Source organism: Pristiophorus japonicus, chromosome 24, assembly GCF_044704955.1.
Source record: "Pristiophorus japonicus isolate sPriJap1 chromosome 24, sPriJap1.hap1, whole genome shotgun sequence".
Classification (NCBI taxonomy): domain Eukaryota; kingdom Metazoa; phylum Chordata; class Chondrichthyes; family Pristiophoridae; genus Pristiophorus; species Pristiophorus japonicus.
The window spans coordinates 14888865-15033043 of NC_092000.1; the positions used below are offsets into that span (position 1 = coordinate 14888865).

Here is a 144179-nt window from a genome sequence, read left to right on the forward strand (position 1 = left end):
AAATTTCAAACGCAAACCCCTAGAACGTTTGGAGTAATTATAACTTGCCAGTAATTCAGATGCTTGCCGGGGTGTACCAGTGTTCAGGGTGGGTGCAGACAGTAGCAGCAAGAAATGATTCCAAGTGTAAAAGGGATGAGCTGAGAGGAACGATTAATGCTAATCTCTGCTGCCTTGAGAGAAGACAAAGGGGAACCTTGCTGAAGTATATCAAATATTCAATGATATTTAAATTCTGAATATTACTTTTAAATAAGGCAGTATATTAGAACCAATGGACTCGAGTGTAAACTATTGAAAAATAAATGTAGAAAGAACTTCGTACAAAGGGTAATAAATATCTGACAGGCAGGGAAGTAAAGACACAAACTGAAGGGGCATTCAAAGCACAGTTGCATTCTAGTCTGGCAGAGTTATACCAAAAGGACAGATTTTGAAGGGGAAATGATGCTCCTGTGAGTAAATGCAAGTGATTGAATGGCCTTTCTTCGTCCTTGGCTTCTTATCGTATTCATAAATGTGTTGGCCAAAAGTTGTGTATAATGGTTCCTGTCATTTCCTGCCTCTTCAGTATACATTTAATTATTCATTTGGCTTCTGCTCGCTCGGGAAATGCATTCAGGATTTATATATTTCGCGGACTGAAAATGTCACTATTAAATTTGACCGATTTTGTCGTCAAACGATGAGTTACAATAAACCCACTCAGTGGTTATGGCAACTAATGCCTTTGGAGTAGGTGCGGTTGGTATTACTGATGGGATGAGTCCTTTGCTGTTCGTCGTGTCCTTTGGTGAATCCATCCCCGCGGCCCTGTTTCTCAAGTCACGTCCCCTGTGGTAGATGCAGTGTCTCCTCTTCTGGGAGTTGGACTTCGTGCTGATCCTGGAGCAGGTACAAGGGTGTTGCAGGTGTGATACACTTCAGGTTACTGCCGTTCCCACTTTCCTGCTCCCTTGGACCAAGTATGCAATCTATTGTGGGGGGGAAAACATTTGAATGAACACAACTCATACTTAAAAGTGGATGTGTATTCAACCAATTAATCACTTGGAATTATGGAATGATATGGCACAGAAGGAGGCCATTCGGCCCATCATATCCAATTAGTCCCATTCCCCTGTCCTTGCCCATATCCCTACAAATTTTTCCACTTCCAAGTATTTATCCGATTCCCTTTTGAAAGTTACTATTAAATCTTTACTCAGAGGGTAGTGAATCTTTGGAATTTTCTGCCCCAGAGGGCTGTGGATGTGAGTCTCTGAATATATTCAAGGCTGAGGTAGATTTTTGGAGTCTAGGGGAATCAAGGGATATGGAGACAGTGCAGGAAAGTGGAGTTGAGGTCGATGATCAGCCGTGATCTTATTGAATGGCAGAGCAGGCTCGAGGGGCAGTAGGGCCTACTGCTGCTCCTATTTCTTAAGTTCTTATCTGCTTCCGCTACCCTTTCAGGCAGTGCATTCACAACAACTTTCTGTATAAAAATGTTCTCTCCTCCTTTCAACAACCCCCCCCCCCCCCCCAAACACTCAAACCTCTGGTTCTTTTGTCAATTATCTTAACTTGGTGTCCCCTGGTTACTGACCCTGCCAGTGGAAGTAGTTTATTATCAAAACCCTTCATAATTTTCACCAGCATAACCTACTCTGCGTGTAAGGAGGACAAACCCCAATTTCTCCAGTCTCTTCATGTAACTGAAGTCCCTCATCCCTGGTATCATTCTGGTAAATCTTTGCTGCCAGTGGTGCAAGAAGAGGTCCCACCAAAACCTTCTCAGGGCAATTAGGGATGGATAATCAATGCAGCATTGCCCACATCCCAATTTGCTGGGATCTTAGTTACAGATTGACCAGACTGAGCCTGGACATCTGATAATAGAAACATAGAAAATAAGTGCAGGAATAGGCCATTTGGCCCTTTGAGCCTGCACCACCATTCAATAAGATCATGGCTGATCAATTACCTCAGTACCCCATTCTTTCTCTCCATACCCCTTGATCCCTTTAGCTGTTAGGGCCACATCTAACTCCCTTTTGAATCTATCTAACGAACTGGCCTCAACAACTTTCTGCGGTAGAGAATTCCACAGGTTAACAACTCTCTGAGTGAAGAAGTTTCTCATCTCGGTCCTAATGACTTACCCCTTATCCTAGATTGTGACCCCTGGTTCTGGACTTCCCAGCATCAGGAACATTCTTCCTGCCTCTAATCTGTCCAATCCATCAGAATTTTGTCTATTTCTATGAGATCTCCTCTCATTCTTCTAAACTCCAGTGAATACAAGCCCCATCGATCCAGTCTCTCTTTATATGTCAGTCCTACCATCGCAGAAATCGGTCTGGTGAACCTTCGCTGCACTCCCTCAATAGCAAGAACGTCCTTCCTCAGATTTAGAAGACCAAAACTGCACACAATATTCCAGGTGTGGCCTCACCAAGGCCCTGTACAACTGTAGTAAGAGCTCCCTGCTCCTATACTCAAATCCCCTAGCTATGAAGGCCAACATGCCATTTGTCTTCTTCACCGCCTGCTGTACCTGCTTGCCAACTTTCAATGACTGATGTACCATGACACCCAGGTCTCGTTTGGATGACCTTAATTACAACCTATGGCTCCTTTTCAATTCTGAAGATTCGGATTTAACCATTGCATTGCAGTCAGATGACTAGATATCCAAAATAGCATACCAAATAAAAATAAATTATAGTTACTGCACAAAGGGTACAGAGGAGATTTACAGGAATGTTGCCTGGACTGTAGAATTTTGGCTATGAGGAAAGATTGGAGATGCTGGGTCTGTTTTCTTTGAAACAGAGGAGGCTGAGGGAAGACCTAATTGAGGTGTATAAAATTATGAGGGGCCTGGACAGAGTGGATAGGAAGGACCTATTTCCCTTGGCAGAGGGGTCAACAACCAAGGGGCATAGATTTAAAGTAATTGGTCGGAGGTTTAGAGGAGATATGAGGGGAAATTTCTTCACCCAGAGGATGGTGGGGGTCTGGAACTCGCTGCCTGAAAGGGTGGTAGAGGCAGAAACCCTCACCACATTTAAAAAGTATTTGGATGTGCACTTGAAGTGCCGTAACCTACAGGGCTACGGACCAAGAGCTGGGATTAGGCTGGGTAGCACTTTGCCGGACAGTGCAGACACGATGGGCCGAAATGGCCTCCTTCCGTGCTGTAAATGTCTATGATTCTATGCTGCTGTCTGGCCATTCGGAGTGAAGGTTTTACAAGATAAAATAATTCAATGTAGCTGATCTCCCGTGGAGTTGCTCAAGTTAGGCCTGTGAGGCAGCACCTCCTTGTAACAGCTGGAGCATTGTACCATGTCATGCATGGGTGTATTATTCTGCTGCTCAGGTGGAGCTGCATGTAATTGTGGTGTCCCTTTAAGATCATAACATCTGATTAATGCAAATAGCACATCCTAAAGTCAATTGGAGACTATCTGCTCTGAGGGATGTGTGTGTGTTTGTACATGTACATAATTTAGTGGTCCCTGTGCAGTACAAACTACATTTTTCATAACGAGCGTCATTTTTTTGATCAAACGTAATACTGAATGATAGCGGGCTCCCATGGTGAGGTGATTAAGCCTTCGCTTCTATTAAACGGACTGCGATCTAGGAAGCTTTTGGTTTAAATGAACGTGGATTAAGCACTGGTCAGCCAAGCTCCTTGATAAGTTGCTGCTATTAAAAGCAAGCAGCCTGTTAACTGAATAATCCTGCTCAGCAGATCACCCTTTTGAAGTAATATTCCCCTCCCCAAATGGATGGGTAAAAGTGTTTCCCCAGTGTGTTGCAGTGCAGAAGCCGGGGAGCACCCTGAGTTCAATCCTTGGTCCGTCCTGCGTTCAATCCTTGGTCCGTCCTGCGTTGGATGATCACAGCTATTGTTAATCTTGCTACAACTGTACAGGGTTGTGGGGAGACCACACCTGGAGTACTGTGCACAGTTTTGGTCTCCTTATTTAAGGAGGGATATACCCTGTACTTGCATTGGAGGCAGTTCAAAGAAGGTTCACGAGGTTGATTCGTAAGAAGAAGGGGTTGAGCATTGGAGTTTAGAGGAATGAGAGGTGATCTTATTGAAACATACAAGACTCTGAGGGGGGGGGGGGGGCGGCACTGGACAGGGTAGGTGCTGAGAGGATGTTTCCCCTCGTGGGGGAATCTACAACTAGGGGCATAGTTTCAGAATAATGGGTTGCCCATTTAAAACGGAGGTTAAGAGAAATTTCTTGTCTGTCATAAATCTGTGGTATTCTCTGACCCTGTGGAGGCTGGGTCATTGAATATATTTAAGGTGGAGATGGACAGATTTTTGAACGACATGGGTGTCAAGGGTTATGGGGAGTGTGCAGGGAAGTGGAGTCGAGGCCAAGATCAGCCATGATATTGAATGGAGGAGCAGGCTCGAGGAGCCAAATGGCCGACTCCTGCTCCTATTTCTTATGTTCTTATAATCTCACAGCACTGCTCAGAAGCAAGAGCAGTTGGTCTCTACCTGAGCTCAGGATGTGCCTACTTACATTAAGTGGTCTCAGAGGTCAGCTTACTCAGCACAGGCCAGGGAGGATATATAAATGCACATTGCCCTGCGTGTGTTTCAGTGCTCTCGGGGCTGGGAAGTGTCCTCTGGTTCGATTCCCTGGTCTCTGCTGAGTTAGCCGGTCTCTACTGAGGCAATGGTAGGTACGGCACCATGGGGAAGTAGGCTGTGTTTGAGTCAGGACAGCAAGTTGGAAGAGGAACAGGCTCCACAGCAATGATCCCCATGGTCAAGTAGCCTGTTGATTATTCAAAGTATAGGAGTTTGGATGAGGCTAGCCTCCCCACCCCCCGCCCCCCCCCCCCCCCCCGTGCAAGAGTCACATCTTCAGGAGACGATGCAAACCAAACATTGATTTGATATATTCTCTATTGACTGTGTCCTTGGTGATAAAACACCAGCTGAAAGTGATAGCTACATCTTCTTGAGCAAGGTACTCTTTTCTTTCTCTGCCTGTTACTCCCAAAGTGTGTCTTCCTGCCGTTAACTCCTCACAAGTCCCATATTAACGTATAATCTGTCGTCCATAGGGTTTTGTCCGGATGCTGTGAGGAGCTTAGGTCAGAGGAGTTACTGAGGCCACCAGATTGAGGAAGCTATATTAACATCGGTAACAGATACAGCTGTTAATCCAGGGGTTTTACTGGTCACTCCAGTGCAGGACTGAGGGACTACTACAGTGTCAGAGGTGCAGATGAGATGTTAAACTGAGGTCCCACCTGCCTGATGAGGTGGATCTTAAAAGGTCTTGCGGTACTGTTTGAAGAGCAAGGAGTTCTTGCTGGTGTCCTGGCCAACAATGCTCCCTCAAACACCGCCAAGAACACAGATTAACTTCCTGTTTATTTCATTATTGGAAACCACAATTGACTAGGCTGACAAGTCTACAAAGCAGGTTAGAACCAGGAAATCAAACTCGTACATGCTAGATTACAAATAGTTAAGTACTTGGGATTTTTACAGCTTCTTGACATGTCAACACAATAAATTGGTTTTCTTTGGAGTGTATTAACTATTCCTTTGCAGGCAAACACGGCAGTGATCTTGTGCCAAAAGCATCTACAAGCAATAATGAAATAAACAGGAAGTTAATCTGTGTTCTTGGCGGTGTTTGAGGGAGCACTGTTGGCCAGGACACCAGCAAGAACTCCTTGCTCTTCAAACAGTACCACAAGACCTTTTAAGGTCCACCTCAACAGGCAGGTGGGACCTCAGTTTAACATCTCATCTGCACCTCTGACACTGCAGCAGTCCCTCAGTCCTGCACTGGAGTGTCAGCTGTAGAGTAGAGCGTGGGAAGGAGAGAGTTAAACAGACTGATGATCACTCTTTGACTTCAGAGTGTAAGCCGTGGATCAGTGGGTAGCACTCTCGCCTCTGAGTCAGAAGGCTGTGAGTTCAAGTCCCCACTCCAGGAACTTGAGCACATAAATCTAGGCTGACACTCCAGTGGAGTGCTGCACTGTCGGAGATGTAGTCTTTCGGATGAGACGTTAAACCGAGGCCCCATCTGCACTCACAGGCGGACGTAAAAGATCCCGTGGCACTATTTCGAAGGAGGACAGGGGAGTTATCCCCGGCATCCTGACCAATATATATCCTTCAATCAACATAACAAAAAAAACATTATCGGGTCAGTATCACATTGCTGTCTGTGGGAGCTTTCTGTGCGCAGGCTGGCTGTCACGTTTCCCACATTACAACAGTGACTACACTCCAAAAAGTACTTAATTGGATGTAAAAGCACTTTGAGACATCCAGTCGTCGTGAAATTGCTATATAAATGCAAGTCTTTCTTTCAATCCCATAGTTGATTTTCGGGGCTTCAACGCTGATTGAAGGATATATATAGGCCAGGACACCGGGGATAACTCCTGTCCTTCTTTGAAATAGTGCCATGGGATCCTTTACGTCCACTTGGGAGTTTGATATTCAGTTCAAAGGCGCTGTACAATATAGACTCTGCTGAAACAAACTTACATCGAAACATAGAAAATAGTTGCAGGAGTAGGCCATTTGGCCCTTCGAGTCTGCACCACCATTCAAGATAATCATGGCTGATCATGTAACTTTAGTACCCATTCCTGCTTTCTCTCCATACTCCTTGATCCCTTTAGCCATAAGGGCCACATCTAACTCCCTTTTGAATTATATCTAATGAACTGGCCTCAACAACTTTCTGTGGTAGAGAATTCCACAGGTTCACAATTCTCTGAGTGAAGAAGTTTCTCCTCATCTCGGTCCTAAATGGCTTACCCCTGATCCTTAGACTGTGACCCCTGGTTCTGGACTTCCCCCAACATTGGGAACATTCTAACCTCTCCAATCCCGTCAGAATTTTATATGCTTCTATGAGATCCCCTCTCATTCTTCTAAATTCCAGTGAATATAAGCCTAGTCGATCCAGTCTTTCTTCATATGTCAGTCTTGCCATCCCGGGAATCAGTCTGGTGAACCTTCGCTGCATTCCATCAATAGCAAGAATGTCCTTCCTCGGATTAGGAGACCAAAACTGTACACAATATTCAAAGTGTGGTCTCACCAAGGAGATTCAGAAATTAATCTTCACCATTTGTCTCCTTGACTCCCCCCGCCCCCCCCCCCTTAAAAGTTGCAAGTGCAAATAACATTTCACCCACCCAATCTTAAGCGGCAAAGATTGATCAGAACTCACCTGCGACGTCGTGCGCCAGGTCTTTTATGAGATGTCCCACGATGGCGTAAGCCACTGCCACCACCACCAGGGCAGCCATGAGCAGGTAGAGGACAGCCTTGGGCAAAGGGATCAGCTCTCTCTGAGTGGGTTTGTAATCGTTGTAGAGCACGTCGCCGGAGGAGAGTGAGTACTGAAACGCGCGGCCCAGCGCGCCTGTGAAGTTGGTAGCATTGCCTGCCAGCAGAGTGGACTCTTGGTCCATGCTGAAAAATATCCGTCGTGCGCTTGTTTGAATTTAACACAAAAGTCACAGGTGTTTGAGTTTTAAAATGCTGCGAGTGAGATGTGGGGAAGAAAATGATCCCAGACCCAGGCGGCAAAGGGTGCTGCTGATCTCGCTTCACACGGTGAAGATCTGCGTGCGGTTTGCTCGAATCACGCTTTGCGTCATATTTATAGAAAAATGTCAAGCTCAGTCCTCCGCCTGGGCATGTTCAGATGCTGGGCGAGCAAGATCTCCTCAAATGTTCCAATTACGAGTCTGTGTTCCGAGCTCTCTGCTGCTCGGGATTGTTCCTCTGACTGTTGCTGGTGCAGGCTGTGTGATGACTGGCTGTCCTCAAATAGCTGGAGCTGATGCTTTCCCCAGGTCCCTCCCTGGCTGCCAGAGGAAGATTTTTTTTTTGAAGAGCTCAGGAGCTTATTAATGCTCGCCGAGCCTGTGTGTCCTGCTGCTGAGGTTGCCATTGGCTGTTTACCAGCTAATCACATCAATCAAAGGTGGTCCCTTGATCCTTTTGGATTGTACGGAAAGGAAAAGAGAAGGGGGAAAAAAAGAGATGCAAACAAAAAGGGAGTAAAGGAAATAAGACCAGAAATGAGAGAGAAGTACTGTTGAGCAGAAAATGAGGGATTAAGTGGAGAGAGAAAAGAAGACAGGATAATTGTGTGTAATAAGAAACAGAAAGCAAGAGAGATAGAAAGCAGGGAAAGATAAATAGAAAAAGAGACCGACAGAAAGGGGAGACGGAGATAGAACAAAATAACCAGAAAGAAGCTAAATAAAGGAAAGTAAATTAAAGCAGAAATGTATTTGAGGCAAGAAAGCTGTTTCTTCTCTCCTCCTTCAGCGTCTTGTCAGAATTCCTGCCCTGTGGTACCCCCGCCCCCAGTGTCCATTCTTCGTTTGTGAGCTCTGATGGAGAGTGGCATCGGGATGTTTGACCCATGGAAGGGTAAACCTGGGCGGGTGGGATATTAACACTCACACACCCAATCCACTCCTGACCTTGTGTCCACACACCTCAACCTTCCAGTAGTGGCTGCTGGGTTGATGATGAAGGCTGGAAGACCTCCCCGGGGACACGGAGTCTAGTTGTGGTGTTTCTACCACTGCTCTGACTGAGTCCATCTAATGGCACAGGCAGGGATTATATCTGAGGCTATTCCTGACTTGTACAGCTCAGTACAACACTCCAAGGTGCATCTACCCTCACACGGTGTTGTCCTCCCAGAAGGACCTTACCCAATGTTTACCAAAATAATAAGCCAATGCGCCCATCAAATCCACTCTAATTGGAATCCAGTTCAAAGTCTTAAGGAATCACAGAATGGTTACAGCGCAGAAGGAGGCCATTCGGCCCGTCGAGCCCATGCCGGCTCCCTGCAAGAGCACCTCAGCCAGTCCCACTCCCCCGCCCTTTCCCCGTAGCCCTGCAAATCTTTTTCCTTCAGGTACTTATCCAACTCCCTTTTGAAAGCCACGATTGAGTCTGCCTCCACCACCCTCTCAGGCCGCGCATTCCAGATCCTAACCACTCACCCAGAGAGTGGTGAACCTGTGGAATTCTCTACCACAGAAAGTTGTTGAGGCCAATTCACTAAATATATTCAAAAAGGAGTTAGATGAGGTCCTTACTGCTAGGGGGATCAAGGGGTATGGCGAGAAAGCAGGAATGGGGTACTGAAGTTGAATGTTCAGCCATGAACTCATTGAATGGCGGTGCAGGCTAGAAGGGCCGAATGGCCTACTCCTGCACCTATTTTCTATGTTTCTATGTTTCTATGTTTCTATGTTTCTACTTATGCAGTTCGGTGTCAAATTTTTTATCTCGTAATACTCCTGTGAAGTGCCTTGAGACATTTAACTATGTTAAAGGCGCTATCTAAATACAAGTTGTTGTACATAACAGTGGCAGCACTTAAAATATAATTCATTGGTTGTAAAGCCCTTTGGGATGTGATGAAGTGCTGTATAAATACAAGTTCTTAAGTTAAAGCTCAGAAACTTTGCAATTCTGGTACTGCTTTGTTACATAATAAATAAACACCATCTGTTTCATAGCTCATTAGTAGTCAGTTAACTTGTTCTGAAAACTCCCATCTGTCCAGGCCACATGTCTGCAGAATATAATCCAGACCAACACTCCCAGTGCAGTGCTGAGGGAGTGCTGCACTGTCGGAGGTGCCGTCGTTCGGATGAGACGTTAAACCGAGGCCCCGTCTGCCCCCTCAGGTGGATGCCAAAGATCCCAGAGCACTATTTCGAAGAAGAGCAGGGGAGTTCTGCCTAATATTTATCCCTCAACCTACATCACTGAAACCGATTGTCTGGACATTATCACATTGCTGTTTGTGGGAGCTTGCTGTGTGCAAATTGGCTGTCACGTTTCCTATCTTCATAGGTGGTCCCTCGAAACGAGGATGACTTGCTTCCACGCCAAAAAAGGATAAGTTCAATGAAGGACCTAATATTCCAGGTCCTGAACTACATCCTGAAGGGTGGAAGATGCCTGTGCGTGGATTTTTTTCACGTGGCCGTTGCACACCAGCCACCTCACGGGCTTGACAGAGCTAGGTCTTGGTCCAGTGGCAAGGATTACCCAAGACGACTGGAGTCCTGCTCTGCTGCACGGACCTAGTGCGCGCACATATCGCAGTGTGGGCTGGGCCCGTGCTGCCCCTGGCCCCGAACTCACGCCTTCCCCGGGCCCCGATCACATCCCTCTACAGTCTCTCGCCCCTCCTTCGCCCCGGCCTCGGTGATTGGAGTGTGGGAGTATCTGCCCGCGCTCCAATCACCGATCTGGACCTTGATCACGTCACTCTTCGCTGCTCACTGAAGTTGCATGCCTCCACGCTGCTCCCTGGGCCGCACGCCGCTCCTTTTATGGCCCCGACCTGCCACTGGTGTTCTCCCGCAGGTCGGGGCCTCCAGGCTGCTCCTTCTGGTCTATAGGCCGAACGTTTTGCTCTTACTGGGGCTTTATCAGAGGCCAGGAAAAGCAAACAGGTCGGGGGGGGTTCAAGAGTCAGAGAGTATTAGATCGAAAAACTTAGTGAGAGGTTATGGAGGGTTTAGAGCTCCTAACCTCCCACTGGGCCAGTCGAAACGAGAAGGGCCGGTTTCCTATATGGCAACAGTGACTGCACTTCAAAGAGTACGTCATTGGCTGCAATGTGTGATTGAACGTCCTGAGGTTGTGAAAGACAAGATATAAATGCATGTTCTTTTTTTTCAGAATGTTGACATCCACTTGCAGTTCTGACCCAGTGATGGGGTTGTCGGCCCTGTGCTGAGCACACATGTTCTGTTGTGTATACAGGAATCACCGTGGGAACTGGGAACTCTGCTGATTTGCTACGGGTAACCCGTTCGATCTAGGATTCGGAAACTGAAAGAAGTTTTTTTTTAAAACCCTTAAATTTATATAGAACATGACGTCCTGGGGACATCCCGAATGGCTTCGCATCCAATTAATTATTTCTGAAGTGCAGTCATTGTTATAACACGGGCAGCCGGTTTGTGCACAGCAAGGTCCCACAAACAGTGAGGTAAATGACCCCTTAATCTGTTTACGGCGGAATTAGTTGAGGGCAGAAATGGTGGCCAGAACACCAGGAGAACTCATGCCGTGGTATCTTTGACATCCAACTGATGTCGGGTTGGGTTCTCAGTTTGACGTCTCACTTGAAAGAACATAAGAAATAGGAGCAGGAGTAGGCCATACGGCCCCTCGAGCCTGCTCCGCCATTCAATAAGATCATGGCTGATCTGATCATGGACTCAGCTCCAGTTCCCTGCCCGCTCCCCATAACCCCTTAATCCCTTATCATTTAAGAAACTGTCTATTTCTGTCTTAAATTTATTCAATGTCCCAGCTTCCATAGCTCTCTGAGGCAGCGAATTCCACAGATTTACAACCCTCTGAGAACCTTTTTTCCTCATCTCAGTTTTAAATGGGCAGCTCCTTTATTCTAAGATCATGCCGTCTAGTTCTAGTCTCCCTCATCAGTGGAAACATCCTCTCTGCATCCACCCTGTCAAGCCCCCTCATGATCTTATACGTTTTGATAAGATCACCTGAATTCCAATGAGTAGAGGCCCAACCTTCTCGAGCTTTCCTCATAAGTCAACCCCCTCATCCCTGGAATCAACCTAGTGAACCTTCTCTGAACTCCAAAGCAAGTATATCCTTTTGTAAATATGGAAACCAAAACTGCACACAGTATTCCAGGTGTAGCCTCACCAATACCCTGTATAGCTGTAGCAAGACTTCCCTACTTTTAAACTCCATCTCCTTTGTAATGAAGGTCAAGATTCCATTGACCTACCTGATCACTTGCTGTACCAGCATACTGTCCTTTTGTGTTTCATGCACTCGTTCCCCAGATCCCGCTGTACTGCAGCACTTTGCAATCTTTCTCCATTTAAATAATAACTTGCTCTTTGATTTTTTTTCTGCCAAAGTGCATGACCTCACTTTCCAACATTATACTCCATCTGCCAAATTTTTGCCCACTCACTTAGCCTGTCTATGTCCTTTTGCAGATTTTTTGTGTTCTGCTCACACATTGCTTTTCCCATCTTTGTATCGTCAGCAAACTTGGCTATGTTACACTCAGTCCCTTCTTCCAAGTCGTTAATATAGATTGTAAATAGTTGGGGTCCAAGCACTGATCCCTGCGGCACCCCACTAGTTACTGGTTGCCAACCAGAGAATGAACCATTTATCCCGACTTTCTGTTTTCTGTTAGTTAGCCAATCCTCTATCCATGCTAATATATTACCCCCAACCCCGTGAACTTTTATCTTGTGCAGTAACCTTTTATGTGGCACCTTGTCAAATGTCTTCTGGAGGTCCAAATACACGACATCCAATGTTTCCCCTTTATCTACCCTGTTTGTTACATCCTCAAAGAATTCCAGCAAATTTGTCAAACATGACTTCCCCTTCATAAATCCATGCTGACTCTGCCTGACCAAATTTTGCTTTTCCAAATGTCCTGCTGCTGCTTCTTTAATAATGGACTCCAACATTTTCCCAACCACAGATGTTAGGCTAACTGGTCTATAGTTTCCTGCTTTTTGTCTGCCTCCTTTTTTAAATAGGGGCGTTACATTTGCAGTTTTCCAATCTGCTGGGACCTCCCCAGAATCCAGGGAATTTTGGTAAATTACAACCAATGCATCCACAATCCCAGCCGCTACTTCTCAAGACCCTAGGATGCAGGCCATCAGGTCCAGGGGATTTATCTGCCTTTAGTCCCATTATCTTACTGAGTACCACCTCTTAGTGATTGTGATTGTGTTAAGTTCCTCCCCTCCCTATGGCCCTTTGACTATCCACTGTGGGAATATTGTTAGTGTCCTCTATCGTAAAGACTGATGCAAGGTGGCACCTCTGACAATGTAGCACTTCCTCAGCGCTGCACTTGAGCAGCAGCCTAGCTTATGTGCTCGGGTACTGGGGTGGGAAAGAAAGAAAGTAAGACTTGGATTTATATAGCGCCTTTCATGACCAACAGACGTCACAAAGTGCTTTACAGCCAACGAAGTACTTTTGGAGTGTAGTCACTGTTGTAATGTAGGAAACGCGGCAGCTAATTTGCGCACAGCAAGCTCCCACAAACAGCAATGTGATCATGAACAGATAATCTGCTTTTGTGATGTTGATTGAGGGATAAATATTGGCCAGGTAACTGGGGATAACTCCCCTCCTCTTCGAAATAGCGCCATGGGATCTTATTTATTCACCTGAGAGAGCAGATGGGACCTCGGTTTAACGTCTCATCTGAAAGATGACACCTCCGATGGTGCGGCGCTCCCTCAGCATTGCAATGGAGTGTCAGCCTAGATTTTTTTTTTAATGCGCTCAAGTTTCTGGAGTGGGACGAGAACCCACAACCTTCTGACTCAAGAGGCGAGAGTGCTGCCCACTGAGCCACGGCTGACACGAACTCCGAGATGGGAGTGATGCCAACTGAGGTCGTGAAAGGCGCTGTATTAATTCTCGCCATGAGTCGGTTCCTAACCCGGGCTTCATCTTAACTGCGAGGGATGACCACCAGCATCTTATTGGTGAGGCCACACCTGGAATACTGCGTGCAGTTTTGGTTTCCATATTTACGAAAGGATATACTGGCTTTGGAGGCAGTTCAGAGAAGGCTCACTAGGTTGATTCCGGAGATGAGGGGGTTGACTTATGAGGAAAGGTTGAGCAGGTTGGGCCTCTACTCATTGGAATTCAGCTGATTGAGGGGTGATCTTATCGAAACGTATAAGATAATGAGGGGGCTTGACAAGGTGGATGCAGAGAGGATGTTTCCACTGATAGGGGAGACTAGAACTAGAATATAATCTTAGAATAAGGGTCCGCCCATTTAAAACTGAGACGGGGAGGAATTTCTTCTCTGAGGGTTGTGGATCTGTGGAATTCGCTGCCTCAGAGAGCTGTGGAAGCCGGGACATTGGATAAATTTAAGACGAAGATAGACAGTTTCTTAAACGATAAGGGAATGAGGGGTTATGGGGAGGGGGCAGGGAAGTGGACCTGAGTCAATGATTGGATCAGCCAAGATTGCATTAAATGGCGGAGCAGGCTCGCGGGGCCATATGGCCTACTCCAGCTCCTACTTCTTATGTGCTTATACTCTTATCTTCACTCAACAGAGAAGGGACACGCTGACTGAGAGCCTCTAGATTGTTCCATCGGTGGTGCGGGCACTGCCTGTTCCAGCGCTGCGTGGAGACGGGTTGCTGAGGGGGTTGCCACGGCAACGGGCTGGCCTGCACGATGCAGTTCCCACCGTCACTCAGGCGAAAATAAGCGCTGTGAGCGAGGAGTCGGTGTGTGAAATGAAGAACCATAAGTGAGGGAAAAAAAGTAAAGACAGAAATCATTAGCAGTGAATCCCTGAAGTAATGATGCCCTGTGGAAATTTATTAGATGCTTGGGGGGAGGGTGAGCAAGTGACTTTTTTTATTAACAAGTGACAGCCTGAAGTAAATAAGAAGCTCTTCTAACCCCTCGCTTTCTTCCTTCCTCTCAATCTGGGGCACATTCTCCCATATTACATCAACACAATTAAAACAAAGATGATCTGGTCATTATCACGTTGCTGTTTGTGGGAGCTTGCTGTGCGCAAATTGGCTGCCGCCTTTGCCACATTACAGCAGTGACTACACTCCAAAAAGTACTTCGTTGGTTGTAAAGCGCTTTGAGACATCCGGTGGTCGTGAAAGGCGCTATATAAATGCAATTCTTTCTTAATACATAGAATTAACAGCACAGAAACAGGCCATTCGGCCCATCGGGCACTCCAAGCTCTCCAAACGAGCTTCCTCCCATTGTACCTCATCTATCCCCTCCCTACTCTCACCTATCTCAGTACATTCCTCCCCCCCCCCCCCCCCTTCGTGGGCTTATCTGGCTTCCTCTTAAATGCATCTACGCAGTTGGCTTCAACTATTCCATGTAGCAGCGCGCTCCACGTTCTAGCAACACGCTGGATAAAGAAGTTTCTCCTGAATTCTTACTGGATTTGTTCATGTCTATCTTGTAATTATAGCCAATGTTTCCCCCCTAAGGTGCGCTCCAAATAGGAAGTCCCGCGCAGGCCACTCACCGGCCGCCGCTGTCGGAAGATAGTGTGCGTGTGCGGTTGCATAGCAAATTTAAAGGGACCATGCACGAAAAGAAACAAACAAATGAATGGGGAAACTGTTTCTGGCCCCAAGTTCTGGACTCCCACCCACAACCCCCCCCCCCTCCCCCCCACAAGTGGAAACATCTTCTCTACATCTCATCATAGGCGGTCCCTCACAACGAGGATGACTTGCTTCCACGCCAAAAAAGGATGAGTTCACAGGTGTTTCAATGAAGGACCCGAACTACATCCTCAAGGATGGAAGATGCGTCTACCCTATCGCACACCTTCATAGAAACATAGAAAATAGGTGCAGGAGTAGGCCATTCAGCCCTTCGAGCCTGCACTGCCATTCAATAAGATCATGGCTGATCATTCCCTCAGTACCCCATTCCTGCTTTCTCTCCATACCCCTTGATCCCTTTAGCCGTAAGGGCCGCATCTAACTCCCTCTTGAATATATCCAATGAACTGGCATCAACAACTCTCTGCGGCAGAGAATTCCACAGGTTAACAACTCTCTGAGTGAAGAAGTTTCTCCTCATCTCAGTCCTAAATGGCAAACCCCTTATCCTAAGACTGTGTCCCCTGATTCTGGACTTCCCCAACATTGGGAACATTCTTCCCGCATCTAACCTGTCTAGTCCAGTCAGAATCTTATACGTTTCTATGAGATCCCCTCTCATCCTTCTAAACTCCAGTGAATAAAGCCCCAGTTGATCCAGTCTCTCCTCATATGACAGCCCAGCCATCCCTGGAATCAGTCTGGTGAACCTTCGCTGCACTCCCTCAATAGCAAGAACATCCTTCCTTAGATTAGAAGACCAAAACTGAACACAATATTCCAGGTGGGGCCTCACCAAGGTCCTGTACAACTGCAGTAAGACCTCTCTGCTCCTATACTCAAATCCCCTAGCTATGAAGGCCAACATACCATTTGCCTTCTTCACCGCCTGCTGTACCTGCATGCCAACTTTGAATGACTGATGAACCATGACACCCAGGTCTCTCTGCACCTCCCCTTTTCCTAATCTTCATAATTTTAAAGACCTCTATTAGGTCACCCCTCAGCCTTCTCTTTTCTAGAGCAAAGAGACCCAGCCTGTTCAGTCTATCCTGATGGGTATAGCCTCTCCATTCTGGTATCATTCTTGTAAATCACTTTCTTTTGCACCTTCTCCAGTGCCTCCACATCCTTTTTGTAATGGGGAGACCAGAACAATTTGTTTATTGAGAGGCACTATTATCAGACTGAGTGTGTTATCAGGAAGCACAAATCAAAAGGAACAGTTGAGATCAAATATCATGAAGGGGGCCTGGGGTAGAACAGGTACTGTGAATTAGCACATTATACTGTCAAAAAACAATACTTGGATCAGCTCAGAGCAACAGAATCAAAGTGATGATAAATGAGTTTGGGACAGTCTAAGCCTAGCTCCCAGTGGCACGGTGTTCAGCTCTGGACCTCCCATAAATTGGCTACATCATGGGGGCCATAGAATTACATGAATATACAGCCCAGAAACAGACCATTTTGCCCAACTAGTCTGTGCTGGTGTTTAGCTTTTCAGCATATAGAATCATGGAAATTTACAGCATGGAAGGAGGCCATTTCGGCCCACCGTGTCCGAGCCGGCAGACAAAGAGCTACCCAGCTTAATCTCACTTTCCAGCTGTAGTCCTGTAGGTTACGGCACTTCGAGTGCATATCCAAGTACTTTTTAAATGTGGTGAGGGTTTCTGCCTCGACCACCCTTTCAGGCCGTGAGTTCCAGACCCCCACCACCCTCTGTAAATATCTTCCCATTCCCTTTTGCTTGTACCTGTCCAGTTCCCTTTTGAAAACATCGATGCCATTCGTCTCAACCACTTCCTTCGGTCGTGAGTTCCACATTTTAACCACTCTTGAGTAAAGACGTTACTCCTTATTTATTAGTAACTATTTATGGTTTTGGATTCTCCCACAGTGTAAGTATTCTGTCCAACCCATTCATAATTTTAAAGACTTCTGTCAAGTCACAGAAGAACATAAGAATTAGGAGCAGGAGTAAGTCATTTGGCCCCTCGAGACTACTCCACCATTCAGTGAGATAATGGCTGATCTTCTACCTCAACTCCACTTTCCTGCACTATCCCCATATCCCTCGATTCCCTTAATATCCAAAACTATTGATCTCTGACTTGAATATACTCAAAGACTGAGCCTCAGCAGCCCGTTGGGGTAGAGAATTCCAGAGATTCACCACCTTCTGCGTGAAGCAGTTTCTCCTCATCTCAATTCTAAATGGCTGACCCTTTATTCTGAGTCTCTGTTACACCTCTAAGTCTCTTTTCTAAAGAAAAACTCCCAATTTGTTCATTCTTTCCCGATAGCTGAACGCGCTTAGTTCTAATGTCATCCTTTTATAAACCTTTTTTGCATTTTCTCCAGTGCTTCTTTGTTCTGTTTATAGCATGGAGACCAGAACTGTGCACAGTCGTCTTAAGTATGCCTGATCAGTAGGCCTGTGAGAAAAGGGTAAAATGCCACTCTAGTGTATTGCTAAAGGTTGGGGTTTGGGCAGAGTAGAGGGAACTTCTGGCCATGCTCTACCTAACCTGGGAGTTCTTGATGCTGAAACTACATACCAAAAGTGTCATTCCTTTGGTATCTCATCTTGTCAAGTATATTTTGTTGAGCTGTGGCTCAGTTGGTAGCACTCTCTCCTCTGCACAAACGGTGCTGAGGGAGTGCTGCACTGTTGGAGGTGCTGTCCTTTTCGGTTGAGACGTTAAACCGAGGCCTCGTTTGCCCTCTCGTTTGGGCGTAAAAGATCCCGTGGCACTATTTCGAGGAAGAGCAGGGGAGTTATCCCGGTGTCCTGGATAATATCCCTCAATCAACAGAAACAAATTATCTGCTCATTATCACATTGCTGTTTGTGGGAGCTTGCTGGACACAAACTGGTTCCTGCGTTTCCTACATTACAACAATGACTACACTGCAAAAAAAAAATACTTCATTGACTGTTAAGCGTGTTGGGACATCTGGTGGCCGTGAAAGGCGCTGTATACATACAAGTCTTTTTTTCCTAACATGTACAGGAGAGGAAGACCAGTCAGCCAGCTTAGCTCATCTATCTGGACAGGAAAGCCTGCAGTCCCTCCCTTGCAGCATCCACTGGCTTGTGAATGTCTGGCTTCTGCCTCTGCTGCCCAATTCAGAAGTATCTTCTAAGTGTTAGTCATACTTTGTGTGAAGAAGTTCTTCCTGCTGTCAATCTTACATTTGCTTTCATCGGTTTGAACTTGTGCACCCCCCCCCCCCCACTTGTCTTGCACACATGACTTACCTTGAAGTCCTGTTCCAGATAGACCACACCCATGCCATTTTCTATCTTATCTGCCTTTCTAAGCGGCTTCCTTTCCCACTGTCTTATCTCGTACCTCAATTCGAGATGAGCATCTCTGCACCACCTCTAGAGCTTGTTTCATCTTCACCAAAACGTGACTGAATGCTACAAAATGTGATCTGTGGTTCAGCTCTACTGCCTTAAGCTCTCTTGATTTAGTAAAGTAGTTCATCATTCATATTTGCTTTGTTGATTACAGTGAGTTGACATGTTAACTGCCCCCCCAGAAATAAATTCATCAACATACATAACCTCAGTCTGAGCCAGTGCACCTTTCTTTATTGCCAACATAGTCCAGGCTAGCTTACTCAGTTGTGAATGACCACTTTCCATGAGGTCAGTATTATCGCACACCAAGATTTTCTAACATGATCACGGCTAGCAGCAATGGTCTTGTACTTGTCCATGATTCCGATGTCTCCAGGAGGTGAAATAAACCCTAGAAGGACCACTAGTCCCAGGATGGATCTCAAAGCAAATTCGACTAATGCTCACGTCGCACGGGCTCCAAGAGGAATCTCTTGTGCTACTCTAGGGGGTGTCCATGCACAATGATGACTGCCACTGAGGACAGAAGTGACACTGATGCAGTAACTATGGGGCTGTTCTTCTGAGGTTGACGTTTGTTGAGGCTGGGACATTGGGACTAGTTTAAGAAGTAGCTAGATGCTGTAATGAGAAGATAGGATTGGTATTCTGTAAGAATGAGATCAAATGGGTCGAACAAGCGTCTTCATCCAAAACTATCTTGAGCATATACATTGAAGTAAAATCGAGGGAGCTTTACTTTACATCTACATGACCTAGATGCACTCTAGACCATCCAATCCACAGGTTAGTGTTGCACATGGTGGGGGAACGACACCTTGAAAGTTTGGAATAAGGCAAACTTGGAAGAGGAAGTCTTACTTTGCAAGGGTATTAGGCGATTATTGAGCCAAGACAGGTGGCTGGAGTTAGGATGAAGATCGCCCATGATCTCACTGAAAGGCAGAAGGGGCTGAATGGCCAACTCCTGTTCCTATGTTCCTTTGCATCTAAGTGCATCATATCTGACTTGTGAGTAGTTGGTGCTGACACTGTCTCTAGAATAGGGGGATGTTCAGAGTTCCGACACTGACAGATGAGCAAAGAATTCACACAAAGAAAATAAAAGCTCACTAAAATGAAGAATACAAGGATAGGGGGAGGAAGGAAGTTCTTCAAATGAAGGTGCCCGGGCTCGCTGGCTGAGTATTTGTCCACATAGTTACCATTTCCTTTCATTTTCAACATCCTCTGTCGGAACCATCTTAGATACCAATTAAATTTGTCTTTTGTGCACCAAAAGCTCCCAGTGAGACGCTGACCTGTAACAGCAGTGGAGCGCGGGATAGGTTTTCCTTCAGTCTGCACACCAGTAGGATCCCTGAACCAGCGGGGCAGATCTGTGCGACGGACCAGATGAGAAGGCAGTGGTGGTCAAGTGGATTGTCGCGTGATGTGAGATCTGATAAAGGGAGATACATCTGAGCCGTCCTGGTGTGGTGAGAAGATGGTAAGGTTGGTAATCTGCAAGAATGAGATCAAATGGGTTGAACATGCCCTCCTCCTGTTAACAGTACATAGCCGCACTAGATGTGCACTTACATGAGATGGTAACTGGGGTGCCTCGGTACCTGGATGTGGAGCCCGCCACTTACATTAAAGACTCCATTCACATCTCCCTCTTGTGGCCATGGATTTTCTTCATTGACTTGGGGTGGTGGTGGATTTGATGAGAATTGTTTTCTGCTCAGGTGCTGAGGAATGAAATATTTCAGTGACAATATGGGTGTTCTCGGCCCAGGTGTGACCTTGTTGCATGCAGAGTAGAGTTCCCTGATCTGCGCCAGCCTCTAACCCGAGCCCCATATTTACACTCACACTTTTCCATTTTTCATCGCATTAATTAAAGCTGCATCTCTTGAGTAATGTTGGTAAATTGAGGGTTGTCCCGTGCTGTAGGTCCATCCATAAAAAAAGCTGGGTTCAGGCTATCCCAAACCCATTTAATGGTGGGTGATCCTGGTGCTTAGGGTTTTGGGTTCCCACAGGTTTTGGCTCCTGCTGGTTTGGGGTTTCCGCAACTGCAGAATAACGTTGGCTGTGCGGCTCCGTGGGTTTTGGTTGATGTTGTCTGTGCAGATTCACAGTTTCTGGCTCCTGGTACTTTTGGGCGCCCACAGTTGCAAACTGCTGATGGCTTTGCTTTCCCATTGTTGCAGGTCTCTGCTGGTTTTGTCTGCCCATAAGTGCTGGCTGCTGCTGGTTCTGTGTTTCTATGGGTGCTGCCTCCTGCTGGTTCTCTGTACTTACAGCCACCGACTTCTGTTGGTTTTGTGTTTTTACCGGCATTGACTTGTTCTGGTTCTAATTCTGAACAGGGCTTGCATTCTTTTGGCCTTGATTTTCCACTGCCCCAGACTTGTGCTGGTTCTTTTGGTTCTTTGTATTTACAGCCACTGACATCTGCTAGTTTTGCCTTTGTATCTTTTGCTGGTTTTTCTTTTGGACAGGCGTTCTCTCCTAGTGGTTTTATGTCTTCTGCTGGTTTTGCTTTTGCAGCAGTGCTATCTTCTGCTGGTTTTTCTTTTGGACAGGCGTCCTCTCCTCGTGGTTTTGTGTCTTCTGCTGGTTTTGCTTTTGCAGCAGTGCTATCTTCTGCTGGTTTTTCTTTTGGACAGGCGTCCTCTCCTCGTGGTTTTGTGTCTTCTGCTGGTTTTGCTTTTGCAGCAGTGCTATCTTCTGCTGGTTTTTCTTTTGGACAGGTGCCCTCTGCTAGTGGTTTTGTGTCTTCTGCTGGTTTGGCTTTTTCACCAGTGCCGTCTTCTGCTGGTTTTGGTTTTTCGCAGGTTTCACCCTCCTCCTGTTTCTGCTTTTCTGCTGGTGCTGCCTCCGCCTGTTTCTGCTCTGCCGGAGGTGGTGCCGCTTGCTTCACCTGGGCTTCCTCAGGTTTTACCTCCTGCTTTTCCGGGGTTTTGACACCTGCCGCCACTGGAGTTTTGACACCTGCCGCCTCTGGAGTTTTGACACCTGCTGCCTCTGGAGTTTTGACACCTGCCGCCACTGGAGTTTTGACACCTGCCGCCTCTGGAGTTTTGACTCCTGCTGCCTCTGGAGTTTTGACACCTGCCGCCTCTGGAGTTTTGACACCTGCCGCCTCTGGAGTTTTGACTCCTGCTGCCTCTGGAGTTTTGACTCCTGCTGCCTCTGGAGTTTTGACACCTGCCGCCTCTGGAGTTTTGACTCCTGCTGCCTCTGGAGTTTTGACTCCTGCCGCCTCTGGAGTTTTGACACCTGCCGCCTCTGGAGTTTTGACTCCTGCTGCCTCTGGAGTTTTGACTCCTGCTGCCTCTGGAGTTTTGACACCTGCTGCCTCTGGAGTTTTGACACCTGCTGCCTCTGGAGTTTTGACTCCTGCTGCCTCTGGAGTTTTGACTCCTGCTGCCTCTGGAGTTTTGACACCTGCTGCCTCTGGAGTTTTGACACCTGCTGCCTCTGGAGTTTTGACACCTGCTGCCTCTGGAGTTTTGACACCTGCTGCCTCCTGTTCCGGAGTTTTGGCACCAGCTTCCTCTGGCGTTTTGACACCAGCTGCCTCCGGTGTTTTGACACCTGCTGCCTCCGGCGTTTTGACACCTGCTGCCTCCTGTTCCGGAGTTTTGGCACCAGCTTCCTCCGGCGTTTTGACACCAGCTGCCTCCTGTTCCGGAGTTTTGGCACCAGTTTCCTCTGGCGTTTTGACACCAGCTGCCTCCTGTTCCGGAGTTTTGGCACCAGTTTCCTCCTCCTGCTCCGGGGTTGCCACCGGTGCTGGTTCCTCTAAAGCTGGTTCCTCTAAAGCTGGTTCCTCTAGTGCTGGTTCTTCCGGTGCTGGTTCCTCCGGTGCTGGTTCCTCCGGCGCTGGTTCCTCTAAAGCTGGTTCCTCCAGTGCTGTTTCCTCCAGTGCTGTTTCCTCCGGTGCTGGTTCCTCCGGTGCTGGTTCCTCCGGCGCTGGTTCCTCTAAAGCTGGTTCCTCCAGTGCTGTTTCCTCCAGTGCTGTTTCCTCCAGTGCTGGTTCCTCCGGAGCTGGTTCCGCCTCCGTTGTTTCCTCAGCTGCTGGATCCTCCGGTGCTGGTTCCCCAGGTTCCGGTTCCACCTCATCCTGAGATTTTACAGGTACTTCCTCCTCGTCGTTCATTTCTGCAGGTGCTGGTTGGCTTGCAGTTGACACAGGTCTTCATGTGTGCCCCTGGACAGTGAGTGCGGGCAGCTTGATGGACCCTGGCTTGGAGCATCACAATGGAGCTAAGTCCTTTTGTCATCTGATGGACAGTTTATTCAGACTGCAGCAAGGAGTCACAACAGGGGAGGTGGGAGTGGGGGTGGGGGTGGAGGGGGGGGTGAAGAAATTGGTTTAACCCCCCTCCAGCTTGTGGATGCTGAGGCCAGTTTTAGTGCCCATTCCTGCCACCTCACATGAGAGCAGCTAAAAATACCAAGTAGGGCTCGAAATTGGAACCTATCTGAGCTCACTGATGCTTATTGGAGGAGAGAAGCATCATTCAAAACTTTGTTGCCAGTTCCATAGCAACCTTCTCTCTTAGCATTCTGATTCTGGGATTTGTTTACTGATCAATGACACTCACTGTCATATGACTTTTGTAATTGTCATTTTTTCTGACCTACATGGCTCCATAGTTGTCTAATGTTCTGCACAACAAAGGGAGAAAAAAAAAATCAATATGGAGTTGTTTCACATTACTCTGAGTTATCTGGCATCTTAGATATATATATAGAGAACGAGAGAGAAGGTTAAGGCCTAGGAGGGTCCAATGGAGATTCACTAGATTGATAACAGGGAAGCACGACTTTAGTTATGTGGAGAGGTTAGAGAAGCTGTGAGGGTTCTCCTCCAGTGCGGAAGTGTTGCGATAGAGTAAATAAGGAGATACTGTTTCCAGTGGTAGGAGGGTCAGTAACCAGGGGACCCAGATTTGAGGTAATTGGCAAATGAACCAGAGGGGAGAGGAAGAGAATTTGTTGTAATCTGGAATTGCATGCCTTGAAAGGGCGATGAAAGCAGATTTGGTGATAAATTCCAAAAGGAAATTGGATAAATACTTGGAAGGGGAAACATTTTCAGGGCTACGGAGAAAAGAACAGAGGGAGTGGGACTAATTGGATAGCTCTTTTAAAGAGTCGGCAGGATGGACTGAATGGTTCCCTGTACTCTATCGTTCTTCCCACCCACCCTTTCCGTCAACAACTGTCTGTCCCACCTGGGACAGAGACTGTAATTGCCGCATTGGACTGTTCAGTTACCTCAGAACTCACTTTTAGAGTGGAGGCAAGTCTTCCTCGATTCCGAGGGACTGCCTATGGTGATGAGACCTACATTCCTATTTCTAAACACTTTGAATCTGCCTCGGTCACTGTATGTTTGCCATCTCAATGTCTTCTTCTTAGGCTAGGTTGTGCGCGTTCTCGCATAACTCATTCCTCGCTCCAGTGGCCTGAATGCTGCAGTTGCAGCCAGTGCCAGAACATCCGTACCTCCATTCAGGCAGAATTGTTCCAGAAGCTTCCGTCCAGCAGAACGACGGAGGATCTTCACACACTCTTGACGGCTGAGAGAAAACAAAAAAAAAAATCTTGCACCTTTTATTTCTGCGATGCATTCCATGCTGTGAGTGTGAAAAAGTGATCAGATTGTAATGAAGGGATGCAAATTGCTTTGTAAAGCCGAACTTGACTGAAGCTTTTGAAATTATGGAATGTAACATGTTACTCATAGAGCCCACAACCCAGTAATATAGAATCATAGAAATTTACATAGAAACATAGAAACATAGAAAATAGGTGCAAGAGTAGGCCATTCGGCCCTTCTAGCCTGCACCGCCATTCAATGAGTTAATGGCTGAACATGCAACTTCAGTACCCCATTCCTGCTTTCTCGCCATACCCCTTGATCCCCCTAGTAGTAAGGACTACATCTAACTCCTTTTTGAATATATTTAGTGAATTGGCCTCAACAACTTTCTGTGGTAGAGAATTCCACAGGTTCACCACTCTCTGGGTGAAGAAGTTTCTCCTCATCTTGGTCCTAAATGGCTTACCCCTTATCCTTAGACTGTGACCCCTGGTTCTGGACTTCCCCAACATTGTGAACATTCTTCCTGCATCTAACCTGTCTAAATCCATCAGAATTTTAAACGTTTCTATAAGGTCCCCTCTCATTCTTCTGAACTCCAGTGAATACAAGCCCAGTTGATTTAGTCTTTCTTGATGGGTCAATCCCGCCATCCCGGGAATCAGTCTGGTGAACCTTCGCTGCACTCCCTCAATAACAAGAATGTCCTTCCTCAGGTTAGGAGACCAAAACTGTATACAATACTCCAGGTGTGGCTTCACCAAGGCCCTGTACAACTGTAGCAACACCTCCCTGCCCCTGTACTCAAATCCCCTCGCTATGAAGGCCAATATGCCATTTGCTTTCTTAACCGCCTGCTGTACCTGCATGCCAACCTTCAATGCCTGATGTACCATGACACCCAGTTCTCGTTGCACCTCCCCTTTTCCTAATCTGTCACCATTCAGATCTGTCTCTCTGTTTTTACCACCAAAATGGACAACCTCACATTTATCTACATTATACTTCATCTGCCATGCATTTGCCCACTCACCTAACCTATCCAAGACGCTCTGCAGCCTCATAGCATCCTCCTCGCAGCTCACACTGCTACCTAACTTAGTGTCATCCGCAAATTTGGAGCTACTGCATTTAATCCCCTCGTCTAAATCATTAATGTACAGTGTAAACAGCTGGAGCCCCAGCACAGAATCCTGCGGTACCCCACTAGTCACTGCCTGCCATTCTGAAAAGTACCCATTTACTCCTACTCTTTGCTTCCTGTCTGACAACCATTTCTCAATCCATGTCAGCACACTACCCCCAATCCCATGTGCTTTAACTTTGCACATTAATCTCTTGTGTGGAACCTTGTCAAAAGCCTTCTGAAAGTCCAAATATACCACATCAAATGGTTCTCCCTTGTCCACTCTACTGGAAACATCCTTAAAAAATTCCAGAAGATTTGTCAAGCATGATTTCCCTTTCACAAATCCATGCTGACTTGGACCTATCAAATGCGCTGCTATGACATCCTTAATAATTGATTCCATCATCTTACCCACTACTGAGGTCAGGCTGACTGGTCTATAATTCCCTGTTTTCTCTCCCTCCTTTTTTAAAAAGTGGGGTTACATTGGCTACCCTCCACTCGATAGGAACTGATCCAGAGTCAATGGAATGTTGGAAAATGACTGTCAATGCATCCGCTATTTCCAAGGCCACCTCCTTAAGTACTCTGGGATGCAGTCCATCAGTCCCTGGAGATTTATCGGCCTTCAATCCCATCAATTTCCCCAACACAATTTCCCGACTAATAAAGATTTCCCTCAGTTCCTCCTCCTTACTAGACCCTCTGACCCTTCTTATATCCGGAATGTTGTTAGTGTCCTCCTTAGTGAATACCGAACCAAAGTACTTGTTCATTTGGTCCGCCATTTCTTTGTTCCCCGTTATGACTTCCCCTGATTCTGACTGCAGGGGACCTACATTTGACTTTACTAACCTTTTTCTCTTTACATCATGGAAGGAGGTCATTTCGGCCCATCGTTTCAGCACTGATCGACAAAGAGCTATCCAGCACAATCCCACTTTCCACGTCTTGGTTTGTAGCCCTGTAGGTTACAGCCCTTTAAATGCACATCCAAGCACTTTTTAAATGTGGTGAGGGTTTCTGCCTCTACCACCCTTTCAGGCAGTGAGTTCCAGACCCCCACCAGCTTCTGGGTGACAAAAATTCCGCTCAAATCCCCTCTAAACTTCCTGCCAATTACTTTAAATCTATGCCGCCTGGTTGTTGACCCCTCTGCTAAGGGAAATAGGTCCGTCCTATCCAATCTATCTAGGCCCCTCATAATTTTATACACCGCAATAAGGTCTCTCTCCAGCCTCCTCTGTTCCAAAGAAAACAAACCCAGCCTATCCAATTTTTCCTCATAGCTAGAATTCTCCAGTCCAGGCAACATCCTTATAAATCTCCTCTCTAAATCTGATCTGTGCCTAATATGTCCTTACTATACAGTACAAATGCACACGAGGCCCATACTCGAGAGAAGGTCACTCTGTGACCAGTAACCTTTATTAGCCAGCACTGAAGAGGAGAAGGTGGGTGCAGCTTCCCCTTTTATACCTGAAAGTCCAGGTTAGGAGTGTCTCCCACAAGTTCACCACCTAGTGGTCAGTGTTCTCACAGTGTACTATTTAGGTCAGTTTATACATGGATTACAATGACAGTTGAATACATGACATCACCACCCCCCCCCACAAAGTCTTATTGGGATCACAGGTTAAGTCTCTCTGGTGGTTTACGCACCCTTGTGGTTTACGCGCCTGAGTTGGGGCTCCGGTTGTTGGGCGCTGGCCTGAGTGTCTGCTGTTTGCGGTGCCTCAGGCCTGTCTGGACTGCCCACAGTGACTGGGCTCTCCTCCACTTGGTTCCGGTGTTCGGTCGTTTGTGGAGAAGTGAACTCTATATCGTGTTCTTCCTCTGCTTCTTCTATGGGGTTGCTGAACCTCCTTTTTGTTTGATCCACGTGTTTGCGGCAGATTTGTCCATTGGTAAGTTTAACTACCAGAATCCTATTCCCCTCTTTGGCAACCACGGTGCCTGCGAGCCATTTAGGCCCTGCAGCGTAGTTGAGGACAAAGACATGTTCATTGACATCAATACATCGCGCCCTCGCATTCCTGTCATGGTAGTCACATTGTGACTGGCGCCTGCTCTCAATAATTTCTTTCATGGTGGGGTGTATAAGGGATAACCGGGTTTTGAGCGTCCTTTTCATTAGCAGCTCTGCGGGTGGAACCCCTGTGAGCGAGTGTGGTCGGGATCTATTGGCCAACAGGAGGCGTGATAGGCGGCTTTGTAGGGAACCCCCTTGGATTCTGAGCATCCCCTGTTTGATTATCTGCAATGCTCGTTCCGCCTGGCCATTTGAGGCCGGCTTGAACGGTGCCATTCTGACATGGTTGATACCATTTCCTGCCATGAAGTCCTGGAATTCAATGCTTGTAAAGCATTGGCCATTGTCGCTGACCAAGACGTCCAGTAGACCATGAGCGGCGAACATTGCCCGTAGACTTTCTACCGTGGCAGAGGATGTGCTTGAATTGAGAATGTCACACTTGATCCATTTGGAGTAGGCGTTTACTACAACCAAAAACATTTTTCCCATGAAAGGACCCACGTAGTCCACATGGATGCGTGACCATGGCTTGGCGGGCCAGGACCAGGGGCTAAGGGAGGCTTCCCTGGGCGCATTGCCCAGCTGGGCACACGTGTTGCACCTGCGAACACAAAGTTCCAGGTCTGCATCTATCCCTGGCCACCAAATGTGTGACCTGACAATTGCCTTCATCATGACAATGCCCGGGTGCTCATTGTGGAGTTCTCGGATGAACGCCTCTCTGCCCATCTGGGGCATGACTACTCGGTTTCCCCATAGTAGGCAATCAGCCTGAATCGAGAGTTCATCCTTGCGCCTGTGAAATGGTTTAAATTCCTCAGGGCATGCCCCGTATGTGACTGCCCAGTCCCCATTCAGGACACATTTTTTGACTAAAGTCAGTAGCGGGTCTCTATTTGTCCAGACTTTGATCTGACGGGCTGTCACAGGCGAGCCTTCGCTTTCGAAAGCTTCAACAGCCATGACCATCTCAGCAGCATGCTCGGTTGCCCCTCGGTGGTGGCTAGTGGGAGCCTGCTGAGTGCATCGGCACAGTTTTCAGTGCCCGGTCTGTGCCGAATTGTATAGTCATAGGCGGCTAATGTGAGTGTCCACTTCTGTAAGCGGGCCGATGCATTTGCATTTATGGCCTTGTTGTCGGCCAAAAAGAACGTTAGGGGTTTGTGATCTGTCTCCAGCTCAAATTTCCTGCCAAACAGATACTGGTGCATTTTCTTTACTGTATATATACATGCTACCATCCCATAGCCCCTTTCTGCCTGGGACAGACTTCTGGAGGCATAAGCTACCGGCTGTAACTGACCCTTGGCATTAACATGCTGCAACACACACCCGACCCCATAGGACGACGCATTGGACGTTAAAATAAGTTTCTTACATGGGCCATATAGCGTTAACAGATTGTTGGAGCATAACAAATTGCATGCTCTATCAAAAAGCCCTTTCCTGGCTGTCCCCCCAGACCCATTTGCGACCTTTGCGTAGGAGCACGTGTAGCGGCTCTAGCAGCGTGCTCAATTTGGGAAGAAAGTTACCAAAATAGTTCAGGAGCCCCAGGAACGAACGCAGCTCCGTCGTATTACGAGGTCTGGGTGCTCTCTGGATCGATTCCATTTTGGATGCAGTAGGTCTGATCCCGTCTGCTGCAACCCTCATCCCCAGGAATTCTACCTCTGGAGCTAGGAAGACGCACTTCGCCTTTTTCAGTAGCAGACTTACCTGGTCCAATCTGCGTTGCACCTTCTCCAGGTTGTGGAGGTGTTCTTCAGTTTCGTGACCCAAGATGAGGATGTCGTTTTGAAAAACCACCGTCCTTGGAATCGACTTGAGGAGACTTTCCATGATTCGTTGAAAGATCGCGGCGGCCGAGCGAATCCCGAACGGACATCTGTTGTACTCAAACAGCTCCTTGTGTGTCGTGATAGTGGTCAGCTTCTTCCACTCACTCGCCAGCACCTGGGTCATGTAAGCTGAGGTCAGTTCCAATTTTGAAAAAAGTTTGCCACCGGATAGCGTCGCAAAGAGGTCCTCCGCTCTCGGTAGCGAGTACTGGTCTTCGAGTGACACCCAATTGATGGTGGCCTTGTAATCACCACATATCCTGACCGACCCATCCGCCTTGAGCACCGGCACAATCGGGCTCACCCAGTCACTGAATTCGACTGGCGAGATGATGCCTTCCCTCAGCAGGCGGTCCAATTCGCCTTCTATCTTTTCCCGCATCAAGTACGGCACCGCTCTGGCCTTGTGGTGTACTGGCCTGGCGTCCGGGTTTATGTGAATCACTACCTTGGTCCCCATGAAAGTGCCAATGCTGGGTTGAAATAGTGAGTCGAATTTGTCCAGGATCTGTGAGCATGATATTCGCTCCACAGAAGAAATTGCATTGACATCGCCCCATTTCCAGTTCATGACAGCAAGCCAACTCCTCCCCAGTAATGTGGGACCATCCCCCGGAACAATCCAGAGTGGCAACCTGTTCTCCGAATCTTTGTGTGTCACGACTACCGTGGCGCTGCCTAGCACCGGAATGATCTGCTTTGTAGATGTCCGTAGCTATGCGTCAATCAGCAATAATTTTGGCCTCCTGGCCTTGATACTCATCAGGGACTGGCTGGCCCCCGTGTCTAGCTCCATTGATATTGGGATGCCATTGAGGAGCACTTTCATCATTATCGGTGGCGTCCTGGTGTATGAACTGTATATGTGCTCCACATGAACTCGCTGAACTTCAGCTTCCAGCGATTTCCCCCAGTGTCCATTTGGCCTTGTGGGGCTTACATCAGGCCCGTCCTCCTCGTACATCAACCTGGCTGCAGGCCAAGTGACCGCTGACGTTGCAGTTTCTACAGGTATATTGCTGATACCTGCAAGCTCTGGCTGTGTGTTTGCCTCCACACCTCCAACATGAGCTGTTGTTGGAAACAAAAGGTCCATTACCAGTCGATCGTCTCTAACTGTCTCTGTAACTGTCCTTAAACGCACCATTGACAGGTGTTGATGGCCCCATTACTGGTCGCATTGTCCCTTGCGATGGCATGAATCGCCGTTCAGCTCGCTATTATCTCTGTTGAATTTCCCCCTTTGGGTTTGACTACATGCTCGGGCATGTCCAATTGCCCCTGTCTGTCTGGAGAACTGTGTGCCGCGTTAACAATGTTGACTCCCTGTCCATTTGCTGCATTTAAACCACGATTTTTGTCAAACATCATTCTGGTCTCTTCCTCCCCTGAGATAAATGTCTGGGCTATTAAAGCCGCCGTTTCCAGGGTCAAGTCTTTGGTCTCAATCAATTTCCTGAAAACCCCAGCGTGCCCGATGCCCTCAATAAAAAAGTCTCGCAGCATCTCCGCTCTGCATGCATCTGGGAACTTACATAGGCTGGCCAGTCGCTGGAGGTCTGCCACGAAGTCTGGAACACTTTGCTCTTCTCGCCATTGGTGCATGTAAAACCGATGTCTCGCCATGTGCATGTTGCTCGCTGGTTTAAGGTGTTCCCCGATCAACTTACTGAGCTCTTCAAAAGTCTTGTCCGCCGGCTTCTCTGGCGCTAGAAGGTCCTTCATCAGGGAGTACGTCCTGGATCCACAAACCGTCAGGAGATGAGCCCTGCGTTTGTCGGCCGAATCCTGTCCCAGCCATTCCTTCGTGACGAAATTTTGCTGCAGTCTCTCAATAAAATTGTCCCAATCATCACCAAAACAGTACCTCTCGTCTGTGCTGCTCGTGGCCATGCTCGCGTGGTTTAAATCCCAGTTTCTCGTCGCCACTAATATGCCCTTACTATACAGTACAAATGCACACGAGGCCCATACTAGAGAGAAGGTCACTCTGTGACCAGTAACCTTTATTAGCCAGCACTGAAGTGGAGAAGATGGGTGGAGCTTCCCTTTTTATACCTGAAAGTCCAGGTTAGGAGTGTCTCCCACAAGTTCACCACCTGGTGGTCAGTGTTCTCACGGTGTACAACTTAGGTCAGTTTATACATGGGTTACAATGACAGTTGAATACATGACAGTGCCACATGCAGATGTACTGTGGAGATGCCTTTCCCAGTACATATTAGCCAAGGCACAGTGGAATCCTGTCACATGAGGTAGGTATACATAGACAACTGTGATGAGGTCGGCACGTTTCGAGAATGGAAACGGCTAGAATACTTGCCATGGCCTTGCACACAGAGGGACATGGAACAGGAAGACCAAGAGAGCCCTGGATAGGCAACATTAAGAGTAGCTTGTCACAGAAAAGGGTATAGAGGACTGAATCAGCCAGAACCCACAACCATCGGGCGAATTCATTGCTGAGCTGATGGACGGACATTTCTTCGTGGTAGTAGTGGCGGTGCTCAAGATGAGCTTTAGGACATAATTACTACCAATTTAAAGTAATTGCTAGGAGGTTTAGAGGGGATTTGAGGAAAAATCTTTTCACCCAGAGGGTGGTGGATCTGGAACTCACTGCCTGAAACGGTTATGAAGTTAAATCGACAGAGCCCACAGCCCATTGGTTTAGAATCATAGAAATTTACATCACGGAAGGAGGCCATTTTGGTCCATCGTTTCCGCGCTGGCCAACAAAGAGCCATCCAGCCTAATCCCACCTTCCAAGTCATGGTCCATAGTCTTGTAAGTTACGGCACTTCAAGTGCACATCCAAGCACTTTTTACATGTGCTGAGGGTTTCTGCCTCTACCACACAAAGTACTTGGATATGCACTGGACTACGGACCAATAGCTGTAAAGTGGGATTAGGCTGGATAGCTCTTTGTCAGAAGGCACAGACACGATGGGCCGAACAGCCGCCTTCTGCGCTGTAAATTTCTATGATGTAAGTTCAATCGAAACAGAGAGACCAGAGCTGGCAAACAATGCCGGGATTTGGAAAGATATTTTTGAGCGATGTGCTCAAACAGTAACCTAAATTTATTTTGATGGGGTTCCTGGGAAATAAGTTAAATTTGATGGAATTTTTTGCTTTATGGACACAATTAAACTATGGACCTTTAATACATAAGCGTATCTCCTGCAATGTTGTTCACAGTAGGTCATAAATGGCACATTGTTTCATAATGATAGGTATGTCATGTCCCTCATGCACAGTGGATTATTTTGTGGCTGAAGTGTTGTGTGTAAATATGGTCTGTCTTGTTAAGACCATATTGTCCACCTGCTACCTATATAGGATATTCTGAGGTCAACTAGAGGTTAAGTGCCTCGGGACGTTTTACTACGTTAAAGGCGCTATATAAATGCAAGTTAGGGCTGGTGAGGAAGATTTAAAGATTGGCACCTGATAAGTATTTGGCTCCAGGCCAGAAGAAACCAACATGAAATCATTCCTTTTCCTTCTCCTTTTGTTATTTGGAAGTGTGCCTGGCACATATTAAACACAAGACCTTTATTATCGATAATCAATAGATGGCTACATAGACAAATAGATAGATGCCAAAGTCATAGAATCATAGAATAGTACAGCACAGAAGGAGGCCATTCTGCCCATCGAGTCTGCACCGGCTCTTTCAAAGTAGTCCCATTCCCCCATTCTTTCCTCTTATCCCTGTAATTTTTTTCTCCTTCAAGTATTTATCCAATTCTCTTTTGAAGGCTACAATTGACTATGTATCCAACACCCTACCAGGCAGTGCATTCCAAATCCTAACCACTCGTTGAGTAAAAGAGTTTTTCCTCCTGTTGCGTGTGGTTCTTTTGCCAGTCACCTTAAATCTGTGCCCTTCTCGTTATTGGACCCTTCAGCTATTGGAAAAAGCTCCTCTTTTTTTTTACTCTATCTAAATCCTTCATGATTCTAAACACCTCTATCAAATCTCCTCTTAGCCTTCTCTGCTCCAAGGAGAACAACCCTGGTTCCTCCAGTCCATCCACATAACCAAAGCCCAACAACCCTGGTACCATTCTCGTAATGTCTTTACCATTCTAGTAATCGGCACGGTCCTGGCCTGCACAACCATCAGCCGGCTGGGGCCATTGGCGGGAGCGGCGGCCCGGCCCAGAAATCGGCGCAGTCCCGGCCTGTAAGACCATCAGCAGGCTGGGGCCATTGGAGGGAGCAGCGAGCGGCGGCCCGGCCCAGAAATCGGCGCAGTCCCGGCCTGTAAGACCATCAGCGGGCCGGGGCCATTGGAGCGGCGGCATGCTACTTCAGGGAGCAGCGCGTGCTGCTGCAGGAGGGCGACGGCTATGAAGCCAGGTCGCTGATTGCAGTGCGGGCAGGCACAGGAAGAGGGACGAAGGAGCGGTAAGTGTCCTTAGAGGGAAGTGACCGGGGGCCCAGGAGAGGTGTGAATCTGGGGCCCAGAAGGGACGATGGCCCAGGGGCAGCACAGGCCAGCCCACACTGCGATATTTGTGCACGCTCAGTCTGTGCAGCAGAGCTGGTCTCCATGTTAGTCTTGAGTAATCCTTGCCACAGTCAAGCCCGTGCGGTGGCTGGTGTGCAACAGCCACCACATGTTAAAAAAATCCAAGCACAGGCATCTTCCACCCTTCCCGATGTAGTTCGGGACCTGGAATATTTGGTCCTTCATTGAAACACCTGTGAACTCATCCTTTTTTAGCGTGGAAGCAACTCATCCTCGCTTCGGGGGACTGCCTATGATGATGATTCTGAAAGTGTAATTTGAAAACTTTCCCTACATGTTATGGGTTCTTATGGTCAGTGAGTGGAGACACAAGCAGTGTTGTCTGTAAGGCTATTGTAATACTTTCCCCTCTTATCATTCTCTCCTGAATACAGTGATTCATGCTGGGCACAACTCCATAGACAGCTCCATGGGCTGCTGGTTCCTTGGACAAGCGTACCTTTTTTAGGTGTCAGCTTGGCTTATTTACGCTATTTGACGACATGTGTCAATTCCGCCAAACCCGACCCTGTGTTCAGCCAAAGGCGAGACAAGCTCACTTTCGGCCAGTGCTCACTGGGTAGGATTCGGAAGTGGGAATTCTGGTCAGTTAATCCGCTCCCAAGTTCAGGATGTTATGGACAACTCTAGCTTCTCAACTGGCCGAGATCAATGAATGGAGCGCAGACTAGGGCTCAAACCTGGGACCTCCCTGATCTTCATGGATTGCTTCCACTCCTGCCTTCGTCTGCTGAACCTTCAGTTTGAAGATTTCAATAAAACAGAAAATGCTGGAAATTCTCAGCAGGTCAGGGCAGCATCTGGAGCGAAACAGAGTTAACGTCGCAGGTCGATGACCTTTTGTGACGGAAGGTCATCGACCTGAAACGTTAAATCTGTTTCTCTCTCCACAGATGCTACCTGACCTGCTGACCGTTTCCAGCATTGTCTGTTATTATTTCAGATTTCCAGCATCCGCAGTATTTTGCTTTGGATGAAGATTTCAATATAACTTGTATTGACCTGCGAAAGAAGTGGCACCAGTGCAGCCAGAAATCAAGATGCGACACCGTGTGAAGTTAAGGTCCTGCAGGGATTGAAAATTGCTCAAAACAGCAGCGATGAGGAATCTACCTGTGGCTGGGTGAATTTGTGTGTAAAAAAAGTGAGCAGTTTAAAATCTCAATGAGTTTCAAAAAAAAAAGTTTGGCAGAGTGCAGGTGATTCCCTCCAACTTTTGCAAAGTGGTAGGGCGGGGAAAAGTGAAAAGTTTAGTTGGGGGAGTGCAATATATTGGATCTCACACACACAGCACTCGGGCTGGAAGAGCCACTTGCTTCCGCCCACGTGGGCAAGAGGGCGCGGGCGGGAGAAGCAGGCGTGCTTGAATGGGCGGCGTCTGACGTCACGGCGTCGGCACGTGGGCGCCGAGGCGCGGCCGTGGTCAGGCGGGGGCGGGGTCCGCGGACCTTAGCAACGGGCCCAGGGCAGGCAGAGGGAGGAGCCAGGAGTCAAAAAATAAACCTCCCCCCTCTGCTTTGATGGTTCTCTATGCACCGCAGGTTGTACAATAGAGGTAAGGCTGGAATGCCAATTCAACTAATGGTCAATTAAACTATTGGTCAATTAACATAATGGTCAATTCAACTAATGGTCAATTCAACTGATGGTCAATCAAACTAATGGTCAATTCAACGAATGGTCAATTCAACTAATGGTCAAGTAACATAATGGTCAATTCAACTATTGGTCAATTAACATAATGGTCAATTTAACTAATGGTCAATCAAACTAATGGTCAGTTCAACGAATGGTCAATTCAACTATTGGTCAATTAACATAATGGTCAATTCAACTAATGGTCAATTCAACTAATGGTCAAGTAACATAATGGTCAGTTCAACTAATGGTCAATTCAACTATTGGTCAATTAACATAATGCTCAATTTAACTAATGGTCAATCAAACTAATGGTCAATTCAACTAATGGTCAATTTAACTAATGGTCAATCAAACTAATGGTCAATTCAACTAATGGTCAATTAAACTAATGGTCAATTCAACTAATGGTCAGTTTAACAAATGGTCAATCAAACTAATGGTCAATTCAACTAATGGCCAATTTAACTAATGGTCAATTCAACTAATGGTCAATCAAATTAATGGTCAATTCAACTAATGGTCAATCTGGAGGCTGGGTCAGTGCAGGAGTGGGGGGGAACCTGGGCTCCATTGCAATGGGGTTAAGGGGAGCTTAAATTTTCCCCCAAAGCACATACCAGTAGTCTCTACTATAATTATCTACAGGAGAATGGCAGTCTTGTCCCACCCCCAATTGCTGCCTCCAGTCTGAGGGTCCGAGCCCCTGGCTCAGTGGGCAGCACTCCCGCCTCCGAGTCAGAAGATTGTGGGTCCAAGGCTGACACTCCCAGTGCAGTGCGGAGGGGCAGTGCTGCACTGTCGGAGGTGCCGTCTTTCAGATGAGATGTTAAACCGAGGCCCCCGTCTGGCACTATTTCGAAGAAGAGCAGGGGGGTTATCCCCGGTGACCTGGGGCCAATATTTATCCCTCAATCAACGTAACAAAAACAGATTATCTGGTCATGATCACATTGCTGTTTGTGGGAGCTTGCCGTGCGCAAAATTGTCTGCCGCATTTCGCACATTACAACAGTGACTACACTCGAAAAGTACCTCATTGGCTGTAAAGCGCTTTTGACATCCGGTGGTCGTGAAAGGCGCTGTATAAATGCAAGTCTTTATTTTTTCCTGAACCATCACTGGTTCTGGCGGCTCTGCAATTGGCGGTGCGCTATGTCATCCAGCTCCCTCCCTCCTACATTACAGCAGTGTGTCAGCCGTGGCTCAGTGGGTCGCACTCTCGCTCGCTTCCAGGTCAGCAGGTTGTCCCACTCCAGGGACTTGAGCACATCAATCTAGGCTGACACTTTAATGCAGTGCTGACGGAGCGCTGCACCGTCGGAGGTGCTGTCTTTCGGATGAGTCGTTAAACCGAGGCCCCGTCTTCCCTCTCAGGTGGACGTAAAAAATTTCATGGCACTGTTTCGAAGAAGAGCAGGGGAGTTATTCCCCGTGTTCCGGGCCAATACTTATCCCTCAATCAACATAACAAAAAAAAAATAGATTATCTGGTCATTATCACAGTACTGCTTGTGGGAGCTTGCTGTGCTCAAATTGGCTGCTGGGTTTCCTACTTTACGACAGTGACTATACTCCAAAAGTATTTCATTGGCTGTAAAGCGCTTTGAGACGTCCGGTGGTTATGAAAGGCGCTATATAAATGCAAGTCTTTCTCCAGTCTGAGGGTCAAGCTCTGGCTCAGTGGGCAGCACCCTTGCCTCTGAGTCAGAAGGTCGTGGGTATCAAGTCCCACCGGGTGCCTCCTCGCATTTAGTGTAAGATGAAAGGACAGTCTGGGATGAGGGGTCATTTGGCCCTCTGAAGCGCATCTCTTCAATGATGGGGCTTTTTTGTTTCATGTATGATTTTCAGCACACTCTCGCCTATGAGTTAGAAGGTTGTGGGTATCAAGACCCACTCCAGAGACTTGAGCGCATAAATCTAGGCTGACACTCCAGTGGAGTGCTGAGGGGGTGCTGCACTGTCGGAGGTGCCGTCTTTTGGATGAGTCTTGAAACCGAGGCCCCGCCTCCCCTTCCAGGTGGATGTAAAAGATCTCACGGCCACTGTCGAAGAAGACCGAGGAGGAAGGGGATGTTATCCTCTGTGTCCTGACCAATATTTATCCCTCAACAGATTATCTGGTCATTATCACAGTGCTGTTTGTGAGAACTTGCTGTGCTCAATATGCATTTCCTACATTACAACTGATAGATCCTTACTATACAGTATAAATGCACACGAGGCCCATGCTTGAGAGAAGGTCAGTCTGTGACCTGTCCTTTATTCCTTAGCACTCCAAGTAATGAAGGTGGGTGGAGCTTCCCCTTTTGTACCTGAAGGCCCAGGTTAGGAGTGTCTCCCACCTAGTGGTCAGTGTTCTCACAGTGTACAACTTAGATCAGATTATACATGGGTTACAATGCTGGTTGAATACATGACAACAACAATGACTTTAAAAAGTACTGCATTGGCTATAAAGCGCTTTGGGGTGTCTGGTGGTCGTGAAAGGCGCTATATAAATGCAAATCTTTTCTTTCCAGCTGCACCAGTGGAGGAAGCTGTTTCAAGGTCACTTAGTGCTATGTTCTGCACTGAGCAGTGTGGCCAAGCCTGGACCCACCAGCTTGTAAAGTTATCCGGAGCTGAGCAGGAAGAAAATCCCCTCATGGATTTGTATCCCAGGTTCAGGCAGTGCCCTGAGGAGAGGAGAAAATTGGATGAAACAAACACATATTTATATCTGCAGCGTGATTTGATTATATCTGATGCGAGCTGTTAAAACTCTGCTTATGCTTTTAGATCAGCATGGCCGACAAGGATTATGGCAGCGAGCAAAAGATGGGGAGCGTTAATGATGGCGCTCCACAAACCAGTGGCTGCAGGAAGAATCTCTACACAGAGGTAGATTTAAGGTGAGGAGGACCAGAGTTGTTATTCTCCTTTTACGGGCGAGCAGAAGTAAATCTGACCCAAAATATACCGATAGTGCTGGGGTGTCCAAACGGTTTGTTTTCGGTACGTACCATGCAGCTCCTCGTGGCCTAGATTTTCTGCTTGAGTTACACCTGAGAGCAACTGCCGTATTTTCTGTCATTTGCACAAAAGCAACCCTTGAATGCCAGGGATGCATGGTGTTCAGTGTGGCTGACGATGCCTTGCGGGGCCTGGGGAAGGGGAGCAACTAGTACCAATAAGCACATCGTGTCATTTATAACTATTTAAGAAATATAGCTTCCAGCCTGAGAGGAGCATGTTGGTAGTTGTGCCATGCAGCACGGGGCATTGTGAGTGCTTTTTTAAGCAGTGTCAGGTTGGATTTGGATATACTGGACCTGATGGCTTGCATCCTAGGGTCTTAAGAGAAGTAGCGGCAGGGATTGTGGATGCATTGACTGTAATTTACCAAAATTCCCTGGATTCTGGGGAGGTCCCAGCAGATTGGAAAACTGCAAATGTAACGCCCCTATTCAAAAAAGGAGGCAGACAAAAAGCAGGAAACTATAGATCAGTTAGCCTAACATCTGTGGTTGGGAAAATGTTGGAGCCTATTATTAACGAATCAGTAACAGGACATTTGGGAAAGCAAAATTTGGTCAGGCAAAGTCAGCATGAATTTATGAAGGGGAAGTCATGTTTGACAAATTTGCTGGAATTCTGTGAGGATGTAACGAACAGGGTGGATAAAGGGAAACCAGTGGATGTGGTGTATTTGGACTTCCAGAAGGCATTTGACAAGGTGCCACACAAAAGGTTACTGCACAAGATAAAAGTTCAGCTGCACAAGATAAAAGTTCACGGGGTTGGGGTAATATATTAGCATGGATAGAAGATTGGCTGACAAACAGAAAACAGAGAGTCGGGATAAATAGTTCATTCTCTGGTTAGAAATTAGTAACGAGTGGGGTGCCACAGGGATCAGTGCTGGGACCCCAACTATTTACAATCTATATTAACGACTTGGAAGAGGGGAGTGAGTGTAACGTAGCCAAATTTGATGACAATACAAAGATGGGAGGAAGAGCAATGTTTGAGGAGGACATAAAGAGGCTGCAGAAGGACATCGACAGGCTAAGTGAGTGGGCAAGAATTTGGCAGATGAAGTATAATGTTGGAAAGTGTTGAGGTCATGCACTTTGGCAGAAAAAAATCAAAGAGCAAGTTATTATTTAAACGGAGAAAGATTGCAAACTGCTGCAGTACAGCAGGGTCTGGATGTACTTGTGCATGAAACGCAGAGGGATGGTATGCAGGTACAGCAAGTGATCAGGAAGGCCAATGGAATCTTGGCCTTTATTGCAAAGGGGATGGAATATAAAAGCAGGGAGGTCTTGTTACAGCTATACAGGGTATTGATGAGGCCACATTGATGAATACTGCGTGCAGTTTTGGTTTCCATATTTACGAAAGGATATACTTGCTGTGGAGGCAGTTCAGAGAAGGTTCACTAGGTTGATTCTGGGGATGAGGGGGTTAACTTATGAGGAAAGGTTGAGTAGGTTGGGCCTCTACTCATTGGAATTCAGAAGAATGAGAGGTGATCTTATCGAAACGTATAAGATTATGAGGGGGCTTGACAAGGTGGATGCAGAGAGGATGTTTCCACTGATGGGGGAGACTAGAACTAGAGGGCATGATCTTAGAATAAGGGACCGCCCATTTAAAACTGAGATGAGGAGAAATTTCTTCTCTCAGAGGGTTGTAAATCTGTGGAGTTCGCTGCCTCAGAGAGCTGTGGAAGCTGGGACATTAAATAAATTTAAGACAGAAATAGACAGTTTCTTGAATGATGTGGGGGTAGGGGGTTATGGGGAGCGGGCAGGGAAGTGGAGCTAAGTCCATGATCAGATCAGCCATGATCTTATTGAATGGCGGAGCAGGCTCGAGGGGCCTTATGGCCTACTCCTGTTCCTATTTCTTCTGTTCTTATAATAATGCCAGCTGACAATTGATTGAAAAATGAATCGTTTTATTTTACTGCAAGTGAACACCCTTTATTAATCAGGCAGGGCAATAATTTTCCCCTCTTCTTCATAACAACAAAGTAGACATGAGCTGGCTAAAAAAGATTAGAGGGAAAGTTTACTTAGAAAGGCTTTGTTAAATGAGACTGCTGTGCAGAACTTCAAGGTGGAGGAAATATAAACCAAACACAAGTCCTCTACTCATATTAAACGAACTACTGTTACTTTGGCAAAGATTCAAAGACTGAGCAAAGCCAATATCTATTAACCTATACCCATAATATATAAAAGTTGCTATGTATGTCACAGACTCCTTATTTGGGTATCACAATTCTCTGACGCACAGTAACACCTGCAATTGCACCCTTTTACCACTAGTTCATAAATACAGAAGAATTAGGAGCAGGAGTTAGCCACACAGCTCCTCGAGCCTGCTCCGCCATTCAATAAGATCATGGCTGATCTTCTACCTCAGCTCCACTTTCTCGCCCGATCTCCATATCCATTGATTCCAAATATCTATCGATCTCAGTCTTGAATATACTCAACGATTCAGCATCCACAGCCGTCTGGGTTCGAGAATTCCAGAGATTCACCACCCTCTGAGTGAAGCAGGGTTCCAGCATGTTGCAGAATCCTGCACGATACTTAAAAAAATTATTCGTTGATGGGATGTGGGCGTCGCTGGCAAGGCCGGCATTTATTGCCCATCCCTAATTGCCCTCGAGAAGGTGATGGTCCGTCGCCTTTCTTGAACTGCTGCAGTCTATGTGGCGAAGGTGCTCCCACAGTGCTGTTAGGGAGGGGGTTCCAGGATTTTGACCCAGCGATGACGGAACGGCCGATATATTTCCAAATCAGGATGGTGTGTGACTTGGAGGGGAACGTGGAGGTGGTGGTGTTCCCATGCGCCTGCTGCCCTTGTCCTTCTAGGTGGTAGAGGTCACGGGTTTGGGAGGTGCTGCCAAAGAAGCCTTGGCGAGTTGCTGCAGTGCATCTTGTAGATGGTACACACTGCAGCCACGGTGCGCCGGTGGTGGAGAGAGTGAATATTTAAGGTGGTCGACAGGGTGCCAAACAAGTGGGCTGCTTTGGCCTGGATGGTGTCGAGCGTCTTGAGTGTTGTTGGTGCTGCACTCATCCAGGCAAGTGGAGCGTATTCCATCACACTCCTGACTTGTGCCTTGTAGATGGTGGAAAGGCTTTGGGGAGTCAGGAGGTGAGACACTCGCTACAGAATACCCAGCCTCTGAACTGCTCTTGTTGCCACGGTATTTATGTGGCTAGTCCAGTTAAGTTTCTGGTCAATGGTGACCCCCAGGTGCGGGATTCAGCGATGGTAATACCTACAGCCTCACTAATGCACTTGGCAGGTAATTCATTTTGTGGCAAAGCCACAGGAGGTTCACTCGTATTGTTCAAAAATAATCTAAATATAAATCTAATGGAATGCTGTAAAAAGCTGGACATTAAACAAATATTTGTCTGTTTGGTATCTTATTTAAATAGCTGCTCTCCCACGTTAAATGCACACATGTATTTATTTTTGTCACTGTAGTATGGGAGGGGAACATACTGGATAGAGAAAACATTTCTCTATCGGCAGTAGGTGCGGAAGCTGTATTTCTTTTCAGTAAACAATCAAAAACACTTAGTTCATTGACTCCGAGCACATTTTTCACAAGCTGCTTTCCAAATTCTTTTAGCAAAGATGCACACCTCACTATCTGCCTTGCAACACGAACAACTAGCTGAGACATTTGCCAATAAAAATTATCATCATAGAAACATACAAACATAGAAAATAGGTGCAGGAGTAGGCCATTTGGCCCTTCGAGCCTGCACCACCATTCAATAAGATCATGGCTGATCATTCACCTCAGTACCCCTTTCCTGCTTTCTCTCCATACCCCTTGATCCCTTTAGCCATAAGAGCCATATCTAACTCCCTCTTGAAAATATCCAAGGAACTGGCATCAACAACTCTCTGCGGCAGGGAATTCCACAGGTTCACAACTCTCTGAGTGAGGAAGTTTCTCTTCATCTCGGTCCTAAATGGCTTACCCCTTATCCTTAGACTGTGACCCCTGGTTCTGGACTTCCCCAACATTGGGGACATTCTTCCTGTGTCTAACCTGTCCAGGCCCGTCAGAATTTTATATGTTTCTATGAGATCCCCTTTCATTCTTCTAAACTCCAGTGAATACAGGCCCAGTCGATCCAGTCTCTCCTCATATGTCGGTCCTGCCATCCCGGGAATCAGTCTGGTGAACCTTCGCTGCACTCCCTTAACAGCAAGAACATCCTTCCTCAGATTAGGAGACCAAAACTGAACACAATATTCCAGGTGAGGCCTCACTAAGGCCCTGTACAACTGCAGTAAGACCTCCCTGCTCCTATACTCAAATCCCCTAGCTATGAAGGCCAACATGCCATTTGTCTTCTCACTGCCTGCATGCCAACTTTCAATGACTGATGTACCATGACACCCAGGTCTCGTTGTACCACCCCTTCTCCGAATCACCATTCAGATAATATTCTGCCTTTCTGTTTTTGCCACCAAAGTGGATAACCTCACACTTATCCACATTATACTCCAGCTGCCATGCAGTTGCCCACTCACCTAACCTGTCCAAGTCACCCTGCAGCCTCTTAGCATCCTCCTCACAGCTCACACCACCACCCAGCTTAGTGTCATCTGCAAACTTGGAGATATTACACTCAATTCCTTCATCTAAATCACTGATGTATATTGTAAATAGCTGGGGTCCCAGCACTGAGCCCTGCGGCACCCCACTAATCACTGCCTGCCATTCTGAAGAGGACCCGTTTATCCCGACTCTCTGTTTCCTGTCTGCCAACCAGTTCTCTATCCACGTCAATACATTACCCCCAATACCATGTGCTTTAATTTTGCACACCAATCTCTTGTGTGAGACCTTGTCAAATGGCTTTTGAAAGTCCAAATACACCACATCCATTGGTTCTCCCTTGCCCACTCTACTTGTTACATCCTCAAAAGTTTTTAGAAGATTTGTCAAACATGATTTCCCTTTCATAAATCCATGCTGATTTGGACCAATCCTGTCACTGCTTTCCAAATGCGCTGCTATTTCATCTTTAATAAGTGATTCCAACATTTTCCCCATCACTGATGTCAGGCTAACCGGTCTATAATTACCCGTTTTCTCTCTTCCTCCTTTTTAAAAAAGTGGTGTTACATTAGCTACCCTCCAGTCCATAGGAACTGTTCCAGTGTGTTGGAAAATGATCACCAATGCATCCACTATTTCTAGGGCCACTTCCTTAAGTACTCTGGGATGCAGACTATCAGGCCCTGGGGATTTATCGGATTTCAATCCCATCAATTTCCCTAACACAATTTCCTGACTAATAAGGATTTCCTTCAGTACCTCCTTCTCGCTAGACCCTCGGTCCCCTAGTATTTCCAGAAGGTTATTTGTGTCTTCCTTCATGAAGACAGAACCAAAGTATTTGTTTAATTGGTCTGCCATTTCTTTGTTCCCCATTATAAATTCACCTGATTCTGACTGCAAGGGACCTACATTTGTCTTCACTAATCTTTTTCTCTTCACATATCTATAGAAGCTTTTGCAGTCAGTTTTTATGTTCCCAGCAAGCCTCCTCTCATACTCTATTTCCCCCTCCTAATTAAATCCTTTGTCCTTTTCTGATGAATTCTAAATTTCTCCCAGTCCTCAGGTTTGCTGCTTTTTCTGGCCAATTTATATGCCTCTTCCTTGGATTTAACACTATCCCTAATTTCCCTTGTTAGCCACGGTTGAGCCACCTTCCCCGTTTTATTTTTACTCCAGACAGAGATGTACAATTGTTGAAGTTCATCCATGTGATCTCATACCATCGAAATTACCTTTCCTTAAGTTCAGGACCCTAGTCTCTGAATTAACTGTGTCACTCTCCATCTTAATAAAGAATTTTACCATATTATCTTCCAAGGGGCCTCACACAACAAGATTGCTAATTAGTCCTTTCTCATTACACATCACCCAGTCGAGGATGGCTGGCCCTCTAGTTGGTTCCTCGACATATTGGTCTAGAAAAGTATCCATAATACACTCCAGGAAATCCTCCTCCACCATATTGCTACCAGTTTGGTTAGCCCAATCTATATGTAGATTAAAATCGCCCATGATAACTGCTGTATCTTTATTGCACGCACCCCTAATTTCTTGTTTGATGCTGTCCCCAACCTCACTACTACTGTTTGGTGGTCTGTACACAGCTCCCACTAGCATTTTCTGCCCTTTGGTATTCTGCAGCTCTACCCATACAGATTCCACATCATCCAAGCTAAAGTCCTTCTTTACTACTGCATTAATTTCCTCTTTCACCAGCAACCCTACCCCCCCCCCCCCCCCCCCACCTCCTTTTCCTTTCTGTCTATCCTTCCTGACTGTTGAATACCCCTGGATGTTGAGTTCCCAGCCTTGGTCACCTGGAGCTATGTCTCCGTAATCCCAATTATATCATATAGGTTAATGGCTGCCTGCGCAGTTAATTCGTCCACTTTATTACGAATACATGTCGCATTGAGGCACAGAGCCTTCAGGCTTGTCTTTTTAACACACTTTGTCCCTTTAGAATTTTGTTGAAATGTGACCCTTTTTGATTTTTGCCTTGGGTTTCTCTGCCCTCCACTTTTACTTTTCTTCTTTCTATCTTTTGCTTCTGCCCCCATTTTACTTCCCTCTGTCTCCCTGCATAGATTCCCATCCCCCTGCCATATTAGTTTAACCCCTCCTCAACAGCACTAGCAAACACTCCCCCTAGGATGTTGGTTCCGGTCCTGTCCAGGTGCAGACGTCCAGTTTGTACTGGTCCCACCTCCCCCAGAACCGGTTCTAATGTCCCAGGAATTTGAATCCCTCTCTCCTGCACCACTCTCAAGCCACGTCTTCATCTTAGCTATCCTGCAATTCCTACTCTGACTAGCATCATAGGCAGTCCCTCGAAATTGAGGAAGACTTGCTTCCACTCTAAAAGTGAGTTCTCAGGTGGCTGTACAGTCCAATATGGGAATTACAGTCTGTCACAGGTGGGACAGACAGTTGTTGAAGGAAAGGGTGGGTGGGACTGGTTTGCCGCACGCTCCTTCCGCTGCCTGCGCTTGTTTTCTGCATACTCTCGGCGACGAGGTGCTCAGCGCCAAGGTCTTGTGCCTAGCGGATACCTGTCCTGCTCAATTCTGAACTCGGCTTCCTCCGACCTCTGCAACCTTTGTCCCTCTCTGCCTGTATCTTCCCTCTTGCCCTGTGGCACCCTAGTGCATGACTCATCACCGCTACACATGACTTCTCTAACACTATCTAAGCTGGCCTCCATGCTTCAAGCCTCCACAAGCTTCCAGAGCCCACCATTCTCACCAACACTAGTGACACTCCTGTCATGACTCACATTAAGTCCTGCACTATCACCGCTGTGCTTTCCAAGCTCCACACCCCAAGAAGGTCAATTTTCAAAATCCTCAGCCTCCCTGTGGCTTCGTGTCAGCCGTGGCTCAGTGGGTAGCACAGTCGCCTTTCAGTCAGAAGGTTGTGGGTTCAAATCCCACTCCAGGGACTCGAGCACATCATCATCATCATAGGCAGTCCCTCGGAATCAAGGAAGCAAGACTTGCTTCCGCTCCTGAAGTGAGTTCTTTGGTGGCTGAGCAGTCCAATACGAGAGCCACAGACTCTGTCACAGGTGGGACAGACAGTCGTTGAGGGAAGGGGAGGGTGGGACAGGTTTGCCTCATGCTCTTTCCGCTGCCTGCGCTTGATTTCTGCATGCTCTCGGCATTGAGACGTGAAGTGCTCAGCGCCCTCCCGGATGCACTTACTCCAATTAGGACGGTCTTTGGCCAGGGACTCCGAGATGTCAGTGGGGATGTTGCACTTTATCAGAGAGGCTTTGAGGGTGTCCTTGTAACGTTTCCGCTGCCCACCTTTGGCTCGTATGTCGTGAAGGAACTCCGCATAGAGCACTTGCTTTGGGAGTCTTGTGTCTGGCATGCGAACTATGTGGCCTGCCCAGCGGAGCTGATCAAGTGTGGTCAGTGCTTCAATGCTGGGGATGTTAGTCTGGACGAGGACGCTGATGTTGGTGCGCCTGTCATCCCAGGGGATTTGTAGGATCTTGCGGAGATATCTCGGCTGACACTCCAGTGCAGTGCTGAGGGAGTGCTGCACTGTCGGAGGTGTCATCTTTCAGAATCTCTCTCGGGTAGACGTAAAAGATCCCGCGGCACTATTATCCCCGGTGTCCAACACTTATCCTTCAATCAACATAACAAAAAAAATTATCTGGTCATTATCACATTGCTGTTTGTGGGAGCTTGCAATTTGGCTGCTGAGTTTCCTACATTGCAACAGTGACTGCACACCAAAAAGCACTTCATTGGCTGTAAAATGCTTTGAAACGTCCAGTGGTCATGAAAGGCGCTATATAAATGTAAGTCTTTGCGGCACCTTGCCGTTGCTTTCTCCTCTGGCTTTCCGTTCCCACATTTACCCTCTGTTTCTCTAACGCTAGATGGTTTTCTCAGCGTTCACTTCCTCTGCCCCACCACTGCCAGCTGCTTGTTCCGGCACCAGACTCGGGCCCTATGGAACTCCCTGCCCAGTTACTCCTACCTTGCAACCACCCTCCCTGCTTTCCATAGCCACCTCTTCTTTTCTACTTTCTCATGCTCTACGCCCATCATACTCTTTTCCTCCCTATTGTAGAGCTGCCATGCGACATCTATCTGATTGTGAGGGTCAAATTGTTATCGTCATAATAATTACTTGGTTTTCCTCGACCATATATTTATGTAAATCATAGAATCACAGAAAATTGCGACACTAAAGGAGGCCATTCGGCCCATCATGTCTGTGCCGGTAAATGTACAACAGGTCTTAAAAATTAATTCATATTACCGTCATGATGACAGAAGAGTTAAAAACGGTCACTTTTGTAATAGTGGCAACAACAAACCTCAGAGGGCAAGGTAGAGAGGTCAAGTGAGCATGACCTGTTCCATTACTGGTATTGAATTCCCTTTATCACTTTGTTTGCCCATTCCACCATCTTATCAAGATCTCCTTGCAACTTCCTTTGGTCATCAGGAATGTTAGGCAGGACATTCGCACATGCGTGCCATGATTGGCTGGTTTTGTGCCATTTCTGTCAACAAAGTTGTGTATCAGAAAATGTGTATCTGCTCTCCTCAAATTCTGCCCTCTTGAGCATTGCTGATTATAATTGCTCAACCATAAACTTGAGGTCATCCAAAACTCAGCTGCCCGTGTATCAACTCGCACCAAGTCTCGCTCACCCATCACCCCCTGTGCTCGCTGATCTACATTGGCTCCCGGTTAAGCGACGTCTCGATTTCAAAATTATTCCTTCCTTTCTTTCCTCCCTTCCTTTCCTTCCTTCCTCTCCCTTCTTTCCTTCCTCTCCCTCCTTCCTTCCTCTCCCTCTTTCCTTCCTCTCCCTCCTTCCTTCCTCTCCCTCCTTCCTTCCTCTCCCTTCTTTCCTTCCTCTCCCTCCTTCCTTCCTCTCCCTCCTTCCTTCCTCTCCCTTCTTTCCTTCCTCTCCCTCCTTCCTTCTTCTCCCTCCTTCCTTCCTCTCCCTCCCTCCTTCTTCTCCCTCCTTCCTTACTTTCCCTTCTTTCCTTCCTCTCCCTCCTTCCTTCCTCTCTCTCCTTCCTTCCTCTTCCTTCTTTCCTTCCTCTCCCTCCTTCCTTCCTTCATTCCTTCCTTCCTTCCACTCCCTCGTTCCTCTCCCTCGTTAGCTCGTTCTTTTTCTCTTTCTTCTTTCTTATCTTCCTCGATTACTTGAACACATCTTGTAATAGCACTCACTGAGAACAAGAACTAAAGATGGTTACAAAAGCAAAATACTGCGGATGCTGGAATCTGAAATAAAAACAGAAAATGCTGGAAATCTCAGCGGGTCAGGCAGCGTCTGTGGGGAGAGTTTTTTCTCCACAGATGCTGCCTGACCCGCTTAGATTTCCAACTGAAGAGGGTTGTTGGCTAGAGGCACCTTTATTCAATCCTGGAAGGGAAGGTCTTATTCCTTCCTCTAAAAGGACCAGAATGCTGCCACCCTATTCTAGTTGTTATCGTCATCATAGGCAGTCCCTCGGAATCGAGGAAGACTTGCTTCCACTCTTAAAATGAGTCCTTAGGTGGCTGAACAGTCCAATACGAGAACCATAGTCCCTGTCACAGGTGGGACAGACAGTGGTTGAAGGAAGGGGTGGGTGGGACAGGTTTGCCGCACGCTCTTTCCGCTGTCTGCGCTTGATTTCTGCATGCTCTTGGCGACGAGACTCGAGGTGCTCAGCGCCCTTCCAGATGCACTTCCTCCACTTAGGGCGGTCTTTGGCCAGGGACTCCCAGGTGCCGGTGGGGATGTTGCACTTTATCAGGGAGGCTGTGAGGGTTTCCTCTGCCCACCTTTGGCTCATTTGCCGTGAAGGAGTTCTGAGTAGAGCGCTTGCTTTGGGAGTCTCGTGTCTGGCATGCAAACTATGTGGCCTGCCCAGTGGAGCTGATCAAGTGTGGTCAGTGCTTCAATGCTGGGGATGTTGGATGGTCGAGGGCGCTCCATGATGACATGCAGGCCGTGATCCTTACAACGGATCCATTACAGGCCCAATCCACGTCCGGACCGGGGTTAAACAGGGCTGCGTCACCACCCCAACCCTCTTCTCAATCTTCCTCGCTGTAATGCTCCACCTCACAGTCGACAAGCTCCCCGCTGGAGTGGAACTAAACGACAGAACCAGTGAGAACCTGTTCATTGTAATTGTATGTTTGTGGCAGATATCCACGCTATGCCTGTTAAGAATGACTTGCCTACAGGTATGACAGTCACCCACCTATTTTTATTTTCTCCTGCAACAGGGAGGAATGCTGTAGTTTACCCGACGAAGTGACGGCAAACTCCGATGTGGAGAATTCCACCCTTGATTTCGGTGCCAAGCCCTCAAACTGTTTTGCGGCCTCGGATTCCAGTGTTGAAGGGCTGTGTGAACGAACGAAACAGCTGGTGAATGAGATAAACAAAAGCAGGATAAAGGACCACAAGTTGATGAGCAGCTTTAAGGATACTCTTATTTTGAAGGTAATTATATATCCTTTCTGATCATTGAAAAGCGGTAATTTATGTAAGGCAGCTTTTAAGCGTGAAGAATGTTATGTGTTTGTGAGTCAAGGCAATTATCTCCGTCACAGGACCCTTGCTCTTCACGGAACCCTGCAGCTCCTGTGAAGAACAGCCCAGCTGTTCCTTGTGGGTGTCAGGTGCAGCAAAGGTTGTGATGTAGAACAAAGGGAGTCCCACACACGATCGCTTGCCCATGTACAGGATCGTGGTCCGATGTGTAAAACAGTCTTGGTTCAATTCCAGATCTCAACCATTGGGAGTGCTACAGTAAGAAAGAAAGACTTGCATTCATACAGCGACTTTCACGGCACAGGCAACGAAGTATTCTTTGGAGTGCAGTCATTATTGCAATATGGCAGCCAGCTTGCACACAGCAAGCTCCCAGAAACAACGTGATAATGACCCGATGATCTATTTTTTTGTTATGTTGATTGAGGGATAAATATTGGTCCAGACACCAGGGATAACACCCCCTACTCTTCTTTGAAATAGTGCCATGGGATCTTGTACGTCCACCAGAGAGAGCAGACGGGGCCTCGGTTTAACGTCTCGTCCAAAAGACGGCACCTCTGGCAGGGCAGCGCTCCCTCAGCACTGCACTGGGAGCGTCAGCCTAGATTTATGTGCTCAAGTCCCTGGGGTGGGACTTGAACCCACGACCTTCTGACTTAGAGGTGAGAGTGCTGCCCACTGAGCCACAGCTGAGACTAAAGGGAACATTGCTCACAAGCTGTCGTCACTGGAAGATACCGTGCATACACGGCTGCGTGCGGCAAATTTAAAGGGACTGCGCACGGAAATAAAAGAGAGAGGGAACTTTGCATATAACCTCTTGCCATTTTCAAGGTTTCCGAATTCTCCAAGAAGATAGAAGGAGGATTGTTTGAAATCTACAACAACGAGAACAAATTGATTGAGGACACGCTGCAGGAGCTGCTGACCATCCTGGATAGGATCAGATGTTTAGAGTCCGAACTTAAACAGACCTGCAATGCCATGGCAACGGTCTACAAGGACATGTGTACCCAGCCAGAAGTATAAGCGGTATCTTACATCATAATAGGCTCTGCAGAATAAGTATTCACATCTTTTCTTTTTTTTCTCCTTTTTTAGAGTTCAGTGTCGTCGGTAGAAAAATAACCCAATTGCCTATAGATTGCTTGTGGCCAGTTGGCTTGCTATGAATTAATGCATTTTTCTTTGCAATCCAGTAGAGTTATTCTTTGGACCACAACATGGAAGAACTATATAAATATACCAACTGTATTTAATTAGCACTCAGTTTGGAATTATATGATAGTTTCTGCTTGGCAGGTTTGCTTGTACTAACAATTGTAAAATAAATTCTGGTTTGAAAACTGCTTTAGGTTAGAGGTTGTTGCATTAAAAAAGGGGAGGCGCGAAGGAGGGGGCGGTTGCACTGGTGATTTAACATTCGGGTGCAGTGGGATGGTGGACGCATGTTCACGATTCTTGCACAGCCATGTTCCCAATCTCAGCCATGTTCCCAATCTCAGCCATGTTGTCAAGGAGTTATAGATAAATGGGTGGTAGCTACCACAAACACACACACTCACACACACACACACACACACACACACACACACACACACACAAACACACACACACACTCACACACACACTCACACACAAACACACACACTCACACACACACCCACACACAAACACAAACACACACACTCACACACACACACACACACACACACACTCACACAAACACACACACTCACACACACACACACACACTCACACACAAACACACGCACACTCACACACACACACTCACACACACCCACACACAAACACACACTCACACACACACTCACACCCACACACAAACACACACACTCACACACAAACACACCCACACACACACAAACATACACACCCACACACAAACACACACACTCACACACAAACACACACACCCACCCACACACACATCCACACACACACAAACATACACACCCACACACAAACACACACACCCACACACAAACACACACACAAACACACACACCCACACACACACAAACACACACACCCACACACAAACACACACACAAACATACACACCCACACACAAACACACACACTCACACACAAACACACACACAAACATACACACCCACACACAAACACACACACCCACACACAAACACACACACTCACACACACTCACACACAAACACACACACCCACACACAAACACACACACTCACACACAAACACACACACTCACACACAAACACACACACCCACCCACACACAAACACACACACCCACACACACTCACACACTCAACACACACACACTCACACACACACAAACATACACACCCACACACAAACACACACACTCACACAAACACACACACACTCACACACACACAAACACTCAACACATTCACACTCACTCACTCACTCACTCACACACAAACACTCAACACACATACACACACTCACTCACTCACACACAAACACTCAACACACATACACACACTCACTCACACACAAACACTCAACACACACACACACTCACTCACTCACTCACTCACTCACACACTCACTCACTCACACACAAATACTCAACACACACACACACACTCACTCACTCTCACTCACTCACACTCACTCACTCTCACACACACTCACCACTCACACACAAACACTCATACAAACACTCACACACACACACACACACACACAAAAGTTGCTGCCATACTGGTAACATGGGAATTATACGGGAGATTACACAGTTTAAGGCATATACTAATGATTGTAAATTCTAGTGTGTAGCTTGCTCATACAAACACTCACACACACACACACACACACACAAAAGTTGCTGCCATACTGGTAACATGGGAATTATACGGGAGATTACACAGTTTAAGGCATATACTAATGATTGTAAATTCTAGTGTGTAGCTTGCTTTCGATTAAAGGTTGTTGTATTCAAAAGCAAGACCCAACAGAGGCGATGCATTGATGCTTTCACACTATACATAGGACTGGTTAACGGACATTCATACTCAGAATCAGCCCTTTTCAGGAATCCTTTATGGCAGGGAAATCGGAGAATGCTGTAATTAGTAAAAAAAGAAAGAGAAAGAATTGCATTTATCTCGCACCTTTCACAACCACCAGACGCCCCAAAGCACCTTACAGCCAATGAAGTACTTTTGGAATGTAGTCACTGTTGTAATGTGGGAAACGCGGCAGCCAACTTGCAGACAGCAAGCTCCCACAAACAACAATGTGATAATGACCAGATAATCTGCTTTTGTTATACTGATTGAGGGATAAATATTGGCCAGGAGACCGAGGAGAACTGCCCTGCTCTTCTTCCAAATAGAGCCATGGGCGCTTTTACATCCACCTGAGAGGGCAGACGGGGCCTCAGTTTAACGTCTCATCCAAAAGACGGCGCCTCCGACAGTGCAGCGCTCGGAGTGACAGCCGAGATTTATGTGCTCAAATCCCTGGAGTGGGACTTGAACCCACAACCTTCTGACTCAGAGGTGAGAGTGCTGCCCACTGAGCCACGGCTGACACAGTAACATAACTAGGACCATTAAAGGGGAAGGAAAGTGAATGCTTTGTAAATAGAATCATAGAACAGTGCTGCACAGAAGGAGGCCATTCGACCCGTCGAGTCTGCGCCACCTCTTTCGAAGAGCAATCCAGTTAGTCCCACTCCCTGCTCTTTCCCCGTATCCCTGCAATTCTTTCTCCTTCAAGTATCTTTCCAATTCCCTTTTGAATGCTACTATTGAATTTGTTTCCACCACCCGATCAGGCAGCACATTCCAAATCCTAACCAGTCGTTGCGTTAAAAAAGTTTTTCCTCGTGTCGCCTCTGGTTCTTTTGCCAATCACCTTAAATCTGCGTCCTCTGGTTATCGACCCGTCAATGAGAAAGCTGTGTTTTTTTTTGCACCCCCAGCCAGTAGCACGGCTTCTGGGGGATGGGTGGTTCTCAATCAGCTGTTCCCCAGTGCTACCGAGGGAGCCAGTGCACGACTCTTCCTATTGGTAGCGCAGTTACCCAGTAGTGATGAGAGCCTGGCCCTGGTGGGCCTCCCTGCAGGTGAGATATTTGATCCCCCAAAAAAAATCAGCCAAGAGCTCGAGAGAAAAAGCTTTGCTCCATATAAAATGGAGGAACATATTAACAAAATGTATTCCCGGTCGACTTTCCTTTCCCGTTAGATTTTCCTTAAGAGTTAGTCGTGCTGGATGGTTCAGGGTCTGCTGCATAATAGAGCTTCAGCTGCACCATCAGAATTAACACAAAGAGGCGAACTGGTGCCAATAATCATAACATCATCTCTTCTTAGGCAGTCCCCCGGAGTCGAGGATGACTTGCTTCCACACTAACATGAGTTCTCAGGTGACCGATGAGCCCAATGTGGGACCTACAGTCTCTGTCACAGGTGGGGCAGACGGTAGTTGGAGGGGACGGGTGGGTGGGGGGGCTTGGGTTGCCGTCCGCTCCTTCCGCTGTTTGCGCTTGGCTTCCGCGTGCTCTCGGCGATGAGACTCGAGGTGTTCGGCGCCTTCCCGGATGCTTCTCCTCCACTTTGAGCGGTCTTGGGCCGGGGATTCCCAAGAGTCGGTGGGCATGTTGCATTTTTTCATGGCCTTTATAACACATCAACAGAGAATATACATCTGAAAACTTCCTGGCATGCTTCTTGGTATCTCAAAGCACGAATTACAAAACCAAAATAAATCAGCACTATTACAGCAAAATAGTAAGATGCGCAGAATAGTAAATGTGAGTATGTGCATCTGTAAACATTCCCCTTCCTCCCCGAAAAGTAGAACTGAATCTATCTGCACCCACCTGCATCTCGCTGTTCTCTCCTCACAAAATCTCTCCTTCCTCGGATCAAAAAAAAATAAGTTGGATATTCAACTGTGGAGGCCTCACAGCTGAGCCTGATGACAGGCCAGCGATCAGGGGCAGAAACGCTGGCTGACTTGCCTGAGCGCCTGGGGCGGTGAACTAGGGTCAGTTGTACTGCCCACATCGCTGGTCAATGAGCCCGGGACCATTGTGTTCCCAGAGCTGAGGGGAGAATTTCAGTCACATTTCTGACTGTGTGTCCGATCACGCTCCTGCAAAGCGCCTTGGGACGTTTCCCTACGTTAACGGTGTTATATAAATGCAATTTTTGTTGTTATGGTCTCCAGCAGACAGATGCAAACTGGGTGACATAGAAACATAGAAAATAGAAAATAGGTGCAGGAGTAGGTCATTCGGCCCTTCTAGCCTGCACCGCCATTCAATGAGTTCATGGCTGAACATGCAACTTCAGTACCCCATTCCTGCTTTCTCGCCATACCCCTTGATCCCCCTAGTATTAAGGACTTCATCTAACTCCTTTTTGAATATATTTAGTGAATTGGCCTCAACAACTTTCTGGGGTAGAGAATTCCACAGGTGTGAATTCCACAATATGACAGATTAACTGTCGCATTGTAATGATGGACATCATGGATGACTTCGTATGTACTCTAAGTGTGCAGAGGAAATGTTACAAGGACACCCTCAAAGCCTCCCTGATAAAGTGCAACATCCCCACTGACACCTGGGAGTCCCTGGGCAAAGACAGCCCTAAGTGGAGGAAGTGCATCCGGGAGGGCATTGAGCACCTCGAGCCTCGTCGCCGAGAGCATGCAGAAACCAAGCGCAGGCAGCGGAAAGAGCGTGCGGCAAACCAGTCCCACCCACCCCTTCCCTCAATAACTATTTTTCCCACCCATGACAGGGACTGTGGTTCTCGTATTGGACTGTTCAGCTACCTAAGAACTCATTTTAAGAGTGGAAGCAAGTCTTCCTTGATTCCGAGGGACTGCCCTATGATGATGATGTAAACCTGCTAGCATCACCCAGTGGCAGTGGTTGGGTACTGCAGAAGCACGCTGGTACCTAACATTAAATGTGACATAGAATTCACTGCACAGTGACAGGCCATTTAGCCCAACTGGTCTTTGCCTCCTCCTACCCTATTTCAGCTAAGCCTAGTAATGTATGTTAAACTATTTGCAGTGATACAGCAACTTTGGCAGAAGTAAAAAAAATTAAGAACTAGGACGTGGGTAAAAGTTAAGTCAAACTTTGCTCACAGGCCACAGCACTCAGTGTTTCAAAGACTGACTCCATGTAGAATCATAGAGATCATAGAAATTTACAGCAGGGAAGGAGGCCATTTCGGCCCCATCGTGTCCGCGCCGGCCGACCAAGAGCTATCCAGCCTAATCCCACTTTCCAGCTCTCGGTCCGTAGCCCTGTAGGTTACGGCACTTCAATTGCACATCCAAGTATTTTTTAAATGCGGTGAGGGTTTCTGCCTCTACCACCCTTTCAGGCAGTGAGTTCCAGACCCCCACCACCCTCTGGGTGAAGACATTGGGTATAGATTAAGAGCTGTGTCCTCCAGGTCCACGTTTGACTCTTATCATTTACATTTTGCATCAGATTGAAAGGAACACTTTCAACTAATTATTTGTGCAAAGTTGTAGCTCTAGATCTGTGTCCACAACTCGAGCATCAGGAATCAAGATGTATCCTCCTCACTTCGAGGGAGAGCAGTATACAGTAAAAAGAGTATTAAGTTAGATAATGTGCCATGGGATTCATAACTTACACGCTAATTATGGTCTTGACCTATGGAGAACACATTGGATGCTAAGGACATTCTCATCTCTCCTTCAAAAGGCGGAAAGTAACACATGATCGGAGCCATGTGTAAATGTTAAAACAAGTAGATTTATTTACAGATGTACTGAGATACGGCAAGATATCGAGAGTGTAATAATTGGAAAATAACAGAATTAGTCTGCAATCAGTTAAAATAGCCTCTTAAACAGAATAACCTCTTTATCCGCTGCTGAAACCCTAATCCATCCTCTAGACCTGACTATTCCAACGCACTGCCGGCCGGCCTCCCACACTCTACCCTACCTAAACTAGAGGTGATCCAAAACTCGGCTGCCCGTGTCCTAACTCGCACCAAGTCCCACTCACCCATCACCCCCCTGTGCTCGCTGACCTACATTGGCTCCCGGTTAAGCAACGCCTCGATTTCAAAATTCTCATCCTTATTTTCAGATCCCTCCATGTCCTCGCCCCCTTCCCATCTCTGTAATCTCCATCAGCACCACAATCCTCCCCGAGATGTCTGCGCTCCTCTAATTCTACCCCCTTGAGCATCCCTGATTATAATCGCTCAACCATTGGTGGCCGTGCCTTCTGTTGCCTGGGCCCCAAGCTCTGGAACTCCCTGCCTAAACCTCTCCGCCTCTCTACCCCTCTTTCCTCCTTCAAGACACTCCTTAAAACCTCCCTCTCTGACCAAGCTTTTGGTCACCTGCCCTAACTTCTGCGGCTCAGTGTCATTTTTTTTGTCTAACACTCCTGTAAAGCGCCTTGGGACATTTCACTACATTAAAGGCTTTATATAAATGCAAGGTGTTGTTTATTTATACTGCTTGATAAACAGCAGGACTTTTAGATGATACAGTCATTTGTAGACTTTCATAGTGTGATGTTGAGGTGAATTGCACCAAGTTCCCAGCTGATTCCCATGGAGTTTAGATCTCCAGTCAGATTTTCAGTCGAGGGCGATCCCCAGACTTGAAGACCAGGGTTTTTATTCACTTCTACATTCACCAGCCCACATGGTTTCCTTCCATTCACGATAAAAATCAGCAGTGACCTCCCCCACAGAAGCGTAACCCTCCCTGGCCAAGCAGCCCGAAAGTCCACATGAATTTCAGGCCTGCGCTGGCAGCAGGCAAGAGAGAAAGTTAACCTGTGTTGCTTGCGGATTGAAGGTTGAAACATAGAAAATAGGTGCAGGAGGAGACCATTCGGCCCTTCGAGCCTACACCACCATTCAATATGATCATGGCTGATCATGCAACTTCAGTACCCCATTCCTGCTTTCTCTCCATACCCCCGATCCCTTTAGCCGTAAGGGCCACATCTAACTCCATTTTGAATATATCTTACATAGAAACATAGAAAATAGGTGCAGGAGTAGGCCATTCGGCCCTTCTAGCCTACACCGCCATTCAATGAGTTCATGGCGGAACATTCAACTTCAGTACCCCATTCCTGCTTTCTCGCCATACCCCTTGATCCCCCTAGTAGTAAGGACCTTATCTAACTCCTTTTTGAATATATTTAGTGAATTGGCCTCAACAACTTTCTGTGGTAGAGAATTCCACAGGTTCACCACTCTCTGGGTGAAGAAGTTCCTCCGCATCTCGGTCCTAAATGGCTTACCCCTTATCCTTAGACTGTGACCTCTGGTTCTGGACTTCCCCAACATTGGGAACATTCTTCCTGCATCTAACCTGTCTAACCCCGTCAGAATTTTAAATGTTTCTATGAGATCCCCTCTCATTCTTCTGAACTCCAGTGAATACAAGCCCAGTTGATCCAGTCTTTCTTGATAGGTCAGTCCCGCCATCCCGGGAATCAGTCTGGTGAACCTTCGCTGCACTCCCTCAATAGCAAGAATGTCCTTCCTCAGGTTAGGAGACCAAAACTGTACACAATACTCCAGGTGTGGCCTCACCAATGCCCTGTACAACTGTAGCAACACCTCCCTGCCCCTGTACTCAAATCCCCTTGCTATGAAGGCCAACATGCCATTTGCTTTCTTAACCGCCTGCTGCACTTGCATAGCAACCTTCAATGACTGATGTACCATGACACCCAGGTCTCTTTGCACCTCCCCTTTTCCTAATCTGTCACCATTCAGATAATAGTCTGTCTCTCTGTTTTTACCACCAAAGTGGATAACCTCACATTTATCCACATTACACTTCATCTGCCATGCATTTGCCCACTCACCTAACCTATCCAAGTCGCTCTGCAGCCTCACAGCATCCTCCTCGCAGCTCACACTGCCACCCAACTTAGTGTCATCCGCAAATTTGGCCTCAACAACTTTCTGTGGCAGAGAATTCCACATGTTCACAATTCTCTGCGTGAAGAAGTTTCTCCTCATCTCAGTCCTAAATGGCTTACCCCTTATCCTTAGACTGTGACCCCTGGTTCTGGACTTCCCCAACATCAGGAACATTCTTCCTGCATCTAACCTGTCCAATCCAGTCAGAATTTTACATGTTTTTATGAGATCCCCTCTCATTCTTCTAAATTCCAGTCGATCCAGTCTTTTGTCATATGTCAGTCCTGTCATCCCAGGAATCAGCCTGGTGAACCTTCGCTGCACTCCCTCAATAGCAAGAATGTCCTTCCTCAGATTAAGAGACCAAAACTGCACACAATATTCAAGGTGTGGTCTTACCAAGAACCTGTAACAACTGTAGTAACACCTCCCTATGCCTATACTCGTGTAACGTGTTATTTTCAGGGCAGAAATGGCTGGGGTCGGTGGGGGGGGGCGGAAGAGAAGCACTCAACACAGTACCAATAACTTAGTGTACACACCATCTCTACAAAGGAGGTCCTTTATTGCTCACCTCTGCAGACCTTGACAAAATTACTAATAATTAATTAGTGTTTCTCTTTAGTTGGGGGAAACACAAAATAAAACTGAGCTGAAACCAAAGTAACAAGATCCAAACACACGATCATCCACAGGCCTCGGCAGCAGGAGATAAGGGTGATTTTATGGTTAACTCACGCTGAAATGCATTACAAGATTTACAACATAACATTTTCATTAGAAATACACACACACGCAAACTGCATTTCATTAGACAGGTTGGGCCGGTATTTTATTGCTTATAAACACAATGCTAACTTTGCAAGCAACATTTTTTTCTTGAAGGAAGTTGTGGTGAAGTGTCTTCTTCTAATGGTGGCACAGCTCCAACATGTTGCACTGTGAGGTGGCAGGGCACGTGTTTTATGCCCACAATGCAGTCAGCTTTCGTCTGCAATCACGTTGCCACTGGGGGTGGGGAATGGAGGCAAGACCTTTCTCTCACAAGGAAAAAAAAGGTTTAAGAAAAAAAAAACTGTTTAGCTTCTATACATCCGAGAGATCCTCGAAAGGTTACTCAGTGTCAATGTTCTGGTGCTTCAAGAAACACACATCCACCAGTTTGACACAAGAGGACGGATCACAGATTTTGATCTAATCATATTTAATAACCATCCCAAATATGACCTGGCCTGCTTAATGCAACTTAGGGAATGAATTCTTTACAGAGGACCCCACAGTACAACCTGTAGGATCAAACCTTCCTTGCAAACAGTGGACAACCATCGGAACCGGTCATGGTCGATGCTGCCGCCTTCTCCACGGGTGGAAGATTATAACATTGCCATCATGTGACTGTGGAGCTCCTAATCAGACCCTGGAGCACATCATCGAGCACTGCCCCCAGAGGGAATTCACAGACAGCCGACACAGTATCCACGCTGTGAAACTGGAATGGATATCCAACTTGGATATTGATGTTTGATTTGCTTTGCTACGACCGTACCACAGAAGATGATCTGAGAGAATGTTCTTGTGCAATTCTGGCAGCTGATTGCAGCGGAACCTTAGAGGAGGTTGGTGGCACTCAAAACTTTCTTGGTTGGAAAGCGAGAGGGAGAGAGAGGACGCTTTTCTTTGTTGTATAGAACAAGTCTATCATTGTGCTCACCAAAGTGCCAATTCTCTTTAAGGTAGTCAGCAAGTCAAGTCAATTCAAATTTCAATTTAACGCGGCAGCAAAAAAACCCTCGGTCAGCCAGGGGTCTGACACAACCGGCAGCCCATCGTTATGTTCAAGAGTTTCCAAACCAAGCCACTGCGAAATCCACACGGGCCACTCATTGCTGTCTGTCCACCCTCTTCCCCTGTAGAGACACACCCCACTGAACAAACGTCCATAGGGTCGCGGCTTGGGGTGGGGTGGGGCCTCCCAAGTCCACGCAGCGAAGACTGCTGGAGTTTAACCAGTGTCTCAGAATCCAGTCACAAGTCTACCCCTCTGTGTTCTAATATTAAAGCAGTCTGGCTCTAAAAGAGCACTGTGGAGCGCTGCAGACCAGACTGGTTCACATATCGAAAAAGCCACTTCTGATTTTTAACCAGGGTTTTTGTTGGGTTTTGGTGGGGGGGGGGGGTGCGGGGTTAGTTGTGATTTCCCTCCCCCCTCTTAAGGGGAGTCAAGGGTTATGGGGAGCAGGCAGGAAAGTGGAGATGAGGCCAAGATCAGATCAGCCATGATCTTATTGAATGGCTGATCTGATCTCGAGGGGCCAAATGGCTGACTCCTGCCCCTATTTCTTATGTTCAAACCACTAGCTTTGCTTTAATATACAGATTGGCTACAGTTGTCTATAATTAGAGCCAATAGTCTGTGACAATCCAGATTTGTTACAAGAGATAGCAGGATTTGTTTTCCTCAGGCAACAGGAAAAAAAAAGAGGATGGGAGTCATATTCTTCCCATTTGTGTGTGCAAACTAGGATCCTTGCAAATAGTGAAAACACCAGGGCACTTACCCCAGCATCTTATAAGTGTGCATTGCTAGGAGTGCTTGGGTAAACACCAAAGAACCAACAGAAGTTATAGCTTGTGGCTGAGGCCAACCAGTGGTATATATATATTTTTTTTAAATGAAGGCTCAGGTGAAGAGGCATATATGAGAATATTTCAGCTCCTGGCTGACTTAGTGAGACTCCTTTCTCAGAACAGTTAACATTCAGGATTTTGAGAGTTGTTGAACTCTTAAAACTTTGGTGCAGTAAACACATCACGTTTTCCACAATTAAAACTAACAATGCATTAGTTCAGGTAACTTAAACTATAGAGAGTTTAGATAAGCGGTGAGGACTGAACGAAAGGATAATAGCAAAAAGAAAGGGATTTTAGGGAAAAAAAAATACTCGAATGGAAAATGTAGATTTTTTTTAAAAAAATTGTCCATTCAAATGTTTTTCCGCTCATCTAAAGTCCGACCATTAACATTTTCTGAATTATTGGCTCAAAGGCAAAACTAAAATACATTTACAGCTTCAAAATAAATACTTAAAGCAGAGGAAGATATCGGATTGCTGGGAGAAGGCCACGCAGTGGGACTAGTTCTACATTCACTGGTCCCTCTCCCTCTCCTCCCCTGAACGCGCCGACCCTGACTGGGTTCAGTCCAGTGGGATTGGTTCCGAATTGCTCTGGCAAAGAATCAACACAGGAATTGGGAAAATGGCCGCCTTCCATGTAGTAACCTTCCATGGTTCGAGTACCCCAACCCCTCATTACTGTGCATTGGTATTAATGAAAGTTTCCATAAATCAACTTGTAAACATTTAATTTAAAGGTAATTGGCAATAGAACCAAGGGAGATTGAGGTTTTTTTTTTTTACACAGCGAGTTATGCTGTGTAAAAAACGTACTGCCTGAAAGGGCGGTGGAAGTAGATTCAATAGTAACTTTCAAAAAGAAATTGGATAAATAATTGAAAAGGGATGAGAGCGATGAGGAAAGAGCTGGGAAGTGGGATTAATTGGATACCTCATTCAAAAAGTCGGCACCACCACGATGGGCCGAATGGCCTCATTCTATCCTGTAAGATTCTAGAATTAGGAAAACAATGAGTTTTGCAAGCTGAGGTACTTCAGTATTCAAGAGATAAAAGGGGCGATAATTGAGCGTTAGTTTCCATTTTTTGAAATATGGGCGTTAGATTAAATCTTAGCGGTTAACTGGGTGGTAGCGGGACTAACCTGATGGAAAGTCTCGCCCCAAGTCTTTTCAAACTGCACAAGCCCCCTGAATATGAACCTGGATTAAAACAACCAAACAAATCGAGAAAGTGCTATTTTCCAGAAGTCACATAGCCGAACAGCTGGGACTATTTCTCTACGGTGAAGGATTGCAGGCCTGTGATAGCTTTTCCAAGGATCAGGGCATGGATATCATGAGTACCTGAGGAATTAAATAGTAAAGCAGGAGTGATTAGGTTTAAATAGAACACAAACATTCCAGAAACACGCACAGCCCCTCCCATCCTTTCTTTCCTCAACACCCATTGAACTTGCTGTCAGAAGACACGTCAAACCTGGTTAGTCAGAGTACAGTCACTGATTGTCCAGTCTGCCGTAAGGAGTAGTGCTCCACGCTGAGGTTAACAGCAGTAAATGCCGTCGAAAACTCAACCAGGTTCCCTCGAACGAGGATGACTTGTTTCCACGAGAGTTCACAGATGTTCCAATGAAGGACCCGATGTTCCAGTCCTGAACTCCAGATGATGGAAGATGCCGGTGTGTGGATTTTTTTAGCGTGTGGTGACCGTTGCACATCAGCCACCACACAGGCTTGACAGAGCTAGGTCTTTATCCTATGAGGGAGTGCAGCGAAGGTTCACCAGACTGATTCCCGGGATGGTGGGACTGACCTATCAAGAAAGACTGGATCAACTGGGCTTGTATGCACTGGAGTTCAGAAGAATGAGAGGGGACCTCATAGAAACGTTTAAAATTCTGACGGGTTTAGACAGGTTAGATGCAGGAAGAATGTTCCCAATGTTGGGGAAGTCCAGAACCAGGGGTCACAGTCTAAAGATAAGGGGGAAGCCATTTAGGACCGAGATGAGGAGAAACTTCTTCACCCAGAGAGTGGTGAACCTGTGGAATTCTCTACCACAGAAAGTAGTTGAGGCCAATTCACTAAATATATTCAAAAGGGAGTTCGATGAAGTCCTTACTACTAGGGGGATCAAGGGGTATGGCGAGAAAGCAGGAATGGGGTACTGAAGTTGCATGTTCAGCCATGAACTCATTGAATGGCGGTGCAGGCTAGAAGGGCCGAATGGCCTACTCCTGCACCTATGTTTCTATGTTTCTATCCAGTGGCAAGGGTTGAACCAGGACGACTGGAGACCTGTTCTGCTGCACGGACCTAGTGCGCGCACATAATCGCAGTGTGGGCTGGCCCGTGCTGCCCCTGGGCCCTCGGCTCTTCTGGGCCCCGTAGATGGGGAACAGTGCATGCGTGACACACGTGGCCACCAATGGGTATCGCCAGTTAGTCTGTGATGCCATTTTTAACGATAAGGGAGTCAAGGGTTATGGGGAGCGGGCAGGTAAGTGGAGTTGAGGCCAAGATCATATCAGCCGTGATCTTATTGAATGGCAGAGCAGGCTCGAGGGGCCAGATGGCCTACTCCTGCTCCTATTTCTTATGCGCATCCCCTGCCAACATCACTGACCATTGTCCTCGTCTCTGAACAGTGACATCCAGGGGAGAATTGGATGGAATCTTAAGGGGAAGATGAGCACAGGGCAATGGGGAAGGAGCAGGGGGAGTGGGATTAATTGGAGAGCGCTACCAAAGAGCTGGCACAGGCACGATGGGCCGAATGGCCTCCTTCAGTGCTGTATCATTCTATAACTCTCCCTTCCCCCCGCGCGCCCCACCCCACCCGGTCATTTTCATTTCAAAATGACTTTTATTCTTGGCCACTGAGAAACAAGGGAGACTTTGTAATGTTGGAGACAGCGAAGAGACACAAGATTCCTACCTATTATGGTTCCGTAACCTATGACACCTTTACCTAACAAAATTCTAAGTATCAGTTTTAAAATTTCCAATTGACCTCCACGCCCCCTGTTTTGGGGAGAGTTCCAGATTCCCACGACCCGGTGTGTGAAGAAGTGCTTCCTGACATCACCCCTGAACAGCCTGGCTCTAATTTCAAGGTTATTCCTCCCTTGTTCTGGACTCTCCCACCAGAGGAAAAACATTCTACTGATCTCCCCGATCAAATCCTTTAATCATCGTAAACAAGGTGGGGGGGTAAGGGGGGCTGCTCGGGGAACTTGGCATGTTTCATGTGTGGTGGCTGGTGTGCAACGGTCACCACACGTTAAAAAATTCCACGCACAGACATCTTCCACCCTTCAACGTGTAGTTCGGGACCTGGAATATTAGGTCCTTCATTGAAACATGAACTGTGAACTCATCCCTTTTTGGCGTGATGGCAAGGAACTGCCTATGATGATGTTTCATGTGCAAAACCGGTCTCTCACCTTCGTAAGTGTTTACGGCCTCCAGGTTCATGACATGCCGAATCACATGGTATTCGTCGGAAATCCCGTTCCCGCCCAGTATGTCGCGAGCTTGCCTGGCAATATCCAGAGCCTTCCCGCAGGAATTCCGCTTCAGCATCGAGATCATTTCGGGAGCAACCCTACAAAGAAGATACACATTTTGAAAAAAAAGACTTGCATTTATATAGCGCCTTTCACAACCACCGGATGTCTCACAGCGCTTTACAGCCAATGAAGTACTTTTGGAGTGTAGTCACTGTTGTAATGTGGGAAACGCGGCAGCCAATTTGCGCACAGCAAGCTCCCACAAACAGCAATGTGATAATGACCAGATCATCTGTTTTTGTGATGTTGATTGAGGGATAAATATTGGCCCAGGACACCGGGGATAACTCCCCTGCTCTTCTTCAAAATAGTGCCATGGGATCTTTTATATCCACCCAAGAGAGCAGACGGGGCCTCGGTTTAACATCTGAGCCGAAAGACGGCACCTCCGACAGTGCAGCGCTCTCACAGCACTGCACTGGAGTGTCAGCCTGGCTTTATGTGCTCGAGTTCCTGGAGTGGGACTTGAACCCATAACATTCTAAAAGAACCTTTTAAGTAAAGAATCCTTCTGCCAATATTCCACTGGATGTTCAGCTCTTGGTCACTTTGAGACTGTAATTAAAACGTACTTATCCTCGTCCTTCAACCGACCCAGCCGAATGCAGGCCTGAAGGCCCAGCGTGATCTCCGTCAACATGTCCGCCATTTTCTTCTGGATGAGTTGGTTTCTAGCAAGGGGGACCCCAAATTGTATCCTGCAATGAGAGCCGAGGTCAACATTTGGTAGAAAAAGAATCTTGGAACAGTACAGTACAGAAGGAGGCCATTTAGCCCATCGAGTCTGCACTGGCCCTTTCGAACAGCAATCCAGTTAGTCCCACTCCCCTGCTCTTTCCCCATACCCCTGCAATTTTTTTTCCCCTTCAAGCATTTATCCAAGTCCTGTTTGAAGGCTACTATTGAATCTGTATCCATCACCCTATCAGGCAGTGCGTTCCAAATCCTAACTACTCGTTGCGTAAAATATGTTGAAGGCAGGATTGGGATCAGCGCTGAAGCCCACTGTGTTCAACGAGCCTGATGACGATTGCCATGGAGGCTCACTCACAGTAGCCATTGGGCAAAGTACCACCGGTGACCGATGCCCATGGAAACTAGTCTTCTGATCAGTGGGCAGTCCAATATCGCAGCAGAAACCCATGGGCTCAATAGAGTCTTCAAACCAAACTACAGAGAAGGCTTCTATTTACTTGCTTATGGAGTCCTTCACTCTCCCAGTTGGGCAAGAGCCAAACCAAAGGTTGTCCGTAACATCGCCCGTCCCCGCCCTTGCCTCAGCTCATCTGCTGCTGAAGCCCTCATCCGTGCCTTTGTTACCTCTAGACTTGACTATTCCAATGCACTTCTGGCCGGCCTCCCAGATTCTACCCGACATAAACTAGAGGTGATCCAAAACTCGACTGCCCCGTGTCCTAACTCGCACCACGTCCCGCTCACCCATCACCCCTGTGCTCGCTGACCTACATTGGCTTCCGGTTAAGCAATGTATCCAATTAAAAATGTTCATCCTTATTTTCAAATCCCTCCATGGCCTCGCCCCATCCCTATCCCTGTAATCTCCTCTAGCCTCACAACTCCCTCCCCCCCCTCCCTCCCTGTAATCTCCTTCAGCCCCACAACTCTTCCCCCCCCCCTCCCTATCCCTGTAATCTCCTCTAGCCCCACAACTCCCTCCCCCCCTCCCCCCTCCCTCCCTGTAATCTCCTCCAGCCCCATAACTCCCCCCCCCACCTCCCTCCCTGTAATCTCCTCCAGCCCCACAACTTCCCCCCCCCTCCCTCCCTGTAATCTCCTCCAGCCCCACAACTTCCCCCCCCCTCCCTCCCTGTAATCTCCTCTAGCCCCACAACTCCCTCCCCCCCCCTCCCTCCCTGTAATCTCCTCCAGCCCCACAACTTCCCCCCCCCTCCCTCCCTGTAATCTCGTCCAGCCCCACAACTCCCCCCCCAGTCCCCACCAAGATATCTGCTTCTGCCCTCGAGCATCCCCGATTATAAATCGCTCAACCATTGGTGGCCGTGCCTTCTGTTGGCTGGGCCCCAAGCTCTGGAACTCCCTCCCTCCATCTCTCTACCTCTCTTTCCTTCTTCAAGACACTCCTTAAAACTACCTCTTTGACCAAGCTTTTGGTCACTTGCGCTAATTTCTACTTATGCGGCTCGGATTCAATTTTTTTAATCTCATAATACTGCTGTGAAGCGCCTTGGGACGTTTCACTATGTTAAAGGCGCTATATAAATGCAAGTTGTTGTCCTGTTATCAGACCTTGAGCATAGACTCTCTTGAGCAAAGCAGGGACTGTAGAAGCCCATCGCGACATTCCCTCAAGCACCTGCTGTACCCAGAAGATGGGGGAATTGGAATTTAACAGAAAATTACTTTATTCCTCGTTACTGCAACCCTTAGTTACATTCCACCCCTTACCTGTCCAAAGCGTACTGCCTGGCTGTTTCCAAACAGAACTCTGCCGCGCCCAGGGCTCCCCAGGAAATTCCGTACCGAGCATTGTTCAGACACCCGAAAGGACCCTGGGTCAGAAGAAAAAGTTTTAAAAAAAAACCCTCGAGTATTGCAACATTTACAAAACAGTCGAGAACCTGGATATATCTTGGGGTATCAAACATAACTGAGCTTAGTCACTGGATAATTGAGGGACTGGAATCTGGACGGCTGCGATAGCGAGGGAAAACGCAATCATAGAACGGTTACAGCACAGAAGGAGGCCATTCGGCCCATCGAGCCCGCACCGGCTCTCTGCAAGACCACCTCGGCCAGTCCCACTCCCCTGCCCTTTCCCCGTAGCCCTGCAAAAAATCTTCCTTCAGCTATGATACGTCCTTACTGTACAGTATAAATGCACACGAGGCCCATACTTGAGAGGTGGTCACTCTGTGACCAGTAACCTTTATTAGCCAGCACCGAAGTGATGAAGGTGGGTGGAGCTTCCCCTTTTAATACCTGAAAGTCCAGGTTAGGAGTGTCTCCCACAAGTTCACCACCTAGTGGTCAATGTTCTCACGGTGTACAACTTAGGTCAGTTTATACATGGGTTACGATGAAATACATGACAAGCTACTTATCCAACTCCCTTTTGAAAGCCGTGACTGATTCTGCCTCCACCACCCTCTCAGGCAGCGCATTCCAGATCCTAACCACTCGCTGCGTGAAAAAAGCTCTTCCTCATTCTCCTGAATGATGTTCAGATGATCATTGTGACATTTCAAAAGGACAGAAAGGCTTGGATTTACTTCCCTGAAGAACATTAATGAACCTGATGGTTTTTCTGGTCACCATTACGGACACTAGCTTTTCATTCCAGATTTAGTTAATTAACTGAATTGAAATTTCCCACAGCGGCCGTGGAGGGATTTGAACTCACGTCTCCGGATCATTAGTATGGGCCTCTGGATTACTAGTCAAACAGAACCACTGCGCTACCATCCCCTACATTGTAATACAAAGTACTGCATCCGATAATGGACACTAAGTGTTATTTTGAGCTCTTTCCCAATACGAATGGAGCTAGATATTCCAGGATGCTTCCCCTATGCATTTACCTAGTTTTAACAGAATAGAAAAAGGTCTACCATGCCAATCGTTCACCCCTCTCTCCCGGGTTAGTTCTCCATGCTCCATCAGTCTGCTCCTTTTTAAGGGCCATTACCAACCAGACAGGCCCCACGGCCATGGAGGTTTTTTGGGGGGGGGCCTGGTACCAACTTACCGCGAGGCCCACGGCGTTGGGCAGCAGGTTATCTGCCGGCACCTCCACGTCCTCCATCAGAATCATCCCGGTGGAAGAGGCTCGCAGCGAGAACTTGCCCTCGATTGTCGGAGTCGCCAGGCCCTTCGTTCCCTTCTCCAGCAGGAAACCCCGCACTTTCCCATCGTCGCACTTGGCCCAGACCACGCAGAGGTCAGCCATTGGCGAGTTGGTGATCCTAGTCGAGGGGAGGAAATGGTTTCATGTTATTCAAATTGCAAACTTTACATGGTGAGGTTTCAAGGTGATCATCTTTCTTTGTCAGCTGTGGCTCAGTGGGTAGCACACACTCGCCTCGGAGTCAGAAGGTTGTGGGTTCAAGTCCCACTCCAGGGACTTGAGCACACAAAAAAAAATCTAGATTGATGCTCCAGTGCAGTTTTGAGGGAGCGCCGCACTGCCGGAGGAGCAGTACTGAGGGAGAGCCGCACTGTCGGAGGGGCAATACTGAGGGAGCGCCGCACTGCCGGAGGAGCAGTACTGAGGGAGCGCCGCACTGTCGGAGGGGCAGTACTGAGGGAGCGCCGCACTGTCGGAGGGGCAATACTGAGGGAGAGCCGCACTGCCGGAGGGGCAGTACTGAGGGAGAGCCGCACTGTCGGAGGGGCAATACTGAGGGAGCGCCGCACTGCCGGAGGAGCAGTACTGAGGGAGCGCCGCACTGTCGGAGGGGCAGTACTGAGGGAGCGCCGCACTGTCGGAGGGGCAGTACTGAGGGAGCGCCGCACTGTCGGAGGGGCAGTACTGAGGGAGCGCCGCACTGTCAGAGGAGCAGTACTGGAGCGCCGCACTGTCGGAGGAGCAGTACTGAGGGAGCGCCGCAATGCCGGAGGAGCAGTGCTGAGGGAACGCCACAATGCCGGAGGATCAGTACTGAGGGAGCGCCGCACTGTCGGAGGGGCAGTACTGAGGGAGCGCCGCACTGTCGGAGGGGCAGTACTGAGGGAGCGCCGCACTGCCGGAGGAGCAGTACTGAGGGAGCGCCGCACTGCCGGAGGAGCAGTACTGAGGGAGCGCCGCACTGCCGGAGGAGCAGTACTGAGGGAGCGCCGCACTGTCGGAGGAGCAGTACTGAGGGAGCGCCGCACTGTCGGAGGGGCAGTACTGAGGGAGCGCCGCACTGTCGGAGGGGCAGTACTGAGGGAGCGCCGCACTGCCGGAGGGGCAGTACTGAGGGAGCGCCACACTGCCAGAGGAGCAGTACTGAGGGAGCGCCGCACTGTCGGAGGGGCCGTCTTTCGGATGAGACGCTAAATCAAGACTCCTCTGCTCTCAGGTGGAACTAAAAGATCCCACGGATCCCATTACTTTGAAGAAGAGCAGGGGCGGTGTCCTGGGGCAATATTTATCCTTCAATCCACATAACTAAAAAAAAAAAGAGAGATTATCTGGTCATTATCGCTTGCTGTTTGTGGGAGCTTGCTGTGCGCAAAATTGGCTGCCACGTTTCCCACATTACAACAGTGACTACGCTCCCAAAGTACTTCATTGGCTGTAAAGCGCTTATGAGATGCCAGAGAGTGTGTAAATGATTCTCGCATACACACACACACAGGTCAAGGTTCAATCGCCAGTCTGTACCATGAATGGTTCTTGGCCAGGGCAGAGGTTGGAGCTGCTGTGATTGGCTCCAGTGCTCACAGGCAAGGAGGGGCAGGGGGAGAAAGCCCCAGTTCCTGGTCACTATCGTGTGCATCTATGGACCAGACTCCGCTGGCTCAGTACCACACTGAGCAGCGCTTTAACAATTTGCATTTATATAGCGCCTTTCATGACCGCAAGACATACCAATGCGCTTTAGGGCCAACGAAGTACTTTTGAAGCATAGCCACTGTTGTAATGTAGGAAATGCGGCAGCCAATTTGCGCACAGCAAGCTCCCAAAATGAGATAAACGACCAGATCATCTGTTTTAGGTATTGCTTGAGGGATAAATATTGGCCCCAGGAAACCGGGGATAACTCCCCCTGCTCTTCTTTGAAATAGTGCCATGGGATCTTTTATGTCCACCCGAGAAAGCAGACGGGACCCGAGTTTAACGTCTCATCCCGAAAGACGACACCTCCGACAGTGCAGCACTCCCTCAGCACTGCACTGGGAGTGTCGGCCTGGATCATTAACCCACTGAGCCGTTGACAGAGCACGTGCCAGAGAACGCAACATTCCAGCAAACCGCGTGGTGAAGGTGAAGGTGAAACCACGCTCGTGGAGCATCTGATCTGGCAACACACTCAAAAAATAATTTTCTTCAGAATAGTTTAAAAGAGAGAGCATGACTCCATTCCCCGAAGCTGCTGTTCACAGCTTCCAAGTATCCGATTGTTTACTGATTTTCAGTCTGGCTCATGTAAGGCCGACTATGGGAAAACTGGAATGCGCTACAATTTCTCACGAATTATGAGAACATTTTCTCCTTTCAGTGTCAGCTGTGGCTCAGTGGGTAGCCCTCTCACCTACATCACGGCCAGCCTAGTCAAGTCCTACATGCACACTCACACACACTTTTTCCCCCCCCATGGTTCTTGTTACGTATGAAGAAAGAGTCAGACTGAACACTGTGAGCTCAAAGTAAAGTGTGACCGCAGTCTTTTAGTGCCGGTCTCCAGAGTGCCTCTCCAACCTGTGAAGCCTCCTTAAATACCTGTGCTCCCAAAGGATTATGGGATCCCTTGGGACTCCAGGGGATGAGCCCTCTGGTGGCTGTACAGAGTAAGTTTACATATATAACAGTTCTGTCACATGCAGTGAAAAGATTCGATTTATAAAAGCACGTTGAATAATCTGCTCCACAGTAAAGGGGTAAGGTTGGCAGTTTAATATATTTTATAATATAAATATTCTTTTACATTGGAGGGTTGCAAGTTTGATCCGGGGCTTTTCAGATGCTACTGCCCCATTTAGGCCGCCCGGATGAAGTTACAATTGGCCCTACTGCATATTTTATTTTGCTACATAGCTTAGACAATAAGCCTGTAAATTGCATTCAGTTCATCATAGAATCTTACAGCACAGAAGGAGGCCATTCAGCCCATCTGCCTGTGCCACTCCCCTACTTTTTCCCCATAGCTTCCGCAAATTTTTTCCCTTCCCGTATTTATCCAGTTCCCCGTTGAAAGTTAATGGCCCTGAAATTCCGTTCGAGCTCTTTCCCGCGGGCAAACGACAGAAAGAGAGAAAAAAGCTGCGCACTTACCTGTCGCTGCTGCTCCCGTTGGAACTTTCGAGCCCAAGGCCTCCCGTGACTGCGCGTCGCAGCGCGTCGCAGCGCGTGCACGTGGGGACATGCGCAAGCCAGGAGCTGGAGACAGCAGCCAATCAGGTGAAGTATAGATTCTCATTCATCGTAATAGATCCGTAAGTCCGGAACTCCTATAATATGAATGAAAAACCTCCCCCCCCCGCCAAACACCCAAAACACAATAAAAAAAAAATAGAAAATAAACTACATATTTAACATTCATTTAAATTAAAGTTCTTTTAAAAAAAAAAAAATTTCCTGACTTTTTTTTTCAATAAATGTTTTTTTAATTAAGCCTTAAAACAAACTTAACGTAGTGGGGAAGGTTTTTAAAAAATAAAATGAGTTTTTATAACTTTATTTTTAAACGTTTGTGTATTTTTTTAAACACTTGCGCCTGTAAAAGTTGTCAATACGCCTGCTTTTTCAGGCGCAAGATTTTAAAAGGACATTTGCAGGGCAAGATATGCGTAAATATCGGAAATCTTGACCTGCAAGTGTCCTCGCTCCCGATATGCGCGAGATCCGTCAAGCCAGAAACTTGACAGATCGGAAAAGCCGGTTTTCAGCTCATGGGCATTGCGCGCTGAAAACCGGATTTTCCGATGCCTTCCCGGGTCCTTGGGAACTTCGTACGGACCCGGGACATTGGAATTTCAGGGCCATTATTAAATCTACTTCCACCACCCTTTCAGGCAGTGCTTTCCACATAGAAACATAGAAAATAGGTGCAGGAGCAGGCCATTCAGCCCTTCTAGCCTGCACCGCCATTCAATGAGTTCATGGCTGAACATGAAACTTCAGTACCCACTTCCTGCTTTCACGCCATACCCCTTGATCCCCCGAGTAGTAAGGACTTCATCTAACTCCCTTTTGAATATATTTAGTGAATTGGCCTCAACTACTTCCTGTGGTAGAGAATTCCACAGGTTCACCACTCTCTGGGTGAAGAAGTTTCTCCTCATCTCGGTCCTAAATGGCTTACCCCTTATCCTTAGACTGTGACCCCTGGTTCTGGACTTCCCCAACATCGGGAACATTCTTCCTGCATCTAACCTGTCCAGTCCCGTCAGAATTTTAAACGTTTCTATGAGGTCCCCTCTCACTCTTCTGAACTCCAGTGAATACAAGCCCAGTTGATCCAGTCTTTCTTGATAGGTCAGTCCCACCATCCCGGGAATCAGTCTGGTGAATCTTCGCTGCACTCCCTCAATAGCAAGAATGTCCTTCCTCAAGTTAGGAGACCAAAACTGTACACAATACTCCAGGTGTGGCATCACCAAGGCCCTGTACAACTGTAGCAACACCTCACTGCCCCTGTACTCAAATCCCCTCGCTATGAAGGCCAACATACCATTTGCTTTCTTAACCGCCTGCTGTACCTGCATGCCAACCTTCAATGACTGATGTACCATGACACCCAGGTCTCGTTGCACCTTCCCTTTTCCTAATCTGTCACCATTCAGATAATAGTCTGTCTCTCTGTTTTTACCACCAAAGTGGATAACCTCACATTTATCCACATTATACTTCATCTGCCACGCATTTGCCCACTCACCTAACCTATCCAAGTCACTCTGTAGCCTCATAGCATCCTCCTCGCAGCTCACACTGCCACCCAACTTAGTGTCATCCGCAAATTTGGAGATACTACATTTAATCCCCTCTTCTAAATCATTAATGTACAGTGTAAACAGCTGGGGCCCCAGCACAGAACCCTGCGGTACCCCACTAGTCACTGCCTGCCATTCCGAAAAGTACCCATTTACTCCTACTCTTTGCTTCCTGTCTGACAACCAGTTCTCAATCCACGTCAGCACACTACCACCAATCCCATGTGCTTTAACTTTGCACATTAATCTCCTGTGTGGGACCTTTTCGAAAGCCTTCTGAAAGTCCAAATATACCACATCAACTGGTACTCCTTTGTCCACTTTATTGGAAACATCCTCAAAAAATTCCAGAAGATTTGTCAAGCATGATCTCCCTTTCACAAATCCATGCTGACTTGGACCTATCATGTCACCATTTTCCAAATGCGCTGCTATGACATCCTTAATAATTGATTCCATCATTTTACCCACTACTGAGGTCAGGCTGACCGGTCTATAATTCCCTGCTTTCTCTCTCCCTCCTTTTTTAAAAAGTGGGGTTACATTGGCTACCCTCCACTCGATAGGAACTGATCCAGAGTCAATGGAATGTTGGAAAATGACTGTCAATGCATCCGCTATTTCCAAGGCCACCTCCTTAAGTACTCTGGGATGCAGTCCATCAGGCCCTGGGGATTTATCGGCCTTCAATCCCATCAATTTCCCCAACACAATTTCCCGACTAATAAAGATTTCCCTCAGTTCCTCCTCCTTAATAGACCCTCTGACCACTTTTATATCCGGAAGGTTGTTTGTGTCCTCCTTAGTGAATACTGAACCAAAGTACTTGTTCAATTGGTCTGCCATTTCTTTGTTCCCCGTTATGACTTCCCCTGATTCTGACTGCAGGGGACCTACGTTTGTCTTTACTAACCTTTTTCTCTTTACATACCTATAGAAACTTTTGCAATCCGCCTTAATGTTCCCTGCAAGCTTCTTCTCGTACTCCATTTTCCCTGCCCTAATCAAACCCTTTGTCCTCCTCTGCTGAGTTCATAAATTTCTCCCATTCCCCAGGTTCGCTGCTATTTCTGGCCAATTTGTATGCCATTTCCTTGGCTTTAATACTATCCCTGATTTCCCTAGATAGCCACGGTTGAGCCACCTTCCCTTTTTTATTTTTACGCCAGACAGGAATGTACAATTGTTGTAATTCATCCATGCGGTCTCTAAATGTCTGCCATTGCCCATCCACAGTCAACCCCTTCAGTATCATTCGCCAATCTATCCTAGCCAATTCACGCCTCATACCTTCAAAGTTACCCTTCTTTAAGTTCTGGACCATGGTCTCTGAATTAACTGTTTCATTCTCCATCCTAATGCAGAATTCCACCATATTATGGTCACTCTTCCCCAAGGGGCCTCGCACAATGAGATTGCTAATTAATCCTCTCTCATTACACAACACCCAGTCTAAGATGGCCTCCCCCCTAGTTGGTTCCTCGACATATTGGTCTAGAAAACCATCCCTTATGCATTCCAGGAAATCCTCCTCCACCGTATTGCTTCCAGTTTGGCTAGCCCAATCTATGTGCATATTAAAGTCACCCATTATAACTGCTGCACCTTTATTGCATGCACTCCTAATTTCCTGTTTGATGCCCTCCCCAACATCACTACTACTGTTTGGAGGTCTGTACACAACTCCCACTAACGATTTTTGCCCTTTGGTGTTCTGCAGCTCTACCCATATAGATTCCACATCATCCAAGCTAATGTCTTTCCTAACTATTGCATTAATCTCCTCTTTAACCAGCAATGCTACCCCACCTCCTTTTCCTTTTATTCTATCCTTCCTGAATGTTGAATACCCCTGGATGTTGAGTTCCCAGCCCTGATCATCCTGGAGCCACGTCTCCGTAATCCCAATCACATCATATTTGTTAACATCTATTTGCACAGTTAATTCATCCACCTTATTGCGGATACTCCTTGCATTAAGACACAAAGCCTTCAGGCTTGCTTTTTTAACACCCTTTGTCCTTCTAGAATTTTGCTGTACAGTGGCCCTTTTTGTTCTTTGCCTTGGGTTTCTCTGCCCTCCACTTTTCCTCATCTCCTTTCTGTCTTTTGCTTTTGCCTCATTTTTGTCTCCCTCTGTCTCCCTGCATAGGTTCCCATCCCCCTGCAATATTAGTTTAACTCCTCCCCAACAGCACTAGCAAACACTCCCCCTAGGACATTGGTTCCGGTCCTGCCCAGGTGTAGACCGTCCGGTTTGTACTGGTCCCACCTCCCCCAGAACCGGTTCCAATGCCCCAAGAATTTGAATCCCTCCCTGCTGCACCACTGCTCAAGCCATGTATTCATCTGCGCTATCCTGCGATTCCTACTCTGACTAGCACGTGGCACTGGTAGCAACCCCGAGATTACTACTTTTGAGGTCCTACTTTTTAATTTAGCTCCTAGCTCCTTAAATTCGTTTCGTAGGACCTCATCCCTTTTTTTACCTATGTCGTTGGTACCAATGTGCACCACGACAACTGGCTGTTCTCCCTCCCATTTCAGAATGTCCTGCACCCGCTCCGAGACATCCTTGACCCTTGCACCAGGGAGGCAACATACCATCCTGGAGTCTTGGTTGCGTCCGCAGAAACGCCTATCTATTCCCCTCACCATCGAATCCCCTATCACTATCGCTCTCCCACTCTTTTTCCTGCCCTCCTTTGCAGCAGAGCCACCTACGGTGCCATGAACTTGGCTGCTGCTGCCCGCTCCTGATGAGTCATCCCCCCCAACAGTACCCAAAGCAGTGTATCTGTTTTGCAGGGGGATGACCACAGGGGACCCCTGCACTATCTTTCTTGCACTGCTCTTCCTGCTGGTCTTCCATTCCCTATCTGGCTGTGGACCCTTCTCCTGCGGTAAGACCAACTCACTACACGTGATACTCACGTCATTCTCAGCATCGTGGATGCTCCAGAGTGAATCCACCCTCAGCTCCAATTCCGCAACGTGGACTGTCAAGAGCTCGAGGCGGATACACTTCCCACACACGTAGCGCCCAGGGACACCGGAAGTGTCCCCGAGTTCCCACATGGTACAGGAGGAGCATATCACATGGCCGAGCTCTCATGCCATGTCTTAACCTTAGATCACTCAGTCGACTCTGGTTCTTTTGCCAATTGCCTTAAATCTCTGCCCTCTGGTTACCGGTCCTCCTTGCAGTGGAAACAGTTTGTCTTTATTCACTCTATCAAATGCCTTCATTATTTTGAACACCACTATCAAATCTTCTCTTAACCCTCTCTGCTCAAAGGAAAGCAACTTCAGTCTCTCCACATACCCAAATTTCCCTATCCCTGGTCCCAGTCGCCAAATCTCCTCTGTACCCTCTCTAAGGCCTTGACATCTGTAATGTATTTGCTTCGTGGGTTCTTTGCTTAAGAATTCAAAATTCTGACGGGACTGGATTGGTTAGATGCAGGAAAAATGTTCCGATGTTGGGGAAGTCCAGAACCAGGGGTCACAGTCTAAGGATAAGGGGTAAGCCATTTAGGACCGAGATGAGGAAAAACTTCTTCACTCAGAGAATTCTGAACTTGTGGAATTCTCTACCACAGAAAGTTGTTGAGGCCAGTTTGTTAGATATATTCAAAAGGGAGTTAGATGTGGCCCTCACGGCTAAAGGGATGTGGAGAGAAACCAGGAATGGGGTACTAAAGTTGCATGATCAGCCGTGATCATATTAAATGGTGGTGCAGGCTCGAAGGGCCGAATGGCCTGCTCCTGCACCTATTTTCTATGTTTCTGTAGCAACACATTGTTAATAAACCAACGAGTTCTTAATGGCAAAGGTTTAACAATCACACTACACATTACCAGTTTGTCCACTATGCTCACAACTGCATACCTCATCGTGGATGACCTAGACCCAACTGACTGGGGTTTAGTGTCTGGTCAACATCACGTGACTGGCTGAGTCACTCATAATGCAACAGCTCTACAACTGTTTTGGTAGGATGCAAAATCAAGTGCCCCCTTTTGGCAAGGGCACTAGAACCCACAAATTAACAAATAAAACTTTAACGGAAACTTTAAACAGTCAAATCAAAATTTGGTTGCCGGGGGTGATGATGCACTCCAGTCCCTCCGGTGCCCACCTCTCGCGGAAGGCCGCGAGCGTACCGGTGGACACCGCGTGCTCCATCTCCAGGGACATCCTGGTGCGAATGTAACCGCGGAAGAGAGGCAGGCAGTCGGGCTGAACGACCCCCTCGACCGCCCGCTGCCTGGACCAGTTAATGGCCCCATTGGCCGTGCCCAGGAGCAGTCCGACGAGGAGGCCTTCCGACCTACCCGCTCCCCTCCACACCGGGTGCCCAAAGATCAGGAGCGTGGGACTGAAGTGCAGCCAAAATTTAAGGAGCAGCCCCTTCAAATAATTGAAGAGGGGCTGCAACCTCACACACTGTAGATACACCTGTGAGCATACTCACGGGTGCAAACATTGCAACATCCTTCCTAGAGTGGAGTGCCCAGAATTGAACCCAATCCTTGAGCCGAGGCCAAACCAGTGTTTTAGAAAGGTTTCGCATAACCTCCTTCCTGGATAGTTTCCTTAAAGACTCCTTCGTGTACGTACCAGGTCTTTGATCCATTTAGGGTGTAGGTGTTGCTGCTTGGGTTGAATCTCGCCTTGGTTTCCATGCTGGAAGGGTCACTCCCGTGGTTCGGTTCCGTTAGACCAAAACAGCCCAACAATTCCCCTTTGGCTACATGGACACAAGGGCAGAAACACAAGATAATCGATCATGTCAACAACAACAACTTACAAGAACATAAGACAAAGGAGCAGACGCCTGCTCAGTCATTCAATAAGATCATGGCCGATCTGGTCATGGATTTATATAGCACCTTTAACGTAGTAAAACGTCCCAAGGTGAATCACAGGAGTGTTACAAGACAAAAAAAATAAAGTTGACACCGAGCCAAACAAGAAGAAATTACGGCAGGTGACTAAAAGCTTGGTCAAAGAGGGAGGTTTTAAGGAGCGTCTTAAAGGAGGAAAGAGAGATAGAGAGGCGGAGAGGTTTAGGGAGGGAGTTCCAGAGCAACAGAAGGCATGGCCACCGACGGTTGAGCGATTATAAATCAGGGATGTTCGAGAGAGCAGAATTAGAGGAGCGCAGATATCTTGGGGGGGGCGGGGGTTGTGGGGCTGGAGGAGATTACAGAGATAGGGAGCGAGGCCATGGAGGGATTTGTAAACAAGGATGAGAATTTTGAAATCGAGGCGTTGCTAAACCGGGAGCCAACGTAGGTCAGCGAGCACCGGGGGCGGTGGGTGAGCGGGACTCAGTGCGAGTTAGGACACGGGGCAGCCGAGTTTTGGGTCACCTCTACTTTACGTGGGGTAGAACGTGGGAGGCCAGCCAGGAGTGCGTTGCAATAGTCAAGTCTAGAGGTAACAAAAAGGCAGGGGTGAGGGCTTCAGCAGCGGATGAGCTGAGGCAGGGGCGGAGACGGAAAATGTTACGGAGGTGGAAATAGATGGTTTGAGTTATGCCGGGGGTGTGTGGCCGGAAGCTGGCGGCAGGTTAGGAGCGAAGCCTGCTGGTGCACAAGACAGAACCCGGCCACTGACCTAACTTTGGAAGGTACTTTTCCTTCTGTGCTTCCGTCCCGTAGGCAGCAATGGGGTGCATCACCAGTGAGGACTGGACACTCATTACTGACCGGTAACTGCTGTCCACGCGCTCAACTTCCCGAGCGATCAGGCCGTAAGAGACGTATGTGCTGCCAGCACAACCGTAACCTGGAAGAATAGAATCTGCGCCGTTAAACACCCAATTCCTTCACTGAAACAAGCAAAACCCCAACAGGTCAAACTCCTTCCAAACAAACAGAATCACAAACAAGAGCATCACACCAACCAAAGTTCCAGGGATGAGGGATTACAGATACACGTGGAGAGACTGGAGAAGCATAGAAACATAGAAACTTACAGCGCAGAAGGAGGCCATTTCGGCCCAGCGTGCCCGCACCGGCTGGGCGTGTTCTCCTCGGAGCAGAGAAGGTTAAGAGGAGATTTGATAGAGGTGTTCAAAATCATAAAAGATTTGGATAGAGTAAACTACAACAACTTGTATTTATATAGCGGCGTTAACATAGTGAAACGTCCGAAGGCGTTTCACAGCAGTATTAGGAGACTAAAAAAAAATAAGGAAGAACTGTTTCCAGTGGCTGAAGGTGACCAGAGGACAGAGATTTAAGGCGATTGGCAAAAGAACCAGAAGTGACATGAGGAAAAGCTTTTCTACGCAAGGAGTGGTCAGGATTTGGAATGCACAGCCTGACAAGGTGGTGGATACAGATTCAATAGCAGCCTTCAAAAAGGGAATTGGATAAACAGTTGAAGGACATAAAAATTGCAGGGGTGTGGGGAACGGATGGAGGAGTGGGACTAACGGGATTGCTCTTCGAAAGAGCGGGCGCAGACTCGAGGGGCCGAACGGCCTCCTCCTGCGCTGTACTGTTCTATACCAGCAGTCAATTTCCGCTTGATCGGATGGCAAGGTGGGTAAATGTACCACACGGGGCAGAGCCGTACACACCGACAAGGGTCCCAAGTTCAACCTGTGCTGTTACAGCTGGTCGGCAACGGAAGTGCTACAGGTGGCTGCAATGCCACGGAGGTAATGGAGCAGGGGGAAGCAGCCAGGGTTCCCAGTCCTGATCACTAGCCAGCAACCCGCACCCCCCCTGCTGTAAGTGCACACCTAGAACGTTGGATGAGGAGGGGGGGGGGGGGGGAATCAAGCTTGGCTGGGACACCTTCCATGGTCACACACATGACCTCTGGGGCCAGGCCACCGCTGGCTTCTGCACAACTGTTGGGGCCAGGGACGGATTAACCGCAGGGCAGATTAACCGCGGGGCGGGTGGGGTTGCAGCCCCAGGCCCACCAAAGAACAGAGGCCCACCAAATAAATGTAAGAAAAAAAAAATGTAAGGCCTCCCAAATTGGCTGAACAGCATAGACAATGAGAGGGGAAAAACAACTCAAGATCGAGGAAAATATTGTTTATTGGCCTAATATGTACATACCTATTTTTGCAGAGACAAGATCTTTACTATTGGTATATATGTATAGGAAACATCACGGAGGAGGTGTGGCGAATGAGGGTACAGGGCCCTGAAGAGCCGAGGGCCCAGGGGCAGCACGGGCCAGCCCACACTGCGATATGTGTGCGCACTAGGTCCGTGCAGCAGAGCTGGTCTCCAGTCACCCTGGTTAACCCTTGCCACTGGATACAGACCTAGCTCTGTCAAGCCCGTGTGGTGGCTGATGTGCAACAGTCACCCCACGTTAAAAAAATCCACCCACAGGCATCTTCCACCCCCTCAACTGGAGTTCAGGACTGGAACATCGGGTCCTTCATTGAAACACCTGTGAACTCGTGGAAGCAAGCCATCCTCGTTCGAGGGACCGCCTGTGATGATGATAGGAATCTAGTAATGCAATGTTACCAGAACATAAACCCACTTGATACAGAATATATGCTTTCATTGTTGAATATACCGGCCTATGTTTTCATACTCAGAATCAGAATCATATACGTAATGTAATGAAAAGGAACATACATAACTAAAGGTAGAAGCTCAAGGAACAGCACCTCATCTTTCATTTAGACACTTTACAGCCTTCTGGTCTCAACATCGAGTTCAACAATTTCAGACCTTAACCTCTGCTAATCTTTGGCTTCCTTCCTTCCTCCCCCCTCCCCCACCCCGAGCCGGTTTAATTTTTTCCCCCAGTGTCTCGAATGCCAGTTGATCATTATCCCACTATTCACACCCTATCTACACCCATGTTTTTCTAACTCCTTTCCATTACCATTTCAATTCGGTCCATCATCCCCTTTGTCTCTCTAATCTCTCCTGCCTTCCACCCTATCACCGACCTTCCCTTTTGCTCTTTCCTCCCCTCCCCCCTTTCAGTGCTTGCTAAGAATCTGTTCTTTCCGAACACTCTCCAGTTCTGACGAGGGGTCACAGACCCGACACATTAACTCTGTTTCTCTCTCCACGGACGCTGCCCGACCCGCTGAGATTTACAACATTTTCTGTTTGTATTCCAGATTCCAGCATCCGCGGTATTTTGCTTTTGTATAACTATCGGCCCGTTTGGATTGGGTTTGCCCCAGGCCCTTAATCCGGCCCTGGTTGGGACGCTCTCGGGTGCATGTTTGCTTTTACCAGTTCAAAGCGCAGCTAATATCTGCTGGTCAGGCTCGCAACGTGACCACTGACTGTCACAAAAACAGAGCCCGTTGACTTTTTTTTTTTTACGAGATGCAATTTCAAGCCCTGATCTGTCACGAGTTACAAATATTCGATGTCCCCCGACTCTGTAATGGAAGGAGAGAAACACAAACAGCACAACACAACAGGGTACTTCTTCTGTGGTCCATAATCTTTAGATCCTTTTAACCATAGGTCAGAGAAAGCAAGTTGGAACAATGTGTTACCTTTAATGGTTGATCCCAGTACTCCCAACTCTCCCATCTCCAGTAGGATTTCACGATGGAAGACTGGAAAGAAGTAAAGCATTATGTAGAAATACAATGACAACTTGCATTTATATAGCGCCCTTTAACATAGTGTAACATCCCAAGGTGCTTCACAAGAGTATTACAAGACAAAAAAAATTGACACCGAGCCACAGAAGTCAAAATTAGCGCAGGTGACCAAAAGCTTGGTCAAAGAGGTAGGTTTTAAGAAGTGTCTTGAAGGAGGAAAGAGAGGCGGAGAGGTTTAGGGAAGCAATTCCAGAGTTTGGGGCCCAGGCAGCTGAAGGCTGGAAATCGGGGATGCTCAGGAGGGCAGAATTAGAGGAGCGCAGATAACGCAAGTAAAAATCGATAGCCTCACATTCAGATTTCGTACCTTCGTTTCGGTTTGCCATGAGGATCCTTGGCATCAGCTTTGCTTGGCAATATGTGCGGAAAGTGTCTCGGATCAGGATTTCCTCCTCAGTCAGCAGGCCCTCCAGGTTCAGGGCATCACGCCAGTCAAACTGGACCTTGGCCGCTGTGGAAGAGAGTCCATTTTTAAAAAAAGAAAAAAAGTTACCCAAACAAACCACTTGGGATTGACATGAACACATGAGAAGTGATCTTATTGAAATGTACAAGATTCTTGTTGTATATGCAGACTATGGATGTACTCTGTGTAGCCACTGTGTAGTTGCATAAGATTGAGACTTGTTTACCTGATGTACTATCAGTAAGGTTTACACTGTATATATAAACATGCTGGCACCACTAGAGGGTGCAACTGGTGGAGACCAGGGTATTCCTGCCCTGGTGGCAGGGCCCAGTTTAAAAGGCTGCCCACCATGCTTGTGCCTCACTCTGGCGATTAGAATAAAGAACCAAGGTCACTAAAGTTTGAGTACAACACATTGCCTCATGGAGTCATTGATAGGTACAGTACAGACACAATAATTCTGAGGTAGCTTGACAGGGTAGATGCAGAGAGGATGTTTCCCCCTCATGGGGGAATCTAGAACTAAGGGGGCATAGTTTCAGAATAAGGGGTCACCCATTTAAGGAGAAGGAATTTCTTGTCAGAGGGTTGTAAATCTATGGAATTCTCTGCCCCAGAGAGCTGTGGAGACTGGGTCATGAATATATTTAAGGTGGAGATAGACAGATTTTTGAATGATAAAGGGAGTCAAAGGGTTATGGGGAGCGGGCAGGGAGTTGAGGTCAGGATCAGATCAGCTATGATCTTATTGAATGGCGGAGCAGGCTCAAGGGGACAAATGGCCGACTCCTGCTCCTATTTCTTATGTTCTTATGTACGAGGGTTTAATTCCCCTGTCTGCATACTTTTTTTAAAGGCCTGATTAACTTCTTATCTGCACCTTAAACCATTCAAGTAGCCGCTGAAATAAAACTAAATGGAAACACGATGTTCTTAAAAATAGATCGCAGAAGAAATTAAACCCCAAATTCTGCAGAAGAATATCAGTGCAGAGAAATGAGATTTAAATTGCACAACTTACGTTTGGAGATTTTCTGCTCCTCGAATTTTTCATCTTTTTCTGTGAAGAGAAAAGCAAAAGATGATTTGAATAGTATCTGTCCCTGTACTGTTTACTTCCTGTAGGAACCCTTAATTGTTATCGCAGCAATTATATTCATGTACCCGATACAGCTTCCGGGCAGAAAAAACTCTATGGCCAGCACTCCTCGATGGAGCTGTAAATATTGGTAAAAGAAAGACTTGGATTTCTATAGCGCCTTTCACGACCACCGTATGTCTCAAAGCACTTTACAGCCAATGAAGTACTTTTGGAGTGTAATCACTGTTGTAATGTAGATCGGTAGTGCTTTGTTCTTTTTTGATTACCTTTGTGGAGATAGAAGCTTTGCAGAACTTTCCTGGTGATTTAAGCGTGATAGAATTTGAGAAAGGGCTGGTCCGTACATTCCGAGGAAACAGGTAATTCCAATCGCTGTTACTCACGCTTTCTGGAAGCTCCTAATCTGCTTCCTCTGCCAGTTACAATTATACATTTTGCTCACATATGACAAAGAGGTTAAATACTTTTTTTAAACTTTAAAATTCTGAAAAAAAAAAAGTTATATTCGTTCACGGGATGCGGGCGTCACTGGCAAGGCCGGCATTTATTGCCCATCACTAACTGCCCTCGAGAAGGTGATGGTGAGCCGCTGCAGTCCGTGTGGTGAAGGCGCTTTCACAGTCATCATCATCATAGGCAGTCCCTCGAAATTGAGGAAGACTTCCTTCCACTCTTTTAAAAAAAAAAAAGTGAGTTCTCAGGTGACTGAACAATACGGGAATTACAGTCACAGTTGGGACAGACAGTGGTTGAGGGAAAGGGTGGGCGGGACTGGTTTGCCGCACGCTCCTTCCACTGCCTGCGCTTGGTTTCTGCATGCTCTCGGCGATGAGACGCGAGGTGCTCAGCGCCCTCCCGGATGCACTTCCTCCACTTAGGGCGGTCTTTGGCCAGGGACTCCCAGGTGTCAGTGGGGATGTTGCACTTTATCAGGGAGGCTTTGAGGGTGTCCTTGAAATGTTTCCTCTGCCCACCTGGGGCTCGCTTGCCGTGTAGGAGTTCCGAGTAGAGCGCTTGCTTTGGGAGTCTTGTGTCAGGCATGCAGACAATGTGGCCCGCCCAGCGGAGCTGGTCGAGTGTGGTCAGTACTTCGATGTGCCCACAATGCTGACTTTGTCGTTGCGGTTTGGTACAACCGAGTGTCTCGCTGGGCTTTCAGAAGCAGTTGAGGCAATCACATTCCTGTGGTGCTGGAATCACATACAGGCCCAGACTGGGTAGTGAACCAGATGGGTTTTTCCCCGACAATCCGGTAGTTTAATGGTCACCATTACTGATACGAGCTTTTTAATTCCAGATGTATTTAATTAACTGAATTTAAATTCCCCAGCTGCCGTGGTGGGATTTGAACTCGGGTCTCTGGATTATAAGCCCAGGCCTCTTGATTACTAGTCCTGTAATTTAACCATTATATTACTGTACCCCTTAGGCCAGACCAGGTAAGGATGAAAGATTTCCTTCCCTAAAAGGACATCCTAAGCATTGAAAGAAGAGAGAAAAGTCGAAGTTACCGCCAAAGAAATCATGTACAATTTGCGTCCCTCAGTTTAGTTATCCGAGGAAGGTGAATAAGCAAGGCCGGAACTTCCCCAAGGAGGGAAAAACCTTAAATCTTCCTGCTCTTGAAGCCATCAGGCAAAACCCTCAAAAACAGAAATTTAATCCTGACTTGTTACAGTTTACAACTGACAATCCCATTGGCCTCAACACGAGAAGGACAGTGTTCTTTCGAGTACATCTGCAGCTTAGGCTGATAGAGCTTTAACCTTTCGAGACACAGAGGAATACACCTTTAACGATCCAACCACGTGCCCCAACCTCTGAACAGCACCAGCTCAACATTTCCATCTCCGACATCAGATGCTCTTAGCCGCTCAGATAGAGATTGCAAACCCCTGTGGGCAGTTTTTTGCTGTGGATTTAGAACTCAATCCCCACTCCTTCCCTCCCCAAAGTCACTTCTCTTGGGAAGTGGAGAAAATTTGAATTTCACATGTTTTTTTTTGAGCATCTCATTTTTTTTTTTTTAAAACTGTAGTAATTAAAACCCAAGAGTCTGGGTAAATGTAAAGTCCTGTAATAATACAGTATAAGTTCTCTCATCATTTAGGAGGTATAAAGTATCAACAGCCGTTCTAGAGATTTCAAGACAGTCATCAAAACCTACGAATGTACGAGGGAGGGAGATTTCCAGGGCTTTCTGGGAATCTACAAGCTGTCCAGGGGCTGGCACTGGGTGAACTGGTAAGCTTCAAAATCAAATATTTTTTTAAATTTCAAAAATATACTTTATTCATATAAAAATTTGTACAGTACATTCAAAAGCAGTTCAGTACATTTAGCTGCGGTCAGCAATCCCATACACTACATTTGGGTGCTGACAGCAGTTCCGTTTGATACATTCCCTTGCTTTTCAGTTCAAGTACAATTCGATACAATACGGGATACATTGTAGTACATTCAACAAATTACATTACATGTGTCACTATACAGTACACGGAATGGGTGACGGTACATTTACACTTTTCCTTTTCAACGTGTATCACGAAATAGACCTTGCATTGTACAAGGCACTACATAGGTGTTTACAGATCATGGTGCTCCATGTACACAAAAAAGAAGTTACAAGTACGGCCCGAGGGGAGTTTTGTACTGATACCAGCCCCTGGGTTTACCGTGGCAGAAGGGCTTTAAACTGTAGCCCTTCCCCACCGTGCCTTTGCGGCGACTGCACCAATTTTTAGTGCGTCCCTCAGCACGTAGTCCTGGATCTTGGATTGCGCCAGTCTGCAACACGCAGACGTGGACATCTCCTTGGTCTGGAAGACCAGCAAGTTTCGGCAAGACCAAAGAGCGTCTTTGACCGAGTTGATGGCCCTCCAGCAGCAGGTGATGTCAGTCTCGGTGTGTGTCCCTGGGAACAGCCCGTGGAGCACAGAGTCCTGTGTTACGGAGCTGCTCGGGATGAACCTCGACAGCAACCACTGCATCTCTTTCCAGACCTGCCTTGCGAAGGCGCAATCCTGAAGGAGATGGGTGACAGTCTCGTCCGCCCCGCAGCCGACTCGGGGGCACCGTGCCGTGTTGCTGAGACGCCGGCTGTGCATGAACGCTCTGACAGGTAAGGCCCTCCTCACCACCAACCAAGCTACGTCTTGGTGCTTGTGTGAAAGCTCTGGCGATGAGACGTTTTGCCAGACGAGTTCGACAGTCCGCTCAGGGAACCACCCGATAGGGTCCACCCTCTCCTTCTTTCGTAGGGCGTCCAGGACGTTACGTGCTGACCACTGTTTTATGGCCTTGTGGTCAAAGGGTTTTTTTGAGAAAAACTTTTCCACGAAGGACAGGTGGGCAGGCATGGTCCAGCTGGTGGGGGCATTTCGCGGCAGCGTGGCCAGGCCCATCCTTCGCAACAAAGGGGACAGGTAGAACCTCAGCACGTAGTGACACTTGGTTTTTGCGTACTGGGGGTCTGTGCAGTAATAGTAAAGATCACAGATCAGCCAGGATCTCATTGAATGGCGGAGCAAGCTCAAGGGGCCATTTGGCCGACTCCTGTTCCCATTGCGGTGGTGCAACTTTAAAATCTCCATGCTCAACGACAACAGTCCGTACTGGCCAAGAGGAACTTTCAATTAAAGTTCAGATGGTTGGATTACTCATTTACAAAATAGATTTCGCTGTAGATCGACCAAGCGGCTGTGTAGCAAAAGGTCAAATCTAAGCATAATTACTGATTGGTTGTTGCTGCCCCTCCCATCTTAGGACACTGCACTCTCACTATACAGAGGTACTCCTGTTCATTGGCTCGTTTACACATTGTCAATTTCATCGTCACTTTGAAATCGTCTGAGAATTAGAACTTCCACTCCAGGCACTTGAACACATAAATCCAGGCTGACACTCCCAGTGCAGTGCCGAGGGCGTGCTGCACTGTCGGAGGTGCCGTCAAACAGAGGCCCTGTCCGCCCTCTCAGGTGGGCGTAAAAGATCCCGCGGCACTATTTCGAAGAAGAGCAGAGGAGTTATCCCCGGTGTCCTGGCCAATATTTATCCCTCAATCAACAGATTATCTGGTCATTATCACATTGCTGTTTTTGGGAGCTTGCTGTGCACAAGTTAGCTGCCGTGTTTCCTACATTTCAACACTGACCACATTCCAAAAATACTTTGTTGGCTGTAAAGCGCTTTGGGACGTCCGGTGTTCGTGAAAGGCGCTATATAAATGCAAGTCTTTTTTTTCCCTCCTTCGGAAAGTCAAGGACAGGAAAGCCCATTTGGCCCTCTCAAGCTCGACTTTCTGGGGTTCCATTTCTCCCAGAGGAACATCCAGATATTTTCGATCCCTCTAATTGGCCAGACTGGGATTCAAAAGCAGACCCAGATTGAACAGAACATATTTGAACTCTGCTGCTGCCATGTATAGTGAACCATGTTGTATCGATCAATATAGGCCCCGCCAATTCCTCTTCCAACAGAAAATGTGAGACTTCCTATTGAAAACCGAACACAGCCGCAAAATGTTAATGGTGCAATTTCTGAGAATGTGAGTAATTACAAAGAGAAATATTGACTCATATTCAAATGAGGCTTTTCAGAGTTAGAAAAACCAGAAATACTGCAACTTTAAAGGAAGCAAATTACAAGTACGATTTGTTCCAACCTTTCGGTCATGTATCTCACACAACTGTATCTTAACATGCTATATGTGACTGTAACTAGATATGACCTGTAACCACCAGCATACCTTACCACCAGGGGTGCACTTTCAGGAGACACTGGATACCTGTCCCACACAGGTATATAAAGACAGGTCTCAGGCAAGTGTGGGATTCGAGTGCTGTGCAATTAAAGTGCAGGTCCTGAGTGACCTTGACTTCCACATATGCCTCGTGTGAGTTTGTACTACGGGGACAGGACTTTACAGTGGCGATGAGTTACAGGATTACAGAATCCACAGAATGGCAATCAACGGCTCAGATGAGAAATACAATGATGGAGATAATTGGGAGGACTTTATAGAAAGGCTCCAGCAAAGCTTTGTAACCAAAGACTGGTTGGGCGATGATAAGGCAGACAAGAGAAGAGCCCATCTTTTGACCAGCTGTGGCTCGAAAACATACGCCTTAATGAAGGACCTGCTGGCACCCGAGAAACCAGCAAGCAAGTCGTTTGACGAGTTGAGCACACTGGTGAGAGACCACCTGAAGCCAGCGAGCAGCCTACACATGGCCAGATACAGGTTCTACAACCACAGGCGCTGTGTGGGCCAGAGCATACCCGACTTCACGGTGGAACTTCGGAGGTTGGCTAGCTTATGTGAGTTCTCCGATGAGCTAAGGAGAGAAGTAGAGAGACTTTTTTATTGAAGGAATAGGCCACGCAGGCATATTCCAAAAGCTAATAGAGACCAAGAACTTGACCCGAGAGGCAGCAGCACTGGTCGCACAGACATTCTTGGCAGGAGAAGAAACGAGGTTGATCTATACTGCGGGTTTCGACAACTAACGAAACATCGGAACAAGGGGTTCACAGCGTGAAACAAGCCGCTACCCCCACACACAGACAAAGGCAGGAGAGCAGGCCTTCAACAGCAGGTAGTGGCGCCAGAAGCCATCAAGGGCCACATGAACGGCCATTCACACCTCATCAACCCACAATGCGAGCAATCAACTACAAACTGAGAGAAGCTCAAGAGAGATCAGCCAGACGCAGCTCATCCTTCGGAAACAATGGAAGCTGTCTGTGCTGGAGATGTGGGGGAAGGCACTCATCATGGGGGTGTCGATTTCAGCACGCCATTTGCAGAAACTGCAGCTATACAGGGCATCTGGCCCGCATGTGCAAGAAAACGGCAGCTCGGCTGGTATACAAATCGGAAGGGTTGGAAAGCGGACCAGAAGACGGTGGGGACAGTAACCGGCACACCGAGGTACAGCGGGTCAACACAATCAATGGCCGTTGTCCTAATCAACAGGATACCCATCAACATGGAGCTGGATACGGGAGCGAGTCAATCTCTCATGAGCGCTCAACAATTTGAACAGCTGTGGCTGCACAAAAGCAACAGACCAAAACTCATGAGGGGTCGACACCAAACTAAGGACCTATACCAAAGAATCGTCCCAATCCTCGGCAGCGCCATGCTCTCAGTCACACACAAAGGGACAGTGAAAGATCTTCCCCTGTCGCCGGAGATCTCCCAGCACTGCTGGGGAGAAGCTGGCTGGCTAAACTAAACTGGAAATGGGATGATGTCCATGCCATATCATCAGAGGAACGGACCTCCTGCTCAACAGTTCTAAGTCGATTTGAACATCTATTTCAGCCTGGTGTGGGCATCTTCAAAGGGGCTAAAGTCAAAATCTACATCACACAGGATGCTAGACCAGTCCATCACAAGGCCAGAGCTGTATCCTATGTGATGAGAGAAAAGATTGAAAATGAACTAGACAGGCTTTTGCGGGAAAGCATTATATCACCCATGGAATTTAACAACTGGGCAAGTCCCATCGTCCCAGTCATGAAGCCTGATGGATCCGTACGAATCTGTGGGGATTACAAATCTACCATAAACAGAGTCTCCCTACAGGACCAATACCCGCTGCCCAGAGCGGACGACTTATTTGCCACATTGGCTGGAGAAAAACTTTTCTCGAAACTAGACCTCACATCTGCGTATATGACGTAAGAACTGACTGAAGAGTCTAAGTTACTCACCACCATCAACACACATCGAGGCCTTTTCATGTACAATCGATGCCCATTCGGCATCAGGTCGACAGCTGCTATATTCCAGCGCAACATGGAGAGTCTGCTCAAGTCTGATCATGGGCAGGGACACCGACTCCCATCTCCGTAATTTGGAGGAAGTACTAAAGCGGTTGGATAGGGTAGGCCCAAGAGTTAAGAAATCCAAGTGTCTGTTTCTCGCATCCGAATTTTTGTGCAGAAGGATTGCCGCTGATGGAATCCGCCCAACAGAATCCAAAACTGAAGCAATTTGTCTGGCACCCAGATCCTGGAATGTCTCAGAACTGCGCGCCTTTCTCGGGCTGCTCAATTACTTTGGGGACTTTATGCAGAACCTAAGCATGCTGCTGGAGCCTCTCCACATGCTACTCAGAAAGGGGTGCGATTGGTTTTGGGGGGACACCCAGGAACGCGCCTTCAATAAGGCACGCAACCTTCTATGTTCCAACAGTGTTTTGGCTTTCTTTGATCCAGGTAAAAAGCTAGTTCTTACATGTGATGCACCAGCGTACAGGGTCAAGTGTGTTTTACAACATGTCAATAGTGCGGGTAAATTACAACCCATAGCTTATGCCTCCAGGTCACTTTCGCAGGCGGAGCGCGGGTATGGTATGGTGGAGAAGGAGGCCCTCGCGTGCGTGTATGGTGTCAAAGAAATGCACCAATACTTTTTCGGGGCCAAGTTCGCGTTAGAAACTGACCACAAGCTCCTCATGTCCCTGCTATCAGAGAGCAAGGCAATAAACGCCAACGCCTCGGCGTGCATTCAACGGTGGGCACTCATGCTGACGTCTTACGACTACACCATAAGGCACAGACCAGGCACAGACAACTGTGCTGACGCGCTTAGCAGGCTACCCCTGGAAGGGTCTGACGAACAGGACTGTGAGATAGTCATGGCAATCAATGCCTTTGAGTCCACAGGTTCGCCCATGACGGCTCGCCAAATCAGAGCCTGGATGGCCAGCGACCCCAAGTTATCCTTAGTAAAAAGATATGTCTTAACCAGTGACTGGACAGAGGCTCGCAATGCCTGCACTGAGGAGATCAAATCCTTTCATAGGCGCATGCATAAGCTATCACTACAAGCAGACTGCCTGATGTGGGGCAGCCGAGTAGTCATGCCTCTGTGAGGCAGAGAGGCATTTGTCCGGGAGCTCCACCGCGAGCACCCGGGGATCGTTCTCATGAAGGCCATAGCCAGATCCCACGTCTGGTGGCCTGGCATTGACGCAGACTTGGAGCTCTGCGTCCGATGGTGCACCATTTGTGCCCAACTAAGTAATGCCCCCAGGGAGGCTCCCCTGAGCCCCTGGCCCTGGCCCACCAAACCGTGGTCGCAGGTGCACGGAGACTATGCGGGCCCATTCATGGGCAAAATGTTCCTCGTAGTTGTAGATGCATTTTCAAAGTGGATCGAATGCACCATTTTAAACTCGAGCACAACCTCCACCACTGTGGAGAGCCTTGCAACCATATTTGCAACGCACGGAATTCCTGACATATTGGTCAGTGGTAATGGTCCGTGCTTCACCAGCGCAGAATTCCAAGATTTTGTAAATGACCACGGCATAAATCACATTAAGACGGCACCGTTCAAGCCAGCCTCCAACGGCCAGGTGGAGCGAGCAGTGCAAATCATTAAACAAGACATGCTTAAAATCCAAGGTCCCACGCTGCAGAGCTGCCTGTCGCAACTGCTGCTGGCATACAGATCTCGTCCGCATTCATTGACTGGGGTTCCCCCCGCGCAATTGTTGATGAAAAGGACCTTAAAGACAAGGCTCTCATTAATCCTCCCAGACATGCACGAAATCATTGAGGCAAAGCGCCGTAAGCTAACCGAGTACCATGACAGAAATTCAAGGGGGACATGGAATGAGATAGAGGACAAAGTGTTTGTACTAAACTATGGCAGGGGTCCCAAATGGCTTGCAGGGACAGTAACGGGCAAGGAAGGAAACAGGCTACTGTTGGTACACATGGACAATGGCCAAACCTGCTGGAGGCATGTAGACCAAGTCAAAAACAGATTCACCAACAACACTGCTGAACCAGAGACAGACTACAATGTGGAACTCACACCACACCTGGTGGACAGACAGAGGGAACAACCTGTGGAAAGGGCAATCCCAACAGACAGCCCAGGCGAGACACCAACAATCACACCGAAAGAAAAACAGGCACCAAGGCAAACAACTGAACCACAACTAAGACACTCCACACGAGAGCGTAGACCACCTGTGAGACTGAACCTATAAAGACAATAAGACCTTGGGGGAGGGTGATGTCATGTATCTCACACTACTGTACATAACTGTATCTTACCATGCTATACATGACCCTTACCACCAGGGGTGCACTTGCAGGAGACACTGGATACCTGTCCCACACAGGTATATAAAGACAGGTCTCAGGCAAGTGTGGGATTCGAGTGCTGTGTAATAAAGGTGCAGGTCCTGAGTGACCTTGACTTCAACATGTGCCTCGTGTGAATCTGTACTGCAGGGACAGGACTTTACACTTTCCCCCTAGCCTACCACAAAAAAGTTACACAGTGAGACATTCCTTTAGGATCTAAGAATAAATGGACTCCACACACACACTCTCTCTCTCTCTCTCTCTCACACACACACAGACAAACACACCTCGCTTCTTGAACGAGGCGTCACCATAAATAGGCGTCGGTGACATTAAAAAGGCCGCTTACTTCTGAAGGCTTCCGCCGTCCCCTGTCTCCTGAAGAAGCTGGCGGCTGGAGTAAGCCTGGCGGTGCTTAGGAGGCTGAGAGTGACTTTCCTCAGGGCCATGACAGAGCGATCTGGTAAAGGGTACAGGTCAGGACTGCCGCTTACTCCTACTCCTCCTGCGCCAAAGATTATTTTTTTCCTTGCCACCCAAGCCCAGCGGTTCCTGCTCCTGTATTGCAGTAAAACTGCGAGGTTTTTCAGAATGAGTGCCCCTAGCCAGGTAGACTTGTGTAACCAACCTGAAACACCGCTTGGCTACACTGTGTCCGCCCTCATCGACGTCACAATAGGCTGACTGGCGGCCCACTGCAACCAATCGCAGTTCGAAAAGAACAGCTGGGAGCCAGTCAGCGCCTTTCTGCAGCAGTTCCACCAAGCCTGGGTGGGCGGGCTTAGGGAACCCACGGGTCTAATTGGTCAGGAGCGAGGGCGTGAGCTGCTGTTCCCAGAATAAAACATTAATCCTTTGGAATGAATTTGTTATTGATCTGGGAAAAGTACCTTTTTGGTGCTTTTGTCTTAGTTAAGTAGACATAGAAACATAGAAAATAGGTACAGGAGTAGGCCATTCGGCCCTTTGAGCCTGCACAGCTTTTCAATATGAATGGCTGATCATGCAATTTTAGTACCCCTTTCCTGCTTTTTCTCCATATCCCTTGATCCCTTTAGCCGTAAGGGCCATATCTAACTCCCTTTTGAATATATCTAACGAACTGGCATCAACAACTTTCTGTGGTAGAGAATTCCACAGGTTCACAATTCTCTGAGTGAAGAAGTTTCTCCTCATCTCGGTCCTAAATGGCTTACCCTTTATCCTTAGACTGTGACCCCTGGACTGTGACAGAGGTCAGCAGCTCCTTAAATGATTTGGGTGAGCAATTTTGCTCTTTTTGTTAAAGTTCAGTGCTGGGACCCCAGCTATTTACAATATACATTGATGATTTAGATGAAGGAATTGAGTGTAATATCTCCAAGTTTGCAGATGACACTAAGCTGGGTGGCAGTGTGAGCTGTGAGGAGGATGCTAAGAGGCTGCAGGGTGACTTGGACAGGTTAGGTGAGTGGGCAAATGCATGGCAGATGCGGTATAATGTGAATAAATGTGAGGTTATCCACTTTGGTGGCAAAAACAGGAAGGCAGATTATTACCTGAATGATGACAGATTAGGAAAAGGGGAGGTGCAACAAGACCTGGGTGTCATGGTACATCAGTCATTGAAAGTTGGCATATTGGTACAGCAGGTGGTGAAGAAGGCAAATGGCATGTAGGCTTTCATAGCGAGAGGATTTGAGTATAGGAGCAGGGAAGTCTTTTTACAGTTGTACAGGTCCTTGGTGAGGCCACACCTTGAACATTGTGTTCAGTTTTGGTCTCCTAATCTGAGGCAGGACATTCTTGCTATTGAGGGAGTGCAGTGAAGGTTCACCAGACTGATTCCCGGGATGACTGGACTGACATATGAAGAAAGACTGGATTGACTAGGCTTATATTCAATTGAATTTAGAAGAACGAGAGGGGATCTCATAGAAACATATAAAATTCTGACGGGATTGGACAGGTTAGGACAGGAAGAATGTCCCCGAAGTTGAGGAAGTCCAGAACCAGGGGTCACAGTCTAAGGCTAAGGGGTAAGCCATTTAGGACCGAGATGAGGAGAAACTTCTTCATTCAGAGAGTTGTGAGCATGTGGAATTCTCTACCACAGGAAGTTGTTGAGGCCAGTTCATTAGATATATTCAAAAGGGAGTTAGATGTGGCCCTTACGGCTAAAGGGATCAAGGGGTATGGAGAGAAGGCAGGAATGGGGTACTGAAGTTGCATGATCAGCCATGATCTTATTGAATGGTGGTGCAGGCTCGAAGGGCCGAATGGCCTACTCCTGCACCTATTTTCTATGTTTCTATGTTTCTAACTCAATTTGCATGTTTTGAAATGTGTTTTCAATTAGTATTTATATAGCGCCTTTAAGGGACTGCCTATGATGATGAGCACTTTAATGCAGTAAAATGTCCCAAGGCGCTACGCAGAAACGTTATCAAGCAAAATTTGACACCGAGCCACATAAGGAGCTATTAGGTTAGGTGATTAAAAAGCTTGGTCAAAGAGGTCGGTTTTAAGGAGTGTCTTAAAGGAGGAGAGAGAGGTAGAGAGGCGGAAAGGTTTTGGCAGGGAATTCCAGAACTCGAGGGTCCAGGCAACAGAAGGCACAGCCACCAATGGTTGAGTAATTATAATCAGGGATGCTCAAGAGGACAGAATTAGAGGAGTGCAGACATCTGCAGTCGGGGGGGGGGGGGGATTGTGGGGCTGGAGGAGATTACAGAGATAGGGAGGGGCGAGGGCCATGGAGGGATTTGAAAACACGGATGAGAAATTTAAAATCGGGGCGTTGCCAGACCAGGTGCCAATGAAGGTCAGCAAGTACAGAGTGAGCGGGACGTGGTGCAAGTTAGGACATGGGCAACAGAGTTTTGGATGACCTCAGGTTTGCAGAGGGTAGAATGTGGGAGGCCAGCCAGGAGTGCATTGGAATAGTCAAGTTTAGAGGTAACAAAGGGAAGAACGAGGGTTTCAGCAGGGGCGGAGTCATGATGGCGCGGCTATGTGGTTGGAAGCTCATCTCGGGGTCAAATATGACACCAAGGTCACAAACAACCTGGCTCAGTCTTAGACAGCTGCTAGGGAGTGTGATGGAGTCGGTGACTAGGGAACAGAGTTTGTGGCAGAGTCTGAAGACAATAGCTTGCATTGATAAACTCTTCTTCACATGGAACAGATCCCAAAGTGCTTTAGGATGAGGAGGCGGGGGATATGCGATCGGCACCAAGCATGGTGAAGGGGAATGGAGGCGGGGAAGGCAAATCAAAGGTGGGGAGGAGGTGGAGAGGAGGTTTCTGAAAGCAGGGAAGAAGGTGGCAAGGCTTAATAGAGCATTCCTAGAGTCAGGAGTGTGGTGGCTGGAACACGACAGGGAGTGTGGAGAACTCCCCTAAAGCAGGATGTGGTGAGGCCACCGAGTGATTGAAGACATGTTCCCAAGCTTCTGATGGTTGTGAAGTATTTCCATTACAACTTTGCAAAGCAGAGCTATTTATTTGCCAAATGCAGTTACATGAATTTGCTACACGATGGGAGGGGGGAAAATGTTAAAGAAATTTCACTGTGTTGTAACCTGGTACAATGCTCCTGCTAGTCTAGAAAGAAACACTTGCATTTATATAGCGCCTTTCACGACCACCAGATGTCTCAAAGTGCTTTACAGTCAATGAAGTGGTTTTTGGAGTGTAGTCACTGTTGTAAAACAGCTTTACCAACCAATGCACCACGAGCAATCATTAAAATATACATGTGCGAGGTACTTGTATACTGCAGGCTGTTTTTTGCAAGATGTGGTCCCTCTGGGGAGGGTAAACAGGTGAGATGGATATAAAGGGCTTGGAACAGTCAAATTGGGCATTGCAAAGACTATCCTCTGAAGGCCTTTTGTCATATATCCTACATGGTTACTGCTTGTACTATTACAAGGTGTGCCACCAGGGGGCACTGCAGTGGGAGACTTGTAGGTTACCTGTACAGGTGTGCCAGGCCTAGTATAAAAGGCAGACCACTAGGTGTGATCCTCACTCTGGAGTTACAATAAATGGACTAAGGTTACTACAGTTCAAGCACACTGTCCCGTGGAGTCATTATTAGAGCATCTGAAGATATAATACCTTTGACTCAGTTCACTGCAGTCTACCCGGTGTTGCTGAAATAGAGGCGGCTGAGGGGAGACCTTATTGAGGTGTATAAAAATATGAGGGGCTTAGATAGAGTGGATAGGAAAGACCTATTTCCTGTATCAGAGGGGTCAATAACCAGGGGGCATAGATTTAAAATAATTGGTAGATTTGGAGGAGATTTGAGGGGAAATGTTTTCACCCAGAGGGTGGTGGGGGTCTGGAACCCGCTGCCTGAAAGGGTGGTTGAGGCAGAAACCCTCACCACATTTAAAAAGTATTTGGATGTGCACTTGAAGTGCCGTAACCTACAGGGCTACGGACCGAGAGCTGGAAAGTGGGATTAGGCTGGGTAGCTCTTTGTCAGCCGGCGCGGACACGATGGGCCGAAATGGCCTCCTTCCGTGCTGTAAATTTCTATGATTCTATGAACTCCACTTTCCTGCCCGATCCCTATATCCCTTGATTTCTCTTGAGTCCAAAAATCTATCGATCTCAGCCTTGAATATACTCAACGACTGAGCATCCGCAGCCCTCTGGGGCAGAGAATTCCAAAGATTCACCACCCTCTGGGTGAAGAAATTCCTCCTCATCTCAGTCCTAAATGGACGACCCCTTATCCTGAGACTGTGACCCCTGGTTCTAGACTCTCCAGCCCGAGGAAACATCCTCTCAGCATCAACCCTGTCAATCCTCTTCAGAATCTTATATGATTCAATGCAATTGCCTCTCATTCTTCTAAATTCCAGAGAGTTATAGGCCTAATCTACTCAATCTACTAAAAAGGATATGATTCTATGATTATATGACAGCCTGCAAGGCAGAAAATCCTGACTTCAGCATCCCTTTAGGGAATGTGCGTTTTCCAATCACCAGCCTTCGAGTGCTTCCCTGCTCGTATTGGCCACTGCTGCAGCCTGGTCGCTTGGCCGGGTGTCTGGTGTCACTGCCCCGGACCTCTGTGGCTCTGGTGCAGTGATGGTGGGTGGCACAGTGCTGGCACGCTGGTCCAGTGAGCGAAGCAATGATCGCATCTCGGGGCACAGTGCATGAACTTCCCAGACGGTGACATCAGACACCGCCTGGCACATCACGGCCACCTCCTTCAGCAGATCGAGGCTGCCCGTTCCACCGTCGCGGGCGCTGACTGCCCGGAGCCTGGTCAGGGCGACGTCCGAGAGGCTACAGGGCGCTGGGCAGCTCTGGTTATCCAGCGTAACTTTCAGCAGTCGTTGGTACCACAGCAGCGCCTCCTCTGTAATTAAAAAGAAACAAGGCTTCAGCGAAAGGACAGCCACTGTCACTGCTTTGGGCTTTTCCCCCCAGTCTCGGTTGGAGCCTCACTACCAACCTGCCATTGCCCGCGCCCGGGCCACATCGCCCGCATGCCCGGCATGAGACTCCCAAAGCAAGCGCTCTATTCGGAACTCCTACACGGCAAGCGAGCCCCAGGTGGGCAGAGGAAACGTTACAGGGACACCCTCAAAGCCTCCCTGATAAAGTGCAACATCCCCCACCGACACCTGGGAGTCCCTGGCCAAAGACCGCCCTAAGTGGAGGAAGAGCATCAGGGAGGGCGCTGAGCACCTCGCGTCTCGTCGCCGAGAGCATGCAGAAACCAAGCGCAGGCAGCGGAAGGAGCGTGCGGCAAACCAGTCCCATCCACCCCTTCCCTCAACCACTGTCTGTCCCACCTGTGACAGAGACTGTAATTCCCGTATTGGACTGTACAGCCACCTGAGAACTCACTTTTAGAGTGGAAGCAAGTCTTCCTCGATTCCGAGGGACTGCCTATGATGATGACTGCCCGTGAGAATTAATTTTTCTCCTTAGTTTAAACTTGAGCGGCTGGCTATGGATCAGCAAAAGTTGAAGGCCAGCCACCTTCTATTAAGCTTCATCAACAGCAAAGTTCTGGGATGAGAGGGTTGTCCTATGAGGAGAGATTGAGTAGCTTGGGTCTATGTTGCCTGAAGTTTAGAAGAATAAACGTATATTGAAAGATATAACATTTGTAGAGGGCTGGATAGCATAGATGCTGAGAAGTTGTTTCCTCTGACTGGAGTGTCTAGAACCAGGGGTCACAGTCTCAGGATAAGGGACTGAGATGAGGAGGGTCGTGAATCTTTGGAATTCTCTACCCTAAAGGGCTGCGGATGTTGAGTGATTGATTATATTCAAGACAGAGATCGATAGATTTTTAGACACTCAGGGAATCAAGGGGTATGGAGATCGGATGGGAAAGTGCAGTTAAGGTCGAAGACCAACCATGACCTTACTGAATGGGGAGCAGGCTCGAGGGGCCGAATGGCCAACTCCTGCTCCTATTTCTTATGTTCTTAAAGTAAATCTCAGAACACAAGCCATTTGCAGCTAGGCAAGATCCAACGGGGAATGGAAAAAACCTTTTCAAAATAGGACAAGAATCAGACATTGGTCTAAAATTTGTGAATATGATTCTTGTTAATAATATAAAGTACTTAATTAAAAAATTACATTTAAACAATGTATCAAATTGGCATGGGCCACATCTTATTCATTCACGGGATGTGGGCATTTTGGCTTCATTTATTGCCCGTCCCTAATTGCCCTTGGGAAGGTGGTACTGATCCGCCTTCTTGAACTGCTGCAGTCCGTGTGGTGAAGGTGCTCCCACAGCGCTGTAGCGGCTTGATACAACTGAGTGGCTCGCTGGGCCATTTCAGAGGGGCAGTTAAAGAGGCAACCACATTGCTGTGGGTCTGGAGTCTCATACTGGCCAGACCGGGTAAGGACGGCAGATTTCCCCAGCTGCCGTGGTGGGATTTAAACTCACGTCTCTGAATCATTAGTCGAGGCCTCTGAATTACTAATTCAGCAACATAACCACTAGGCTACTATGATTGAAGAGATCTCGATTTCACTCAAGCTTTCTTAGTATTAGCTGTTGCTCAATGGTAACGCTCTCGCCTCTGAGTCAGAAGGTTGTGGGTTCAAGTCCCACTTGAGCACAAAATCTAGGCTGATACTCCAGTGCTGCTGAGGGAGTGCTGCACTGTCGGAGGTGCTGTCATTCGGATGAGACGTTAAACTGTTAAACCCTGTCTGCTATCTCAGGTGGACGCAAAAGATCCCATGGCACTATTTCGAAGAAGAGCAGGGGAGTTCTCCCAATATTTCATCCTCATCATCATAGGCGGTCCCTTGTATCGAGGATGACTTCCTTCCACGCCAAAAAGGGATGAGTTCACAGGGGTTACAATGAAGGACCTAATATTCCAGGTCCTGAACTACATGTTGAGGGTGGAAGATGCCTGTGCGTGGATTTTTTTAACGTGGGGTGGCCGTTGCACACCAGCCACCACACGGGCTTGACAGAGCTAGGTCTTGGTCCAGTGGCAAGGGTTAACCAAGACGACTGGAGACCAGCTCTGCTGCACGGACCTAATGCGCGCACATATCACAGTGTGGGCTGGCCTGTGATGCCCCTGGGCCCTCGCCTCTTCTAGGCCCCACTTATAAAGAGGAAAGACAGCAGACAGAGTCCATACCTAGACTTTGCGAGATTAAGGAGAAAAAAGGCCTGTATACGGTCTTGATATCTGCGCTCCTCTAATTCTGCCCTCTTGAGCATCCCTGATTATAATCGCTCAGCCATTGGTGGCCGTGCCTTCTTTTGCCTGGGCCCCAAGCTCTGGAACTCCCTCCCTAAACCTCTCCGCCTCTCTTTCCTCCTTTAAGACGCTCCTTAAAACCGACCTCTTTGACCAAGCTTTTGGTCACCTGCCCTCATTTTTCCTTATCTGGCTCGATGTCAAATTATTTGTCTTATGATACTCCTGTGAAGCGCCTTGGGATGTTTCACTATGTTAAAGGCGCTATATAAATGCAAGTTGTTGTTGTTGTCAGCGGAAGACAAGGGATGTTGGGTTGTTCTTGTGTATCTCCTGCTGGCCAGTTGCAGAGCAGCACTGGACCAGGTGATGGAGCAGGCCACCTCTCTGCTCACCTGGTCAGGGTTATGTTGCCCAGTGCAGGCTGGGGTAAAGAGAATAAAATAACTCAATGGAGGGAAATACCAACCTAAAACTTTGGGCAGCGCGGAGTTGAAGATTCCAGCAGAGCCGCCGGTTGATCTAGTTGGTTTGATGCCATTCGCCTTTTCAACTGATAGGAGTTCCTGAGCGCAAAAAGAAATCCTGTTCAACAAACAACTTCTCTGTTTAAGGTTTTGCCGTAACCCCATTATAATTGGAATTGAATCAAAACTCCCTTAACAGAAGTAGGAAGTGGCAGCAGTTGTGTCTCTATGGGGGTTCCACAACCACCAGAACTTATATTGTGATACTTTTATCATGATTTATAACTTTATTTTAGAAAAAAAAATTCCAGTGCACAATACACGTTCCAAAGTGCAAACTTTATTCCAAGGTGGCTCCTTGTTCTTCTAGTCCTCTCCTCGTGCATCTTTTCAGTCGTCTCATGGCTGCCAATTGTACCAGGACACTCAATTTTGCAACAGAACTAAACAGCCTCTCTGTCCAGAACATACTTTACGATGATCACATTTACACTCACCAGGGTGCCTTTGAAGGAAACCATTTCTCACCTCCTGACTCCCCAAAGCCTTTCCACCATCTACAAGGCACAAGTCAGGAGTGTGATGGGATACTCTCCACTTGCCTGGATGAGTTGCAGCTCCAACAACACTCAAGACACTCAACACCATCCAGGACAAAGCAGCCCACATGATCGTCATCTCATCCACCACCTTCAACATTCACTCCCTCCACCACCGGCGCACCGTGGCTGCAGTGTGTACCATCTACCAGTTGCACTGCAGCAACTCGCCAAGGCTTCTTCGGCAGCACCTCCCAAACCTCTACCACCGAGAAGGACAAGGGCAGCAGGAGCATGGGAACACCATCACCTCCACGTTCCCCTCCAAATCACACAACATCCCGACTTGGAAATATATCGGCTGTTCTGTCATCGTCGTTGGCTTAAAATCCTGGAACTCCCTCACTAACAGCACAGTGGGAGCACCTTCACCACAGGGACTGCAGAGGTTCAAGAAGGCGGCTCACCACCACCTTCTCAAGGGCGATTAGGGATGGGCAATAAATGCCGGCCTTGCCAGCGACGCCCACATCCCGTGAATGGATATATTAAAACAATCTGGTGCATCTGAGAGTTGCTCCTGGAGCAGTGTAAAATCGGGCTTGTTCTATTGGTCCTCCAATCACCCAATAGCGACACATCACTGAACTAAATGCACTGATTGGTGTGCTGCTGTGCCCTATCGCCCAGGAAGATCCTAGATTCGACACTGGCATGTACTGGGACATCCAGTATGTTCTGATTTCAGCCAATGGGATGCTACAATTGGGCTCACTGCCTCTAGGTTGGGGAGTGGGAATTATCAGCCAGGATTCCTGTTGCTGGTCCCTGTCCAGTTAATCTGGTCATTAACACATTGCTGTTTATGGCATCTTGCTGTGCGCAAATTGGCTGCCGCGTTTCCCACATTACAACAGTGACTACACTTCATTGGCTGTAAAGCGCTTTGAGATGTCCGGTGGTCATGAAAGGCACTATAGAAATCCAAGTCTTTCTGAAGTGTGTGTATATCGAGCGGGAACAGGATGGGGCTTAGTTGTGATGCTGCTATGGTGGAAGAGCCGGCTGACACTTGCGTATGAGAATGACCACTTGGTACCTGAGGGCTCCTGAATCGTAACATCTTCAGGAGACGGGAAAAACTGGGCAAACCAATCAGGGTATTAAGTCACATCAAACTTTGTGCCTGAGATTATCTTCTAATGAAAGTGCCCGGCCCTGAGACTGATCCTGAAGTGACGTTCACTGGGACTAGAATCTGGACTTGCTGCATCGCAGTGTAAGAGTGAAAAACCTTAATCAGGGGTAAAGTAATTCGGTGTAATTAATATATAAAGTAAGAAAGACTGAGAGTAAGCTTTAAATGCGTTCATGGTAGAATAGCTGAATTCCACATTCCAGCAATTAGGCAGAACACTAAGGTCAGAGAAATTCTCTTAGGAGTTAAGAACACCCACAAGATTTACGTAGACAGCTCACAGAAATAATGAGAGGAGGCCACGATGTTCCAGCCACATGAGATAACAGGGACAATGCCTCTTTTAAGCAGAGGGTAGCCATATGTCTGCCAAGGACATTAGTCTGAGAATTAGCCTGGGAAGACGTTCCAGAAATGTAACACATAATCTGTAGGGGGCTTTTCCCTAGCAACAGTCGCCAGAACTGAATGTACCAATGGAATCATTAGAAATTACTGTAACCCATAAAATTAATGTAACTGTACCACCCAATGAAATTGCTGTAACCTGTATTAACCAATGGAACACTTCCCCGCGTAGTTCCACCATTTTGACTGTATCTGAACAGTAGAAGAATGTAACTGCTTGGCTTGTCCCATGAGATCGGCGTTGAGAGCACTCAGTGACGGTTCTGATGAGGCCGGATCTCCCTTGATTAATCAGGTTTTAACAAACAACTCTTTTCTCTATAAAAGACCTTTCATGCGAGTGTTATATTTTTAATACCCCACAACAGCTGGGAGGATTCGTTCAGGAGCAACCCGGGATTCTGTATCCTCATTTGGTTTGATTGATTGTCAGTGGTTTCAGGGCCGCCACACTGCGAGAAATCATCAGCGGCAGGTCGGGGCCATAAAAGGAGTGGTGAGCGGTGACAATGGGTAGTGTGCGGCGTACCACGGCAAGCTACAGCGCGAGCTGGTGCAGGAGGGCAACGGCAATCAAGCGGGACATCACCAAGGTCCAGGTCGGTGATTGGAGCGTGGGCAGGTACAGCAGGAGCGGTGAGGTCGGGGCGAAGGAGCGGCGAGAGATTGTAGAGGGACGTGATCGGGGCCCAGGAGAGGCGTGAGTTCGGGGCCCAGAAGAGGCGAGGGCCCAGAGGCAGCACGGGCCCAGCCCACACTGCGATATGTGTACGCGCACTAGGACCGTGCAGCAGAGCTGGTCTCCAGTCGTCCTGGTTAACCCTTGCCACTGGACCAAGACCTAGCTCTGTCAAGCCCGTGTGGTGGCTGGTGTGCAACGGCCACCCCACGTTAAAAAAATCCACGCACAGGCATCTTCCACCCTTCAGGATGTAGTTCGGGATCTGGAATATTAGGTCCTTCACTGAAACACCTGTGAACTCATCCCTTTTTGGCGTGGAAGCAAGTCATCCTCGCTTCGAGGGACCGCCTAAGATGATGATTTTAGTAATCTGCAATGTTTCTATCATTAAGCTGATTTTTGTGCTTATTTTCTTTTCGGTGATTGGATAGAAATCTCCGGTTGGGTTTTTTTGTGTTTTATGTAAATGAGATATTTCTCATTCGGCACTGGCTCGATGGGCCGAATGGCCTTCTTCCGTGCTATAACCATTCTATGATGGTCTTTTAAAAAGAAGTGAAAGGACTTTATTCTACTTCACGCAGTAAGAAAGGTTCCCCAGGTGGGGCGAGGCTGACCTGAATGGTTACATTGAGCCGGTTAAGGTGCTCCAGCTGTGCCGCGACACTGTGCATCATCCGCCAACATGCCGCGAGAACATCATAGCACTGACCAATCAGACACTTCGCCGCTGCTAACCTAAGCCAATGAAAAGCTGCGTTATTAACCTGTCGAAGCACATTACGTAGAATGACATCGAGTCTACAGCGAAGGAACAGACCATTCGACCCAACAGGTCCATGTCGGTGTTTATGCTCCACACCAGCCCCCTCCCACTCCTCTTCATCTCAACCCGTCAGCAGATGACACAAAGATTAGTGGGAAAGCAGGTTGTGTAGAGGACGCAGAGAGGCTGCAAAGAGATTTAGATAGGTTAAGCGAATGGGCTAAGGTTTGGCAGATGGAATACAATGTCGGAAAATGTGAGGTCATCCATCTTGGAAAAAAAAACAGTAAAAGGGAATATTATTTGAATGGGGAGAAATTACAACATGCTGAGGTGCAGAGGGACCTGGGGGTCCTTGTGCATGAAGTTAGTTTGCAGGTGCAGCAGGCAATCAGGAAGGCGAATGGAATGTTGGCCTTCATTGCGAGAGGGATGGAGTACAAAAGCAGGGAGGTCCTGCTGCAACTGTACAGGGTATTGGTGAGACCGCACCTGGAGTACTGCGTGCAGTTTTGGTCACCTTACTTAAGGAAGGATATACTAGCTTTGGAGTGGGTACAGAGACGATTCACTGGGCTGATTCCGGAGATGAGAGGGTTACCTTATGATGATAGATTGAGTAGACTGGGTCTTTACTCGTTGGAGTTCAGAAGGGTGAGGGGTGATCTTATAGAAACATTTAAAATAATGAAAGGGATAGTCAAGATAGAGGCAGAGAGGTTGTTTCCACTGGTCGGGGAGACTAGAACTAGGGGGCACAGCCTCAAAATACGGGGGAGCCAATTTAAAACCAAGTTGAGAAGGAATTTCTTCTCCCAGAGGGTTGTGAATCTGTGGAATTCTCTGCCCAAGGAAGCAGTTGAGGCTAGCTCATTGAATGTATTCAAATCACAGATAGATAGATTTTTAACCAATAAGGGAATTAAGGGTTACGGGGAGTGGGCGGGTAAGTGGAGCTGAGTCCACGGCCAGATCAGCCATGATCTTGTTGAATGGCGGAGCAGGCTCGAGGGGCTAGATGGCCTACTCCTGTTCCTAATTCTTATGTTCTTATATGTTCTTATGTTCTTATGTTCCTTTCTCCCTCATGGTGTCAGGTGTGGCTCAGTGGGCAACGCTCTTGCCTCTGAGTCAGAAGGTCATGGGTTCAAGCCCTGCTCCAGGGAATTAAGTGCATAAATCTAGGTTGACACTCCAGTGCAGTACTGAGGGAGAACCACACCGTTGGCGGTGCCGTCTTTCAGATGAGACATTAAATTGAGGCCCTGTCTGCCCTCCCAGGTGGACGTAAAAGATTCCTCAACACTATTTTGAAGAAGAGCAGGGGAGTTCTCCCTGGTGTCCTGGCCAATATTTATCCCTCAATCAACATAACAAAAAAACAGATTATCTGTTCATTAACACATTGCTGTTTGTGGGAGCTTGCTGTGCGCAAATTGGCTGCCATGTTTCCCACATTACAACAGCGACGACACTTCATTGGCTGTAAAGCGCTTTGAGACGTCCAGTGGTTATGAAAGGCGCTATATAAATCTAAGTTATTCTTTTGCCTCGCGTCCCCTTATATGTATATATACTATTTGTCTCAACCACTCCCTGCGGTAGCGAGCTCCACATTCTCACCACCCTCTGGGTAAAGAGGTTTCTCCTGAATTCCCGATTGGATTTATTAGTGACTATCTTATATTTATGGCCCCTAGTTCTGGTCGCCCTCATAAGTGGAAACATCTTCTCTATTGAACCCCTGCACAGTTTCAAAGACCCTCTATCAGGTCACCCCTCAGCCTTCTCTTTTCACACCTTCTTGTTTTAAGGGTGATGCACACACCATCCTGACTTGGAAATATATCGGCCGTTCCTTCATCGTCGCTGGGTCAAAATCCTGGAACTCCCTCCCCAACAGCACTGTGGGAGCACCTTCACCACACGGGACTGCAGCGGTTCAAGAAGGCGGCTCACCACCACCTTCTCAAGGGGCAATTAGGGATGGGCAATAAATGCCGGCCTTTGCCAGGGAACGTTCACAAATTTTCAGAAAAAGGTACAGACCTGTAGGTACTTAGAAGATCGTCCTTCAAGAAACTCTTGAGAATTTGAGAGTTGAGCCCCATCATCACCTCTTGCAGGTTTGTACCCCTGAATGGATCTCCAGCAGAACCTAGGACACAGTTCATTCTATGGCAGTTAATGCATTGAAACAGTCGCAATCTTTGATCGATTTTGAACTACATAATTATAATGATTATAGACAGGGAGTTCCAAAGGGCCAGAGTGTGGTGGTGGAACAAGCTGCTGGCAGTGGTGAGGCAGAGGACGCTGAGGTAACCATTGAGTGTTTGAGGAACGGAGGGTAAACATGGGAACGGAAAGACAGTGGAGAAAGCAACGGCAAGGTGCTGCAAAGAAGAAAGACTTGCATTTATATGGCGCCTTTCATGACCACCGGACGTCCCAAAGCGCTCTACAGCCAATGAAGTACTTTTGGAGTGTAGTCACTGTTGTAATGTGGGAAAGGCGGCAGCCAATTTGCGCACAGCAAGCTCCCACAAACAGCAACGTGGTAATGACCAGATAATCAGTTTTTTTTTCGTGATGTTGACTGAGGGATAAATATTGGCCTCAGGACACCGGGGATAACTCCCCCTGCTCTTCTTCAAAATAGTGCCGTGGGATCTTTTACAGCTACCTGAGAGAGCAAATAGAGCACTTGATGACTCATCCGAAAGACAGTGCTCTAACAGTGCTTCACTCCCTCAGCACTGCACTGCGAGTGCCAGCCTAGCTTTTTGTGCTTGGGTCCCTGGAGTGGGATTTGAACCCACAACCCTCTGACTCAGAGACGAGAGTGCTGCCCACTGAGCCACGGCTGACACATACTGAGTGAGCATCGGGCGAGATCAGGATCGGTTTCATCAGTGATGCCGGACACCCCTTGACTACTGAGCTTCGCATATGGCAACTTAGGGGGAGATATTGGAGGAAGTTCAACACCTGTGGGACCATAACCCTCGTGGGGGAATCTAGAACTAGGGGCCATAGTTTCAGAATAAGGGGGTCGCCCATTTAAAGCGGAGATGAGGAGGAATCTCTTCTCTCAGAGGGTTGTAAATCTGTGGAATTCTTTGCCCCAGAGAGCTGTGGAGGCTGGGTCATTGAATATATTTAAGGTGGAGATAGACAGATTTTTGAACGATAAGGGAGTCGAGGGTTATGGGGGGGCGGGCAGGGAATTGGAGTTGAGGCCAAGATCAGATCAGCCGTGATCTTATTGAATGGCGGAGCAGGCTCGAGGGGCCGAATGGCCGAATCCTGCTCCTATTTCTTATGTTCTTGGAACGCTGCAAGAGCTGGAACTTGCAGAAAGAAGAGACACCTGACACAAAACTAAACAAGACACATTCCACTTTTCCCATGTTTACTGGTTAACTTGGACCTTTCGGAAATTTGATGTACATCAGTTTTGCAAAGACAATTTATTGGTTTCATGAGACTCGGCAGACGGGAAGCCTCATCGGCACGATTCGTTGTAAAACATGGCCCTCCTGCACTCTTGCTCAATCTTGCCCAGCTTAATCTCGATATCTGCCGGCACCTCTGGGATGGCCATGCGGACGAATTTCTGGACGGCCAGGAAACCGTGCTCCAGCGCCACTGCAAGTAGGAAGTAGTGCAAGTCCGGGAGGTCGGCAAAGAGCTTCCTGAATTCCGGGGACAAACTGATGAGTCCGCAGTTGGTTATGATCGCCAGGGTGGTGAGATATTCGAAGGCCAGCTGCCAGGATCCAATATTGGAGGAAGGCACTGGGAATTGCCTCTGCAAGACACTACTATACTTCAATCCCTCCAACTTAATCCCCAATAGGTTGTTGAGAAAACTGAAGGAACCAGCAAGCGGGTAGACACTTGAGAAAAGGGTCACGTATCCAAACTTTAGGAACAGCTCCAGGTAATCTTCCAGCAGGCCGTCCTTCGAATCCTTGAGGTTACCTTCGGTTTCGATCAAGTGGAGTGCAACATTGGTTGGAGGCAGAAGCTTCTTATTTAACCGGATCATCCTCAACTTGGTTGTCCAGTAAGGGAGCACTGTGTCGAAGAAGTGGCCCATGATTTGGTGGACAAGGAGTTGAGCAGAAAGTGCATCCGCCAACTGCTTCATGTCTCTCAAGTAGAAGGCAAAATAGTAGTGCATCCCGAAATTGTTGATGAGGTAGAAGATGAGGACCTTGATCAACAGGTAGTTCTCGTGGGTGGAAGCCAGACGATGGTTCTCCCGTTCCGTGATGTGCTTGGCCATGAAAAGATACATCTTGTTCAGAGCTTCCACCACGGTGCTGTAGACCAGGATGGGCGCGTAGGTCAACAGCAAGCTCTGAACGGATCGCTGTTTCACGTCGTTTTCCTTCGCCACCCTGTCGGCGTCAAGGAACATGGACATGAGGAAGATGGTGAGAGCGATGCTGACGATGAGGAACGGGGCGGACCTGAACAAGATCCCGACGGTGCGACGCTTGGCCTCCAATGCCGGTTCTTTGATCCCGGTGACCTTGTTTAATCCCATCGTCTCCTCAAAGCCGGCCCTGACCTTCTCGAAGTTCTCCATCTGGCGGAGGGTCCCCCACTGGAAGGTCAGCTCCGAACTGCGGCGCTTCCAGCCCTCAAGGAACACCGTGGACCAGATGATGTTGTAGAGAGCACAGACAATGCACCCGCCGTAATCTTTCAGGTTGGTCACGTAGAAGAAGAGCTCCAAGAGCGCCCTGAAGGCAAGGCCCCAGGTGAAGTATCCCAGGAAGCTAAAGAACAGGGCAACCGATTCACCAAAGTAGTTCCTCAAAGCCTGGACGGGTTGGTTAATGAGATAAGCCCGGTTGTTCCAGACATGCTTCAGATTCTGCAGTTCCTCCCTGTTGTGCATGGGGTACATCTTGCTCAGCAGTTTGCTGCTCCAGAGCTCTTCGAAGATGGGCTTGCCGGGGTAGAGTTTGGCCCTGGGCTCACCGGGAATGTGCTGCTCGTCCCTGGCCTTGAGGTGGTCCAGCAGGAGTTTGATGATGTACAGCATCTCCGCCGTGCTCAGCAGCTGAGAGTCCTCATCCCTGAAGTTGTGCTTGTCCTTGAAGCTGAAGGGCTTGAAGTTGCCGTCACCGTAGACCTTCATCAGCGCCGCCTCCTCGGCACCCCGCAGCAGCCTCTCCAACGTGGCGCCGATCAGCAAGACCGTGCCCCTGCTCTCCGACCGCCCCACCACCTTGACCTTCAGCTCTGCCCCACCCTCCGACTTGGCCTCCTCGATGCGGGACATCAGCCATTCCACGGTCTCCTGCTTTGTCTCTGGGGCCAGGTCCAGGACGACCAGGGCCAGGGGATAAGCAGCACTGCTTCTTGAATCATCGTCCATCAGTCGACTCGAGCGTCACTGTTGCCAGCCCAATCGTTTGCCTACTGCAAAAGTTCTTGGGCTCCCACCTCGCTCAGAGCAAAAAAAAAAAAAATCAGCAAGCTACATTACTCTATGAGGAATGCGGAGTCGGAATTGTTTTGTACCTAGCTTTCGTATACATTGCAGTTCAGTTGAACTGGTTTCTGGTTCACGGTTGAGCGAAGTTGCTCAATGGTTGAGGGTTGTGCATACATTAACTGGTCAGCTTTGTGATGTCACTGCCCATGTCACCAGTTATGAAATAGCTTACTTTTTTTCCCCCGAGGGTGTATAATAATAGCAACTGCTACCTCCCCCTTTTTATGTGTGCACCTGCGAGTATGCTCACTGGTTTCCTCATCATAGGCGGTCCCTCGAAGCGAGGATGACCCGTATCCACGCCAAAAAGGGGTGGGTTCACAGGTGTTTCAATGAAGGACTTGATATTCCCGATCCCGAACTACATCCTGAAGGGTGGAAGATGCCCGTGGGTGAATGTTTTTAACATGTGGTGGCCGTTGCTCGCCAGCCACTTTTTTCACTGGTTTATAGAGCTGTTGGGAGGGCAGGTCGGAGTGCCTCCTCGTAGGACTGCTCCTGGGCCTGGCCAAGGTGGCCATTAACTGGTCCAGGCAGCGGGTGGTCGAGGGGGTCGTTCAGCCCGACTGCCTGCCTCTCTTCCGCAGCTACGTTCGCGCCAAGGTGTCCCTGGAGATGGAGCATGCGGCCTTCCGTGGGAGGTGGGCACCAGAGGGACTGGCGTGCATCATTTCAACAAGGATCAATTAATTTAAATTGGTTTGACAAGGTTCCCTTTTAATGTTCAATTGTTTAATTTATGGGTTTTGGTGCCCTTAAAAAAAAGGGGGCACTTGATTTAAAAGTTTTACCAAAATAGTTGTAGAGCTGTTGAGTTGTGAGTGGCTTAGCCAGTCACGTGATGTTCACAAGACTCAATAAAACCCCAGCCAGTTGAGTTCAGGGGATCCACGATGGGGCAGGTGGTTGTGAGCCTGGTGGGTGAACTGGTAATGTGTAGTGTGATTGTTAAACCTTTTGCTAATAAACCAACTAGTTCTTAATAGCAATGGGGTTGCTATGAATTCTTAAGCAAAGAACCCATGAAGCAAATACATTACACTTCCTTCCCTTTTTTTTCTGGGCTAATTGCTTTATTCGACAGAATGGAGGAGGGAAAGCGATTGGGCAAAGACAGACTGGTATTGGCAAGAAGGCAACTAAAATTGAGGCCATAAATATAAGATAATTACTAATAAATCCAATGGGGAATTCAGGAGAAACTTCTTTAAAGAGTGGTGAGAATATGGAATGCGCTACCACAAAGGAGTAGTTGAGGCGAATAATGTAGATGCATTTAAGAACATAAGAAATAGGAGCAGGAGTAGGCCATTCGGCCCCTCGAGCCTGCTCCACCATTCAATGAGATCATGGCTGATCTTCGACCTCAACTCCACTTTCCTGCACTGTCCCCATATCCCTTGATTCCCTTAATATCCAAAAATGTATCGATCTCAGCCTTGAATATACTCAAAGACTGAGCTTCCACAGCCCCCCTGGGGTAGAGAATTCCAAAGATTCACCACCCTCTGAGTGAAGACATTTCTCCCCATCTCAGTCCTAAATGGCCGACCCCTTATTCTGAGACTGTGACCCCTGGTTCTAGACTCTCCAGCCCGGGGGAAACATCTTCCCTGCATCTACCCTGTCGAGCCCTGTATGTTTCACTGAGATCTGATCTCATCATTCTTTAGAGTTCAGAAGAATGAGAGGTGATCTCATTGAAACATACAAAATTCGTACAGAGCCTTGACAGGGTAGATGCAGGGAGGACTCCTGCTCCTATTCCTTGTGTTCATTCTTCTAAACTCCGGAGAATATAGGCCTAGCCTAGTTAAGGGGAAGCTGGATAAAAGGAATAGAAGGATATGCTGATAGGCTGAGATGAAGGATGGTGGGAGGAGTCTCGTGTGGAGCATAAACGCTGGCAAGGACCAGTTGGGCCGAGTGGCTTGTTTCTGTCCCGTAGACGTCATGTAACATCTCAAAAATCAGAAACGGTTAGAAATTGGTGTGATTACTGCATATAGCACCAGCAATAAGCAGAATCATGGCCGCACCAGCTTGGCATCACAGTGACCACGTGACATCACAAAGCTCCTTGACTTTTATCTTCTCATGCTGAGAAAGGAAATTTTAGGTTTGTTTGAAATCCTAGCTCAAGTGTTGTGAATGGTGTGATATCTTTAGACACCTCTGCACAAGCACCCATACTACAAGATGGCTCCTCACACAAGTGTGTCACATGACTGTGCCACATGATCATTTTTTGTCATTCCACCAGTAGTTGTTATTACATCAGTAGCCCACTAGGAGCTCTATTACAAATGGAATGGGCGGAGGCCTTGTGGAGGACAGTGGGCTTTTGTTACGGTCCGGCTTAGCCTCACTGAATAATTGCCCCATGCAGGAGATGACCTGAGAATCACCATCTCTCGCACGTGTGGACAACAGCTTGCCCAGGCCAGTCGCTTCTGATGTTTAACTTGCGACAGAATGCGAGGGAGCGGGACAGAGCGCGCAAGGGATCCATCCCGTTAAAAGATCCCACGGCACTATTTTGAAGAAGTGTTCTCTCAACCAACATCAAGAAAATACACTGGGCTAGATTTTCGGTCTGTTGCCGCCTCTGTTCGCGCTCCGGAGGGGCGGGAATGGCGGTGGAAATCACTTCCGGGCGGGCCGCCGGGACATTCAGTGCGGGGCTTGCGTTCTTGCATTGGACTGTACAGCCACCCGAGAGCTCACTTTTAGAGTGGAAGCAAGTCTTCCTCGATTTCGAGGGACTGCCGATGATGATGATTGGCCCAGGACACTGGGGATAACTCCCCTGCTCTTCTTCAAAATAGTGCCATGGGATCTTTTACATCCACCTGAGAGAGCAGAGCTCGGTTCAACGTCTCATCCGAGAGACGGCGCCTCTGACAGTGCGGCGCTCCCTCAGGCCTAGATTTTTGGAGACAGGATAGGGTCCCCTCCCAAGTGACTCACCCACTCTCTGGCAGTGAAAGGCCGCAGTCTCCTTGGAAAGGAAGATGTTTTGGTGAAGCCCAATGGGATCGTGCCGGGGATAGGACAGCCAGCTTTCCTCTTGGTCCTCAAAGTAATACAGCACAAAGTCCTTCAGGATGGGGAGACAATGCCAAGGGGAGCCAGGAGAAGACTGAAGCACCTTTCGAGGAAACAGAAGGCCGGTAATTGGGAACAACACAGTCCAACATTGAGAAAGACACACACACACACACACACACACACACACACACCCAATACACAGAGCAAGTTCGTCGAGCCTCGCTGATCAGGAGTGAGACCCAGCTCACCTTTGTTTAAAAAGAATAAAAAAAAGACTTGCATTTATATAGTGCCTTTCACAACCATCGGATGTCTCAAAGCGTTTTACAGCCGATGAAGTGCTTTTTGGAGTGTAGTTCGGTGGTCGTGAGGAGCGCTATATAAATGCAAGCTCCAGGTGAATGACTTCAGTGGTTATTCCTCACCTTCTGCCCCTCGGTGGGGAGTGGAGGTGACACAATGCTGAAATGATGTATCTACTCACTCAGTCTTTCTATTCTCCAGTGAGCAGCGATAAGTATTTCTAGAGGGTCCTACTGATCATGCTCCTGATTGATTTTCAAGGACTACCTAAGCCCAGATAAGCCAAACCACCCTTCAACTTTCATTGCGGTCGTCTACATAGAATATTGTAGCAGTTGCCTGAGAAGGGGTGTAACTAATGTTCACTAAGTTGTTTCTTGGGATGAGAGGGCTGCCCTACGAGGAGAGATTGTGTAGAATGGGCCTACACTCTCTGGAGTTTAGACGAATGAGAGGTGATCTCATTGAAACATATAAGATTCTTAGCGGGCTTGACAGGATAGATGCTGAGAGGATGTTTCCCCCCGGGCTGGAGGAGTCCAGAACGAGGTGTCATCGTCTCAGGATAAGGGGTCGGCCATTTAAGACTGAGATGAGGAGAAATTTCTTCACTCAGCGGGTTGTGAATCTTTGGAATTCGCTGCCCCAAAGGATTGTGGATGCTCAGCCTTTGAGTATATTCCAGACTGAGATTGACAGATTTTTGAACTCTAAGGGAATCAAGGGTTAGGCCTGGAAAGTGTTGAGGTTGAATGGCGGAGCAGGCTCGAAGGGTCGTAGGGCCTACTCCTGCGCCTAATTCTTACGTTCTTAAGGAATTCTCTGTACAGGTCACTGGCCAACTGAGCCTTGCTTCCTCTATTCTGGGAGAAACCTGTTGTTGTCAAGGAGACCATCTCTTTCTGGGTTACCTTCAAGTATGTTCGGTGCCCATTCGCTGCACCTTCCACGAAGGCCTCTATGAATGCCGATGGGTAGGTCAGGAGGTCGTGGGCACTCCAGCGCTGACCCTTGGAAAGCCACACTGTGAATATCAACAGCCCCTTCAGTTGCTGCTGTAGCTCCTTCAGGTGACTGTGAACTGGGAATAAATGCAGAGATGTGATGTTAAACCCAATCCAAGAAAGCTCGGTGCTCCAGAGATGGTTATTAGCCATGTCCCAGACCAGGGTCACGGGACCAGGGTTCAAACCCGGGACCCTCTTGGCAAGCGCATTCATCATGGGGCATTCGTCTACCACTTTGCCTTTGTTACCGCTAGACTTGACCATTCCAACGCACTCCTGGCCGGCCTCCCACGTTCTACCCTACGTAAACTAGAGGTCATCCAAAACTCGGCAGCCCGTGTCCTAACTCGCACCAAGTCCCGCTCACCCATCATTCCCTGTGCTCACTGACCTGCATCGGCTCCTGGTTAAGCAACGCCTCGATTTCAAAATTCTCATCCTTGTTTTCAAATCCCTCCGTGGCCTCGCCCCCTCCCTATCCCTGTAATCTCCTCCAGCCCCACAACGCCCCCCTCCTCCACCCCCCCGACAAGATGTCTGCGCTCCTCTAATTCTGCCCTCTTGAGAATCTCTGATTATAATCGCTCAACCATTTGTGGCCGTACCTTCTATTGCCTGGGCCCCAAGCTCCCTGCCTAAACCTCTCCGCCTCTCTACCTCTCTTTCCTCCTTCAAGACTCTCCTTAAAAAACCTACCTCTTTGACCAAGCTTTTGGTCACCTGCGCTAATTTCTACTTATGCGGCTCGGTGTCAAATCTTTTATCTGATAATACTCCCGTGAAGCGCCTTGGGATATTTCACTCTGTTAAAGGCGCTATACAAATACAAGTTTTTGTTGTTGTTGTTAATGTGCCCATCCAACGGTGAGAGATCCTTACCTATCTTAGCATACGCCTGAAGCGCTTCTCTGTGACATCCCGGGGGACCTTTCAAGTAGTAGAACTCTGTCAGTTCCAAAACGTTAAGGAACGGGCTCAATGTCCCAAACCAGGTCGCTGAAGAGTTCACCGCCAGGCCAGCCACCACCTGGGAGAGATTGGGCAAAAGGAACATTGGTAAAGGGCAGAATGACCCGTTTGAATTGTTATTTACAGCAGGAATCTGTCTGTCCCAGTGCCCTCACCAGATGGTCCACAGCTGGGATTGAGGGCATTAGGGGACATGACCCTACATAAGAACATAAGAAATAGGAGCAGGAGTAGGCCATATGGCCCCTCGAGCCTGCTCCGCTATTCAATACGATCATGGCTGATCCGATCATGGACTCAGCTCCACTTCCCCGCCCACTCCCCATAACTCCTTATCCCCTTATCGTTTAAGAAACTGTCTATTTCTGTCTTAAATTTATTCAATGACCCAGCTTCCACAGCTCTCTGGGGCAGCGAATTCCACAGATTTACAACCCTCTGAGAGAAGAAATTCCTTCTCATCTCTGTTTTAAATGGGCGGCCCCTTATTCTAAGATCGTGCCCTCTAGTTCTCGTCTTCCCCCATCAGTGGAAACATCCTCTCTGCATCCACCTTGTAGGAGCAGGAGTAGGCCATACGGCCCCTCGAGCCTACTCCGCCATTTAATATGATCATGGCTGATCCAATCATGGACTCAGCTCCACTTCCCTGCCCGTTCCCCATAACCCCTTATTCCTTTACCACGTTGCACAGAGGTGTTTGGCTTTAGTTCCTTGGTAAGCTCTGTCAATGGACCATCAATATCACCACCAACTGCACCACCACCAACACCAACTCGCATTTATATGACGCCTTTAATGTAGTAAAACCGTAGTATAGGGCGCCACCTAGAGGACCGCTGCTCCACCTGGTGGACTAGTGTGGTAATGCGACCATTCGTGTTACTACAATAAAAGCACCAGGTCACCTGACAGGTTCCTGTGTGATGGAGCCATCTTGTCAGCCTGTGTTTGTGATGTCGTGGAGGATATATCACAAAAACGCCCCAAGGCGCGTCACAGGAGCGTTACCCAACAATATTTGACACCGAGCCACACAACGAGATATTAGGAAATCAGTGGTTAGTGGTGTGCCACAGGGATCGGTGCTGGGACCACAACTGTTTACAATATACATAGATGACCTAGAGGAGGGGACAGAGTGTAGTGCAACAAAATTTGCAGATGACACTAAGATTAGTGGGAATGCGGGTTGTGTAGAGGACTCAGAGAGGCTACAACGAGATTTGGATAGGTTAAGCGAATGGGCTAAGGTTTGGCAGATGGAATACAATGTCGGAAAGTGTGAGGTCATCCACCTTGGGAAAAAAAACAGTAAAAGGGAATATTATTTGAATGGGGAGAAATTACAACATGCTGAGGTGCAGAGGGACCTGGGGGTCCTTGTGCATGAATCCCAAAAGGTTAGCTTGCAGGTGCAGCAGGTAATCAGGAAGGCGAATGGAATGTTGGCCTTCATTGCGAGAGGGATGGAGTACAAAAGCAGGGAGGTGTTGCTGCAACTGTATAAGGTATTGGTAAGGCCGCACCTGGAGTACTGCGTGCAGTTTTGGTCACCTTACTTAAGGAAGGATATACTAGCTTTGGAAGGGGTACAGAGACGATTCACTAGGCTGATTCGAGAAATGAGGGGGTTACCTTATGATGATAGATTGAGTAGACTGGGTCTTTACTCCTTGGAGTTCAGAAGGATGAGGGGTGATCTTATAGAAACATTTAAAATAATGAAAGGGATAGACAAGATAGAGGCAGAGAGGTTGTTTCCACTGGTAGGGGAGACTAGAACTAGGGGGCACAGCCTCAAAATACGGAGGAGCCAATTTAAAACCAAGTTGAGAAGGAATTTCTTCTCCCAGAGGGTTGTGAATCTGTGGAATTCTCTGCCCAAGGAAGCAGTTGAGGCTGGCTCATTGAATGTTTTCAAGTCAAAGATAGATAGATTTTTAAGCAATAAGGGAATTAAGGGTTACTGGGAGAGGGCGGGTAAGTGGAGCTGAGTCCACGACCAGATCAGCCATGATCTTATTGAATGGCGGAGCAGGCTCGAGGGGCTAGATGGCCTACTCCTGTTCCTAATTCTTATGTTCTTATGTTCTTATGTTCTTATGAAAGTGGCTCGGTCAAAGAGGTAGGTTTTAAGGAGAGTTTTAAAGGAGAAGAGGGAGGTGGAGAGGTTTATCAACAATGAATATATGAACAATGATGGACAGGAAAAGGCCTTCTGGTCCATCCGGCCTGTCCCACACAACTGTGCTGTCAGGCGCATCACTATCTATAAACTCTGCACGCCGTGTGATCTCCCAGGGGAGGCCAAACACCAGATAAAACTCAGGCCAATTAAGGGGAAACAACCTGTGCACAAGTTAGATATCATTATCATAGGCGGTCCCTCATATCGAGGATGACTTGCTTCCACACCAGAAAGGGATGTGTTCACAGGTGAAGGACCTAATATTCCAGATCCCAAACTACATCCTGAAGGGTGGAAGATGCCTGTGGGTGGATTTTTTTGACATGGGGTGACCGTTGTACACCAGCCACCACACGGGCTTGACAGAGCTAGATCTTGGTCCAGTGGCAAGGGTTAACCAAGATGACTGGAGACCAGCTCTGCTGCACGGACCTAGTGCGCACACATATCAAAGTGTGGGCTAGCCGGTGCTGCCCCTGGGCCCTCGTCTCTCCTGGGCCCCGATCACATCCCTCTACGAACTCTTGCCGCTCCTTCGCCCCGACCTCGCCGCTCCTGCTGTACCTGCCCCGCACTGCAGTCAGCCGTCGCCCTCCTGCAGCAGCACGCGCTGCTCCCTGCAGTGGTATGCCGCCGTACGCTGCTCCCTCCAATGGCCCCGGCCTGCTGATGGTCTCGCAGACCGGGACCGCGCCGATTTCCGGTTTGAGATGTAACAGCTCTTTAAGCAAGTTTTGAAACAGGTTTTTGAGCGGTGGTGCGAGAAGAAATGAAATGTAGTCCGTCTGTCGTTGTTTCCGTTTCTTTTAGACGATTGGAAATTAATTATGACATTCTGCAGCTTACTTCAAATGTACAACATCTGAAGATAAAAGAGAGTCAGCTGAGCTCGTGTGGTTGCACCCTTGCCTTGGGGCTCAAACCCCAAGACCAGCACTTGAGCACATTGCCTGCACCGCCACTCCAGTGCAGTAGTAACTGTTATGTATGTAAATGTGAGGTTATCCACTTTGGTGGTAAAAACAGAGAGACAGACTAGGATGGTGACAGATTAGGAAAAGGGGAGGTGCAAAGAGACCTGGGTGTCATGGTACATCAGTCATTGAAGGTTGGCATGCAGGTACAGCAGGCGGTTAAGAAAGCAAATGGCATGTTGGCCTTCATAGCGAGGGGATTTGAGTACAGGGGCAGGGAGGTGTTGCTACAGTTGTACAGGGCCTTGGTGAGGCCACACCTGGAGTATTGTGTACAGTTTTGGTCTCCTAACCTGAGGAAGGACATTCTTGCTATTGAGGGAGTGCAGCGAAGGTTCACCAGACTGATTCCCAGGATGGTGGGACTGACCTATCAAGAAAGACTGGATCAACTGGGCTTGTATTCACTGGAGTTCAGAAGAATGAGAGGGGACCTCATAGAAACGTTTAAATTCTGACGGGGTTAGACAGGTTAGATGCAGGAAGAATGTCCCCAATGTTGGGGCAGTCCAGAACCAGGGGACACAGTCTAAGGATAAGGGGTAAGCCATTTAGGACTGAGATGAGGAGGAATTTCTTCACCCAGAGAGTGGTGAACCTGTGGAATTCTCTACCACAGAAAGTTGTTGAGGCCAATTCACTAAATATATTCAAAAAGGAGTTAGATGAAGTCCTTACTACTAGGGGGAATCAAGGGGTATGGTGAGAAAGCAGGAATGAGGTACTGAAGTTGCATGTTCAGCCATGAACTCATTGAATGGCGGTGCAGGCTCGAAGGGCCGAATGGCCTACTCCTGCACCTATTTTCTATGTTTCTATGTAAACCTGTAAATACCTTGTTTAACCACCAGAGGGCTCATCCCCTGGAGTCCTAAGGGATCCCACAATCCCTTGGGAGCACCTGTACATAAGGAGGGCCTCACAGGTTGGAGAGGCACGCTGGAGACCTGTAATAAAGGACTGCGGTCACACATTACTTTGAGCTCACAGTATCTGGTCAGATTCTTTATTCAAGACATAACACTAAGGGTCTGCTCCCTCATCAGAATATAATGCGGGTTGGATATTTTTGGTTGTCTAATGCCTCAGTTAGCGACCAGAGGGGGGCGTTAATGCTAGTGTTAGAGCTTAGTGACCAGGAGCGCAGTGTTTCGCGCCCCGACCGAAAATTCATTCGAGGCTCACCGGGGGAGCAAACCGCTAGCACCTAGCCGCTGACGATCGCTCCGATCCTGATATATTCCCGGTGCAACACCCACGCTTGCGCCCCGGTCGGTAAATTCGGTGCGTGCGCCTCATTGAGCGTCCGCCAATAACAACGTCTGGTCCCGGCTCGCAGAGTCGTTAACTGGCGGCTACTTAAAGGGACGAGGGAGCGCTTCGCTGGGAGGTCGCAGTCAGTGCAACGTTTACACACAGCACGGTGCGTGAGCCTCCCAGTGTGCAGCGACAGACCGACCAGCGCTGGTTGAAAACGAGTGATTGTGAAAACTTTAATGGGGGCATTACTCGTCCGGGTCTTTATGACTCGGCTTTTCCCGGGATCTGATTCGGAGTTCTGCGAATGCACAATGGGCCCGCACAATGTACCGACCAAACCTTCGCTATCTCCCCCCCCCCAGCTCTGGTGTGCAACGGCTGATTTTTCTCCCCTGTCAGCTCTTCGACCGATTCTGACGAATTTCCGGGCAGGAGGCGCAAACTTTTTCAAGGTGCTAAAATTACCGCCCCGCCTGGGTTAACACCGTGACAAGAGGCGCAACCAAATTTCTCTCCCTTGTGTCTTTGGAAGCCAGAGAGTTGTGAATTGGGTTGATCTTGGTCGTACCTTGAAGCCTTGATATCGTTGGGGGAAGTTCTTGTTTGCCATTGTAGAGATGAGCCCCAACACAGTCTGAAAAGCGGTTGGATTCAACGGGCCCACAGCACTCCTCAACCCAAACACCTCCATTCCTGGAACCTGGAAGATGTGGTTCTCGCCATCGATCAGTTTCGGCGTAAACTGAAAGACCTGACGAACGATTTCCTCGTCTTGTTTCTGCCAGAGGTCCATCCTATTGGAAGGAAAGTCGATAATATAAAACATCCGTTAGACTGAATAAACGATGATGTTGCTTGGGCTATCTTGAGATAGGCTTGGAATACCTTCAATACAACAGAAGTCTTATAAACTTTATATTTTTGTGACATTTCTGAGGGAATGCAGCACTGTCTTCAGGATGTCTTGCTCTCTCGGGTAGACGTAAAAGATTCCATGGCACTATTCTAAGAAGAGCAGGGGAGTTCTCCCAGTGTCCAGGGGCGGATTAACCACGGGGCAAATTAACCACAGAGCAGATTAACCACGGGGCGGATTAACCACGGGGCAAATTAACCACGGGGCGGATTAACCACAGAGCAGATTAACCACGGGGCGGATTAACCACGGGGCGAAATTAACCACGGGGCGAATTAACCACGGGCCGGATTAACCACGGGGCGAATTAACCACGGGCCGGATTAACCACGGGGCGAATTAACCACAGGCCGGATTAACCACGGGGCGAATTAACCACAGGCCGGATTAACCACGGGGCGAATTAACCACAGGCCGGATGGGGTTGCAGCCTCAGACCCACCAAATAAAAGTAGGAAAAACATCTACGGCCTGCCAAATAGGCTGTAGCGGAGAATGATCGTTTTCTGTGCTCAAGAGAGTGAAAAATCAAATTCAGTCAACGATGGGCCCAATCTGACTGAATGCCCTTTCACGCCTGTGCATTGAACATGATCTGTTGGCTACTATTGAAATGGGAGACATCATTGAGAAATTTGCATGTAGGAAGTCTCGCAATGTTATCTTGTAAAGTATCTACCGGATATATACTAGCTTATACAGGCTAGATTCACTTGTTTATACCGAAATACAGGAGTGCCTGTATACACTAATGTACCTCTATACAGAAGTACTTATATACAGAAGTATCAATATACACTAATGTACCTCTATACAGAAGTTCCTATATACACTAATGTATCGATATACAGAACAGAATATGCACCAGCCTGTTTTATTTCACATGTTATTGAAATAAATTTGCATATATGTATAGGAATTGAGTATTGCAATGTTACCAGAACCAGAAAAAACACCTACTTGATACAGAATATATGCTTTCATTGTTGAATATACCAGCCTATGTTTCCATACTCAGAATCAGAATCATAATGTAACAAACATGAACACACATAACTATCGGCCCATTTGGCTGAGTTTGCCCCAGGCCCACCAGGCCCTTAACCTGGCCCTGCCAATGTCCCTATCAATATTGATCCCTCAACCAACATCACTAAAACAGAGTATCTGGTCCTTTATCACATTGCTGGTTGTGGGAACTGCCACAATTTGATTCCCTACATTGCAACAGCGACTACATTTCATTGGCTGTAATCGTACCTCAAGGGAGAAGGGAATAGAGGGTTATGCGGATAGATTTAGATGAGGAAAGACGGGAGGAGGCTCGAGTGGAGCATAAACACCGGCATGGACTGGTTGGGCCGAATGGCCTGTTTCTGTGCCGTATATCCGGTGTAATCCGGTGTGAAGAGATTTGGGACGTATTGAGGTTGAGAAAGCTGCTACATAAATGTGAGTTATTTATTTCCTTCCATTTCCCTCGTCCTGGTCGACTGATTGAATGAAAGTGTCACATTTTGCGGTAGTTTTGCCCTGGGGAGGGGTCTCACTCACACTGACTCGAAGCAGTAGTATAGTGGTTAAGTTACTAGACTGGTAAACGCAGTAGGTCTGGAGTAATGCTCTGGAGACATAAGTTCCAATCCCAGCTGGGGAATTTAAATTTAGTTAATTAAATAAATCTGAAATTAAAAAGACGAGTCCTAGTAATGCTGACCATGAAACCACCGGATTGTTGTAAAAACCCATCTGGTTCACTAATGGCCTTTAGGGAAGGAAATCTGCCGACCTTACCCGGTCTGGCTGATACGTGACTCGTGACCCACAGCAACGTGGTTGACCTTTCAATGCCCTCTGAAATGGCCCAGTGAGCCACTCAGTTGTCAAGATGCCAGCTCACCACCACCTTCTCGATGGGCAATAAATGCCGGCCTTGCCAGCGACGCCCACATCCCACAACTGAATTTTTTAAAAACTGGATTGAAATGGCCGATATTTACTTCTCCGACGACCCTTACAGCCGGCAGAAGGGGAGACGGAGCTGGATTTTAATCCCGGTAAGTGGTTAAAAGTGCTGAGCCACTACATCACCATCCCAACCCTATCCTTTCTCAAACATGTCTAAAATCGGAAATATCAAATGAAGGTAAATTCTAACTTTTCCTCAACTTTGATAAGGCCTGACTTAAGATCTTCCTGAACATATCCTGAGTTACGACTTTAATTTTAGCCTGCTGTCGTTTGAATACCAATGTGTACTCAAATGGGCCTTTTTCTCTTGCCTCTGAGTCAGAAGGTCGTGGGTTCAAGTCCCACTCCAGAGACTTGAGCACATAAATCTAGGCTGACACTCCCAGTGCAGTGCTGAGGGAGTGCCGCACTGTCGGAGGTGATGTCTTTCGGATGAGACGTTAAACCGAGGCCCTGTCTGCTCTCAGGTGGATGTAAAGATTCCACGGCACTTTTTAGAAGACGAACAGGGGAGTTCTCCCGGTGTCCTGGGGCCAATATTTATCCCTCAATCAACATAACAAAAGAACAGACGATCTGGTCATTATCACGTTGCTGTTTGTGGGAGCTTGCTGTGCGCAAATTGGCTGCATCGTTTCCCAAATTACAACAGTGTCTACACTCCAAAAAGTACTTTATTAGCTGTAAAGCGCTTTGAGACTTCCGGCGGTCGTGAAAGGCGCTATATAAATGCAAGTCTTTCTTTTAGATTTTACCAATCTAAGCTTAAGATCAAAGAAGTGTACAGAAACCCCAGTATTTATTTATATTTTATACCTTACCTTAGGGAAGCCTTTATGAATTCCGAAGCTGCTATCGGGTAAGGATTTGGGGGGAGTGGAGACTCCGAAAATATTCCCTGTAAACACTGCTCCCAGTGCCAATCCAGCCGACAGTCAACACAGTACTGAATAGGACAGGGGAGAAAGCACATGGTGTAAATGTGTCTTTCTGCATCTGATAGACACGTTAATAAAGAAACTGCACTGTGGCTGCAAATTGAAGAAGTTAGTTCTTTTACACTTTGTGGTCAGCCGTGGTTCAGTGGTAACTCTCTCGCCTCTGAGTCAGAAGGTCGTGGGTTCAAGTCCCAGTCCAGAGACTTGAGCACATAAATCTCAGCTGACACTCCCAGCGCAGTGCTGAGGGAGCGCCGCACTGTCGGAGGGTGCTGTCTTTCGGATGAGACGTTAAACCGAGGCCCCTGCCTGCCCTCTCAAGTGGATGTAAAAGATCTCACAGCACTATTTCGAAGAAGAGCGGGAGAAGTTATTCCCAGTGTCCTGGCCAATATTTATCCCTCAATCAATATCACTGAAACAGATTATCTGGTCAGTATTGTAATGTATGCAGCTGTGAGCACGCTCACAGGTTTGTAGAGCTGTTGAACCTGTCCAGGCAGCGGGCAGTCGAGGGGGTCGTTCAGCCCGACTGCCTGCCTCTCTTCCGCGCTTACATCCGAGCCAGGGTGTCCCTGGAGATGGAGCACGCGGTGTCCACCGGTATGCTCGCGGCCTTCCGCGAGAGGTGGGCACCGGAGGGACTGGAGTGCATCATTGCCCCCGGCAATTTGATTTTATATATTTAAAGTTTAATTTGTTTATTGTGCCAGGTTTTAGTGCCCCCCCCTCCCCCCCCCCCCCCACTTTTAGTCAGGGGGCACTTGTAAAATTTGTGTTTTTAGTGCCCTAAAAAAAAACAAAGAAAAAAAGGGCATTTGAAAAGTGTTTGGAGTGTTCCCCCCATCCTCTCCCCACCCCCCTTTAATCAGGGGGCACTTGATTTAATTGATTTATTGTTTTCTACAGAAATAGTTGTAGAGCTGTTGAAGCGGTCCAGGCAGCGGGGGGGGGGTCGAGGGGGTCGTTCAGCCCGACTGCCTGCCTCTCTTCCGCGGTTACATCCGAGCCAGGGTGTCCCTGGAGATGGAGCACGCGGTGTCCACCGGTACGCTCGCGGCCTTCCGCGAGAGGTGGGCGCCAGAGCGCCTGGAGTGCATCATTTCAACCGGGAACAGAATTTTGATTTGACAAAGGTTCCCTTTTATGTTCAAATGTTAATTTGTGGTTTTTGGTGCCCTCAAAAAAAGGGGGGTGCAATTGAATGAAAGTTTCTACCAAAATAGTTGTAGAGCTGTTGAATTGTGAGTGGCTTACCCAGTCATGTGATGTTCACAAGACTCAATAAAACCCCAGTCAGTTGAGTCTAGGTCATCTACAATGAGATATGCAGTTGTGAGCCTAGTGGATGAACTGGTAATGTGTAGTGTGATTGCTAAACCTTTGTTAATAAACCAACTAGTTCTCAATAGCAATGTGTTGCTATGAATTCTTAAGCAAAGAACCCGTGAAGCAGATATATTACAAGTATCACATTGCTGTTTGTGGGAGCTTGCTGTGCGCAAATTGGCTGCTGCGTTTCCTACATTACAACAGTGACTACACTCCAAAAGTGCTTCACTGACTGTAAAGCGCTTTGGGATGTCCTGAGGTTGGGAAAGGCGCTATATAAATGCAAGTCTTTCTTTCTTTCATCGTGCCTTTCCATGTGGTTCTTTAAGATTACTATCTATGTAAAGATTATTATCTATGTAAAGATTACTATCTATGTAATGTTTACTATCTATGTTGTGCATGGATAGATGTAACCATCCCAGACATTCTTAAACCAACACAAAAACTTTCAGAAATGTTTACGTGATGGATATAATGGCTCAGAAGTCCCGGCCTCCCTGGATCCGTATGGAATGTGTACGGAGTGTGTATGGATCCGGGAAGACATCGCAAAAGCCGTTTTTTGACGCGCAATGCTCATGCGCTGAAAACCAGCTTTTCCGATCTGTCAAGCTCTGGTTTGACAGACCCTCTGTATCCCCACAGGCAGGACATACGCATGGGCAAGATTATGGTATTTGCCCATCTCTTACCCAGCAAATGTCTTGAAAACTCTTGCACCTGGTAAAAGCAGGCGCATCTACCAGCGTAAGAGTTTTAAAACATAATTAAAAAACATATCAAAATAAAATTTTAAAACAAAGTTTTACCTTAGAAACCCCGCCCACGAAGGTAAGTTTATTTTTAACCCTAATTACAAAACTTTCTAAGAAAATCAGAAAAATATATATTTTTTCTAAGACATTTATTAACTTTAATTTTAATTAATTTTAATTATGTGAGGTGTGTTTTTTATTATGGTGTTTAGTGTGTTTGATTTTGTTTTCTCACATTAATAGCAATGAGAACTGGTAGATACGGAGTTCCCATTGCTATTAATGAGAAAGCTGTGGAATACTGTACCTGATTGGCTGAGTGTCACATGTGACTGCACTGTCTGCGTGGGAACCCGGAGGACGGGAACGCGCTCCGCAGTGTGGGAAGAGAAGGCCTCCCCAACGGAATCTCACGCTCCGCCTGGGCCACCAGGTAAACTCGTAAAAATTCTCCGGTCGGAGGTGTTCGTCAGAAAGAAGCCTCCGACCCGAATTTCGGGGCCAATGGGCTCAATTTTCGCCCGCCCCTTTTTTCGGCGCACTTACCGGGGATGCGCCGCTTTTCTCCGTTCAGAAGTGCGGCAAAAAAAATCCCTCCCCACTTTGGCCGCTGTCCGGCCTCTCCCCAGTCGTTGCGCAGCGCGGTCAGTCGAGTCGGGGGCGGAGCCATCGTCCTGCGCATGCATATTGGAGTCGGGTCACGATGTCTGCGCATGCGCATTGGAGTCGGGTCACGATGTCTGCGCATGCGCAGCAGCGCCGAAATTTGGCCAACGGCCACTTTTAAAAGGAATCGTAGCTGCTTGTGTTTTGCCGTTTGCTTGCTGCAGCCTGCGTGTGCTCCGATGTCGGCAGTTCCCGCCCCTATCCCAGGCCGAGTGGCCTCCCGCACCGGTCGGCCCGCTGCCTTCCCAGGCTGAGTTTTCAGATGAAGGTAGAACATAGTTCTATTTTTTATTTGTTATTGAATGCTTATTACTTTTTGTGCTTTGTTTAGTGCTTTGTAAGTCTTGGTGCCTTAAGTGCAGGTCCTCTCTGCTTCCCTTCCCTCCCCTATCCCAGGCCGAATGGCCTCCGATGTACCTACCTGCGCCGATTTTTTAACTCTCTGCAAGGGTTTTCTAAAGTGGCCACATACGCTGGCCTAAGTGGATTTGGCATAACTATTAGCTGGCCAAAGTGGCCTAAATGGCCAAAATTGGATGGTAACGCCCCCTTTTGAGAAAAACTAAACTAAACTAAAAGAATCGTAACTAACTCACTTACACTGGCACAAATTGAATGTGCAAAATGGGGATTTTTAAAATATGCCAGAAAACTCATGTTTCTCCAAAAAAAACCGGAACAACTCCTGGCCAAAATTGAGCCCTATTATAGGTGGAGATTAAGCTTTAGGAATTAAATCGTGCTGTTTCTTAAATTCATAGGAATCCCCTCGAGCCTGCTCTGCCATTCAGTTAGATCATGGCTGCTCTGTACCTCAACTCTATTTACCCATCTTTACTCCATATCCCTTGATACTCTTGCCTAAGAAAAGTCTATCGGCTCCAATTATCCCCCCAGCATCCACAGCCTTTTGGGTGGGGTTGTGATATTTCCAAAATCTCGTCTGCCCCGTACCCTAACTCACACCAAGTCCCGCCCACCCGCCACTCCCTGTGCTCGCTGACCTACATTGGCTTCCGGTTAAGCAACGCCTCAATTGCAAAATTCTCATCCTTATTTTCAAATCCCTCCATGGCCCTCGTCCCTCCCTATCTCTGTAATCTCCTCCAGCCCCAAAATCCCTGAGATATCTTCGCTCCTCTAATTCTGCCCTCTTGGGCATCCCTGATTAAAATCGCTCAACCATCGGTGGCCGTGCCTTCTGTTGCCTGGGCCCCAAGCTCTGGAACTCCCTGCCTAAACCTCTCCATCTCTCTACCTCTCTTTCCTGCTTCAAGTCACTCCTTAAAACCTACTTCTTTAACCAAGCTTCTGGTCACCTGCGCTAATTTCTACTTGTGTGGCTCGGTGTCAAATTTTTATCGCAAAGTACTCCTGTGAAGCGCCTTGGGACATTTCACCGATGTTAAAGGCGCTATATAAATATAAGTTGTTGTTGTTTGACTTGCCTCTGGTTTCCAACCCCACATGCCCGATCGAAATGCGCTGTCTGCCTAACCCATTGTTTCAAGCATTCTGCTGCCGTGTTGCCTAAAGGCTGCCCTACCTGTCACAGCCTCGCACAGCGAGCTTGAGAATTCGCCTACCTTGGTGAGGACAACATCCGGTTGACTGAGTTCAGGAGATTGTACATTAGAAGCACTTTCAGCCACATTAATGTACTGGTCCCTGCCGTATAGAAGTCCTGGCACGTCGTAGGGGGCATGTTTACCGTCCTCCGTAATCTGAGGTTCAAAATAGAAAGAATCAGTCCTATTGTATTCTTACTAAACACCTGTAGACACCAGGTTCGTACAGCAGATGGCAGCACGGCTCACCCAGTGTGAATGAATATTTGGGATACAACGTTGGACTATGGCTGTTTGTGTCTTGCTTGGGGCATATTCCAGGCTGGAACTTGCAGCCCACTTGTCCTGGGTTTCAAGCAAATCAGTGGATTGAAATGGACCTTATTCCAGGTAACCCCCTCACCAAGTCGCCATGACCCTCCAGAGAATGAGGAATTTGAATCCGCTGATTGATTTAGAGAAAGACTTGCATTTATATAGCGCCTTTCACGACCACTGGATGTCTCAAAGCGCTTTACAGCCAATATATTACTTTTGGAGTGTAGTCACTGTTGTAATGTGGGAAACGCGGCAGCCAATTTGCGCACAGCAAGCTCCCACAAACACAACATGATAATGACCAGATAATCTGTTTTTTTGTTATGTTGATTGAGGGATAAATATTGGCCAGGACACCGGGGATAACTCCCCTTGCTCTTCTTCAAAATAGTGCCCTGGGATCTTTTACATCCACCTGAGAGGGCAGACGGGGCCTGGGTTTAACATCTCATCCGAAAGACGGCACCTCCGACAGTGCAGCGCTCCCTCGGCACCGCACGGGAGTGTCAGCCTAGATTTTTTTTGTGCTTAATTCCCTCCAGTGGGCCGTCAACCCACAACTATCTGACGCAAAGAGTGAGTGTGCATCCCACTGAGACACTGCACAGAAATTAGTTCCAGTCCTTCCTTACCTGATTATTCTCTGGGCTTGTTGGGCAGAATGTAGTTTCTGCTTGTTTCTTCATGTCTGTTAGTGCTCGAACCCAGGGTAGCGAGTCCTCCACTGATTGAATCAGCAGCACTGTCCCATACCATAACATCTGAAGGAAGGCACATGGGCAGACTGCATTAAAGGAGCAATCTTGAGTGGCTGCTACCCGCCCTCGGTACGCTTACCGCAGGAAGCCCATTAAGGCTGTCGTAGAGTGTGCAGGGCAGCTTCTGAATCGCAGAAGTTAAGCACAGAAACATAAGAACATAAGAAATAGGAGCAGGAGTCGGCCATTCGGCCCCTCGAGCCTGCTCCGCCATTCAATAAGATCATGGCTGATCTGATCTTGGCCTCAGCTCCACTTCCCCGCCCGCTCCCCATAACCCTTCACTCCCTTATCGTTCAAAATCTGTCTATTTCCACCTTAAATATACTCAATGACCCAGCCTCCACAGCTCTCTGGGATAGAGAAATGCAAAGATTCATGACCCTCTGAGAGAAGAAATTCCTCCTCATCTCCGTTTTAAATGGGCGACCCCCTTATTCTGAGACTATGCCCCCTAGTTCTAGATACCCCCACGAGGGGAAACATCCTCTCTGCATCTACCCTGTCAAGCCCCCTCAGAATCTTATACGTTTCAATGAGATCACCTCTCATTCTTCTAAACCCCAATGTGTACAGGCCCAACCTGCTCAACCTTTCCTCATAGGACAACCACAACATCTAAAGTAAGGCGCATGGACAGATTCTACATTAAAGGAGTCATTTGGCCCATTGTATTGGTGCTGGGGCTGGCCTTTCAGTTGGTCTTGATTTAATCCCATGTCCCTTATATTTCCCTTATCAAATTCTGATCCAATTCCCTTTTAAATGATGTTATAGTGTCTGTTTCAATAGCCACTTGTGGTGAAATGTTTCCTGTCCTAATAACCCTTTGAGTGAAACTCCAAACTTCCTTATAATGCTCTAGTGATAATTTTGATTCTACGCCCCCCTTGCTGATGATTCACCGACCAGTGGAAACAATCTTTCACTATCTGCCTGTTAATCATTTTGAAATACCTCTATTGGACCCACTTTTAACCCCCTCTGTTCCAGTGGCAGTATAAAATCTGCAGTTCCAGTTATAGGATCACAGGATTACATCGGATATACTGCACAGAAACAGGCCATTCGGCCCAACCAGTCCATGCCGGTGTTTATCCTCCACTCGAGCCCCCTCCTGTCTTTCCTCATCTAAATCTATCAGCATAACCCTCTATTCCCTTCTCCCTCATATGCTTGTCCAGCCTCCCCATAAATGCATCGATATTATTCGCTTCAACCACTTCCTGTGGCAGCGAGTTCCACATTCTCACCACTCTCTGGGTAAAGAAGTTTCTTCTGAATTCCTTATTGGATTTCTTGGTGACTATCTTATATTGATGGCCTCTAGTTATGCTCTTCCCCACAAGTGGAAACACTCTGTATCCACTCGATCAAAACCTTTCATAATTTTAAAGACCTCTGTTAGGTCACCCCTCAGTCTTCTTTTTTTCAAGAGAAAAGAGACCCAGCCTGTTCATCCTTTCCTGATATATATACCCTCGCATTTCTGGTATCATCCTTGTAAATCTTCTCTGCACCCTCTCCAGTGCCTCTATATCCTTTTTATAAAATGGCGACCAGAACTGTACGCAGTACTCCAAGTGTGGTCTAACCAAGGTTCGATACAGGTTTAGCATAACTTCCCTACTTTTCCATTCTATACCTCTAGAAATAAACCCTAGTGCTTGGTTTGCTTTGTTTATGACCTTGTTAACCTGTGCCGCAACTTTTAGTGTTTTGTGTATTTGTACTCTGAATCCCTTTGTTCCTTTACCCCACCCAGACTCGCACCCTCCAAGTAATAAGTGACCTCCCTATTCTTCCTACCAAAATGTAATACCTCACATTTATCTGTGTTGAACTTCATTTGCCAATTATATGCCCATTCTGCGAGTTTATTAATGTCCCCGTGTAATTTGTTGCAGGCTCCTCAGTATTGACTATCCCCACAATTTGGTGTCATCAGCAAATTTAGAAATTGTGTTTTTAATTGTTCTAAATTGTTAATATAAATTGTGAACAGCAGGGGTCCCAGCACTGATCCTTGTGGAATACCACTACCCACCTTCTGCCACTGTGAATAGCTACCCTTTACCCCTACTCTCTGCTTTCTGTCTTGAAGCCAGCTAGCTATCCATTCTGCTACTTGTTCCCTGACTCCGCATTCTCTGATCTTATTCACCAGTTTATTATGGGGCCCCTTATCGACCACCCGCATTTTATTCTGTGCCCCTTTACAATTTCCTAACACATAGGGGAGTGCGGGGATACCAGCAGCCAGACTGGAGGACGGTTTAATGGCATGTGGAAAAGATGGCACCCTCGACAATGTAGCACTCCCTCAGTACTACACTGTGAAATGCCAACTGGGAACCAGGGCAGTTCTTGGATGATGGGCTCACACTTAGCTGAGTTGAACTACCAGCCACAGGCGCAATGGGCTGAAAGGCTGCTCTCTGTGCTGTACCATTCTATGAGAGCCAACAGAGATAGGGAGGGGCGAGGGCCATGGAGGGATTTGAAAACAAGGAAGAGAATTTTAAAATCGGGCCTTGCTTAACCGGGAGCCAATGTAGGTTAGCAAGCACAGGGGGGGGATGGGTGAGCAAGTTGCTGCAAGTTAGGACACGGGCAGCTGAGTTTTGGATCACCTCTAGTTTATGTAGGGTAGAACGTGGGAGGTCGGCCAGGAGTGCGTTGGAATAGTCACGTCTAGAGGTAACAAAGGCATGGATGAGGGCTTCAGCAGCGGATGAGCTGAGGCAAGGGCAGAGACGGGCGATGTTACGGAGGTGGAAATAGTCGGTCTTGGTAATGGAGGGAATATATGGTCGGAAGCTGATTTCAGGGTCTGCACTGCGTATAGTGCCTGCATTCATGCTAATGTGATTTGCCTGTTATACACGGTGAAGAATGAAGGGTTTTGATGGAGTAAATAAAGAGAAACTAGTTCCAATGGCTGAAGGGTCGGTAACCAGATTTAAGGTGATTGGCAAAAGAACCAAAGGCAACATGAGGGGAAACTTTTTTTACGCAGCGAGTGGTTAGGATTTGGAATGCACTGCCTGATAGGGTGGTGGAAACCGATTCAATAGAGAACTGGATAAATACTTAGAGAAAAAAATCACAGGGATATGGGGAAAGATCGAGGAGTGGGACTAACTGGATTGCTCTTCGAAAGGGCTGGCGCAGACTCGATGGGCCGAATGGCCTGCTTCTGTTCTATGATTCCAATAGTTTGTAGCAATGAAATAAACACCTGTAGCGAGTCACAGTCCAAACAGCTGATTGAAGCTGCTTGTAGCTTTCAAATCGGTGAGAATTAAACTGCACGGAATGGCCACCATGCTTAATACGGTTTAAGCATGCCTCTGGCAATGGCAAATTTTATTTTTTATTTTTTATTCGTTCATGGGATTTTGGTGTCACTGGCAAGGCCAGCATTTATTGCCCGTGATATCTTCACTATGACCTCACTAAAGCACACACACCGCTCAAGATGGCTTCAACTCAGGAACTTGTCAGGTGACCTATCACCTGATGCTTTTATTGTAGTTGCAGCAATGGCTGCATTACCACAGTATTCCACTAGATGGTGCAGTAGTCCACTCGGTGGAGCAATATTTTACACTTCTCCCTCCTTAATAAAGAAGTAATTATAACAAATAAACATCATACATAACTTGCATGGTTATACAAAAGATATGGACTTATTTTGCCATATTTACAAATCAAACTTAACCGCTTGTTTTCTGTTTCGAAGAGGATACCTTCACTCGCGAACAGAACTTTCCAAACATGGTGTCGAATTTAGACTCATTCTAGGCTGATCCTGAGAAGAGTTTTCCTCCAAGGGCAACCCTTGATCTACATTTTGATTCTCTACAACTTCAGACTGTTTGTCTGCCTGACTCGGATTCTTAAGTTTTAACTTTCTCTTGGACTTGTTTCTAGTACATCTGATGTAGGATTTGCTGCTGGTACTCTACTTGTAACAAGACTACCTGATTCATCAGAAATAATCGAATCGAACTTTCAACTCCTTCCATATCTGTAGGTAAAATATGATCAATGTGAACAAACCCAACCTTTCCATGATCAAACATCTTGACCAAATATTAGGTGAAGCAGTAGTCCACTAGATGGAGCTATGTATTGTATTGCCCATCCCTAATCGCCCCTTGAGAAGGTGGTGGTGAGCCGCCTTCTTGAACCGCTGCAGTCCGTGTGGTGAAGGTGCTCCCACAGTGCTGTTAGGGAGGGAGTTCCAGGATTTTGACCCAGCGACGATGAAGGAACGGCCGATATATTTCCAAGTCAGGATGGTGTGTGACTTGGAGGGGAACGTGGAGGTGGTGGTGTTCCCATGCGCCTGCTGCCCTTGTCCTTCTAGGCGGTAGAGGTGGCGGGTTTGGGAGGTGCTGCCGAAGAAGCACCAATGGCTAGCATCCTTTGCCAAATATAGGTGGCCGCCCGTGATAAACGGGGACGGTACAAGTGACGGAGTGACGGGATCACTATAGCTCTGCCTACCGTTTTGAAGCTGCCCAGGAGCTTGCCGTGGGGTGTATGAGATAAACCGTCCAACGCTAACTCCATCCCCCTCTTCCAAACTCGACTGAGGATCGTAAAATCCGACGAGACTTTTCGGTAACCGGAATTCAGGAAATCCAAAATCAGCTTCCTGCTTTTTTCTGCCAGGACTGAGTAGATCGCCCCGCATTCGACCTGAAGCAGTGGAAAGGGCCGAATACATATCATCCAAACTGCGATAAAGTCATCAAATCTGTTAAAATGAATTCTATTTCTCAACACTATAACTTGCATTTATATAGCACCTTTCGCAGAGTAAAACGTCCCAAGACGCTTCACAGGAGCATTATCAAATTAAATTTGACACTGCGCCATATAAGTGAGTGACTGAGATAGTGAGCGAGTGAGTGAGTGAGATAGTGAGCGAGTGAGTGAGTGAGATAGTGAGTGAGCGAGTGAGATAGTGATTGAGCGAGTGAGTGAGATAATGAGTGAGCGAGTGAGTGCGTGAGATAGTGAGTGACCAAAAAGCTTGGTCAAAGAGGTAGGCTTAAAGGAGCGTCTTAAAGGAGGAGAGAGAGGTAAAGAGCAGAGAGGTTTAGGGAGGGAGTTCCAGAGCTTGGGGCCCAGGCAGCTGAAAGCACGGCCGCCAATGGTGGAACGATCAAAATCGGGAAAGTGCAAGAGGCCAGAATTGGAGGAGTGCAGATATCTCGGGAGGGGGGGCAGTTGTGAGGCTGGAGGAGATTACAGAGATAGGGAGGAGCGAGGCCATGGAGGGATTTCAAAACAAGGATGAGAATTTTTTTAATCGAGGCTTTGCCAGTGTAGGTGAGCGAGCACAGGGGTGATGTGTGATCGAGTTAGGATAAGAGAAGCAGAGATTTCGAAGAGCTCAAGTTTATGGAGGGCCCAAGTTGGGAGACTAGTCAGGAGAGTTCTCCTCCTTATTTTGAGACTATTCAGTCTTTCTAAATAACCTTTTCAAACAATACTTAAACATTTTACTGTGTTTAGTCATTCCTCCCAACTGTCTCTCCTTCTCCCGAGGCAATGGCTGGGATAAAGTTCCGCAGATATGTGGCTGGGTGTCCAATGAGGATCGGTCCGATGGTCAACACTCAATGTCAAGGATCCCAACTGAAAATCTAGCTCCTGGGCCTTGGGTGACGTACCGGAGGGCTGCTGATGCTCAGGGAACGGTATCCCAGCAACCGTATCCCAGCAACGATAACCTAGCAATGATATCCCAGCAACTGTATCCCAGCAACGGTATCCAAGCAACCGTATCCCAGCAACCGTATCCCAGCAACGATATCCCAGCAACGATATCCCAGCAACGGTATCCCAGCAACTGTATCGCCAGCAATTGTACCCCAGAAAGAGTCATAGAATCATAGAAACTCATGGCACAGAAGGAGGCCATTCGACCCATCGTGTCCGCGCCGGCCGACAAAGAGCTACCCAGCCTAATCCCACTTTCCAGCTCTCGGTCTGTAGCCCTGCAGGTTACGGCACTTCAAGTGCACATCCAGGTACTTCTTAAATGTGGTGAGGGTTTCTGCCTCTACCACCCTTTCAGGCCGTGAGTTCCAGACCTCCACCACCCTCTGGGTGAGGAAATTTCTTCTCAAATCCCATCAAATCCACCAATTACTTTAAATCTATGCCCCATGGTTGTTGACCCTACTGCTAAGGGAAACAGGTCCTTCCTATCCACTCTATCAAGGCCTCTCCTAATTTGATACACCTCAATTAGGTCTCCCCTCGGCCTCCTCTGTTCCAAAGAAAACAGCCCCAGCCTATCCAATCTTTCCTCATAGCTAAAATTCTCCAGTCCAGGCAACATCCTCGTAAATCTCCTCTGTCAGTGCCTTCGGGAGAAGATTGAGGGCGAACAGAATTAATCCGCAGTACAGCAATTGCAGTCAGTGCATACATACAAATTATTGTTTTGTAAATTCCATTAAAGGAATGTTTAAAATGCCTCTACCTCATTGTTGTCAGTTTCCAGTAACATGCAGATGGTTTGGGTTACGTTCAGGATGTTCCACATTTGAGAGGCAGAACCATGGAGAAATCTGTGAAGCTGTATCAAAGCCTGGGGAATAAAGGAACGGCAACATTCTGGTAAAAACACATGACGTTTTTAATGATAGCCGTGGCTCAGTGGGCAGCACACTTTCTTCTAGGCCAGAAGGTTGGTGAGTTCAAATCCCACTCCAGGGACTTGAGCGCATAAATCTAGGCTGACACTCCCAGTGCAGTGCTGTGGGAGTGCTGCACTGTCAGAGGTGCCGTCTTTGAGATGAAATGTTAAACCGAGGCCCCGTCCGCTCTCTCTCAGGTGGGCGTAAAAGATCCTATGGTACTATTTCCAAGAAGAGCAGGGGAGTTATCCCTGGTGTCCTGGCCAATATTTATCCCTCAACCAATATCACATAATTACCAGATAATCTGTTTTTTACTCATTGCTATTTGTGGGAGCTTGCTGTGCGCAAATTGACTGCCGCGTTTCCCACATGACAACAGTGACTTCAAAATTTCAAAAGTACTTTATTGGCTGTGAAGTGCTTTTGGACGTTCTGAGGTCATGAAATGTACGCTAGAAACGCAAGTCCTTCTTTTATGCAGGGGAGTGGGTCATTACGTAATCTGGGGCCGAAATTCAGGCCCACCAGAAAGCTGCCGCACTTACCACTTACACCGCCGTCTCGGCAAAGGTCGACTCTCCGTTAAAGGGGAGAGAATCGGTGAGTCTATAGGATTGGCCACTGGGCCACCAGGGAGGGTCTCGGCCGGGCCAACGGCCTGGCACCCAAGAGTGGGTGTGGGGGCTGCCTGTTGGCGGCCCGGCCAAACCCGGGGACACAATAGTCCTGCCGACATGGAAGCCGGTCGGCAAAAAAAAATGCCGGCCGCGGCAGTGCGCCCTCGCCTTTAATGGCCGCCGCGCAGCCGGGGCAGAGATAGAGCAGACAAGGTGCACTGACAGAAAAAGCTGTTGGGGGCCCCGCTCAACGGGCATTAGGTTTTTTTGCCCTGAATATCGAGGGAGGAGGGGGTCCCGGTGGTGGGCGGGACCCCCCACCTCACGGCCGCTCGGCAGTGGATGGAAATGGGGACCACCAGAACCCCCTCCCCCCCCCCCCAACCCCCTGCTGAATTTGGCTGGCTGCGGCCATTCGACCACAAATCGGCCTTATCGGGACCCTGAATTCAGGCCCCTCTGTCGCTCACCTCCTGCAAGTCCTGGTCTTTGTCTGTCATCCGAGATCCATGTTCCTGATTCCCAGCGTTCCCCAGCTGCGTGAGAGTGATCAGTATGGCGAGGTAGGCAATGTCGAACGCTCCCTCGGTCAGTGGGGTGCGGGCGATTCTTCGCACCAGGCTCTCTCTGACAGGCTCCAGGATGGTACTGCAATCCGGAGTGTCCTTGCCCTGCACCGAGTACTGAAACCCATGGAGCGGCACCTTGGACGGAGTGGGAATGCGTCTCTGAGTGTCCCTCGCCCGTTCTCCGCCTCGAGCTAGTGTTACACAAAACACAGTGGAGAAAGAAAGTGAGAGTTGACACCGTTGCGTCAGTCAATGTGTTCGCTGCGGCCTCCTCGCCTGATTGACAGGAGAATTATCCAAAGATCGCCATTCTGGCCCCAACTTCTGCTGCCACGATATGCAGCCATAAAATAAAACGGTTGACAAGAAAGAAAGTTGGAAAGAAAGGTCACATGGTAACAGTTTCCAGTAAGAGCCATTGTGTGTATGTGTGTGCATGTGATGTTGTTAAGATTATATCGTGTTCAACACAGACTCAGACCTGGGCAGCAAGTGGCCTCCTGCAGGGAGATTTATACGGTGCAGGTGACATTTTCATCCAATATTATACCCACACTAATGCAAAAGCAAAATACTGCGGAATCTGAAATAAAAACAGAAAATGCTGGAAATCTCAGCAGGTCAGGCAGCATCTGTGGAGAGAGAAACAGAGTTAACGTTTCAGGTCGATGACCCTTCGTCAGAACTGAGCGAGTGTTCGAAATGAACAGATTCTTAAGGAGCGCTGAAAGGGGGGAGGGGAGGAAAGAACAAAAGGGAAGGTCTGTGATAGGGTGGAAGACAGGAGAGATTAGAGAGACAAAGGGGATGATGGGCCGAACTGCGATGGTAATGGCACAAGTTATAAAAAGGTTAGTTTAGATAGGGTGTGAATGGTGCCATGGAAATCTGCGCCGATTACTACTTATGCGGCTCGGTGCCAATTATTTTATCTCATAATAGTCCTGTGAAGCGCCTTGGGATGTTTCACTACGTTAAAGGCGCTATATAAATGCATGATACCCACACTTATACGTGGCTTTCATCCGTGGCTGCTGCAAGTCGGTATCGATCGCCTGGTCCCTCGGGACAGATATCCCATAATAGGCTTCAGCGTGGGTCCGCTGGAGGAAGACACTAGAGTACAGATGGATTAGAGGGAGCTCCGAGAAATCAAACATCCTGCAGAGAGCGGAAGAAAGCCTTTGTTCACTTGGCCCAGCGGATCCTGCCGGGACCCCGCGTCGCGGCCCCGCGGCCCCCAGCCCCCCCCGCCCCGTACCTCTCGCCTCCGATCGCCGCGGAGGATTGAACGGCGCTGAGACCGTACAGCTTGGCTCCCCGGCGGAAGTCATCACCGGCGGCATTCAGTCGCCACAGGCACTCGAGGCGGAGGAGCTGCTTTCCCGTGACGGCCGCCATGATGCTGGCGGAGAAGTCCTCGGTGGGCTTCATCACCTCACCCTGAAAGAGCAGTGGTTCAGAAGGATGAGTAAATCCTGGATCGGTCTGAGTCAAACTAGTCCTTTGGTGACACGCTTCATAAGAACATGAGAAATAATAGGAGCAGGAGTAGGCCATATGGCCCCTCGAGCCTGCTCCGCCATTTAATATGATCATGGCTGATCCAATCATGGACTCAGCTCTACCTCCCCACCCGCTCCCCATAACCCCTTATCCCCTTATCATTTAAGAAACTGTCTATCTCTGTCTTAAATTTATTCAATGTCCCGGCTTCCACAGCTCTCTGAGGCAGCGAATTCCACAGATCCACAACCCTCTGAGAGAAGAAATTCCTCTTCATCTCAATTTTAAATAGGTAGCCCCTTATTCTAAGATTATGCCCTCTAGTTCTAGTCTACCCCATCAGTGGAAACATCCTCTCTGCATCTACCTTGTCAAGCCCCCTCATAATCTTATACTTTTCGATAAGATCACCTCTCATTCTTCAGAATTCCAATGAGTAGAGGCCCGACCTACTCAACCTTTCCTCATAAGTCAACCCCCTCATCCCCGGAATTAACCTAGTGAACCTTCTCTGAACTGCCTCCAAAGCAAGTATATCCTTTCGTAAATATGGAAACCAAAACTGCACACAGTATTCCAGGTGTGGCCTCACCAATACCCTGTATAACTGTAGCAAGACTTCCCTGCTTTTATACTCCATCCCCTTTGCAATAAAGGCCAAGATTCCATTGGCATTCCTAATCACTTGCTGTACCTGCATACTATCCTTTTGTATTTCATGCACTGCAGCACTTTGCAATCTTTCTCCATTTAAATAATAACTTGCTCTATGATTTTTTTTCTGCCAAAGTGCATGACCTCACACTTTCCAACATTATACTCCATCTGCCAAATTTTTGCCCACTCACTTAGCCTGTCTATGTATTTTTGCAGATTTTTTGTGTCCACATTGCTTTTCCTCCCATCTTTGTATTGTCAGCAAACTTGGCTACGTTACACTCGGTCCTTTCTTCCAAGTCATTAATATAGATTGTAAATAGTTGGGGTCCCAGCACTGATCCCTGCGGCACCCCACTGGTTACTGGTTGCCAACCCGAGAATGAACCATTTATCCCGACTCTCTGTTTTCTGTTAATTAGCCAATCCTCTATCCATGCTAATATATTACTCCCAACTCTGTGAACTTTTATCTTGTGTGTGGCACCTTGTCAAATGCCTTCTGGAAGTCCAAATACACCACATCCACTGGTTCCCCTTTATCCACCCTATTCAATACATCCTCAAAGAGTTCCAGCAAATTTGTCAAACATGACTTCCCCTTCATAAATCCATGCTGACTCTGCCTGACCGAATTTTGCTTTTCCAAATGTCCTGTTACTGCTTCTTTAATAATGAACTCCAACATTTTCTCAATCACAGATGTTAGGCTAACTGGTCTATAGTTTCCTGCTTTTTGTCTGCCTCCTTTTTTAAATAGGGGCGTTACATTTGCAGTTTTTCAATCTGCTGGGACCTCCCCAGAATTCAAGGTCGCTTTTATTGCCAGCCCTTAGTTGAAATAAAGAAAGAGTCGCATTTATATAGTGCCTTTCACAACCACCTGACATCCCAAAGTGCTTTACAGCCAATGAAGTACTTTTGGAGTGTAGTCACTGTTGTAATGTGTGAAACCCGGCAGCCAATTTGCACACAGCAAGCTCCCACAAACAGCAATGCGATAATGATTAATGTTATGTATGTAACCATGTAATACTTGCCACCAGAGGGCGCGACTGTTGGAGTCCCAATGGTCACCTGTACGCATGTGCAGGGCCAGTATAAAAGATTGGCTACCATGTTGTTTAGACTCTGGAGTTGTAATAAAGAAGACTAAGGTCACACTAAGTTTAGCTCATAGTACTCAGCCTCGTAGAGTTCTTCTACACACAACAATTAAGGGATAAATATTGTCCAGAACACTGGGGAAAAATCCCTTTCTCTCCTTCATAATAGCACTACAGGATCTTTTACATCCACCTGAGAGAGAAGACGGGGCCTCAGTTTAACAGCTCGTCTGGAAGACGGCACCTCCGACAGTGTGGCACACCCTCAGTACAGCACTGGGAGTTTCGGCCTGGATTTTGTGCTCAGGTCGCTGGAGTGGGACTTGAACCCACAACCTTCTGTCTCAGAGGCAAGAGAGCTACCCACTGAGCCATGGCTGACACTGCGGTTGTCTTGAGAAGGTGGTGTTGGAGATACTAATTGTGAGGTGCTCGGGACTTCTCACGGTGCCATTCTCCCATCTGGCATTTCCTTTCCTGGCACGGGAACTTGACCGGTCTCTGGTCAGCACCTGCCAGCTCTGGTCGGGAGCGGATCAAGGTTTGGATTGGGAGTCAAGCCTGTGTCCGACCCCACCCTGTGTCTGGTACTGATGATTGGCTGATCCTACAAAGAACTTGTCATTCATTAACATAATCGGCAAGGTGTTACTCACTTTGGAGAAGACTTTGTTTTGTCCATTCTTGTCAACTGGAACCACTAGCCTGAAACAAGAGAAGGTCAGGTCATAGAGGATGTTAATATTTGGTGCAAGGACTATAAGAAGAGGCGTTCTCAACAACACATCTAGTTTCTATCCCATGGGATAATTCCTGTATCCTCACAGTCCTTCTCAGCATGGTCCATGGATATTTTATTCCAATACTTCTCCCTAGCTTACAGTCCGCTCCCTGTCTGAAAGGGATAGACATTCAACTAGATCTTAATCCACTATTAAATGATGCTCTTAAGCTCAGGGGTTGGGTCGGAGCAAGTCATAAGAGCATAAGAATTAGGAACAGGAGTCAGCCATTTGGCCCCTCGAGCCTGCTCCACCATTCAATAAGATTATGGCTGATCTTTTACCTCAACTCCACTTTCCTGCACTAACCCCATATTCCTTGATTCCCTTAATATCCAAAAATCTATCGATCTCTATTTTGAATATACTCAAAGCCTGAGCCTCCACAACCCTCTGGAGCAGAGAATTCCAAAGATTCACCACCGTCTGAGTGAAGAACCTTCTCCTCATCTCAGGCCTAAATGGCCGACCCCTTATTCTGAGACTGTGACCCTTGGTTCTAGACTCCAAAGCCCGGGGAAACATTCTCCCTGCATCTACCCTGTCAAGCCCTGTAAGAATTTTGTATGTTCCAATGAGCTCACCTCTCATTCTTCTAAACTCTAGAGAATATAGGTCTAGTCTACTCAATCTTTCCTCATAGGACAATCCCCCCATCCCAGGAATCAGTCTGGTGAACCTTCGTTACATTCCCTCTATGGCAAGTATATCCTTCCTTGGGTAAGGACACCAAAACTGTGCACAATACTTCAGGTGCGGTCTCACCAGGGCTCTATATAATTGCAGTAAGACGTCTTTACTCTTATACTCAAATCCTCTTGTCATAAAGGCCAACATACCATTGGCTTTTGTAATTTCTTGCTGTACCTGCATGTTAACTTTCAGTGGTTTGTGCCCAAGGACACCCAGGTCCCTCTGAACACCAACATTTCCCAATCTCTCACCATTTAAAAAATACTCTGCTTTTCTATTTTTCCTACCAAAGTGGATAACTTCACATCTCTCCACATTATATTCCATTTGCCATGTTCTTGCCCACTCACTTAGCTGGTCTATATCCCCTTGAAGTCTCTTTGCATCCTCCTCACAACATTTCAATCCCACCTCGTAGTGACTCGCAGATAATAAGGCTCTACAAAGGGAGGGTGCGGACACCAATATCGGCCACTTGCCTTTACAGAGCAGATTTAGCTTTAACAGAAACATCTGAAGGTGCTTCCTAAACCTGTCATGGGAATACAGATGCTGAGCCAGGAAGTGAGATATCGGATGGGGTGACTGAAGACTTGATCAAAGGGGAGCTACAGGAAGATGCAGAGAGCCTGAAGGCAGAAGGGGATGAGGTACTTATGCTAAGGGTTAGGGAGGGACCTCCAAAAGGTGGGATTGAGCCAGATGAAAACGGTCATCAATGACGATGGGGAGATACAGGGGAATTTGGAGTCAGAGGAGCAGAATGTTTGGGAGACGATGTAAGCTGAACACCACCACCTCCAAGTTCCCCTCCAAGTCACACGCCACCCTGACTTAGAAGTATATCGGCCGTTCCTTCATCGTCGCTGGATCAGAATCCTGGAACTCCCTCCCTAACAGCACTGTGTGGGAGCACCTTCACCACACGGGACTGCAGCGGTTCAAGAAGGCGGCTCACCACCACCTTCTCAAGGGCAAATAGGGACGGGCAATAAATGCTGGCCTTGCCAGCGACGCCCACATCCCGTGAACGAATGTATGAATAACTTGGCAGCTATAATAGCAGGAGCAGCCTTGCCCTAGATACCTGTTCTTTTGCCCCGGTGCTGGTAATGGCTGTGCTGTAACCATTTACACCTCCTCTAGACCCACCTTCTGTTTTGTTACTAATCCCATTACCGTCTCCTTATGTTTTCAGCACGACATCACAATCACAATGTTAAACGGTCTCGGAGGACATTGCAATTTGGAAACCGTTTGCAATGCTGCGACATTGGGCTCGTTATGGTACAACAGTTTGATGTTCACTGTATCTACAAGTCAGATTTAATGGCTAAAAGATACAAGTGTGGTTTCGAAAACTGTAAGATGGCTGATAACTTCAGGAAGCCTGTCACGTGACCAGTTCCCTCTTTATTGTTGTAAGCAGCAACAGCTGCAGTGCCACAGTGGTCCACTGGGTGGAGCTCTATATATATATATATATACAGCACCATCATCCCTTTAGTCATTTAATCTCTCTGGCCTTCCACCCTATCACAGACCTTCCCCTTTTGCTATTTCCTCACCTCTCCCCTTTTCCCTACCTCTGTACTTGGTTAAAAATCTGTTCCATGTCTAACTTTGGCCAGTTCTGACGGAAGGGTCATCGACTGGAAACACTAACTCTGGTTCTCTCTCCACACACGCTGCCCGACCCGCTGAGTGTTTGCCAGCGTTGTCTGCTTCTATTTCAGATTCCCAGCACCTGCATGTATTTTGCTTTTATATTATCCCAACATTTTGGCTTGCCCCATTTCCAATCCCACATCTGGGAGATACCTGAAGACAAGGTGCTTTTGCTGTTTAATGATCCTGATGATATCATTCCTGACACACTCTGTGTAGAGGGATATGGCCTTCTGGTAGTTTGGCCCGATGATGACAAATATTAGAAGGATATCTACAGAGGGAGGCAGGTCATAGAAAGTTCCGGTAAATATGGCCAGCCCTGTGAGGGCAGGCAGCACCTGGACCTGAGAATCACAAAAGAAATAGTGTTTGAAATAACTTCATTTACTTGTGAAACAATGCAGCATTCTTAATAGGTTGCACATTGGGCCAAAACTCCAGATGGCGTTGTACATGGTATAATTGTACGGCTATCCTTATGTGGTACATGTTAGAAAATAGGTGCAGGAGTAGGCCATTCGGCCCTTCGAGCCTGCACCGCCATTCAATGTTGAACCTCCCTTATCCAGAACTCCCTTATCCAGAACCACCCCTCGCCCAGAGCCATTCCTGGCCACCGGGTGGCGCATGCGCAGAGCTCCGACATGAACAAATTGAACAAATTGAATTCCTTCCTCGCTGCCGACTCCCGCAATCGCTGGCCTGACCCCGCGATCCACCGCCCTCCCTCCCCCACCCCGCCCCCACCCATGATCTCTCTGCTGCACTCGCAGCCCCAAAGCCAGTGAGCCCCGATATCCCCTTGCTCAGTACCTGTACCATCCAATTTAACGTGACCACCCCTCGTCCGGAAAAATCCCTTATCCGAAACAGGCCAGGTCCCGAGGCTTCCGGATAAGGGCGGTTCAACCTCTATCGCCATCGCGTGATGTCATGGTAAATTTGCCAAGTCTATGTGGATCAGAGATCAGAGAGTTGAGCACAAGAATCCAGGCTGACACTCCCAGTGCAGTGCTGAGGGAGTGCTGCACTGTCGGAGGTGCCGTCTTTCGGAAGGGACGTTAAACCGAGGCCTTGTCTGCTCTCTCAGGCGGATATAAAAGATCTCAAGGCACTATT

General features: G+C 47.7%; 3 protein-coding genes and 1 pseudogene across 3 annotated transcripts; 1 reads left to right on the top strand and 3 right to left on the bottom strand.

Moving 5' to 3' along the window:
- Positions 1–20591: 20591 nt before the first annotated feature.
- Positions 20592–22739, bottom strand: LOC139237757 (neurofilament heavy polypeptide-like). Its single transcript, XM_070866943.1, has one exon. It carries the CDS (start codon positions 22737–22739, stop codon positions 20592–20594), a length of 2148 nt encoding a protein of 715 aa, XP_070723044.1.
- Positions 22740–35141: 12402 nt separating this feature from the next.
- syce2 (synaptonemal complex central element protein 2) lies at positions 35142–50865 on the top strand. Its single transcript, XM_070867048.1, has 4 exons — positions 35142–35292; positions 38160–38272; positions 49243–49462; positions 50351–50865. Exons 2-4 carry the CDS (start codon positions 38166–38168, stop codon positions 50543–50545), a joined length of 522 nt encoding a protein of 173 aa, XP_070723149.1. The 5' UTR covers positions 35142–35292; positions 38160–38165; the 3' UTR covers positions 50546–50865.
- Positions 50866–58973: 8108 nt separating this feature from the next.
- gcdhb (glutaryl-CoA dehydrogenase b) lies at positions 58974–93193 on the bottom strand. Its single transcript, XM_070867276.1, has 11 exons — positions 92881–93193; positions 83337–83375; positions 82214–82357; positions 81796–81858; positions 78909–79079; positions 77907–78036; positions 68394–68610; positions 67094–67197; positions 65239–65364; positions 64541–64701; positions 58974–62438 (listed from the first exon to the last, which is right to left on the bottom strand). Exons 1-11 carry the CDS (start codon positions 92978–92980, stop codon positions 62365–62367), a joined length of 1329 nt encoding a protein of 442 aa, XP_070723377.1. The 5' UTR covers positions 92981–93193; the 3' UTR covers positions 58974–62364.
- Positions 93194–107801: 14608 nt separating this feature from the next.
- On the bottom strand, positions 107802–109691 carry LOC139237758 (anoctamin-10 pseudogene; annotated as a pseudogene).
- Between the last annotated feature and the right edge of the window lie 34488 nt (positions 109692–144179).

Bases quoted from the DNA above. Each gene is read 5' to 3' on its own strand.
- LOC139237757 (XM_070866943.1), bottom strand. From the start codon at position 22,739: ATGAACGACGAGGAGGAAGTACCTGTAAAATCTCAGGATGAGGTGGAA.
- syce2 (XM_070867048.1), top strand. From the start codon at position 38,166: ATGGCCGACAAGGATTATGGCAGCGAGCAAAAGATGGGGAGCGTTAAT. The intron at 38,273-49,242 runs GTGAGGAGGACC...CTCCTGCAACAG, and splicing joins TACACAGAGGTAGATTTAAG to GGAGGAATGCTGTAGTTTAC. The intron at 49,463-50,350 runs GTAATTATATAT...GCCATTTTCAAG, and splicing joins AGGATACTCTTATTTTGAAG to GTTTCCGAATTCTCCAAGAA.
- gcdhb (XM_070867276.1), bottom strand. From the start codon at position 92,980: ATGGCCCTGAGGAAAGTCACTCTCAGCCTCCTAAGCACCGCCAGGCTT. The intron at 81,859-82,213 runs GTACGAAATCTG...ACTTCTTTCCAG, and splicing joins CATGGCAAACCGAAACGAAG to TCTTCCATCGTGAAATCCTA. The intron at 62,439-64,540 runs GTGAGAGACCGG...TTAATTCCTCAG, and splicing joins GGCCGTAAACACTTACGAAG to GTACTCATGATATCCATGCC.